Source organism: Nomascus leucogenys, chromosome 2, assembly GCF_006542625.1.
Source record: "Nomascus leucogenys isolate Asia chromosome 2, Asia_NLE_v1, whole genome shotgun sequence".
In the NCBI taxonomy this organism is placed as follows: Eukaryota; Metazoa; Chordata; class Mammalia; order Primates; family Hylobatidae; genus Nomascus; species Nomascus leucogenys.
In genome coordinates this window covers 72141223-72285401 of record NC_044382.1, presented here as the reverse complement: position 1 = coordinate 72285401, position 144179 = coordinate 72141223, and the positions used below count along the sequence as shown (strand labels likewise).

Sequence of the window (144179 nt, the reverse complement as noted above, 5' to 3'; positions counted from 1 at the left end):
CATTAACAAATCTTCGGATACATCATTTTGGAGTTAAGACAAAAATTTGCCTGCAAATTTGCCAAAAAATTTGGTAATGCTGAAGATCCATCATACAGATATAATTTGCTACTCTTGTGATCATTTTCAGTAAAATGATCCAATTAGAAGCCACATAGCCCGTCATTAGGTTCTCTCCCTCGGCCAGCTGAAAAGGGAAAATAGAGTCATGCTATCAGTAAATAGCTAAAAGTTTGCTTTGTGCAACTTGAAGTCTGATTCTGACAATGTATTCCAGGGACATCAAGCTCCAAACCCTATTTACTCAACAAATACATGTTAAGCATGAGCACCCTGCAAGACACTGTGCTAGGCATGAAGAGGAGGAGGATCTACACCAAAAGTGTAAGACAGAAGGATCCCAGACTCATGTTGACACAAATGACTGAGGTGAGTACAGGAAAGCTGGGCAAATCGGACGCTGCGTGCTCCGCCTACTCAAGTCCAGTCACCTGTTACCTGGTGCAAAAGCATGAATGACTGGTGGAGCCAGATCATCTGAACTTTTACAAGAAGTCAGAAACCTGGGCATTTGGTGAAATCTCATTATTTGAAACACCTGTCTATTGGCCTATGGGCTGCTAATTTGGACCCCTACACAGTAGGATTATGGCCTTCAAGACACTTCTGGTCTAGCAGAGAAGGCAACAGTGGACACTGGCCACTTTGACACAAGGCAGAGTTAGATTAGTGCTGTGATAGATATAGCCCCAAAACAAAGAAGCAATATGGAAAGAGAGACTTCAATGCTAAGTCTCAGCAAGGGCCTTCTCACATGAGACACCTCTAGGCCCCATGAACTATTTCCTTTGAAGACCCCACCCCAAGACATAGTAATCATATTAAAATACATCCAGTGCCCAAATTAACTAAATGTTTTGTTGTCAAAAACATTTTTATGATTTTGTTTTTTAAATATTATTATTTGGATTCTGCAATTTTCATATTTTGGAGTTGATTATTTCTACCTCCTTCATTGCAGGTCCCAAATATTGTCACAGGCTCCTGAAAATCCTATGAGGCCTAATAGTCTTGATAAATGACCATGTTTCCCCCAGCAGAGGGGAAGCTGAAGGGCTTTGCGGAAAGAATAAACAGGAGAGAAGGTTCAGAAGCAGTCCGGAAAGGATGAAGCCTTCAGCTCTTGACAAAGGCAGGTCAGAGAGGAGTCTGGAAAGATAGGTAGTAAACAAATTTTGGAAACTAGATGTGGATTTTAGAGTCTTCTCCAGGCCATGAGGAGCCACTGATAGTTTCTGAGAGAAGCCCGACCTGTCTAGAATATTGTTAGGTGGGACTTGTCTGGAAAAACTTCAAGGAGGTAAATCTAAAACTTGGCTTTGAAAAACAAAACTCAGGGCTTAGCTTGATGTAGAACTTACATACTGTCTGCCTTGGCTCTACTCTTTCTCTTGATTTTTTTTCTAGCCACTTTGCTTTTCAAGACTCCTTTCCCTGCCTCCAAGATCCCCAGAACCACGTTCTACCCCTGCTGCCTGGTCTTCAGCAGTCCTGGTGCTGGTGTGGCTCTCTCTGGCCTTCTTAGTCCACATTTCATTCATTATTAAATGTGCTTTCTCCCAAACATACTTCCATATGATTCACAATACAACTTCTCTTTCTACCATAGAAAGGAATTATTTATAGAACTGTAATCTGAAAAAGACATTACAGGCCAACCACTCTTTATTTCCCTTAAGTTTACAGGAAAGGAAACTTGGCTTAGAGAGGAAAATGACTTGCCTAAGGTCACCAGAATCAGAGCCAGAGTTGAAACAAGAATCCACATCATCTGATTCATACAATTCTGCTTCTCTGTACCAGGCCACCTCCTGTGGGCATGACCTGAAAGTTAAATGGACAACTATGCAAAGGTATGACCATTCAGACACTAAAAAGAGACACAACTATTCTCTGAATTAAGATTGGTGTCCTTGGCAAAAAGAAAAAAAATATATATCCCATGTTTATAAATTACAAGAATAAATATTATGAAAATAATTCTACTACCAAACGCAATCTACAGATTCAATGCAATCCCTATCAAAATACAAATGATATTCTTTACAGAAATAGCAAACACAATTCTAAAATTCATACAGAAACACAAAAGACCCCAAATAGCCAAAGCAATCCTGAGCAAAAAGAACAAAGCTGGAGGCATCACATTACCTAACTTCAAAATTCACCCCAAAGCTATGGTAACCAAAACAGTATGATATTGGTATAAAAACAGACACATAGACCAATGGAGCAGAATAGAGAACCCAGAAATAAATCCATGTATTTACAGCCAATTGATTTTCAACAAAGGTGCTAAGAACATCCACTGGGGAAAGGGCAGTCTTTTCAATAAATTATACTGGGAAAACTGGACATCTAGATGTGGAATAATGAAACTAGATTCCTTTCTCTCACTATATACAAAAAGCAAATCAAAATGGACTAAACTTAAATGTAAGACTTGAAACTATGAACTAACTAGAAGAAAACACAGGGAAAATGTTCTAGGACATTGGTCTGGGCAAAGGTCTTACGAAAAAGACCTCAAAAGCACAGGAAACAAAAGAAAAAATAGAAGAGTGGGATTATATTAAACTAAAAAAGCTTCTTCACAGCAAAGAAAACAATCAACAGTGTGAAGGGACAACAGTAGAATGGGAGATGATATTCACAAATGATTCATCTGACAAGGGATTAAAATCCAGAACTCAAACAACTCAACAGAAAAAACAAATAATCTGATTTAAAAATGGGCAAATGAGCTGAATAGACTTCTATCAAAAGAAGACATACAAATGGCCAATAGGTGTGTTAAAAAATGCTCAACATCACTAATCGTCAGGTAAATGCAAACCAAAACCACAATGAGACATCATCTCACCCCAATTAGAACGGCTATTCTCAAAAAGACAAACAAATAACAAATGCTGCTGAGGATACAGACAAAAAGGAACTCTTACACAGTGTTGGTGGGAATGTAAATTAGTTAGCACAGCCATTATGGAAAATGGTATGGAGGGTCCTCACACACTAAAAATAGAACTACTATATGATCCAGCAGTCCTATTGCTAGGTGTATATCTGAAGGAAAGGAAATCAGTACGTCGAAGAGTTCCCTGCACTCCCATGTTTGTTACAGCACTGTTGACAGTGGCCAAGATATAGAATCGACCTAAGTGCCCATCAACAGGTGAATGAATAATGTGGTATATATACACAATGGAATACTATTCAGCCATAAAAACAATGAAATCCTGTCATTCATGGCAACATAGGTGAACCTTTATTCATGATGTTAAGTGAAACAAACTGGGAAAGACAAATACTGCATATTCTCACTCCTATGCGGAAGCCAAAAAAGTTGATCTCGTAAAAGTAGAGAGTAGAATACTGGTTACCAGAGGTTGGGAAGTGGCAGAGGTGTAGCTAAACATTGGTTAACACATACAAAATTACAGCTAGATAGGAGAAATAAGTTACAGTGTTCTATAGCATTGTAGTGTGACTATAGTTAACAATAGTTTTCTTTCAAATAACTACAAGAGCAGATTCTGAATGTTCCAAACACAAAAAAGATTAATATTTGAAGTGACAGAGATACTAATTACCTTGATTTGATCATTACACATTGTATACATGTATTGAAATGTCATACTCTACCCCATAAATATGTACAATTATTATGTATCAGTTCAAAAATAATAATAAAAGAGGGAAAAGATTGCTGTCCTTCAACCTAAAAATACTTCTGGGCATGGGACCCCATGGTCTGTGGACAGACCAGGTTGTCATGGTGCCAATTAGACTGACCCATGGAATACACAGTGTATGATTTACTTTCCCTTTTCAGCTAAGAGTGAATGAAATAAAATTTGGGGCTGGTGAGCTACCCTTTTTCTAATCCTCTGAGAGAAAATGCGAGAAAACGTCTGGCCTGGAAATAATCATTTTTAAAGCCCTTTTTAAAAGCCCACTCTTGGAAAAATAGTGATGTCAACCAGCCGCTTCCTAGCCTTCTATGCTTTTTCCCACCATTTTAATGAAGAGGGCTTCCCAGACATCATGAATTTTGCATGAAATCCTCATTTCTCTTTAAAGGGATTTAGTGCCAAAACCTTCTGTGACAACCAAAACCAACGTTTGAGTTATATTGTTAATGTCAATATAACTCACAGTGATGTGTTGTGTTGTGGAGACAGTGGGCAAAATAGCCATAAATTCCATCCTAAGTGTACCATCTCCCCAACGTTTCTGGCATTGTCTGCTGGACAGTCATGACGTCTCTTCTTACAGACCCCCAGGAAGGGCAACATCGCTTCCTGGCTCCGAAGCCTCAACCTGATGCTTTAATAATAGATCCTGATTGTCCTATCAAAACTACAAGCCCTTCGACGTTCATTTAATCTCTTCCTTTTCAGTTCGTTTCCTAAAACATGAAAATCACTGCTTAGTTTTGTCCTTTTCCTTCCTAGTTTTGAAGATGTCATTGTTTCTGCTGAGACCAGCACCCAGGGCGCTAGATGATAAAGGCAGCTTGCAGGGAAGGTTTCCTTGGGCACAGGGCCCTAGATTCTCACCCTGAACTGGATTTCAGGTAGTCCCACTTGGAGAAGTTGTTAGCTCACTTCCCGGCTGCCTCTTCATTTCTTTGCAATGCCAACAAACCTACTGCAAACACAATGAAAATTCTTCCCTCGTTTGAATCTGCGCTTACAATCCCTAATTAAGTAATAACTTTCATAGCACTCTACTTCTCCAAGCCTGAACGGTATTTCCATTACCTCCTCTACTGAAGTCAAAATTACAGACCTGTCATTTTTGGATTTTTCTCAAAAACGCAAGCATTAAATTATACCTACATTCACCCATTAGTAATTTCTCTTTGTGGTGGGTGTTTAAATGTATTATAATGACTCTACTATCTCTTCAACTTTCTATCCCTCTCAGAATATTGATGAATTCTACCTCATTCTGGACTGCCTGTCTAATTTTGTCTTTTAATTTCTTGATGAAACAAGAATTTGATTTTATAAAGTTCTTTTTTCTTTCTCTTTGGGAAAGGAAAAGAGAAACATCTTTCTGATGTGGAGTTACTATTCCTCTCCGAGGGTGAAAAACTGATAGAAGAGGAATTACCTTTTAGGTTTCAAATTGTCTTTGAGCAGAAGTGGCTCTTCAGTTGCAGACAGGTACCTTGTTCTGGGGTGTGTAACCATTTTTTGCCACTCACACTTTGATGACAATACATGTTTTGTGTGCTTTATATGTATTGATTCTTTTAATCCTCATAGCATCCTTACAAGGTAGTGTATTAGGAAGTTCTTGCATTGCTATAAAGATACACCTGAGCCTGAGCACTTTGCAAAGAAAAGAGGTTTAATTGGCTTGTGATTCCGCAGCTTTACAGGAAGCATGGTGCTGGCATCTGCTCAGTTTCTTGGGGGGCTTCAGGAAAGTTACAATCATGGCAGAAGGTGAAGGGGGAGCAGGCATGTCACATGACCAAGCAGGAGCAAGAGAGAGAGTGGGGAGAGGTGCCACACACTTTCTTTTCTTTTTTTTTTCTTTTTTTTTTTTAGATGGAGTCTCAGTCTGTTGCCCAGGCTAGAGTGCGATGGCACCATCCCGGCTCACTGCAACCTCTGCATCCTGGGTTCAAACGATTCTCCTGCCTCCTGCCTCCTGCCTCAGCCTCCTGGGTAGCTGGGATTACAGGCGCCCACCACCATGACCAGCTAATTTTTATATTTTTAGTAGAGACGGGGTTTCACCATGTTGGCCAGGCTGGTTTCAAACTCCTGATCTCAGGTGATCCACCTGCCTCGGCCTCCCAAAGTACTGGGATTACAGGTGTGAGCTACCGTGCCCGGCCTCTTTTTTTTTTTTAGACAGAGTCTCACTCTGTCACCCAGGCTGGAGTCCAATGGTGTGACCTCTGCTCACTGCAACCTCCACCTCCTGGATTCAAGCAATTCTCCTGTCTCAGCCTGCCGAGTAGCTGGGATTGTAGGTGTGTGCCACCACATCCAGCCATGCCACACACTTTCAAACCACCAGATCATGTGTGAATTCAGAGCCAGAGCTCACTTATTACCGAGGGATGGCCCAAGCCTTTCATGAGGAATCTGGCCCCATAATCCAAACACCTCCCACGAGGCTCCACCTCCAATATTGAGGATTACATTTCAACATGAGATTTGGGTGGAGACAGATATCCGAACTATATCAGGTAGGTTCTATTATTGTTCCCACTTTACAGATGAGGACACTGAGACAGAGAGGCTAATGAACCTTCTGAAGATTGCACAGTGAACCAGTGTCAGATGCAGATTGAACCCAAGTTGTAGTTTGGCTCCGGAGTCCACATCTGTCAAGCTTTTTTGAGTCACAAGTAACAGAAGCTCAACTCAAAATAGGCAGAAAGGAGGAGTTTGTTTCCAAACCTTGAAAAGAACAGGAAGTCTCTCTGAAACTATTGAAGCTGGAAACTTGAGTGACCTCAGGACTTTATCTGTGATCTCTTTGTGTCCCCTAGAACCCTGAGGCTGGCTTCTTCCTGAAGGCTGAAGTCAGGGTCATCAATTACTCCTTAGCTGACCCTCCCAGCCTTACAGTGAAAATGAGGCTCTTGCTCCCAAGCTCCAATTAACAAAGAAAAAGAAAGAGAAAAACAGGAAAGAATACTGAACAGGTTGCACACCCAGGGGCTGAATCAATCACTATGGCCAGGAGGATGAAGTATTAGGATTGGTTCAGCCTGGGTTAAGTGCCTGTTCTTAAACAAGTTATTGTGAAGGGGGAGCCTCCAGCAAATCACATTTTAAAGTCATGAAATTTAAATAATAATAACAATAATTCCCTAAAAGATGGAGGATGGCACAGCTTTGCTGCTGTAGTAATTACTGCAAGCTAAACAGCCACCCTGAAAAAATAGAAAACTCAGAGAAAAACAAAGGACAAGATAATGACTGTTCCTGAAGCAAATGAACAGATGCACAGATTCGGCGACACCAGACCTTCAGGTCAACTGTCAGCCAGCGCTGAGGACTGGGATCCCCCTGTAGGTGGGACAGTGACAGTCCACTTTGCCAAAGTTCCCATCCAGCCTGTTTTGCTCATTTATGTCACCTGCCTGGCCCCCACAGGTTTGAGACCTGCGGCTTAGTGTGTTGCCAAACAGCACAGTCAGTCATTGGGAAGACCAACTAGAGCATGCGTTTCCTCTTCACATTTGGCCAACAGCCAGTGAAGGTTAATGCTTTGAAGACAAAATAGCCAAGGCAAAGGATCCAGTCATTAAAAACAGAATTTTCTTGACAGAATGGCTTATGGCATTTGACAGAATTTTTCAAGGCTCAAAAAAACACATTTGACAGCATGCGTTTTAAGCAGAGATGTGTATATGACATGTAAAAAGTCAATCACTGCCAGCCTTTGTGTGGGGAGAGATCGGGAAGGCAGCGAGAGGGGCTTCGTTTCTTCCTCCTTCCTTCTTTCCACCCAGAGCCTCAGTCTGCCATCTGTAGATGGTTGTATGAAGTAGGCAAACCCATTTCTCTCCTGTGCCCATTAATTTCCAGATGTTCCCTTTGTGCTAATGCCCAGCAGCTCCTGGAAAGCCTCAGGCTCCATAAAACTCCAAGCTTTTCCCACTGTGGCCTGAGAGATTCTTTCCTGCATAAGGCAGGAGATGATTTTTGGCAAAAGGCCTGCTGAAAGCTTTCTAGAACTCAAAGAAGAGACTGTGTTTGTAAAGTAGCCTCTGGAAAATCATGAAGTCATGAAATAAGAAAAACCAAACAATTTCCTAAAAGATAGGGATGGCACAGCTTTGCCACTGGAGTAATTACTGCAAGCTGAATAGCAACCCTGAAGAAATATAAAACTCAGAAAAATAAAGGACAAGATAATAATTGTTCCTGAAGCAAATGAATAGGTGCACAGATTTGGTGACACCAGACCTGCAGGTGAACAGTCAGCTGGGTGAGGACTGGGTCCCCCTGTAGGTGGGATGGGGACCGTCTGTTGGCACAGGGGGGTTGGCGGTGCAAACACAGGATGAAAGTTTTAAATTACACAGTCAGTCTTTACTTTTCTCCACATCTGAAGCTGCCAAAATATAAGAAGCCACTGTAAAGAGGAGAGGGCAGTGACCCTGAGCTGGGAAGTGGAAAGCAAGGGAGCAGGAGGTGGTCATTGAGGAAAAGACATCACACCAGTCAAGCAAAAATGGCTCTCTTCATTCCCATTTCACTGAGTGCCCATGAGAAGATGAGTCTCTTGCCTCTTTTTCTGGGATTATTGGTTCCATTATCATATTTGAGGTGGAGAGCAGACTTGGCTGCCCGTGACTGTCTGTTTCCTTTAGCTCTCCCTTTCAGAATAACAACCCATATTTATGCAGCGAATTCAGTTTTCCTGACCGTTTTGCTGCCCCCCTGGGCACCATTGTTCTCCCTGTGCCTTGTGTAATCATCCCACTACAATTCTAAATGATTTCAGTGTTTATTTGTATGTTTTCCCCTCATTTTGTTGAGAAAGAAGAAAACAGTTTGTTGCTCCCTTGTTGCACCCCTACAAAATCTTAGCTTCAGCTTGTATTAGACTAAGATCATCTTGTTCAACTCCTCATTGTGCTGATTTTCTAAAGTCAAAAAGTATTGCCTATATCAAATCCAGCTATTGGCCAAAAGTAAGTGAGAATGAGTTTCAACTTTCTTTTTTAAAAAAAATTTATATAACTTGTGCTCAAGGTAATCCTTAATCTAACAGCAATTATCTCTCACACCAGATTAATTCATCCATTCATCCACTATCCATCCATTGACCCACCATCCATCCATCCATCCATCCATCTATCCGTTAATTCCATCATCTATCTATCCATTCATCATCCGTCCATTCATCCATTGATCCATCATCCATCCACCCATTCACCATCAATCCATTCATCATCCATCCATCCATTGATTCGTCCATCCATCTATCCACTGATTCCACCATCCATCCATTGATCCACCATTCATCCATTGATCCACCATCCAGCCATCCATTCACCACTCATCCATCCATCCATTGATTCCACCATCTTTCCATTGATCCCTCATCCATCCATCCATCCACCATCCATCCATCCACCCATTCACCGTCCATCCATCCACCCATTCACCATCCATCCAGCCAGCCATCCATTCACCATCCATCATCAATCCATCCATTCATTATCCATCCATCCATCCATTCACCATCCATCCATCTATTCATCATCCACCCATCATCCATTCATTGATCCACTATACATCCATCCATTCACCATCCATCATCCATCCATTGATCCACCATACATCCATTTATCCACCATCTGTTCATTCACCATTCAATCATTTATCATCAATTTACCATCCATCCATCCATCCATTTCATGCATTCAGCATTTTGTTGAGTGACTACTGTGTGCCACTCATGAACAGAATCTTTGCTTTTTTCAGCTGCAAGTAGTATTTATTCAGGTAAAAATATCAGATCAAAACACCATCTCTTTGACATTTACATTCATCCCAGTGACAACATGGGATCAGCTGCATCACAAAACATAGCTACTCTGCAGAAATCAGTTTTTAAAACAACCAAAGAAGCAATTTGACTAAGGAATCATGAAGTGTATAACTGGGCTTAATTAGATTTTTTTGCAGAGTATTATGCTGAAATCTTTAAAAGTAATTTTTAGTTGTGGAGGTAAAGTATGACTATGTGTCTTTTAAAAAGAAGAACAAAAGGAAGGAAAAGAGAGAGAGATAGAGGATAGAGGTGAGAACATCACAAACGTCTCTTTGCTAAGATCCCTTTTCTCCCTAGGCCTAATCATGGTCCGCTCCTTTTGCCTAAGGCCACCATTGTTATGAGGCAGGATTTACAGACCTTTTTATATGCATTTATATGCTTATTTACAGTATAACTTATATTAAAATACACACAAAATAATGCCCCATATTTCTCCATGGGTAATTATATATACATGCATTCCCTGATATTTTTCTGGCAAGCAATTTCAAAAGTTTCCCATGGTTTTAGTAGAAATGGACAGCGAATGTGGATCATTTGTTCCCTGCTTTACAGCTTAAATCTAAAGTCCCTGGTTAAACATCAGTGCTTTGGTGGCAGCAATGTCTGGGCTTGGGGCAGAATGGTGGCATAAATTTGTAGAAATGTACTTTTTCCAGGTCAATTAAAATTTAAAACTGCCTGCTTTTATAGAGGGTACCACATTATCAATTTTCTCCAGTGTTTTTCTTAGTAAGGGCTGGGAATTAGGAAAAGCAGTGTATTACCACTCTGACTTTCACAGACCTAGCCTTTTCCCAAAACCCACTTGCTCTTCATTCACTCTCCCTGAATTGAGAGCAGAGAAATTGCCACCTGGGGAAAAATATCTTGAACAAGCAAGAGTCTTAAAGCATGGGGCTGTCACTATATCAAGCCCAAATTGGAGGTGGTCGTGGCATAAAAACAGGGCCTTAAGTCACAATGTTAGGCTTGCTGTCACTCTAACAGGAACCTTTCTGTGCAGCTGCTCTACCACATCATTAATTCATTGCCTGTTTCCTTTATGCTGCACTCTGGCAGCACCGATCATAATACATTCATTTGCTTTTAACACAGAGATTTCATTCTTACCCCTTCTGCCCCAACTTTATCCCCAGCTCTGCTCCTCAGCATAGATCAGTGAACCCCAAATGTCATACTGTAACAATGACACTACCATCCATTAGCAGAAGGAGGAACTCCCAAATTGGAAATCTTTAAACTTAAAAAATATGCGTCTGAGTTATAAGTCAGCAGGATTTCTAGATATATTCAAATAGTCTATGTAAACATGAATAATTATGCATGTTACCTAAGAATCCATGTTAAATTATTCATTCATATAGCAGATTTTGCAATTAACCCAGAGTTCTCTTCTATTGGATGAATGCTTTTTTGAGAGTAATGATTATATTTTTAATAGTTTGTGTTTATTATAAAGATTTTAAGCAATGCCAAATCTATGAGGAAGAAAGTAAAAGAGTTACCCTGAATCTAGCCCCCAGAAATAGAGATCATTAAAATAATGTGACTACTTCAAAAGTTGCAAGAATATCACTCCAAACACCTCTTTTGCTTTTGCATATATACAGATAGGAGGGCAGATGAATCAACTAAAATACATTTCTCTGAAGTAGGTGATGCATACTATTTTAAAAAATAAATTTAATTTGATTTTACTTGAATTTAGGAAAAAAATGGTTATTAAACTGAAAATATTTATGAATTTCAAGTAAAATTTCCTAAACCACGAGAGGTATTAATTGCTAAAAGATCGCTCTTAGCTTAAAATGCTAATGAGTTGGGCATCATGCCTGTAATCCCAGCAGTTTGGGAGGCTGATTTGGATTGATTGCTTGAGCCCAGGAGTTTGAGACCAGCCTGAGCAACATGGAGAAACTCTGTCTCTACAAAATACAATAAAATTAGCCAGACATGGTGGTGCATGCCTGTAGTCCCAGCTAGTTGGGAGGCTGAGATGGGAGGATCCCTTGAGCTTGGGAGGTCAGGCCTGCAGTGAGCCATGATGGCACCACTGTACTCCAGCTTGGGCAACAGAGCAAAACCTCATCTCAAAAAATAATAAAAATAAAAATAAATAATATGATAATGACAATGAAAACTGGAAAAGGTTGAAGTCACATTTTTAGCTATGTATATCAATTTAAAATAATGTTTATACATTTCATTCTATGGAAGATATGGAAATTAGCACTACCTCTCTCTACTTTTGTTGGTTTTTTTAAGTTTTCAAGGTTTATGACATTCACAAGTTAGTCTGTGATTATAATTTCCAATTTACTTAGTCCTGATTGATATTTGTGTGGCTCCAATGCTCAGAACCTGCCCCTTTCCTGTGGCTTCTCCACCATTAGTTCTTTATCTGGACTCCTCTTTTAAGTGGCTGAATTTTGTTGTTGGGTGATCTTTTCAAAAGGACTCAGGAGTGTTGCTTTTCCATGGTTCTCTCCTGTGGAGAATCTCTGCTACTGTGACATCAGAAGGGCATGGTATTGGAAGGCAATAGATTGGGAAGGTGTGTAACATCCAGCCCCTGTGACCACAGAGGACAGAGGTGCTGTCAGCATCTTAGCCTGCTGGATTGCAGGGGTCCAAATGCAGCTGCATTTAGGAGGAGGAGAAGGAGGCGGAGGAGGGGGAGAGAGAGGGAAGAGGAGGGGAAGCAGGAGGAGGGAGTGGAGAGGGAGGGAATGGAGGAGGAGTAGGGGGAAGAGAGAAAGGGGAGGAGGGAGAGGGAAAGAAGGAGGAGAAGCAGGAGGAGGGAGAGGAAGGGGAGAAAGAGGAGGAAGAAGAGGAGAAGGGAAAGGAACAGGAGGAAGGGAAGGGGAAGGAGGACGAAGGGAAGGAGGGAAAAGAGGAGGGAGAGTGGGACCATGTGTTAGGGTGGGCACTGACTCTGCAGGAGGAAAGGATCCCCTGGATTGGTCCTTTGTGGGTGCCGGAAAAAGGCTGCCCACCAGAAGGTCACCCCCACATTCGTCCCAGCTCTTGGAGCAGCTGCACATAGAATGCAAAGGAGAAGGACAAAAGCCCCCATGAAATCCCAGAGGCCAGGAAGTGAGCACAAACAGGCCTGCCAGGGAACTAACGAGGAAACCCTGCCACCTGAAAGCCAAACCCTCTGCGGAATAAAGCAGGGTGAAACTAACCAAATAAATCAGAGTCAAAGCAAATGAAAAGGCGGTGAGGGTGGGAGGAAATGAAAAGCTGGTGAACAGGCACAGCTGGCCCATTCAGAGCAAGCTTCATCTCTCCCAATTGCAGGACATGCTTTGCTCTTCAAGAATGTCCACACCTGTTTTCTCATTCAGTCTCTCAGCAACTCTGCAGAGTTGACAGGACTCACCCCATTTCACAGAAGAAGGCACCAGGCTGGGAGATGCAGGGCTGTGGTACCTGCTAATCCAGGGGGATTTTTCGATGTGATGCTGCCTCTATTACAGTCAAAAGACAATAAAAGAAAAAAAGGCAAACAAGATGAAACTGGGGAGTTTAGACACCTTCCACTGTGTGCTTCTTTTGGTTGCCTTTTGCAAGGTGGAGGCTGGGGCCAGCTAGGTAGTGGCCCTCCATCATCTCTGGTTACCTAGCATCCATCCCTTTCCCTAATAGCCTGTCACTTTCCCACTCGGGAATTATCTCCTTTCCCTTCCCACTGTGGGTAATCTTGGTGCAAAATAATTTTAGATGTTCACTTTTACTGCAGAGATGAAGGGAGCCAAACCCATCCCAGGATAGCTGGGAGAGGTGTCTTCCCCACAGACTTTGAATGTTGAGGAAATGCTAAAAGCAAAAATGCAAATGGTCATTCATCATAGCAATGGTGCAGGCTGTAGGGGCCATGGCATCCTCTTTTGTGGTAGAACAGCTCCTGCCTGTTATATCCTCATTTATATAAAGAGACTAAAGTTGCTTTCTGTCACACATAGCCCAGAACCCTGACTGATGCAAAGGGGTTTGGCAGATTCATAATCTTTCCAGAGCTCCAGCCCTATACTTAGTCATTAAGGCCCTAATGGACAGCCAAGGAATTAGGAAGGGGGCAGAGAGGAATAGATCCTCCCTTCCTCCCTGGACCATGCAGCTACAGGTGAGCAGATCCTGAATTTGTCAGGTGCACAGCAGTCATCAGTGAATCACATGAGAAGCTCTTGGAGCCTCCAGGATGGTGGATTGGTGGCTGCTAAGATTTTAATGTATGCATCCATCCAAAATTCACATTGGAACTTAAATCCCAAAGTGATGGTGGGAGATGATTAGACATGAGGGCTCCATCCTTGTGAATGGGATTAATGCCTTTATAAAGAGGCTTCAGAGAGCTGGCTGGTCATTCCGTCCCTTCTGCCAAGTGAGGACACAGCATTCATCCTCTCTGGAGAACACAGCAACAAGGAAGCAGAGAGAGCACTGAATCTGCCGGCACCTTGGCTTCAGACTTCCTAGCTTTTGGAGATGGATGAAGAAATAAACTTTTATCATTTATGAATTACTCCATTTGTGGTATTTTTCTATGGCAGCAGGAACAGACTAAGACAGGCCAAGCCTGAAGGATCCTGGGTCTAAAGGTTGCATTAAGCTGGGGTTGCCTAGGGACACAGGCTTTGTATAGGAACATTCCAGAGATGCATCTCTACCACAAAGCTCATTCAGGATGTCATTTCCTCCTGCAAAAACTTCACTGCATCAGCAGAGTGGCAGGCTCCCTGTAGAAAGGCTACCCTCCAATTCTCACTGCTATTGTGGCAAAGAGATGCTTGGAAGCACCTGCCTGGGAAATGTCTGAGAGTTAATCATGAAGCTTTCACCCTTGGACTCTGTATGGGGGGCAGAATGTCCACTCCTGCAGCTGCCCATCAGCATGAATCTTCCACTTGATGGCAGAGCTTTTCTTCCAGAGTGCTCACCGGAGCAGCCTGGCAGGCAAGCCTCTGTAAACCCCACCTTGGAGCCCACTTCCAAGGGGCTCTTTCCTGCTGACGAGTCAAACTTTACCTCCGTAGGTGGAGGGTGGCTGCCTCCCTGATGCTGCTTCTCTCCTCCTTTTACTCTTTTTATTAGAGTGGGTAGTTAGGAGGACATAAACAGGGCAGAAGGGAGCCCCGCCACCAGGAATGTCAGCTGACCATCAGGTGATGGTCAGGTAGTTATTAAACTGTCTCTCTAAAATAATCATTAGTCACAGCCAGCATCAGGGAGAGGCAGTCTCCCAATAGATAGAAAAGACCTGAAGCTGATGATCAGCAGCTTCCTGATAAGATCTCAGGAGTTGGGCGAGTGGACTCAAGCATGTGCATTAAGAGGCAAATGGTGGAGATTACCTGGTATATGACCTTCCTCTAGGAACACTCATCTGTTAAGGGAAGGATGCCTCAAGTGAGCATGTGCACTTCAGTAAACATACTGTGCATGTGGCCCCTCCCAAGTGCTGGCAGGCCACTGTGCATGTGGACAGCCTGCTCCAAGGGAAGAATCAGAGGACAAGAGATGCAAGACCCCCAAAGCATGCCAGTGTATGAAACCCCAAGTCAAAGGTCAAACCTCACACTTGATCTCTCAAGTCACCCGCTTGTCCCTCTTCCAAGTGTACTTTACTTCCTTTAATTCCTGCTCTAAATCTTTTTAAATAAACTTTCATGTCTGCTCTAAAACTTGCCTCGGTCCTTCACTCTGCCTTATGCCCCTCAGACAAATTCTTTCCTCTGAGGAGGCAAGAATGGAGTTGCTGCAGGCCTGTATTCACTACTGCTAATACTCTTACAGCAGAAGAAAGGGAATACGGTTGCTCATTGTGGAAGTTGGTGGTAAGTGAAAGAGTCTAGTAGAAACCAAAAAGTTTTTATTTTACTTTATTCATTCCCTCCTTCTTAAGAAGGCTGCTTGCAAAACAGAGCTGAGAAAGCACAATGGGTAGGGCCACAGCAAGAGAAGAAGCAAACCCTTCCCTCTGTTACTGGTGGAGGGTGTCCAGGTTCTTGGCATCCTGAACAAAGAATTGGACAAAACATACAAACAAAGCAAGGAAGGAATGAAGGGATTTATTGACAATGAAAGTACACTCCACAGTGTGGGAGCGGGTCTGAGCATAGGGGCTCAAAGGCTCCGTTACAGAATTTTTGAGAGTTTAGATACCCTCGATTTGGGGTATGCCCTATGTAAATGAAGAGGATGAAGTAAAGTTACAAAGTCGTTTACTTGCTGTATGCTCTATGGAGAGGATATTTCCTGTTATAGCTGAAGTGTGAGTTGGCGTTATGCTCCCTGCCTCCAGACCCTATTTTTCTGTCTCACCTCCTGCCCTTTTGTAACTGCCCAAGGGGTTCACTTTGCTCACTGCCTAGACAGAGCCAATTCATCAAGACAGGGAAATTGCAATACAGAGAGAGTAATTCACACAGAGCCGGCTGTGCGGGAGACTAGAGTTTTATTATTACTCAAATAAGTCTCTCTAACCTTTCAGGGAGCAGAGTTTTTAAGGATAACTTGGTGGGTGGGGAAAAGCCAGTGAGCCGGGAGTGCTGATTGGTCAGAGATGAAATCATAGGGAGTTGAAGCTGGCTTCTAACGCTGAGTCAGTTCCTGGATGGAGGCCACAAGATCAGATGAGCCAGTTTATTATCTGGGTGGGGCCAGCTGATCCATCAAGTGCAGGGTCTGTAAAATATCTCAAGCACTGATCTTAGGAGCAGTTTAGGGAGGGTCAGAATCTTGTGGCCTCCAGTTGCATGACTTCTAAACCATAATTTCTAATCTTGTGGCTAATGTTAGTCCTACAAAGGCAGTCTAATCCCCAGGCAAGAAGGAGGTCTGCTTCAGGAAAGGGCTGTTACCATCTTTGTTTAAACTATAAACTAAGCTAAGTTTCTCCCAAAGCTAGTTCAGCCTACACCCAGGAATGAACAAGGACAGTTAGAAGCAAGATGGATTCAGTTAAATTAGATCTCTCTCACTGTCTCAGTCATAATTTTGCTAAGGTGGTTTCATTTTCCTCCGGTTCATTCCCTTTCCAATAACACTCCATCTGGTAACCACCCAACAGGTTCTTCCTCCTCACTGCACAATTAGACACCATGGCATTGCAGTAAAGAAAGAGTTTAATTGACAGGAGGCCGGTTATACCACGTGGGAGACGGAGTTATTACTCAAATCAATTTCCCCGAAGGCCCATAGTTAGGGGTTTTTCAAAGGCAGTTTGGGAGAAAAGGTGAGGGCGGCCAGGTAATGAGTGCTTGCTGCTGATTGGCTGGGTCAGAGATGAAATCATATGGGGTTGCGGGGATAGAAGCTGTCCTCCTGCATGCTGAATTGCTTCTGGGTGGGGCCACAGGAGTGGGGTCAGTGGGTCAGGTTGGAGCCATAGGTGTCAGACATTCAAAAAATCTGAAAAGCTACCTCAAAAGGCCAATCTACAATAGTGGTGTTATCTGCAGGAATGGCTGGCAATCTATGTCTGCACCTTAGCAGAATCAGGCTCCTCTCCACCCCCATAGCCCCATGGCCTTTCATTAGCTTTATAGAGGGAGTTGAGTTTGGGGGAAGGGCTATTATCATTTAAACTATAACCTAAATGTCTTCAAAAGTTAGCTCAGCCCAAAAGCCCAGCAATAATTAAGGGAAAGGCCAGATGGAGGGTGGGTTAGGTCATATCTCTTTTACTGCCATAATTTTCTTACTGTTACAATTCTTGCAAAGGTGGTTTCCATCTGAGTGGGCCAGAATGCTGCAGGTCAAGATGCTTGCTTATGGGTTCCTCTGTTTTCAGTCTTTTCTTTTTAGAGTGGAATCTGCATCCTTGCTCATGTCACTGCTGAATCTCCAGGGCCGAGGGATGTCCCTGACACGGGAGGCTTGGTAACTGGTGGAAAGGAAGGACAGAGGGGCTGAGGAGTGCAATGTGGCAGCATTTCTTGTTCCTTCCTTTCAGCATCAGGAATAAAATGTGGAACACAAGGGACCTTAGTGATGCACTCCAAGGGCCTCATTTCATGATGAAGATGCCTACCCCACTCACCATAGATAGTTAGTTAGAGATAGAGATGGTGTTCACACTTGAGACACCCAGGCGATTCTATCCAGACCACAAAAGTAAAATTCCCCCTCAATTACTCATTTTTTCAGGCAACTTTGGAAATATAGGGTCCTGTCTGAGTGCTAGACTTTAAGGGGGACTTATTCAAATATCCATTCAAAATTATTCAGTCAAATATGTTTTTGAATGAAATAATATTAAAGAATTATTTCTGACAACATGGATGAGCTGAAGGACAATGATAAAGGGGTCTGGAAGCCATGTCATTCCAAGAACTGGCTGAGACACCTGAAGTTAGGAGAACGGACAGAATGGGCCACAGTGTGGGGGTCCTCACACATGTATCTCTCCTCCCTATGGACACATAACACACAGCGAGCACCCCACACACATTTGTTGAGTGAGTGTGTTAATTGCTTTGCTTGGAGAAGAGAGGGCTGACAATACACACTGCTTCAGAAAGCTCTGTGACAGCTGATGAGAAGGAAAGTTTCGGAGAGCTGGCTGTCTTTCAGGGGAAGTGAGAGGGATCGGTCAGAGCTGAAGGACAAGAGCACTTCTCATTCTTGATTACGCTCTTGAATTATCTGGAGATCTGGTTGAAAGGCAGATTCTGATTCAGTAGGTCTGCAGTGAAGCTGAGATTCTGCATTGCCAGTGGGCTTGCAGGCAGTGTGGATGCTGCTGTTCATGGACCACCCTTTCACGTCAATAATCATTTCAGGTTGCTTCCATTTCTAAGAGTCCCTAAGTGCCGAGCCTTCCATAAAAAAGACAAGGTTGAGAAATCTGGTAGGGTATGATTTCCAGATGTAGGAGAGTGAAAATGGCTCCCTTCACTCTTCTAGGTTCCTTGGCTGGGCTGCTAATTAAATTGACATAAGACAGATTAACAAAACAAAAACTATATTCAATTACATATGATGCACAGAGTCCCACAGACATATGTGACTTGAAGAAGGGCCAGATGATTGACGCTTATATAATATCCAGAGCTATAGAAAGGAATAGGGGCTGGGGTTTCTAAGGGTTGGTGGAGAAAAGCCATGGGAGGGTGAAGGGAAGAAATGTGTGTTGAATAAAGGTTGTGTTTTTATGTAGCTAAGAGATCTCTCAGTAAAAGTTGTCTCAGAGCAGCTCTCAGAAGAGCAGGTGAGAGTCTGGGTGTGGCACCAATCTCCTATCTTATCTCCTGTGGTCCAAGTTAATCTTCACTGGTTGCTAAGATTCCCAGGGAGAAGATTCATGACAGTTGAGTTCCTTTTGGAGAATCAGTCTTTAGGCGCATCAAGGGAGCTCAGAGAAAGCCCAAATCTTCTGTTCCCCAAGTGCCTTCAGTTCAAAGTAATCAGAAATACCAAAGCATCAGATTTGGAGGTGGCATTTCCTGAACTCCTTCACAGACATACAGACTCATCTTTATATTTATGTAAATCCAGAGATCTCTGTGCTGGGAACTGATCAAAAGAAGGGGAGGTATTTCTCTTTGTATTTTCACACAAGAAGAAAAAGCATTCCTGGTGGCTATGATTCTACTAAAATACTCAGCATATGTTTACTGCATTTCACAACAAATCTGCTCAGTTTGATGCATTTAAAACCTGTCAAATGCTTTACAGGCAGAAAATACATAACTCATGCAGAATCCATAAGACACTTAAAGCCCCGTGCTGTTACTCTCAGCAAAATGAAGTCTTTCATACTCCCACAGCCTCTCCATTCAGTTTATTTCTCTGGTTATCAGCTTTTCTTCCAGATTTTCACATTCCTCATGAGGCTGCTCCCCTATTTGGCCCTGGAGAGCCCAAGGAATTTGCCCTCCAGCCCCTTGAGCTGACTACACTGGCCTTGCCAGAGAGCCAGAGCCACAGGGCAGCACTTGAGCTCACTGAACTGACAGCTTCTGGTTAGGGAAATGCAAGTCCACAGGGAAGCAAGGAGTAGGGAATCATATTTGTTGAGCACCTACTGTGTGCCAGATAATTAATCAGACTCATTCCACCCAGTTCCTCTAATGCTTATTGCAGCATCACTAGAGAACTATGGAGGTTAAAGAGAAAAAAAGAAGTCTCCTCATATTCATGGGCTTCAGAGACAAGTAAGCATGTCCCAGACTACTCTCCTATTGCTTGACAGACAGGTCCTGACTTTGACTCTGTGTTCTGAAATCCTCTACCATCTTTGGGGAGCAAGACACAAAAGCTTGCCCAGATCAGGGCTGCCCGGCCGCATGAGGAGAATCTAGTGGTGATGGTTCCAAGTTGTTTGTTTTTCTTTCAGCGTTGTCTACTCCCGGGGGAAAGCTGCAGACAGTGAATGCAGAAGTCCTGCCTGGATTCTGCCCTCACAAAAAGTGCACATCCTCTCCTGGAGCCTGAAGCGCCAAACTATGGGTGCCAGAGTCCAGGCCAAAATGGTGCGGCATGAAGACGCTATTATTAATGCTGCTGATTTCAGGCCTATTTCCAATCAAGTAGGAATGGGCTTTTGTTTTGTATTTTTTTTTTTCAGATGAAAAGCGCTAAACTGATAAGCAATGATGCATGGCCTTCATAGTCAATTGCTCACACTAGCAAAAAACGTTCAAGATAAGAATGACAAAAATAATGAGAGTAACAATGCCACCATGACCTTTTAGCAAGATGGAGGAAATCACTCTTCAGCAGGGATTCATTTTTCTAGTTTTCTTGTTTTTTTAGCCACAGGAAATAAAGCATGCACCCTACCCTTTAATTCACTCTTTCTCCCATTCATTTTCTGTTTCCTGGTAAATTAAGTAGATGCAATTTACGGGCGTTTCTTATGTTCCCAGCTCCTGTGGACCCTGATTCTAAAAGCCTCTCTGCCCTATCCCTATCACTCTCTCCACATTTCTAGCCCAGCTCTTCCAAAGAGAGTGTATATAGGTACTGTGGAAGCAGAGTAAGATATCCTGCATATAGTAGGTGCTCAATAAGTGCTGAGATGAATTAAATTGAAGCACTGACAGTTCTTTATCTGGGTCTTAGTCTGATGGAGAATTACAGAATCTGAGAAATGTGCTATCATACCTTGCCTCCTCAATCTAGTTTGTTCTCTTCCACTTTTGTTACTGGAGACTTGGAACTGAGAATGCAACACCCATCCATCCTTGGAAGCCTTCTCCAGAGACAAGCGCTCGTTCTCCCTGGGAACTGTGTAGGAGATGCAGCAGGAAGCCTAGCCCAGCCTGTGCCAGTCCTAGCAGCCTGCACCTGTCAACGCAAGGTCTACGGATCAAACGGAGGGGACTTTCTGATGGAGCCCTCCTGGCAGGGCCACTGTGTAAGAAAGAAGTCACATACTTGCAAAATGAGGGTAGTGGCCAAGCTCACTCCCGAAATCCTCTGAAATAACAAAATTATTCACGAACTGAAATAATCACTGCTTTGTATCTTTTCGTTTTCCCTCTTTGTAAACAGCTCTGCTCTTGGTACTCCTGCCTGACCACAGCAGCCCCTAGTGGCAACAAGCTGGAACACGCAGGACTGTTCCGAAAATGTCTCCAGCCGTTCTCCGGAGCCTAAAGCATCCCCCCACGTCCGCCCTCCCCGCTCACTTTCACGGATCTGATTTTTATTTCTTAGGGGCTGAGGTTAGCCTCTTGGTTTTTCAGCACACACGAATGCACACAGGCGTATGCATATACTGACACTGTGTGGGGTGAGGCAAGACACGCCGGTCAACGGGCCCCTGAGGTGGGGAGCGCACAGGAGGGCTGGTAGGAGCTGGAGGAGCTCTCTGCACACCCCCAAGTCCTCTGGTCCAGGGTGCCCGTGAAACCAGGGCCCAGCTCTGACTCGATTTTTGTCGAAAAGAATCAGCCGTCAAAGAGTGAGGGTTGGGATGCCTCACTCAGGGGTTCACATCTCTGCTCCTATCACACCCCCAGAAGCAGCTGCCACCAGCAAAGGTGAGAAAATCATAATGGCACCCTTGAGAGAGAGCCCTTTATGAAGCAGCTAAATATCTTCTCTCTTCCCAGGAAATGACTTAACAAAACCTCAAATGCCACGCTTGGATGTCAGCTGAAACAACTTTTCTCAAAAAAAAAAACCTAAATGCAAAAAAAAAAAAGCTTATTTGAAACAACATCCAGAGGGAGTCCTTGTATACCTAAAGCCCAGGTAATGGATTTATGCCCGGGCTGCTTTCCCCCGCAGGGAATCTAGTCCCTCCACGATCTCCCTTCCCAGAACCAAAGGCTAGTGGAGTACCAGGCCTATTTTGGAAGGGCTGGGAAGGGAGGGGAAAATGGATTTGTAGATGTCTAGTGAGTGCTGAGACTGCTGGGTCCTTCCTTCACCAACCTGAACTCACTTCAGACTCACACAGAAAAAAAACAGCACGTTAAGAATTCCTCTGGGAGAGAATTGACTCTTAATAGAACTGTTTAACTCTTGATCCTGCCTTTAATTGACTCTGCAAATGTTTAAATGGATTCAAATACAACTGAAACGGAGTTGGGTGATTTTGACATCAATTAATACACTCCGATGAAGTTAGCAGAGGGGACTTTGAGTTAAGTGCGAGGAATAAAGGGGGCGGGGGAGAAATACGGCCCTTATACTTTCTGTTTTAATTTATGGTAGAGCATACAGGGCAATTCCCCCAGGGCTTATTACAAAGACTCAGAAGATGTTAAACCCACTGGGAAAAGCCCAAAGCTCTGGCTCCTAAAGGGAAATGTGAGTTAGTCGATGCAGACACGTAGATGATTTATTGGTTATTGTGTGTGTTTTTATGTGTGATATTGGGCTCTGTGCTGTGTGCCTCTCAGCTGTTTGAGGGACAGATGTCAGGAGGAGTAGTCCAGGCACTCACGGGTTAACTCAAGCCCAGATCCCAAGGGACACAGGCATTTTAAGAGCAGAGCCTCCTCCAGTCATGGGCTGCCCTTACTTCTAAAATCTTGAATGTGAAAAAAGACTGTCCCCCTTCCATCTGATGGGGGTTGCTGAATGTTTGCTTCACCCACGTCCCAAAATGAGGCACACGTTAGCTGTTTCCACTCCCTCACCTTTCAGCAGCCTGCGTCCACTGAAACGGCTTTTGGGGAGCTCACTCTCCACATCCAGATTCCCTAGCCTCTTTCCAGGTGTCCTGTGGGGATCAGGACCCTGTCTGAGCTGCGGTCCTTGCTGAGCTCCTGAGACGTGGCTTCTGCTCGAGTCTCCTCTCCTCCTGGGCTCTTCGTCGAGCCCTTCCAGCCAATCTCCTGAAAGTGCTGATGCCCTTTCTGGTTTAGGACCACTCCTTATACCAAACCAGTGTTCACTTCTCCTTCATTCATCCTACGAGTGTCTACTGAGTGCCTACCATCTACCAGGCATTCTTCCAGCACTGGGGATACAACCGTGAATTTAACAGACAAAAGTCTCTGCTCTTATGGCCTTAGAGTCTAGTGCCAGGGTTGGCAACACTTTTCTGTGAAGGACCAAATAGTAAATATTTCAGACTTTACAGGCCATATGGTCTCCATGGTAACTACAGCTCTGTGGCTGCAGCTCTAAAGCAGCCATAGACAGAACATAAACAAATGGGCATGGCTGTGTTCCAATAAAACTTTATTTACAAAAAAAAAAGTTGTAGGAAGGAGGAGGGCTTTGGCCTGCTGGGAAAGACATGTTCTCTTTCTGCTGAGATTTCTTTTCTTTTTCTTTTTTGTTTCTTCTTCTTTTTATTTGAGACTGAGTCTTTCTTTGTCACTCAGACTCCAGTGCAGTGGCACAATCTTGGCTCACTGCAGCCTCCGCCTCCCGGGTTCAAAGGATTCTTCCGCCTCAGCCTCCTGAGTAGCTGGGCTTACAGGTGTGTGCCACCACGCCCAGCTAGTTTTTGTATTTTTAGTAGAGACGGGGTTTCACCATGTTTGGCCAGGCTGGTCTCAAACTCCTGGTCTCAAGTGATCCACCCGCCTCGGACTCCCACAGTGCTGGGATTATAGGCATAAGCCACTCGTGCTTGGCCTCTGCTGAGATTTCTAAACTGATAGAATGAAGCTCAGGGGCCATCTTTGCCGCAACACAGGGAGAAGGTGCCTGAGAATTAAGCCATCCTGGGAAGGCAGAGTGGAGAGTCCTCACGGCATTCATGACATCTTTTTTTTTTTTTTTTGAGATGGAGTCTCGCTCTTTCGCCCAGGCTGGAGTGCAGTGGCGAAATCTCGGCTCACTGCAAGCTCTGCCTCCCAGGTTCACGCCATTCTCTTGCCTCAGCCTCCTGAGTAGCTGGGACTACAGGCGCCCACCATCACGCCCAGCTAATTTTTTGTATTTTTAGTAATGATGGAGTTTCACCGTGTTAACCAGGATGGTCTCGATCTCCTGACCTCGTGATCTGCCCGCCTCAGCCTCCCAAAGTGCTGGGATTACAGGCGTGAGCCACCGTGCCCGGCCTCATGACATCTTTTGACCCCCTGGATTCAACCAGGTAATCATATATGAAACAATGTATACTTTCGTCTGTACCTTTGGTTATTTTGAATCAATAAACATTTCTCCCTCCCCGTCACTTTTATTTTTATTTTTTGGCTAAAGCCGGTTGATTTGGGGTTCTGTCACTTATAAACAGAGTCCTGACTGATACCAAACCCAAACCCGTTCTTGAACTCCTTTTCTCCTTTCTCTGTGTGTTTTCCCTGGGCAATATCATCCATCTCCCTGAGTTTCTGCTGTCACCTCTATGTAGATAACCCTGACATATTTTTTATTTTATTTTTGAAATAATAAAACAGGAGCTATAATCCTTTTTTTTTTTTTTTTAGGCAGAGTCTCACTCTGTCACCCAGGCTGGAGTGCCATGATACAATCTTGGCTCACTGCAACCTCTGCCTCTTAGGGTCAAGTAATCCTCCCACCTCAGCCTCCCAAGTAGCTGGGACCACAGGACTGTGAAACCATGCCCGGCTAATTTTTTTTTTTTTTTTTGTATTTTTGGTAGAAATGAGGTTTCGCCATGTTGCCAATGCTGGTCTCGAACTCCTGAGCTCAAGCGATCCACCTGCCTCAGCCTCCCAATGTGCTGGGATTACAGGCATGAGCCGCTGTGCCCGGCCTTCTATTTTATTTTGAATTTAGAGTTGGAGTCTCACTTTGTTGCCCAAGCTGGTCTCAAAATCCTGGGCTCAAGCAATCCTCCCACCTCAGCCTTCGGAGTAGCTGGGCTTTTATAGGTGTGAGCCACTGTGCCCAGTGCTGACATCTTTATTTCAGGCTCTAACTTTAATCCTGAGCCCTTATTTCCTTTGGCCTACTAGACATTTTGCCTAAGATATCTAGGAAGTATAACATGTCTAAAACTCAACTCAATACTCTGGTTTCTCTTCAGATGGTATAAATCTTTCACCTTTTAAAACTCAACTTATTACCTAACTTCTTTCCCTTCAAACATCTTTTCCTGTGTTTCATAATAATACTAAAAATAATACCCAAGAGGCACTGTGACTCATGCCTGTAATCCCAGCAATTTGGGAGCCTGAAATGGGTGGCTCTCTTGAGCCCAGCAGTTCGAGACCAGCCTGGGCAACATAGCGAGAATCCGCCCTACCAAAAAAAAAAAAAAAAAAATACAAAAGTTAGCCAGGTGTGGTGGTACACACCTGTAGTCCTAGCTACTCAGTAGGCTGAGGTGGGAGGAATACCTGAGCCCGAGAGATGGAGGCTGCAGTGAGCTGGAATCACACCACTGGCCCTCCAGCCTGGGTGACAAGAGTGAAAACCTGTCTAAAAAATAAATGAATAAATAAATTAATTAATAATAATATCAACTGAGCTATTATTACCTGGGCAAGGTCTTGTGGTAGGCATCATATTATTTCAAATCTTCCTAATTAGTATGCAAGGCAGATATTATAAGTCCCATTGTACAGATGAGGAAACTGAATCTGAGAGCCTAAGCTAATTGGATCAGCAGGTGACTAAGCCGTGGTTTAACTTCAGGCCAGCTGTCCCCAGCCTCGATCCTCCCGTATACCAGGCTGGCTGCCCTTCCTTGTTCGGTTAATAGCAGCATCAGCCACTCAGTCTGAAGAAGAAGGCCAGGAGCTCTTCTTTTAGAACATCTCTTGAATCTTCCCCTTTCTACACAGCCACTGTTTTATTCAAGGTTCTCATTCCTAAGGTAACAGATAGGCTTCTAGATGCCTTCTCCTTTCCCAGGCCCTTCCCTTCCACTCCAGTCCATACTATATTTCATTATGTTATATGGTTGACCCTTGAACAACATGGGATTGAACTGCACAGTTCATTTATAAGCAGATTTTTTTTTCAACCAAAACACAGTATTCACAGGATGCAAAACCCGCTGTGGAGGCAGGGGTACTTTTTGTAAACTCAGGTTTTATAGGGCCAACTGCAGGGACTTGAGTAAGTATGGATTTTGGAATATGTGGGGGTTCTGGAACCCTTCCCTCACATATACTGAGGGCTGACTGTAAATATAAACCCCCAGTGAAGGAACAAAATTTCTGCCTCTTCTTCCTCCTCTGCTCAGAAACCAACACCTCCTCCTACAAGATGGAAGCCAAGCAGCTTAGCTGGCATTCAGGGACATTTTCAATCCAGCCCACAACCTACCTTTTTCAACATAGTTTTCCATATTTAAGGTGTACAACAAAGTGTTTTAATATACAAATACATAGTTAAATGCTGACTACAGTCAGGAAAATAAGCATATCCACAACCCATCGTTTTTATCTTCTCTCTTCCTAATGCTCCATTTAATACATTCTTGATCTATCTGCTGCTTCCAGAAAATAGCGAGTTTAATTTGCTCTTTTAGAATGATTGAAACTGTTTCTGCTTGAAGTGATCCAACAGCTCTCTGACTGTCTTTTGGGTCTGTTCTCAATTTCCAATTCTTCCATAAAGCACTCCTGAATACTCTCACCTACTCTCATCTCCCCACTTTCTGAACTTTTTTGTTTCTCCCACTCATCCAGTGATCTCTCTCTCTCTCTCTCACTCTTTCAGCTATCTGCTACTTTGAAAGATTGTTGTCTTATTTCAATTGTGGGTGTCTTGAATTGTTGTCATATTTCGTTATTTAACACATACAATGCATTGCTATTTAACTGCATCTTATTTCCCTAGCTAGGCAGTAGGTGCCTAGAAGTCAGGTGATGGGACTCTTTCTTAATCCCACCATAGTTCCTAGCACACTTCTTATTATAGCTCTTCTCAACACTGGCTGCACATTAGAGTCTCCAGTGGAGCTTTGTAAAAAATACAAATGCCTGGTCCCAAAACCAGAGATTTAGATTTAATCATTCTGAAATGAAGCCAGGCATTGGTATATTTTAAATCTTTCCCGATGATTCTAATGTGCAGCCAGGCTTAGAGCCAGTGATTTGTCACATCACGGATACCCAGAAAATGCTTGATGGATGTTTGATTGATTGACCTGAGTCCAGATGTGGGCCCAAATTTCCTAATTAACTACCCAAATGTATTTGGCTACCAGAACAAGGTGACTAACCCAGTAGACTTAATAAATATTGTTTGGGGCTAAAGATGGTAATCTTGATGTTGACAGTGATTATGGTGATGATGATAAAAATCTGAAACAAATTCTGGCATTTCTAGTCTCAGCACCGGACAACAGTTCCCCAAAAAGAAATCAGATCAGCCCAGGTTCGATTTTTGCAAATTCTTTTCTTCCCTAAGAGGTGCATTGTGCCTTTCCAGTCACTCTAGACGGCACTCTGCAAGACAATAGGCTTCCTGGATCAGTGGAGCAGACTCACTGGGAATAACCTAGTTCCTCCTCGTTCCCAAGGCCACAGTTTATAAAAAGCTTAGTTAATTTGTCATTGTGAGAAACTTTTGGACACAACTAAGTTCCTTTCTTAACGAGGCATTGCTCCCAGGGAATGGGTAGGGGCACAGCCTTTTAGTCTATGGCCTAAAAGGTTTTGGGAAGGACAGAAGTTCCTTCAATAGTTGTTGCCAGCTGTTTAGAGACATTTAGAGATATTTACTCATTTGCTAATGAGGCAAGAGTCATGGCTCCATCCCCTCATTTAGTATGGAGTTTTGCTTCATTCTGTGAGTGGGGTTCACCCCTAACCTCAGTCAGTCTTGCAAATGCCATTGGAGTATTCATATAGATGGTGAAAGAGGGGGAGGATTGGAGAGAGCATCTTTATCCATAAAAGGTCACCACAAGTATAGCCCAAGCGTTTAGGACTGGGGCTGTTTCATTATATAGCAGGTCTGATTTAGAATTATCTTGGCTAGAAGGTAATATGGTTTGGCTCTGTGTCTCCACTGAGATTTCATGTCAAACTGTAATCCCCACATGTTGGAGAAGGGGCCTGGTGGGAGGTAATTGAATCACGGGGACAGACTTCCCCATTACTGTTCTCATGATAGTGAGTAAGTTCTCACGAGATCTGGTGGTTTGAAAGTGTGTAGCACCTCCGTCTTCACTCTCTCTCTCTCTCCTGCTGCCATGTGAAGACTTGCTTGCTTCCCCTTCCACCATGATTGTAAGTTTCCTGAGGCCTCCCCAGCCATGCTTCCTGTACAGCCTGTGGAACTGTGAGTCAATTAAACCTCCTTTCTTTATAAATTACCCAGTCTCAGGTAGTTCTTCATAGCAATGTGAGAATGGACTAATACAGAAGTCAAATAATATTTAGGATTGAAAAATTAAGCCTGTTTTTTCTTCGTCTTTAGCTTAACTTTTATTTAAAGCCTGAAAAAACTAGGATAGGCCTAAGCAGATCAGAAACAGAGGGCCTTGGGTGGTGCTTATTTTTCGGGCCACATTCAGAATATATCAAGGAGGCAGAGTAGTGCAGTATTCAGGAGCAAAGCTCTGAAGTTGAACTGCCTGTTCCCAAACCCCACATTGATCTTTGGAAATTAAAGATCTCTTGCCTCTTGAGGCTTCAGTTTCCGTATTTGTAAAATTGGATAAAAATAGCAAGTAATCGTAACAATCTCATCAGGCATGAGAGAGATTGGGTTTGTGGGAGCCATGGCATTAAGGATCCCTGTGGCTATTGCAGGTCATGGTGTGGACCCGCATCCTTGTTCCCCACAGCCTGGCTTCTGTTTAGCACACTTACTTAAGGGAACCAGCTTTTCATTTCATTGGCCAATGGAGGGCAATAGAGATTTTTTGTCCACATCCTAATGCTATACTCACTGGGTTTTAGTCAGAAAAGCAGAAACCATTTCAGGACTTCCAAAGAGCAGCAGTTTAATATGGGGAACTGGTGACACTGGTAATGCAAGAGCCAAGAAGTCAAGCAGAGGATAGTGAGGAGAGCCGGAAATTAGCAAGAGCAGGAAGTCACTATCACCCATGAGCTGCAAGGACAATGGAAAGAGTGGATTACAGTCCAGGAGCCAGGCCTCCAGCGGGGAGCTAAAATCATGGCAGGGGCTGCTGGAAAGAACCTGGGGCAATGGAGGGAGGGATGGGCTCTCCTTACTATCCTCTGCTTGACTTCTTGGCTCTTGCATTACCGGTGTCACCAGTTCCCCATATTAAACTGCTGCTGTTTGGAAGCAGAGGCTGTGGAGGGGACAGTCACTGCCAGAGACAATAGTCAGCACCAAGAAGGTATGATTTTCCATGACACCACTTGGTCCCAAGGAGCAAAGGAGTCTGGGAGATATGGTTTCCTATGACACCAAGTGAGATAAAGAATACAGGGAATGAGGCCAGATAGGTGGCTCATGCCTGTAATCCCAGCACTTTAGAAGGCTGAGTCAGAACGATTGCCTGAGGTCAGGAGTTTGAAACAAATTGGGCAACACAGTGAGGTCCTGTCTTTACAAAAAAAAAAAAAATAGCCAAGCGTGATAGCATGCACCTGTAGTCCCAGCTAGTCAGGAAGCTGGGGTGAGAGGATTGCTTGAGCCCAGGAGTTTGAGGCTACAATAAGCTATGTCTGTGCCACTGCACTCCAGCTTGGGTGATAGAGCAAGACCCTGACTCTAAAAAAGAGAGACTGAATGCAGGAAATAGATCTGAGGGAAGACAGGTAGCTGACAAGCACAGCTCTTTTCCCACTTCCTAATCTCCCCTAAAGCTAGCATAGAATTGTGTCTCTTTGGCTGAACTAAAATTCAAAAGGGTACTTCTTACCTGGGAAGCGTCAGAAGGCAGAATGGTGCTGGAACCACGGTGCAGACCCAGGACTGTTCTGTCGGGGTCTGGAATAACAGAGGAAGCAGGAGGGGAATAATGCTGAGATTGTGGGGATTGCAGTGGCTTGTTCTCTTTCATTTTTTTTCCCTGACAACTGCTTCAGTTCTTTTCATTATTAATCTGGGATTTTTTTTATGTTCTCTGCACATCTTTGGAAGATTAATTTAAGCCAAATCTTCACTACCACAGGGGCTAATTCATTTTTCTGACTCTTTGAACAAAGAACAACTATTATTTCTTATCAACAGAAAAGCACAACTTTCTGAGTTAAAAGCCAGAAGAATTGCAAGCCTCCTTGGCAATTTGGAGCCTTGAGACAGTTGGGGAATCTCAGCACAGGCTATGCTTCTTGTGGGACTTTTCATATTGTGTTAGAGGAAGGAAAGAAGAGGATGGCCTTTGCCACATCAGGCAAAGTCTTCAGGACCATGGGCCTCTCCTCTGCCTCGCCCTCTTCCCACCTCAGTTCTGAAAAAAAGAGATTTCCCTTCAGCCAATGGGCAATGCATAGTGGGGGGCACAGTTCTGCTGGTGGGTAAATGAAATATTTAGTTTGTGAGCTGAAGGGAATCTTTCATCTTTTGTCAAAAGTTCAGAAGCTGGAGCCTTCAAGCAGAAACTAAATTATGGCAGAAGCTCTCCAGCAGGAACTGAGAGACAGCGAATTCTGGAAATGCCAAGTAAGCCTGGCAATTGCAAGAGAAACAACCCTGGATTTTCCCCTCTCCTGCCCTTCAACTCTGGAGGAAGAATCAAAACGAAGACCTTAAAGCCACACAATCTCAGAGCCAGAATGTGTAGATTTCTATCAAACGTCCCCTCCCCAATCCTTCCCCAAGCACACACAGAGAATCCAGGATGCTGCTAGAACACTTCCACCACTGGAAGGCTCAGGACCCTCCATCCCATTGGTGCCTGCGGCTGTCATTACAGATTTTCTGCCTTTCACTGAGCCAAATCTGTCCACTGGCTTCCAGGAAGAGGAGGCCTGGTCTGCCCCCCTGCCTGGCAAAGCCCTGTAGACTTTCCTCCATCTTTCAAGTGTCTTCTTTATCTTCTACCCTGCTTATAACATAAGCACCACGTTCAGTTTTGGGTTTTATATGTCTGCCTGCTAAGTATCTGAACCAGGTTTATCCAAAATTTGTCACAATGCATGAATTGATGTTGTTTGAAAAAGAACAAAGAAAGTTTTGTGGTCAAATAAGCTTTGCAAATGCTGGGTTAATAAGCTTTGGTGGTCACGCTAAGTGTTCACCCACATCCCTGGCTCTTCCCACTTTGGTACCCACCAGCCCCACTGCCACTGTCAGCACGTGCATTGCTTTACCTGAGGGCCCTGTCTGATCATTGGAGCCCACTTTGTCTGCCCAGGCCATAAGAAGTGTGAAGGAATCAAAACTCTCCAGGAGCAGCCCTCAACCAGAGACGGACTGGAGTTGGTGTGTGATATGGTTTGGCTCTGTCCCCACCCAAACCTCATCTTGAATTGTAGCTCCCATAATTCCCATGTGTTGTGGGAGGGACCCAGTGGGAGGTAATTCAATCATTGGGGTGGGTCTTTCCCATGCTGTTCTCATGATTGTGCATAAGTCTCATGAGATCTGATGGTTTTATAAAGTTAAGTTCCCCTGCACAACTTCTCTCTCTTGCCTGCTGCCATATAAGATGCGGCTTTCGCCTTTTGCCACCCCTATGCCAAGATTGTGAGGCCTCCCCAGCCACATGGAACTGTAAGTCCATTAAACCTCTTTTTCTTTATAAATTACCCAGTCTCAGGTATGTCTTTATCAGCATCATGAAAACAGACTGATAACTGTGTAAATACCCCGGCTCTCCCACACCACCCTTTGGGTGGGATGACACTGAGGCCCTTGTTCTGAGGGCTGCCAAAGTTCCCCTGCAGCATGAAGCTTCTATTCACCATGGGAACTGGCTCCACAAAACATCCTTTATCCCCTGCTTTCCTTCCTGATCTCATTCCCACGCCTTCCAGGAAACAGGAATCTTTGTCTCAGTAAATGCTCGTGGGGAACCCAAACTAAGACACAGTCAACTTGTAAATTTCCAAGCAAGGGCTATAGTCCAAGCTCTTTCCAAAATTTATCTGACTGAGAAACTCTTTTCTCACAGTTCACCTGGAGGGACTAGGGTTCTGGAGGACATGCTTAGGGAAGCTCCGTTCTGGCCCCTGGGCGGGATGCAGACCTGTCATGGAGTTCCTAAGAGGGAAGAAGTCAAGGACAGCATGGTAGCATGGATGATCAGGGTGTGAAGCAAGAAAGACGTTGAGTGGGAATATCCAGCCACCCAGAAACACCTGGAGTTGAGACTTCAGTCTGAGAGGAAGTGGCTGATGTGGGCATTGAATACGTTCATCTGCTGCTACAGATTTGAATTCTCATTCTCACACTTCAAGTGCAGTGTGTGGATTAGACTAATTCCGAGTGGATTCATGCTTCACAAAAAGATAATACTGTAGCTGCCCATGCGAGAATTAACCCACCTGCTCTATTCTACCTGTAAGGAAATGGTACCAATTTCCTCAAGCTGCAAGACTGAAAGACAGAGACACCCCAGGACTGGGCAATTATGTTAGGAAATTCAACATTAGAAATGAATGGAAAATGGCTGGGGACTTTTTCTCAACAACTTGGCTCGAACAGGATTGATTCAAGGACTGAGAAGTATTCAAGTGACTCAATGCCTGCAGTGATATAAAATAGGGTCATTTGGTAGCTGGAAAATCTAAGGTGTGCCCTATCATCAAAGCACAGGCATTTAATAAAGTTGATTAAGGATGTTGAAGCATCAAGGAGGGAAACCAACCATGGAACACTGGGTCAACTACATTAGGAGTCCAGAACATCACAGAGACACAGGGAGATGTCTTCTAAATTTCCGGATGGACCAGGAGACTTTATCTTGCCCCTAGAAGGACATGGAATGTTATTTCTGGAACACTCCCCAGCACTGGCTCAGGACATCTCTGTGAGGGTTCGTAGAGGACTCAGGGGATGCTGTCTGCACCTGCACACACAGGTGCGTGGGTTTCCTCTGGGCATTGGCTACATGTTAGGCATTTGGTGGTCTGTCCTATACATGATGGGATAAAGTGTTTAAGAGATAAATGTTCCCAGACCTTCCTGATCTCCTACCCATGAATAAGCAACCTGACTGGGACTACCCTCTACCCCCTGAAAAGGGCACTGCTTGGCAGACCAGCTGCTTATACTCAGAATCTGGAGAAAGCAGGAGGGAGGAAAGTGCAAAAGGCCTGGGGAGTATGGCTTGGAAAATGAAGTTTTTCAAGGTAGTTGGGGGAAAAAATAAGTTCAGAGCCACAGTGGCACAAGAACGAAATAGATGAGAGAAAAAATGGGAGTGTGTTCAGGATGGCTGACATTGGCAGGGCATGGTGACTCATGTCTGTAATCCAAGTGTTTTTGGAGGCCAAGGCAGGAAGATTGCTTGAGGCCAAAAGTTTGAGACCAGCCTGAGCAAGATAGTGAGAACTCACCTGTACAAAATATATAAAAAGTATTAGCCAGGTGTGGTGGTGTGCATGTAGTTCCAGCTATTGGGGAGGCTGAGGTGGGAGGATTGCTTGAACGCAGGAATTTGAGGCTGCAGTGAGCTATGATCACGACACTGCACTCTATCCTGAACAACTGAGCAAGACCCTGTCTTTAAAAAATAGAATGGCTGAGGCCTATATGTGTCCTTCTTGGTGTTTGAAAAATATTAGTTCAGGACAGAAGTGCTTACTTTGAAATTACTCTTGATTGCTGGACTGGACTTTCCTGACCGCAAATCCACTGTGGGATTGGGTATTGGGAGTCACGGCTTAAAGTACTACTGAGATGTACGTCTAGACCCTGAGCCTTTAAACAAATCTACCCACTCACAATAGGTGCAGCTAAAGACCAACAAAAACGGGGGGACTGTCTTGAATCTTCTTTCTCCTTTTATCTTTGCTCCTCACTGTCTACTCCAGTCTTCTGTGTTGACTTCTGACTTTTCAGTAGTTCTCCCATTTTTGGCTACAAAATTTCTCTTTGAATTTGAATACACAAATTGACTTTCATGGTATTGATTCTTGCTCTCCTTAAGAAAAATCTTTTCCTCCTGTATCTCCCCTATCCTAAGCCTCCAGGGTGAGCACCAGCCCAGCCTGGCTCCAGTTCGTGAACCACCCCAATGCCTGTTAACTGGGCTTGTTCTGCATCTCACTCCCACCTTGCAGGGCCATGAAACAGTGCAGTGTATGTCTGTTTCCCTGGTAGACTGAGCTATGTCTTATTGTTGCATCCTTCCCTGCTCCTAGCACTGCCTCTATTCCATAACAAGGGTTCACCGAGTATTTGTTGATTCCCAGACACAAGATCAGCCTTAGGTCTCAGCCTGGAGATGTTAATAAGAACTGTGACACTTGGAATTTACCATTGAGATGCTTAAATGTGTTAACAGAAATTCCAGAGAGCTAGAGAGGCTCTTGGATAAATTAGAAATCGTGAGGAAAAGAGATGTTATTTTCTCGTCAACAGCCAACTCACTACTGATTTAACCAAGTCAATAGCTCATGGGACCTCCGTGACCTTACCACACTGAATTGCTGTTTCTCCTTTTGCCTTTAGAGGTCAGTCCTCTCCTGGCCCAGCTAATTTTTCCCCAGCTGGGCTGCACTTTCTTGAGGCCCCTCGACTCCTGCCTGTGTAGCCTCTCCCCTCAGTCACCTTCCTCCTCATCTCACCCAGAAGCTGGAGCCAGATAGAACCCAGGTTTCCTTAGGTCTGTGATTAAATATTGAGTTGTTTCTGATTGGACTGCTCACTTTTCCCTTTTTTCTTTACTTTTTTCACAAATTTTTTGGTAACTACAAATTTTTTGAGCCAAGCCCTCTGGCAGGCATTGGGACTACAGTGAGTCTCTGACATCAAGAGGCTCCAGCATGATGAGGAAGACAGACAAGCCAGCGGAGAATTGCAAAATGCTGTTCTATAGAGTGCTGGGGCATTGCAGAGGCAGGGAGGTGGACCACCAACCTAGATGAGGCTGGGCTATGTTTGAAGTAGGGGTTGAGGAGGGGAATGGAGTACGATAAAACACCCAGTACAATAAACGTCTTCCACTGCATCATTATGATGGACCCATGACCCTGCCTCCCAGACAGATGTGCTAGGCCCTGCTGCTGTAACAAAATCTCAACCCAACAATGATTTATTATTCATTTAACGTGCCAGAAATTGACTTCTTGCTCATACTAGCTGTTCTATTCAGATCAGCTACTGATAGGAGTCGGGAGGAGAAGGGAGGATTCTTCACACACTCACTTGGGAGCTCAGGATGATGGATGGAGGCTCTTCCATTTGAAATGTCATCTGTGACTAAAGCAAGGAAAGAGACATCTAGAAGGTTTTGCACTGGCTCTTCCATACATCCATCCTCACTGACATGTGTCAATTCCATTTAAGCCTGTTAACCAAAATTGCAAGATAACTGCAAAAAATCCCTCCCCTAAGAGCAAAGGGGCTGGGAATGGCGAGGGGAGAAGTAGATGGAATGTTTGGTGAGACCACTGACTGCCACAGGTAGGAATATCATTTCCCCCACTTTCCTTCACTAGATGAGGAATAGGGGCACCATTGAAGGAGAGCCACCAACCCATACTGTCAGGCCTGAGATCCCATTGCCCTGGCTCCAATTCATTCACAGGACATTGTGAAGACTGAGTCCTTAGGAAACCCTTGTGTTAGGTTCACTTTCCTTGGAAACGATAATCACTGCTAGATCTGGCTGATCCTGGTATTCTTTTCATAGTACAGGTACTGTCACCATCAAGAGACAGTATAGGGCAGTGTTTCCCTGACATGGCATCCATCAATGTCCTAGGTCTCTTCCCAGTGAACTCTGCCCCCAGGGGCTTCACTTTGCACCCAGTCGCAAAACACGATCACGTAGCAGCGTACTCTTCACTCTTGATATTTCAGATTTTCCTTCACTCTCATTCTCATTCTCTTCTGTGTTACCGGTTCCTGGAATTACTGCCATGTTTCCATGTTTCGGTTTAATCAGATAGCTCATCTCTGGGGTTGCTGTCACCAGGAGCTTCATACAAACCACTTTTGATAATCATTTTTCAATGTCTTCTCACCCCTCCCTGACACCTCTCCTACACACTAGTGTCCTAGGCATGGTCTTTCTGTTCTCATCTTGGACTCATTTATGAAAGCTGTTTAAATTTGTTTTCTGCCTAGGTCTATTAATACAGTGCATGTCAATGCCATTGCCTTCCTTAATTCTACATGTGCTGTAGACTTTGACTCAGGGGATATGCACCAGTCCACAAGTGTTAGCTTACTGGAAGGGGGAGGGGAGAGGTTTGGCTGGGTGGTGGGAGTTTGAATGGCCTCTGCAGATTGGCCTTCTCCTTACTCCTCCAGTGCAGGTGAGAGTTTGCATCCACGTGGGTTTCTCTTTCTCATCTCCTCTTATGAGCTCCCCTTGGCTGCAGTCTCCTTCCAGGCAGGCACCATGTCTTCCCTGCACTCATGAGAGTGTACAGGCCTGCTGGCTGTCAGATTGATCAAGCACTCCACCCCTGTTTCCTCTACTTCCCCCTCGCAGATCTTCCCAATTTATGAGGGGCAGGAGTAGCCAGGAGGCCTCTCAGCAGCCCTGGAAGGCAGAGGTGCCCTGGCCATCACGTGGGGATGCTTGCCTCCCTCCTTGGCTTTTATTCTAATATAATTTCAGGGAAATCTGAAACACTGCCTACTGAGGACCCTACCTGAGGGAAAATAAAGCTATTGTGGTTTGAGCTGAAACACTGTCTAGCTCACCAGAGGTGACCAGGCTAGCATGGCCCCACTGCTCTGTCTGAATTTAGAGGGAGACCATCCTGGGGTGGGAAGTCACAGGTGAGGTGGAGATGAGTAGTCCCTAGTGTGTGTGTGTGTGAGAGAGAGAGAATGGCAGAGAGTAACACACTGTATAAGGAGCCCGGTAGCATGAAAGAACTGAGAAAATTAAGACTCCAGACCTCAACTTGCTCAAGTTGCTCTTAGGCAAACCACTCTTGCCTTTGAGACCCCATCAATCCTCCAGTGACCTGAGCAGTCAGAACTTCATGGTTTCAAAGTTCCTTCTAACTCTGAATGTCTATGGTTTTATGAATGAACACTGACTAGAGCATCACTTTTCGACCATGGGCAATTTATTTCAACTTTTTATGCTTTAAGATTTCTTTTTTAAATTCCAAATGGATGATAATCCCAATTCAAGAAACTGTTGTGATCATAAAAGGAGATTAAAGATGTAAACACACTGAAAAAATTGTGTGGTACTTTCAAAATGCGAGTTACTTAACTTGCCTATATGCCTTGCTGTCTTGTAGTCCACCCAGCCTGCTATAACAATGAAATGTAATACAGAGTAATTTCACAGTTCTGGAGGCTGGGAAGTCCAACAGCAAGGCACCAGCAGATTGGTGTCTGCTGAGAGCCCACTCCTCATAGATGGTGCCTTCTACATAACCTCACATGGCAGAAGGGGCAGACAAGCTCCCTGGGCCTCTTTTTGTTTGTTTGTTTTTTGAGACAGAGTTTTACTCTTTTGCCCAGGCTGGAGTGAAGTGGCACTATCTCAGCTCACTGTGACCTCTGCCCCAGGGTTCAAGTGATTCTCCTACCTCAGCCTCCTGAGTAGCTGGGATTATAGGCACTCGCTGCCACACCTGGCTAATTTTATTTTTTTTTTTGTATTTTTAGTAGAGATGGTGTTTTGCCATGCTGGCCAGGCTGGTCTCGAACTCCTGACCTCAGGTGATCCACCCACTTGGGCCTCTTTTATAAGGGCACTAAGTGTGGAAAAACTCAACCCACTTTTCATCTGCTGTCACGCTACAACAATCAACACATAGACTTCTGTGACCAAATATGTGGTGGTTTTCCCCACACACAATTCTGCAGCATGGACACCAGCTGGGTGTCCTGAAATTCAATTCCATTCTGAAACCTTCCAGCTAGAGATAGCCACGGTCACCTCTAACAAGCTACATAGTATTTCAGCTAAAAGAAAAATGGCTTTATGTTTTCTCAGGAAACATCCTCAGTGAAATTGCAAGTAGTTCCCAGCCTGGCCCCATGGGTGGGGCTGGACCTTCTGGTGAAGGTTCTTCACTCCATTCAGAGCACAACACAGCATGGGTTTGGCACAGTGGGGACACTTCGGTGTTCTGAGGGTTCAGAAGCTCTGGGGTGACCAGAAATCAGCAGTGAATACCCCCATAGGGACTGTGCTGTCTCAAGGGTGATGGATGACTGAGCACACAGTAGCTTCTTCTCCACCCCCCTGTTCTGCTTTCTTCTGTGTTGGCTTCATTCACAGGCAGAATTTCTCCTCATGATGTCAAAAATGGCATTTGAGGTACCCACCATCCAAGAAGAACTCACATTTTCCCCCCAGATTTCTAGCTAATGTCTTGGGTTTGTGTCCAGCCCAAACCTCTCACACCACCCCTGATATGTGACCCTCTGATTTGCCTGGTCTAGATCCCAGGCCCATACCTGGGGACCACTGGCAGAATCAGTCTCATCTGAACTACCCAGGTTCCAGACTAAGAATAGAGTGGGTGGTGGTCCCCAAAGAGGAGATGGGAACTTGCAAATGATGGGTTTGAATTTGAGCTCAGATTTCTTTGACCTCCCTGGGCTAGGTCAGATTTCCTAAAGATCGACTCTGGGACAAGCATTTATAGGCTTCTGACTTATCAAGTATATTATTCTGTTTTCACGCTGCTGATAAAGGCATACCCAAGTCTGGGAAGAAAAGAGGTTTAATAAACTTACAGTTCCACATAGTTGGGGAGGACTCACAATCATGGCAGAAGGCAAGATGGAGCAAGTCACATCTTGCGTGGATGGCAGCAGGCAAAGAGAGAGCTTGTGCAGGGAAACTCCCATTTTCAAAAGATGCAGACAGTGAAGTATCTGAAAATTTTCCAAGCAGTCTTCAGCCCTAGTTAGGCAGTGGCTGGCTGTCTCCCCAGCCAGGCTCGCCCTCACTCCCAGATCTTTGTTTGAACACTTTCCTCAACCAGAAACAACACCTTCCCCAGTCTCGTCACCTTCATGGCTCATACTTGCCCTACAAGGACTGTTGGTCATGTCCAGAATTGTTTTCACTTCTTCCAACCTTCGTTCACCCCTCCCTTTTTCAGTAGAAGAAAGGATCAAACGAGTGAAAAATCAGGTGAAATACTGAATGAGTGAACAAATAAATGAAAGAACGAATGAATGAGCTCACCACATAACATCACACTTCATCCACTGGTATTTTATTGTGTGTACTTCGGTACTTTTAAGTCATTTCCCCAATAACATGATGAGCTGCCCGGAGGAAAAGAGCTATGATTTTTACTTCCCTCTGGAGAACAGTCTGATGCAATGTGGCTGCATGGACATAGCACTAAGTTGGAATTCAGGAGCCCAATCCTCCCCCTACCACTTTTTGCATGAACTTGGACCAGTCTTAGATTTTCTGGGCCTTCTTTTCCTAATGTGTGAGGTGAAGAGATTGGACTGGGAAAGCCAGCTCTGGGGTAAAAGTCCAGTTTCCTCTCCCTGCCATCTGGGTAACCTTGGGAAAAGACACAATCTCTCTGAGCAAACAAGAAAAGTCATTCCTACCTCATGAGCTGTTTTAAAGCCTTAATGACGTGATGTATGCCAGGTTCTTAGCCCATAGCTAATAATTGTAGTCTCTGAGCTCCTGTACACATTGACATAGTGAGAATATTCATTTGAGAATGCTGTATTGGCCAGGGGCAGTGGCTCAAGCCTATAATCCCAGCACTTTGGGAGGCCAATCAGGGCGGATCACTTGAGGTCAGGAATTCAAGACCAGCCTGGCCAACATGGTGAAACTCTGTCTCTACTAAAAATACAAAAATTAGCTGGGTGTGGTGGTGAGCACCTGTAATCCCAGCTACTTGGGAGGCTGAGGCAGGAGAATAGCTTGAACCTGGGAGGCAGAGGTGGCAGTGAGCCCATATTGCGCCACTGCACTCCAGCCTGGGTGACAGAGCAAGACTCCATTTAAAAAAAAAAAAAAAGCTATGTTATAAAAGGAACCTTGCAAGATGGGCTACCACAATTTCTCTTTCTAAAAAATGCAAAGCCAATAAGCACATGAAAAGATGCACAACACAACTCATTAGGGAAATGCAAATCAAAACCACAATGAGATACTACTTCACACTTATTAGGATGGCCTTAAAAAGGAATTAAATTCTGATACATGCTGCAATATGGATGAACCTTAACTGAAATAAGCCAGACACAAAAGGACAAATACTATATGATTCCATTTAAATAAGGCACCTCATGCAGACAGAAAGTAGAATAGTGGCTGCAGGGTTTTAGGGGGACAGGGGAATAGGGAGTTTAGTGGGCACAGAGTTTCAGTTTGGAAAAATGAAAAATATCTGGAGACAGATGATGGTGATGGCTGCACAACAATGTGAATGTACTTAATGCCACTGAACTATACACTTAAAATTGTTAAAATGGCAAATGTTATGTTATTTCCATTTTACCATAATAAAAAAAATTATTTAGAGCAATGCAGAACAATTGCCACAAACCAAGCTGAGGCTTCTTTGAGTGTGGCTCTTGCCAGGCGAAGGAGGCAGGTTTGTGCTAAAACAATAGAAACTGACTCGGTCTGGTCCTTAAATGCTGATCTCAGCAGAGGGAAAGCTATCAGCTGAAGCCAGGAACGTGCGCATCATGAAGTTAGGCAGGGCCTCTCCATGGAAATCGACATTTATTTGAAGACTTTAATGCTTGATTTGGCCTCACCCAGAAGTGACCTTCTACTCAGGGCCAAAAGGAAAGTGATTTCTTTGATCATCCATCTGACCCCAAACTGACCTCCTGCGTTTTCCAATTCATTTTAAATCATGCTGTACTGGCCAAAGTGATTCCAGCTCTTAGCAAAGGGCATTTCATATTTTACCAACAATTCTGGGCCAATTTCAGATCTGTTCACTTGAACAGCAAGAATAAAATCTGTGAGTTCTCTCTGGGTCTTTCTGATCTTAGGCAGTAGGGAGGAAAGGCAAGGGGAATATTTATAATTTGCCTGAAGCTTGGGGTACAGATGAGAATCGGAAACTCCTCCCTGCTTGAATGTGAACTGGCTCACTTGGGCCACATCTGAGTGGGAGGGAGATGGTGTAACTCGCAGGGCAGGGACTGGGAATTTTTCCTCAGATGAGGATCAGCATCTTCCCAGGGAAGAGGAGAATACCACTCTTCTGTGTTGTTTACAACACTTTAGGCTGCAAGTAACAGCAAGACCAACTAGAGCTGGATTAAACAACAAGGAAAATGTATCCTCTACAACAGGACAAGAAGAAGGAGCTATACAAAAGAATAAGATCATGTCTTTTACAGCAACATGGATGCAGCTGTACGCCATCATTCTAAGTGAATTAACGCAGAAACAAAACCAAGTATCACATGTTCTTGTAAGTGGAAGCTAAACATTGGGTGCACATGGACATAAAGATGGGAACAGCAGACACTGGGGACTCCAAACGTGGGGAGGGAACGAGGGTTGAGAAACTGCCTATTGGGTACTGTTTTCACTACTTGGGTAATGGGCACACCAGGAGCGCAAATCTCAGCATCACACAATACACCCATGTAACAAACCTGCATGCGTACCCCCTGAATCTACAATTAAAAAAAAAAAGACAAGAGGTAGGGTGACTGCAGGGTTGGTATATCAGCAGCTCAGTGCAGCAAGCAAGTCCCTGTGCTCTGTCCATCTGTCTTGCTTCCTTCATGCTCACACAAGGCTGCTGACTCCCCAGACAGACCAGGCAACAGGAAGGTATGCCTTCCAGACCCCATCCCAACAACCAACAGACCTCCCCCTCATATGAATCATAACCCATGCCAATGCCCCAAATCAGGAGACAGCAACCTTTCCCTGTAAAGGAATAAGATAGTAAATATTTTGGGCTTTGAGGATATACATTTGGTCACAATCACTCCACTCTGCTATTGGAATGTGAAAGCTGTCATAGGTAATGCATCAACAAATGAGCATGGTTGCATTCTGATGAAATTTTATTTACAAAAACAGGTGGGCTGGCTGGATTTGGCCTATGGGCTAATTTGTCCACACTTTTTCTAGACCAAGTAGCCTCAAAATTCGCTCCAGGATACAAGTGTCGATGAAACAAGTCACAGGCAATTTGTTACTAATTTATAACCACAATGCTTGTAAGTGGCTTATTCCATTCTCTGTTGGCATCTAACAGAGACTATTCAAAAGGTCCTAATTCATAACATTAAGCATATGATCACCCAAAAGGCAGATGATATCAGAGCACAGCAAAGCCGGGGCACCGAAATAAATGAGAATAAAAATTTCAAGGCCAGGCGCAGTGGCTCACACTTGTAATCCCAGCACTTTGGGAGGCCGAAGTGGGCGGATCACTTGAGGTAGAGAGTTCAAGATCAGCGTGGCCAACATGGTAAAACCCGTCTCCACTAAAAATACAAAAATTAGCCAGGCATGGTGGTGCACACCTGTAATCCCAGCTACTCAAGAGGCTGAGGCAGGAGAATCTCTTGAACCTGGGAGGTGGAGGTTGCAGTGAGCCGAGATTGCGCCATTGCACTCCAGCCTGGGTGACATCTCAAAACAACAACAACAACAACAACAACAAAAACATTTAATTACATTTATAGGGCACTCTAATATCCTCTGAATGCCCAAATTCCTATAGAAACTGTTTTCATATCTCCTTTTTTGTTTCTCCTATATTGAAAATCAAGAATGAAAAAGACCTTAGCACTTTGTCCAAATTTTACACATGGAATGGAGGTTCAGAGAAGGCAAGCTATTTTCCCCATATCACACAGCCACTCAGTGGCAGAACGAAGATCTCAACCCAGGCTATAGTAGGTTGTTGTATTGTTCAAAATATTTGCTGCCCCTCCAAAGAGGAAGCTTATACAACTCCTGCTGGAATAAGCTTGGTCCTTGTGCCCTGTGGTGGCCCTCCCTGTGGAGTGGGGTATATACCACCACCACTACCCACACTGTTGAACTCAGGAGCAGCCAGGCAATTTGTTTTGCCCATGAAAGTAGCATGTATCACTTCCAATTGCCATGTCTGCCTGCCCTCTATCACAAAACATGATGTTCCTGGCAGAGACTGCTCTGCTCTGCTGGGTTGCAGAGTGAAGAGGATAAGCACAGCCACAGCTCACCTGTGATGGACGTGTCACATGAGCAAGAAATAAGCCAGTGTGGTCTGGGGTCTTTTGTTACTGCGGCATAACTGAGTCTACCCAGACCAGTACGCAGGCTTTACAACACAGGCACTGCTCTTTCTCACCAGGAGGATTGCATTTCCAGCAGTGTTGCATGGAATTTAACAGCATATTTTTTTTTTATTGTATGTATTTCTGTAGTGACGAGGTCTCACTGTGTTGCCCAGGCTGGTCTCATACTCCTGGAGGAGCATACTGTTTAGAGTCAACCTGCCTGGATTCAAATCTCAATAGTGGCTGACCTTGGTCAAGTTACTTTCTCGATGCCTCAGTTTCCTCATCAGTAAATAAGGATAACACTTGTACTGTGTTAGTCTATTCAGGCTGATATAATAAAATATCTTAGACTGAGTAATTTATAAACAACAGAAATTTATTGCTCAGAGTTCCGGACACTGGGAAATCCAGGGTCAAGGTGCCAACAGATTTGGTGTTGGGTGAGGGCCCATTCCCCATAGATGATGCCTTCTATGTGTCCTCACATGGAGGAAGGGGTGAACAAGCTTCCCCAAGTCTCTTTTATAAGAGAGCCAATCCTATTTATGAGGTCTCCACCCTCATGACCTAATTAGTCACCTCCTAAAGGCCCTACCTCTATACTGTCACACTAAGGATTATGTTTCAACATGAGGATTTTGGGGGAACACAATGTTCAGATCATAGCAGACACCTACCCCACAGGGATATGTTGAGGATTTAATAATCTAAACCTGTGCTTTGAGGAATTTGGCTAAATGGCTACTATTATTTCACATAGTCTCCCCTTAGCTGACATGGCAGTGATAGCAAGGGGTTGGGGTGGGAGAGGGGTTTGCTAAGATGGTTTCGTGTCTTATGCATGCAAACAGCCAAACCCTCAGAAGTCACTCTCCCCCAGGGATGATACTGATGACCATCACTGTCCTTGCAACAGGCCAAGGGGAAAGGATTGGAGGGGCTTTGTTGTGAAGGGGTTGGGAGCAGGGCCTGTGGAGCCAGACTGGTTAGGGTTCAAGCCCTATCTCTGTCCCTTCCTTCCTGAGCATCTGTAGATAAGTTACTAGCCTCAGTGAGCCTCAATTCCCATCTCATGGGGTGAGGTGAGGATTCAGTGAAATAATTCATGGAGAAAATGCTTGTCACAGTCCCTGGCACACTGCAAGGTCTCAGTAGACATCAGGATCAATGTCGGTGTTCTTCTTCTGCCAGAGTAAACCAAAGCGAGAGTGGGCAGAAAAGGAGTCATAGGAGATGATTCGTCTCTCAATGCATCTGAAGAAGCAGCAGAGATCATTGTAGCCTATCCTCTGTCCTCATGAAAACACCACCTCTTGAAATCACAGACTGATTATCTGGCTGGTGTCAAGTTGGTAGAAAGTAAAGCATCCCTCCCTGACATTGCACAACTGTCATGGATTCCCACGGCCAGCACAGACTGCGCAGTCTGCTTGTCATATTGGGGGAGTTATCATATGTCCATAAAGGTGATGCCCACACTCAGCTGGGAGCAGCTGCTCAGAACACTGTGGATGTGGGTTTAATGACCTTCGATCAGGGTCATGCACCATGGGGGAAAGCTCAGATCAGGCAAAGATACACTGTGTCCCTTCACAGAGAGATCCACAGTTGGCCTGGAGCTGCCCACGGAAGGAACCCCCTGGCTCATGTCCTTCTCAGCCACATGTCTTAGTGCACCGTCTGCTGAGGGCAGGATCCATCGCTGCCAAGCTGCTGGGCCAGGGCTTTCACACACTTGCCAAGTTATAAGCTCTACCTGAGGCCAGGTGTGCTCACCTCCCCACTGGTTGGGTAGACCCCTGCCGGAGGAGGGCTGGAGAATAATCAGTTGGAGGTTAACCTCACATGCCCAGCCCTTGAATTGCTGGCTGTTGGCTTTTTGGCCAGAAATCCAGATTAAGCTCTTAACATGCACACACACCTGGGAGGGGTGTCCGCCAGGCTCCACAGCTGTGTTTGAGTGAGTTCATCAGATGCTGTCGTTCACAGCTGCCACAAGTGTTTCCCGAGTGCTCCCAGGGACAGGCACTCCTTCCTCCATGTCTGGGGAAGCAAGTATGTGACCAACACTTAGAAGGGGAGTGGGGTGGGGGGTTGTGGTCTGGAAGCTTTGCTGACCACACTGCCCTGAGCTGTATTTAGAGCTCAGCCTGGGGCCTGGAAAGCAGGCCCAGGGAAGCTCATGGGGCCTTCACTCCTGATGAATGAGAAACAGCCAGAACTCCCGGTGTGCCCCTTGGCGGCTACTACACAAGAGCTTGCTGGATTTTCTATAATTTTTTTTTTCCCAAATATCACCATGAGTTAGCAGCGCTCACTCCTGGGGCTGCTGGGAATACGTCTTTAGTGCTTCCATCAGAACCAGCCTCAAGGTTGGAGAGAAAGCTTTTTATTTGGTAAACGACTGTGAAGTTTCATTACTGAGTGAAGGGAGAAGGCAACAAGGGTCTATGAGAGGAAGTAGTACAGAAATTGGAATATCTTCAGTGAAATAATTGCAAGGCAACATTTCAGGGTAATTTCCTACTGCGTTTTAATGACGAATAAAGAAGATATAAAAGTGTCATTTATAAAGAAACTCCAGCATTTTGTTTTCTTGGTTATTCTAATAGATCAATTGAAACATATAATATGATTTAAAAAAAATTTTTGGCCAAACACTGTATTCAATCTTTCACGCTACAAATCCGTGTCGTTACCACTTGTCACCCAGTCAAGATGGAAGTGAGTGGGGTTAAATGAGAAGAAAATTCTGCTCTTTTTCCTTCTGATGATGGGCAAGGAAACCTTGCAAACTCCATCCTAAGGCATTTTCCCATTTTGTTTATTGTGGCTGGTTTCTAACTGAAAGTTACAATATTTTCAATCTCAGGCACTGGGGTGGTTTTGGTGAAAACACGTGAGGGACCCTTGGGGATTCGGGAGGTGAAGGGCAGTTTTTTAATCCATTAGCTGGGTCTGCCTCAGTTTACCATCCAGAACCAACCCCAAGCCCACCAAGTGGGGTGACATGGACTGAGTATAGCAGTGGGGACAACTTCAGCCCCAGCTCACTCCACGGATGGGAGGGGCTGAAGACCAGGGCTGCCTGCGGAGAGGACAGCCCCTCCTCCTGAAGACCCCTCCTACTCATCTCACAGAGCCTCTTCCTCCTCTAGAATCAGCCGCCAGGACCTCTACAATCTGACTTCTGCTGCTAGTAACATAGCAAATGCAGAATCTGGCTTCTCTGCAAGGACTTCAGGCTTGTCAAACTCAATCACCTGAAAGTCAGAGAAGAAGAACTGAAATCATCAGAAAATATCTACCCACTGTAAAGCTCAAACCACTGGACTTTTCTGGGGAGGTGAAGCCAAAAGAGCTTCCTATACCTTCCCATTTTCCATAACCAGGACGTGATCGCAGTTGAGAACTGTGTTGAGGCGGTGGGCGATGGTCAGCACAGTGCAGCCTTTGAAGGCATCTTTGATGATGTTCTGAACCAGGGTGTCAGTCTTGGAGTCCATAGAGGCGGTGGCTTCATCAAGGAGAATGATCTGTCGAGGAGGGAACATTGTAAAGGTCATACTAAGCCAAAGGTGCACTGAGAGGGGAATTTATAGCCTTGGCTCTATTTACTTTAAAAAAAAGAAGAAGAAGAAAAATAAGACCACAGGATGAAAAGTAATTAGCTAAACATCCATCTTAAAAAAAAAATGAGAAGAACAAGAGTGAAATAAAAGTCACATCACATCACCTCCATCTTTCCAAAGGCACCTGCTAGAGGGACAAAGTTGTTTATCCTTTACTCCTCTTTTTAAGTGGTTTATTCTAACCCTACAAACTCATAGGGAGACAGGCTGCACAGGCTTTATCTACTGTGCTAATCTGAGTCGGCATGAAGCACACCAGCACTTACATTCATTTCCTATATTGCTGCCATACCAAACGATCACAAACTAAGAGACTCAGTATAAATTTATCTTCTAGTTCCAGAAGTCAGAAATCCTAAAATCAAGGTATTGTCAGGGCTGCATTCTTTCTGTTTCCTTGCCCTCTCCAGTTTCTGGGCCACTTGCATTCCTTGGCCCACAGCCCCTCCTGGCATCACAGCTCCTTCTCTCTCTTTGACTCTTCTGCCTCCTCCTTGGAAAGCCCCATATGAATACGCTCAGCCCACCCAGATCTAGGATCATCTCCCCATCTCAAGATCCTTAATCGCAACTGCAGGGTCCCTTTTGCCAAGTAAGTTAATATATTAAGAGTTTCAGAGGAACATGTTCACAGGTTCCAAAAATCAGGACATTAACATCTTTGGGGAGGTGGGGGTATTATTCTGCTGATCACAGGACGGATTTGATTTAGCAAATCAGAGCACTTGACCTTAACCCCTGACTCTGCTTGACTGGCCAAGTTACTTAACTTCTGCGAGGCTCTGTTCCCTCGTAGGTGAAAGGGGGCTATGCCTTATTGATGAGCTGGAAATGGAGACTACACTTAAACCACTTAGCAGCGTGCAGTGCCATGGCAGGCATCAGATCCATGCTGGTCCCTCTCCCCTGACATTAGCACATCTAGAGAATACACACAATGGGTCACACCTTTGATGAGGCTTCAGAGACTGGCATTACTAAAGCAACAGCAATCCCTTCCTGGAAATCAGTAAGTAAGGGTGGCTAAGTCACAAAGAAAAATAAGTATAAATTGTACAATTCCCATATCCTAGCATTCTGATGGCCTTCTTGAGCATCCTGGGGACAGTGTACCCAGATTCAGAATTGTTCAGAGACAATGGGAGAAAGTTGGGAGACAGATTTTTCAAACTCAAACCACTTAGGAGAGCAGAGTGAAAATCTAAGCGAGACCTCCCCAGGGGAAGCCTGGGAGAGGAAGGTGCTGTTGCTGTAAATGGCTGTTACTTTTCAATTTTTATCCCTCACAACTTTGTCTTAAGAAAAAGCGATCAGTTTTTAAATGGCTCAATTGCTCTCTCTTTGCTGAAAGACATACGCTTGGCACTCCCTCCTGGATTGAGTGGCGCTGCGGGAAATATCCAAAATTTGACCAATCCATTTTCCATGTTTTCTTACCTTTGAATTACGGAGAAGAGCTCGGGCCACACAAAGCAGCTGACGTTCCCCTACTGAGAAGTTTTCTCCATTTTCTGTGACTTCTGCCTGTAATTTTTCTGGGAGTTTCATTATCTATAAAACACAGAAAATGCCACATTTGTGCTGATGATCTATAAAATTGTCCTATGCTGTCTGTATTGATTGCCCCTTCTCTTGCATTCGTCAGCTTGCTTTATTTTACTGTGGCAAAGAAAGTGCAAAACAACAATCATTTCAATATTGCAAACAGGCACCAGGGAAAGACCGGGGAGTAGGCAGACATTAATAATTTAAAATCACAGTATGACTCATAGAACCCCATAGACAATTCACCAAAAGAACAAATGATGCAGATGCAGTCCCAGAGAGCACACAAACAAGTGGAAACGGCTTTCTGGATTGTTGTTTTCAGGGACCAAATAGAGATGGGATGGGAGAGTTTTCTGGACATTAAGGAAGGGTAAGACAGGGTCTGACTTATCCAGAGTGACAGGCCAAAGTGGCCATGGAAGATGCTCATGTTGGTACCAAGTCCTGGAAAAATATCACATTGGGCTGCAGACGTGGCCACGCTCACCTGCTGACCCCAGCTGGGGCTGTAGCTCTTATAGGACAGGGTTCCCTCTCGCACATGGTTTGGTTCTCTCTAACCAGCCATACTTGCCATTCCCAGAACATTCCACACCCTCCCGTTTTCTGTGGCTTGTCTGTTCTAATAAGCAAATGAGGCCATTGGCAGAGTAGCAGGGCCTTCCATCTGCTCCACAGCCAGATAGGCTTGAGTTCAAGTCTCCATCCTGCTACTCACTAGCCTGGGCATGTTACTTCCCTGAGCTTTAATTTCTTCATCTCTAAAATTAGGGGTAAGAGTACCAACCTCAGAGCATTGTAGTAAGGGCCAAGTGAGATGATACATGTAGTGCTCTTGACTGGATCATTGTAGAGCCCTATTGTTGCTTTTAATAGGAAAGAGTACCTAAGGATTATGTTCTACTGACTTACGTGGTGTCCACAAATAAACCTGGCTAAGTGCTGGCCTAGGTGCTTGTCAAATTTAAACGTAGGCCAGGAATCTAGGGCAGTGGTGCTGGGAAACAAACTCCTCCTCAACAGCCCCGGAGACCTACTGTGTCTCTCATGAATGTTCTCTCCAGAACCTGCCAGAGCATCTCATCGGTGTGACTCTCAAAGGGATCCAAGTTGTACCTGCAATGAAGGAGAGGAGAGGACAGGGAGCCAGATTTCCAAGGATGAGAGGATGGATGGGGAGCAAGTTTTCTGTAGCATGTGGAGGAGGGTAGGAGGTGGCATGTGATGATCTCGTGCTATAAGAATAGTGCTCAGTACAGGACAGTGGTCCACAAAATATGGACCTCAGGTCACGAGACCAAGGGCCTACAACTCTGCGATGGAGCAGAGACCACTGAGGCAGGCAATGACAGGTGGAACCCTGCCGAGAGGCAGCTCTGAGCAAGGTGCTCAGAAAGACACACCTGGGCCTCTCAGCAGTCCCGAGTAGCAGAGTGGGTTTGAACTGATAAAAATCCTTGGCAGAGAAAGAGGGAGAGTGAGCAACCCAAATCTTTCACTCCATGTATCGGCAACTCCTAGGGCCTCACAGGGTGCTGAGCAGCTCAGACGCAGAATGTAAATCTACTGTTTCAAGAGGCAGAATGCATTTTTCAAACAATGAACCCTAAATATAGTAAATACAGTTACCCTACTTCATCTGGTGCTCTATGGGAGAAATGTTCCTCTCATTACAGAGAGAGCCACTGCACTGGCTAACTGAGAAACTGCCTTTCCCCTTGTGCCTTGATATCAGATCTGGAGCCCCATAGAAGCTGCAGCCTTACTGTTCTTGTCCTTGAAATAGCTTCTGTTCACTTAGGTGCGGAAATACATGAATGCACTTTGCAATGGATAGCTATATACATGGGGTAACTATTTATTTTATTGTGCAAACTGGGACACTTTTCAGAGTGGCCATTGCTAAACCTGATGGGATGCTGGGACACAGGCATAAACTAGGGCTGTCCAGAGCCACCGGAATATCTGCTCAGTGTATGAATGAATATAGAAGCATCTTGTTCATTAATAATGTGTTTATAAAACACAAGTAATGCTCAGACCCCGGGACCTGGCTCCTCCCAATGCTGGATGCAGAAACAGGGACCAGCAGTGCTTGTGAGGCCCCTGGGATACTGCTTCCCTCAGACAGAACAGCTCCAGGCCAGCCATGCCCTGGGGACATCACAAAGTTCTTGGTCAGTCTGATTTCACTCTCCAAAAATAGAAATGCACAATGATTAAAAACAGCTACCTTACTGTACCTACAAACAGGACAGGATCCTGTGGGATCACGGTCAGCTTGGTTCTGAGGTCTTCCAAGCTGAGAGTGCAGATATCCACCTCATCAATAAAGATTGTGCCACTGGCTGGCTCCACCAGACGAAACAAAGCCATTCCTAACGATGACTTTCCTGGGAACCATAAAAGCAAGAACAACAAACCAAACATCATATCCAAGCATTTAATCAGTGGGATTTTTAATGCAATGCAAATGGCTCCAAAAGGATGATGGTGTAGACAGAAAGCATCCTCACCGGGGTGGGGGTGGAGGGATGGGCTGCCCTGACACAGTTAACCTGCCCATCCTTGCAGGGGCCCTTAGTACACAACTCATCTCTGGAGCCCTGTTGCACTAGAATGATTGTCATTTAATTAATTCAAAAACTGACGTGTTTGCTTCCATCTCTACACACCCATTCAACCTGAAATCCTAATTTACAGTAAAGAGATTTGAGGGAAATAGCCAATCTGACACACATACACATCACTCTCTGGTGTGACTTAACTAGGACATCCAGTGGAAATCCAAAGAAAACAACCCGAAAGAAACAAAAGCAGAGCTTGTCCTCACCAGAACCTGTTCTTCCAACAATCCCGACTGTCTGCCCACTTTGTATGTTCAAGTTCAGGCTGTCGAGAACAAGGGGGGTGTTGTCTCTGTATCTCATCTGATAGTCTCTGAAGGTGATCTCCCCATGGCTGGGCCAGTCCTTGGGACAGGTCCCCACTTTGAGGGGATGAGTGCATTCGGGAACACAGGTCTGTAAAGGAGAATAACCAATGACCAGTGAACAGCCATTTGTTTTTTCATTTATTTAACTAATTCATTCATTGATTCACACAGTTTCAGGTACTGCTATTCACGGTGGTGAAATAAACCAATAATGACCCTTAATTCTAGAAACTCACATTCCAGTGGGGATGTCAGATAATAAACAAGAAAAAAATTTAAAACGAAGACAATAAAACAGAGTATTGCAATAGGATACAGAATGTGATTTGTGTGTTGGGCAAGGGGGGTAGGAGAGTAAAAGTACTTGAGGTTTGAGGAAGGCACCTATGTGACATTGGACCTGAGGGCTGGAGTGCTGGGAGGATGCCAGCTACAAAAGAATCAAGTCCAGAGCCCTCCAGGTTGGGGGAACAGCTAGTACAAAGGCCCTGGGGCCAGAATGAGCTTGGGCAATTTGAGGAATGGAAAGAAAAGTAATGTGGCTGGAGCTTAGCGAATAGAGGGATGGATGACTTAGAGGAATACACAAGGGGAAGCTCATACTGGGCCTGTGGGCCTGGGAAAATGTCAGAAGTGTAGCCCTGAAGCTGTATGACAAGGCCAGACATAGCCTTGAATTTGCAGAATTCAAACAGATATAATTTCAAGATCTGCAAGAATCATCATTATGCTAGAAGTAGAAAGATGATAAGAATGCAGGATGTCAAGTTCAGAGGTCTTTAGACATACATGAAAAAAAAAAAACATTTAAGTCTCCTAAGAGTCCAAGAAATGCAAGGGCTCATTAAGGAGTAGGGCAGCTTGGCTTCATCACAAGAGCAGCCCCTCCTCTTAAGTCACCTCTGTGTAAACAGCTGGAAATAGGGATCCCATGTGCCCCATCAGGATGGCTGACCAGCCCAGATCTCTGGTCAATAAGCAACCTCATTTAGCTGAGAAAATACCTCTATTGTTAAGGACTGAGTATTTTTAACCCCTAGAAGATTTAGAATTAGGAATAAAAATATTTTAGAGAAATGAAACTGTAACAGTAATATTTTTAGTTTAAGAAATCTGCACGCTTGGTGTTTCAAGTATTCACAATATATTAACAGAACTTGGGCTTGTGATTCTAATTTAAAATGTATAATTGAATAATTGATTTAAACATGATTTTAAGTTAAAAGTTTACTGTTTATAGCATTGATACTGTCATGAAAACTTAAAGCTTACTATATTTATAAGTTTAATTTATTAAATTTATACAAACTCAGGAAGGTTTGTTGTTAAATCAGATCACTGAGGTACTTAAAAAACAAATTGAATGCATTAAATTTTAAAGTGCAGTTTAAAATGTTTTAAAGTGTTTAACTAAGTTTGTAAATGGAGCCAAACACTCTTCAAAGGCACCTAAATGTGATTGCTAGAATTGGCTAGACTTCTTTTAAAAGAATAGCAAGATTTGTAAGTTGGATATAAAAGCTTTTAAATAAGAGTTAGACTGAGCTTCTATTTTTTCAACTTATGACTTCAATCAATCAAATAATAATTTTTAACTTAAAAAAATTTTAGAGTCAGGGTCTAGCTCTGCTGCACAGGCTGGAGTGCAATTGGCATCATCATAGCTTACCGCAGCCTCAAACTCCTGGGCTCAAGTGACCCTCCCTCTTTAACCTCCTCAGTAGCTAGGGCTATAGGTGCACGCCACTACACGTGGCAAATTTTAAGTTTTTTTTTTTTTTTTTTTGTAGAGACAGGGTCTCACTATGCTGCACAGGCTGGTCTAAAACTCCTGGCTTCAAGCATTCCTCCTGCCCCGGTCTCCAAAAGTGTTGAGATTACAGGCGTGAGCCACTGAGCCTGGCAAAATATTTTTAGAAACCAAAGTAAACCACTGAATTGTATTTTTCTGTGTATCAAAACAGCCCTTAAGGAAACCTTGTTAAAAAGAACCTCGCATTCAACAACAAGGACTTTAGAATGCATTGTAAATACAGGTTTTAGGAAGAGGGATGACTCGTCCGATTTTGGGTTTTTTGTCGTTGCTGTTGTTTTTCATTTTTGAGATGGAGTTTTACTCTTGTTGTCCTGGCTGGAGGGCAATGGAGCGATCTCGGTTCACTGAAACCTCCACCTCCTGGACTCTAGTGATTCTCCTGTCTCAGCCTCCCAAGTAGCTGGGATTACCACCGCTCGCCACCATGCCTGGCTAATTTTTGTATTTTTAGTGGAGACAGGGTTTCACCATGTTGGCCAGGCTGGTCTCAAAACTCTTGACCTCAGGTGATCTGCCCGCCTTGGCCTCCCAAAGTGCTGGGATTATAGGCGTAAGCCACCATGTCCGGCGCGATTTTGGTTTTTTAAAAAGACCCCTTTCACATCTAAAAAGACCCAGTATTTGCCCAAGTCCTGCCAAAATTAACTTGTCCCTCCTCTTTGATGCACTAATTTCTTACCGAAATGTATTCCCTGAGCAGCTCCAAGGAGGTGAATTTGGCTTGCGTCTCTGTTCCCGTTCACACACAAACTTGGAGCAGTCCGCTCAGCTGTTGAAAAGGAGCGAGCAGCCGCAGTTAGAGCCCCTTCCTCCTTCGGGTTCTGCAGCTCCCCGTTCAGGAGGCAGCCCTGGTGAATGACCCCTCCCCTGCCTCGTGCAAGGCGGCACAAACAGGAGGCCTGCCTTCCCAGCCAAGCGCCCAGAAGTAAAGATATTCCTGTTGGGGTGTTTTGCCTTTAAACACTTCCTTTGTATTTAGAAACAAATGGTAATTACATTTTTCCCTGGCACTCCAGATGGTGAGAATCATCTCCCCACAGAACCACTTGATCACATGCCTCTTTGAGTGGTGGGAATTCTCCCTGGGAGCTGCAGAACTGCTGGGTATCGGCCCCTTGCTGCCACCTGGCAGGGTCTTGCATCTCAGAGCAGCCCTCCCCTAACCCCTTGCTCAAAAAGCAACTGAAAACCACATCACCATAAGAGACCAGAAAACCATCAAGCCTGTCTTCTTGCTGTAGTAATGAGAAAGTCAAGGCTCAGGCTGGGGCATGTGGCTTGCTAAGGTCACCCACCTTAGGCCTGGATCTCCCAAAAGCCAAGCCCAAGATTTGACTGCAAGAAGTGTATTAGCGCAGGTTGAATGGTGTCCCCCACCCCTAAAAGATGTGTCCATTTCCTAATCCCTGGAACCTGCGAATGCTCTCTCATTTGGAGAGAGGATCTTTGCAGGTGTTAATAAGGATCTTGATATCATCCTGGATCACCTGGGTGGGTCCTAAGTCCAGTGATAAATGTCATTATAAGAGACAGAGGAGAAGTCACCGAGGAGAAGGGGACGTGAAGGCAGAGGCAGAGACTGAAGTGATGCAGCTACAAGACAAGAGATGCCAGGGATGGCCAGCAGCCACAGAAGCTGGAAGAGAGAAGAAAGATTCTCCCAAGCCTCCGGAGGGAAGCTGGCCCTGTCAACACCTTGAGTGCGGGCGTCTGACTCCACAACAGTGAAAGAATACCTTTTTCTTGTTTGAAGCCTGCAAGCATGTAATTTGTCACAGCAGCCTTCACAAACGAACATAGGCGGTGAACCCAGATTGTACCAGGAGGGGATGGAGGAGTGAGCAGGGGAAGAGAGGCCGCCCATACCAGGTGCATTTGTGAGACGTTACCGCTGTGGGCAACTGAGAGTCCGGCTGGTCTGGGAGCTCTGGGACACTGAATGGAGCACACCTCGGAACTGTCCCGTGCCGGGGCAAGAAAGCTGGGGTACACGGAGGTACATAGCCACTAACTCCTTCAGTCATTGCTGCCCTTGCTTCTGGGTGTGAGAATGCCCGGAACCTCCAGCCTGCCCTGGAAGGGTGGGGCAGCCACAGCATTTGTCACCAAGTGGGCTAGAGGCAGGGCCATCTCATGCATTAGTGAACTTCATTGACTGAGCAGTAGCCATGGGCCAGGTACTGGTCGGGGCGCCTGTTTCCAGGGTTGAAGTTTATAGACAAGATCCCTGTACTCACGCAGCTTCCATTCTAGTGGACTGGCGGGGATGGTGCACAAGGCCACTGCGGGAGTGACAAGAATGTCCCGAAAACAGGTTGATGTGGGAGAGGGGCTGGGGCTGGAGAGTTACCTTAGACAGGGGGTTCCAGGGGACTGTGTGAGCTGAGGCATTTATGATAAGAAGAAGTCCACCAGTCAAACTCGGGATAAGAATGCTCTAGTAAGAAGCAAGCGGTCTTAGCAGCAAAGAGGCAGGGGGCGCAAGCAGGTGCGTGATGTGGAGAGCGCTATGGGTGCAGACCCTCTGAGAGCCCCTCAGCAGGCCTCCCTGCTTAATACAGTTCAACAGTTTCCACTTCTTTAGAGCAGTGGCTCTCAACCTGCCCCACAGAGGACATTTGGCAATGTCTAGAGACAGGTTGGGTCGTCACAACCTGGCGGGAGGGACGTAATACCAGCATCTCATGGGCAGAGCCAGGGAGGCTGCTGAACATCCTACCGTGCACAGAACAGCCCCTCACCAAAAGGATTATCCAGCCCCAAAGCCCACAGTGCCACGATTGAGAAACCCAGTCTTGGAATACGGGTAATACCCCGCCCCTGGCTTACAAAGCTCTACATATTCTACTCTGCCAGCACTTCATACCACCTTGCTCAAGCCATGTGGGCTTCTCAGATCCTCAAACATGGCAGAATCGTGCCTACCGCTGAGCCCTTCCCTGAGGCACTCTTTCTTCCAGTCTTCCTTGGCTGGTTCTTTATCCTTCAGGTCTCAGCTTGGAAGCCACCTCCCAGCAGAGGCCTCCTCTGGCTGTTGTATGAAATGTTGCTTCCCCTTCCAACAGCCACATTCCTCCACTCGTTGTCTTCCTAACATTTAAACACCTTCTGAGCTTCTCATCTATTTACTTGCCCCTCATTTATTCCAGCTGCCCACTAGAATGAAGGCAGGACTTTTCTGGACCGCTGACTGCTGATTCCACAGCCACTAGCACAGTTCCTGGCTCATGGTGGGTGCTCAGGGAATATCTGGCGAGTGAATGAATGAACCCTGCCCTTGAGAAGGGCATATACATCTTTTGCTAAATGCAAGAGTATCAGCTCCCAAGGCCACGGCAGCCCTCCCAGGTTTAGGATGCCCACAAAGGCACAGTGCTGGCCCCAGGTAGTGCTTATTCTCCTACATGATGTGATATGATGTCACTTTGCATTCACTTTCTGCTCTGTGGGATTTCATGCCAATTTCTCATCCATCTAGGGAGTCTTCTCTAGTCTCAAGTGGAGTGCTGTCATTTTGATTCTGTGTTCTCCAAAGGGGGCTAATGCTCAATGAAGCCACAGAGCCAGCTGGAGAGCAAGTGTTCCCATAGATCTCATTGCTGTGCATGACCTTACAGGAATGTTTGAAAACAATCTCATGGAAAGCTGATAATATCGCCCAAAAGCATGACCTTAGTTGGGGAAAGCTGTTTTACTTGGACCAATTAAGGGAAACTGTTCAACATCATCTGTTTGATATTTTATTAGGCAACAACAAATGAAGACATCTATCAATACAGGAAACTGGTTACCCAAGGAAAATTCGTTTTTCCGCACTTAAGAGAGAGTACAGAGAATATATTTTTGTTTCTCCTTCTTCCCAAAATACCATTTAAATGATATCAGAGAAATTTTCCATAAATAATAGACCTTTAACAGTAAGGGGATTGAGAAGAGAGAGCAGTGAATAAGCTACAAATTTCTGCAAGATGGAAAGAGGATGAAAGCCTTTTGATAAAATGGAAGCAGAGCATGCTAGAGTTTAAAGAGCAGAATCCAGAGAGGCTCCAGGTGTGAGAAGGGGGCCCACAAAGAGGCTGGCTGATAGGCTCTCTATATAGACAACCACTCCTGTCTGGTTCACTCACTCCTCTTCCCTCTTCCCCTCTTCTTTCTCCTAACCAGAGTTAGTTGGACCCTTTATTCTTAGGCATGGGAGCACACGTGCACACAGACACACACACATAAACATGATTTTCTCTAAAGAAATTGAATTAACTGCCTGGGGATAAATGGGGCTCTCTGAATAGTCCCCTGCATAAAAACTTCTTTAAGTCTTGCATTTGGGTACCTAAAAGCCAGCTCCCTGGCTGTTTTCCTGAAGTGAAGCCAGCCTATGGAAAAGCCCCACCACCTACCTACCTGCAGTCATAAAATTTCCCATCAGGAGACATCTAGCAAGGTGAAACAAAGGCAGAGGCAACTCTGAAAACCCAACCCAGTTCCCCGGGGTTAAATACAAATGGGTCAGGAGACAAATGGACAAAACCAATGGCATGAAAGAGCAAGAACGAGAGAAACAAAGAGAAAAACTACCTCTGGAAGAAACAGATGCAAGTCAAAGAACAGAGGAGAGTTTAGGAGGGGAAAAAAAGACTCTAATTGATATGGTTTGGCTTTGTCCCCACACAAATCATCTTGAATTGTAGCTCCCATAATTCCCACATGTTGTGGGAGGGACCCAGTGGGTTGGGAGATAATTGAATCGTGGGGGCAGTTCCCCCATACTGTTCTCATGGTGGTAAATAAGTCTCACGAGAGCTGATGATTTTATGAGGGATTTCCCCTTTCACTTGGCTCTCATTCTCTCTTGTCTCCCACCATGTAAGACGTGCCTTTCACCTTCCACCATGATTATGAGGCCTCCCCAGCCACGTGGAACTGTGAGTCCATTAAACTCCTTTTTCTTTATAAAGGACCCAGTCTCAGGTATGTCTTTATCAGCAGTGTGAAAACTAATACACTAATTAATATTAATATCCTCAGAGAGATTCAAAAATATGCTGCATCCATGTAAAAAATGATTCTTTTAAAAACTCAGAGAATAAGAGCTTGTGGGAATTATATATATGAATACATGATTGCCAAATTTAAAATTCAAGGAATAGCTGAATGGCAAAGCTAACGAAAATTCCCAAGATAAAAAGACAAGAACATGGAAACTGAGAGAAAAGAAAAAGAAACATAGAAAATTGACGCAAGAAATTCAATATTCAACTGACATGAATACAGTAAGAAAAAAAGAAAACAAAGAAAAAGAGGACATTGTCAAAATGAAGGAGAAAAAGGAGAAATGTTTCCAAGCTGATGATAAATTTGACTTTAATCTTAAAGAACTCACAGCATCAAACAGAACACATGAATAAAGACCCACATTCAGATACATCATCCCAGAGTTTCAGAGCACTAAGAATAAGGACTATGTCAAAAAAGTTTCCAAAGATAACAAGATTCAAACAAACATGAGGTCCAGGTGGCCTGTGTTCAAATCCTGGCCCTCACATGTGACAGCTGTATGATCTTGGGACAAGTCTTTCTGGGGCTCAGTTTCTTCATCTGCAAAATGGGGATCACGGCAGTATTAGAGGGTTGTTGTGCGGAGGAAATGAATTAATTTAGTTAAAAGACAGGGCCTGAAGCCAATCACAATCAATGCCATATTTTCACCTATTATTGTTATTCAAAAGAAAAAAAAAAAGCAACCAAGAAGAGAAGTCAGTAATTATTTGTCATCGACATTATGACCATCTCTCCAGCATTCATTTCACTCCCTCCACTGTGGAGTAGCTATGTGACTTAAAGTTGGAAATGGGTGTAACTCCATCCCTAGCCTAACCAATGATCCATATCCCACCAAACCACTAATTAGTTCTGGGATGCCTAAATTAATCCAATAAGAGTAATGCTCCAGGCTTTTGCCACCATGGCTGGGGCAGGAAATGCTTTCCTCCAATAACAGTAAAGCTCCAGGCTTCTGCCTCTGTGGCTGGGCCAGGAAATGCTTTCTTTCTGCTTCCTCTTTGCTGTAGACCCCAGAGGCTGCTGGCCACCTGTGAGGAAAGTCATCACAGGGCATGGGCAAAGTTCAGAGCCATGATCCCACTGTGCCTGAAGTCCACACAACCATCCTACTTTTTAATGATGTGAGCCACTAAGCTCCCTTTCTCGTTTAAACCCATTCGAGTTGGGGTTTTTGTTGTGTCCATCCAAAAGCACCCTCCCTGATGTATTATAGGCCAGAGCCTCCAGACTAAGCCCAACTTTGCACCAGGCATTACCTGGATGATGTATGACAATGACAGGCCTTTGGATGAAGTACTGATGTAGGAGAAACTCAGGGTCACCAACAAGGCCACAATGAAGGTAAGGATGTTCATGAGGACATCCATTCTCAGCGCAAACCACCTGAGAGCACAGTTAAAGTAGAGGAGGTGACTGGAGTTTTCGTCATTTAGCGTCTTAAACCTACAGTCAAGAAAATCAGAAAAAGCAGGAGATCAGGTTGTGCTGTAGACTTAAGGTTAGGGTGACTGGAGAAATGAGGCCAAGGAATTTTTAATCAAGGGAATGCACTCTCACATAGCAAACTCTTACAAAAATGAACATATATTCATGCTCTTAAAAATCTGCCACTCTAGACATCTTTGATTTGCACATATTTTGGGAAATCTCATGTGGCAATAGAGTAGGGTGCTAAGTGGCTCTTTCTGTCTTTCCCAGAACTGGCAGCTAGAATCTACAGCTGAAAAGAAGAGGTGCTGAGTGCTTCACATTCTGACTCCAAAGGATCCCTATCATGGAGTCAGCCACCCTCAAAGGCTTTGTGGAATTGACAATTGGCCCCCTTGATCTATAGAAAGGGTGGGGGTGGGTTGTGGAGGAGGTCATCTTTAGGGAAATCAATGTTTGTGACTGTAGAGGAGGGAAGGGAGGGTGCATGTTAGGTTTCCCTCCCTGAATCAGAGAAAGAAGATTGAAGACAATTGATTATAAAGCTGGGAGCCTCTTCAAGGAGAGGAAGCTGACACCTTGCATCCCTGCTGCATGTCCATGGAGCCAAAGGGCTTGGAGACGGGTAAAGAAGCAGAGAGCGGAGTGACAGGGAGATGACACAGCCAGGGGACGGGGGCAAGACCCACCCCTGCAGTTCCGAATTCCCCAGACGTATGGAAGGCGGATCCCATCAGCTCCACAGTTCCTAGGGCTGAGATAGCAGAAGGAAGATGACCTTGGAGGCTGCAGTCTTGATGTGATGGTCCCTGGCATGAAGCAAAGGGGTCTCCACATCAAAGGAGTGTAGTATGAGGGCTGCCAGGCAGAACTCACAGGAAGACCCAGCGACTCCTACCGATGCAGCAATGCTGGCAGAACTCCTGGGGTTCTGGCCCTGCTGGGGCCTCCAAGCTGCTGTCCCACATCTGCACAGTGCACTGCAGCAGCAGGAAAGGGTACCAGAAAGGAGAGAATGGCCCAGAGGTGCCAGTCACCCAAGGGTCTGTTCTTCCTGCTGTCCCCTCCCCAGTTCCCCCACATGGGCATCAGAGAGCCAGGCCTGGAGAAAAGGAAGAGGGTGTTTAAAAGCACAGAGCAGGTGCTTCTCAATTGCAAGCCTGCCCCACCTGACACACACACACACACACACACACACACACACAGCATAGCCTTGCCACACCAAGTCTCTGGGGGAAAGAGACCTGTGGCTTGAACATATGCAAGATTGAAATTTTCACCGCACTGAGCTGACCATTAACCAAAAGAGACATCATATTCAATTGCCACTGTGGCTTCCCTGATCCAGTGGGGAAGGGCTTCATGAGAACAGCTGGTAGAAACTATTAGGGGAAAAATGAAAACCCTTCCATGCTTAAAGCCCTAAGGAGGTACAATTCCTCCCCTGGCATAGTTGTGAACGTCCTCAGGCACTGCTGCTCCACGCTGTCCTGGAAGGCCTCCCAGAGTTCTGCCTGGAAACCCCTCTGACCAGCCGCCCTGGGCTCTGCTGCCCTCTCCTCCTCTCTGTTTCAACTCTAACTTATTTTCCCCAGAGCTTAGTCAAAATGTTCTTCAAAACACAGCGCTGTTTCTATCACATAGCTATACAGCATACAAATTCAACCGACAGCCTCCATGACCTGGAAGTCACCTGTGGTCTTATCTGTGTGGTTGGTTAGATTGCATAGAAACAAAATCATTAGCTGGGATCAAGTTGGAATTTGACCTCTAACCTTTTTAAATTTTCTAAGCTGTAGCATTTTTGTCTGGTGGCAAAAGCAATACACGTCAGAAACCCAAGCCCTTTGGAAAGAAACTATTAAAAGAAGGGAACCCCCATCAGTCATTCTTGGCTCCCTATAGGATTCTCTCAGAAATCTTGGAGTAGAAGCTGTGGGAAGACAAAGCTTGCATGTGTGTTTGTTGTGGGTGAGTAGACTAATGGCTCCATGGGCTTTCCTCATGGCCAGGACTTTGGAAGGGTCTATGTGTGAGGCAGGACTCTTGACAAACGATGTTCAGGTCAAACTAGGGTCAGGACTAGGTGCTGACTGAACTAAAGACAAGGTGTGATGTCAAGTCTACTCTGAGATCCTGGGTGGTAAAATGGAGGGTGCGTGAGGGAGAGAATTAGAGGCAATTCTAAATTTAATGCAATTCCAGGCTGGTTGCAGTGGCTCACTGTAATCCCTGCACTCTTGGAGGCCAAGGCGGGTGGATCACTTGAGGTCAGGAGTTCAAGACCAGCCTGGCCAACATGGTGAAATGCTGTCTCTACTAAAAATACAAAAATTAGCTGGGCCCCAGTTACTTGGGAGGCTGAGGCAAGAGAATCGCTTGAACCCAGGAGACAGAAGTTGCAATGAGCTGAGATGATGCCATTGCACTCCAGCCTGGGTGACAGAGCAAGACTCTGTCTCAAAAAATAAAAATAAAAATAAATAAATTTAATGCAATTCCAAACTTAGAATGCATTCGATGCACCCTTTAGAACTGCATCTAATTCTTTCTCTCTGGAGGGTGTGTTGGCATTTTAAGGAAGGAAAAGATAGAAAGTGGGAAAGGCTGCTATGGATTCACCAAACTCCATTTTCTTTTCCTCCTTTGGACACAGCTGGACTACATTTCCCAGCCTCCCCTGCAGTTAGGTGAGCCCATGTGACTCCAATCTGGCCAATGAATGTGCAGAAATCTTGGGACACTTTGCTAAGGTTGGACCATAAAATCCCCCTGGGTCCTCCTTCCTGGCCTCTCGCCTTGTCTTCCGGCCCAACACAGAAGATCCGAGAAAATACCCCAGGGCCCTTGGGACGGAAGATCCCCAGATAGAAACAGACTATGCCTGAGTGTGGAGTACAATCACCTACTGTTGCCCCATGGACCTTCACTAAATTGTGACATCAGGAAAAATAAAAATGTATTGCATGAACTCCCTAAGATTTGGGGTTATTGTTACTGCAGTGAACCTACTGTGATTTATCCTTTTTTTTTTTTTTTTTTTGAGACAGAGTCTCACTCTGTCGCCCAGGCTGGAGAGCAGTAGCACAATCTCAGCTCACTGTAACCTCCGCCTCCCAGGTTCAAGTGATTATCCTGCCTCAGCCTCCCAAGTAGCTGACATTACAGGTGCCCACCACCACACCCAGCTAATTTTTGTATTTTTAGTAGAGATGGGGTTTCGTCATGTTGGCCAGGCTGGTCTCAAACTCCTGACCTCACACGATCCACCCACCTCGGCCTTCCAAAGTGCTGGAATTACGGGCGTGAGCCAGCACGCCCAGTCTGATTTATAAATTTTATGTCGTATTTCAGAAGTTTGAAGCTGGAAGATGCCAGAGAGATTTACTAACGTAGTCCCCATATTTTAAAAAGAAGAAAATGCTAAGTGAAATGAAAGGTGGCCTTTAGAAATTATTTTTACAAGAATCATGTAATAACATGAAACAGGCTATTTTAAATCGTTAAATAAATTTAAGAAATGATTATAAATAAGAAGAAAAAGAAGACCCCATGAATAGAAAAAAAAAGAAGAAAAAATGGAAGGAAATATGTGAAAAAATTAATAGGTTTGGGTTTGGGGCGGGGCTATAAGTGATTTTTTCTTCTTTTTTCTGCTTTGCTCTATCTTCTGAATCAAACACATTTTTACTTTTAGAATGAAAAATAGAACAAATGAGGTTGTCATTGAACAAGCTCTCCTCATTCACATATTCTGGGGACCTAGATGTCTTCCAGATGCTGGAAGACAGGCTGTGAGGCCAAGTGTCTTCAAGGACTCCTCCTGATTCTTCCAGCTTTGTGATCAGCCCCCAGCAGCCCAGACTTCCCTTCTCCTGTGCCCTCCCCATCGGAGTCAGGCATGAAGCGTGGGGGCCTGGGGCAGGGCCCCACATGGGACTCACTGGGTGATGCAGTTCTCCTTCTTGCCATAGGCGTGAATGATGCCCAGTCCCTGCATGGAGGAGGTGATGTGGGAGAACCAGGGTGACCGGCTGACATTTTCCACCTTCTTGAGCTCCTGGACTCCTCTGTGGAAAATGCTGGAAGAAAATTGAAAGGAGCCAAGTGGGCCACAAAGTGAGGTCCCATCAGGCTTGCCCTCACATATGCAGAGCCAACTAGGCACTCAGCACAGTGCTTAAGTCAGAGACGGTGCCATCTAACTGGGGATGAAAAGCGGGCCTGCTGTTCTGCAGCGGTGCCTGCCCCAGGTGTGGGAATGGCGGAAGCGTGAGAACCATGAGTCAGCCGCGCCTTTGTTTGGCCACGGTGCTGTGTTTCTCGTATCAGGAAAGTCTCGCTCCACAAGGCGTGATTCTAGTTTTCAAAAACCAAAATTTCTCATACAGCATAGCCCCTACATATCAGCCAACCACTTTTTGGTGCCCAGCCAGAGAAAAAGTGATCTGATCTAACTCTGGAAGAAAACCTAGTGTGTCAACTGCCAACATGTGGCCTTCTAAAGGAATTTTCAAAGGTAATTTTGAATGAACATCATTATAGCTGACTTTAAAACCAAACCCCCATGGGATGCAGCTCCCCTTTGTGTGGAAGCTCCAGGAGCCCTGGTGAGCAGGAGACCAGGGACCTCGGGTGTGTACAGCAGCTGGCTGGCCCCCGAGAGAGAAGACAATCAAACCTCCAGACTCTCAGCTAAAACAAACCCAGGGCAGCAAGGAGGGAAGCCTCCTAAGTGCAGAGCTAAAGTGAGTTGGTTGGAAACACTTGGATAATTCAAGCAGGACGAGCTCTGGTCTGTCTAGTCTTTATAGCTAGAGGGGTGGGTACAGAGCAGAGAAAGAGCTTTTACTAAGTAAATCAACTGCATAAACAGGAGGACAGACAAGAGCAACGATCAAACACAGGAATGACAAAAAGGAACATGAGCCCAAAGAATCCACTGTAAGAATGACATCCAGGACTTGCTTTTATCCTGTAAATGACTCTCAGAAATTATTTGTATTTGATCATCACAATAAACCCTTGAGTTTGGAGACCCGGACCATTTCATTTGGAGACAGGAGAAGAGGGTCTGGAGGCAGGGAACCTAAGGCCAATTCACATTGACTTCCTAGAACTAAATCAAAAGGAAAACCCCAACTTTCCCTGCCTAGGTAACAAAAGGCTTAAAGGCTACTCTCCTTGCACACCTGCCCCTGCCTTTTTCTGGGTGACAGATGTACCTTTGATTAGTCCCCTCCCACAACCAATCAGGCTGGTGGCAGGCCAAGTCTTCATTTGTATAGGAGTAACTTTGTAACTTCACTTCAGCCTCTGATTAGTCACTTTCTGCAACCAATCAGACTGACCATGGGCCACTACTTCATTTGCATGGGGCATACACCAGGTGGCCAATGGGAAACCTCTAGAGGGTATTTAAACCCCAGGAAATTCTGTAACTGAGCTTTGAGCCCCTATGCTCAGGCTTGCTCCCACCCTGTGGGAGTGTACTTTCATTTTTAATAAATCTCTGCTTTTGTTGCTTCTTTCTCTCCTTGCTTTGTGCGTTTTGTCCAATTCTTTGCTCAGGATGTGAAGAACCTGGACACCCTTCAAGAACATGGACACCCTAACAATTTCACTTCCTCAGGGTCACTGCAGGAACAGTGAAGACAGCAGCAAGAGTCCAGCTCTCCCAGCTCCTAGGGCACAGTGTCAGCTCCCAGAGCCACACCTGCCCCTGCACAGAGTCCAGCTCTCCTGCCCCAGCACATTCCCACACCCGCATTTGCCACTGTCCACGGACACCATCAGCTGACTTGTTGAACAGAACTGAAGCATCTGAAACTAAACTGGTATTCTTATTCCCCAAACTGCTTCTCCTCCTGTACCACCCGTATCTCTCTTCACGTCGCTCTCCACCTTGAAATCATCCTTTGCCTCTCCCATCCCCCAACACCCAAAATTCCACCAGACGTGGGAAGTGAATCCCTGATGACACTACCTTGGAAATGGCTCTCAAATCCACACCTCTCTTCTGTTCCCACTGCTGCTGCCTACATCTGGTCCTCATTAATTCTCTCACACAGACTGTACATTTCAAGGGACTCCCGCCCTATAGTCTGCCTTGACCTTTCTGTAGCTCCATTCACCCTCCACACTGTGGCCACAGCAATTATTTCTAAAACTAGGATCTGAGTGTGAAAACCAACAACCCTGTGCACAGGTGAAAGCAAGTCCAGGGTTTGTGGGCTGAATATTTTATTTGGAGGATTCTCTTTCAGATCTACAATAACTAATCCACTGGCTGGGCACGTCTAGGAGCATAATCCTGTGCACAGGTGAAAGCAAGTCCAGGGTTTGTGGGTTGAATATTTTATAATTTGGGGGATTCTCTGTCAGATCTACAATAACTATCCCACTGGCTGGGAACACCTAAGATCATGATAAATGATTATTTCTAGTTATTGATTTTTATGGAAACTCTTGCATAACAGCTTATTCCATTTTTAACCAACAAGCCATTGGTTGTGTAGTCTCCCTGATCCCCACAAGCCCTCTGAAACAGGTGAGGCATATATTTCAATGATTACCATTAGGGAGAGAGGAAACTGAGGTTTGCAGCACCTCTCTGACTTCTCCAAGGTCCTTCAGCTAGTTGTGGCAGAACTGGGGCTCTAATGCAAGTTTCTCTGATTTGCAACCCTTTGCCCTCACTCAATACCCACCATGCTACCTGCTGGGAGCCCCAGCTCACCCCAGGATCAGCGAGGAGCCTGGCAGGTCTCCTAGGAGGCTGGAATCATGGCTGTCCTCCTGCCTTCCCCCAGAGTGGGTGTGCACAGCTGCAGTGGGAACCCCCGCCCCCACGCCGTGCAAAGCTGCCTAAGGCCTTTCTCTAAACACACCCATGGTTAGGGTGGGGGTTATTTCTCAAAGCTCAGAGCAGCAACGGCAGAGCCCCATGGTTAGGAACATATCAGCAGAGAGGTAGCAATCATGGTTACTAGTTTCTTGGCCTGGGACCAGTGCCTTAATCTTTCAATAATTTCCACCTCTCAGGGTTGCTCTGAGGCTAAAATGCCAGATGTATGCAAAGCACTTAGCATAGCACCTGGCATTTACTAAGTACAAAAAAAAAAATCAATGGTAGACCATCAGTGAAGACAGCAAGCACTCAATGCTCAATATCACCTGATACCCAGTCAGCGTGTGTGTGTGTATCGTTTTCTCGTGTAAATAGCACATGGGCCTACCGTAACAGAATGAAGAAGCCTACAGCAAGGCCGGCCACGACTAAAAGGACAGCAGGAAACACAGCAGCCAAGATCACGAGAATAAACACCACCATAAAAAACTGCTGTAGAAAGTTCTCTGCATGAAACGGCAGCCTCACATCCAGCTCGTCCATATCCTTGGAAAAATGGTTCATTAGCCTGCCAGTGGGAGTCGTGTCAAAGAAGCTCATTGGGCTCTTTAAGATCTGTGGAGAATGGTAGAGAGTCAAACAGAGTCGAGATGTGTGCTTAGTAAACCCTGCCGCTCTGCTGGAGGGGAAATTGTGAGCACAGGGCCTGACCTTTTTTCCAGGGCACAACACAGTGTGTCAGGTGATCTTGGGAAAGGGAGGATGCACCTCATTCTTGTGGCCACCGTGAATGAGTGTGAATGTGGGGATTCAGTCTCTGTGGGGAAGTCCCGAGAGACCCCCTATAGGTCAGGCTTCCCCTTCAAATCTAGGATGCAGCCTGAGACGGAGAGGCTGATGCCTTTGTCGGAGGAAGGAATTTTGTGCCCCATGGCAATAAAAAGCTAAGTTTCACTTTGTCTCTTCACCTCCAAAGTGTGGGCCCCACCCACATGCTCTAGCCAGGGCCCTCCCAGCCCCTGGCTGCTGCCCACCACAGCAGTGGAATGCGGAAGGGGCCAGAAGGATCTCTTGAGGGACGTGTCGCACTCAGGGCTCTTTGGAGCAGGAGTTGCTTTCTTGGCCTGCACATCTCTGCCGTGGAGTGGCCTCCCCCGCCTCCATCCCCCAGCCCAGCCTCAGGGCTGATCCACCCCCACAGCTCCCTGGAATCTACCTTCAGTTGGTAATTAGCTATTTGGGAGACTCTTCCCAGACTAGACTGCAAGCTCTATGAGGGCTCTGGCTGTCCCCAGAGCCCAGCACCATGCCTGGCACACAGCAGGTGCTCCGTATACCTTGTTGACTGAATAACTGGGTACACCTGCAATGCTTGTGGCCATACCTTATCAAACACTGTGTCATGCAGAGAGGAGGATGCCGTCAGTGTGGTCTTGGTGAAGACAAAGCCTTTGGTGACACCAAACACCAGCACGAACACCATGCTTGCAGTGTACACCCACTGGTACACATGCTGACCGATGTCTGCCAGCACCGCGCCGACCTCACACATGGTCCTGTTGCCCTGGGGCCCACAGGTCATCTTTGGAGAAAAACAAGAGAAGCACCAAGAATTGATAAATTCCTGCCAGGAGAACAGGAATTTTCTGGAGAATCTTTCCAGAGAGAAGAAACTAAGAAGAAGCACATGAGTGTTTTGAATGAGTCAGGTGGGTACAATCTAGTCTGTTCCCTTCTGGGGCCTCTGAGCTTTGTGAGGTTCCTCCGGCTGGCACTCATGACCCCAAGGGGCACCTGACTTGTGAGCTCAGCACAGTGGGAAAAACAAAGCAGAGAAACCAGACGGGCACTGGGCAGCCATCCCCGAAGCTCACTGCACCTCGGGAGACCGGAAGCAATGCTGGGCTGGGAAGATCAGAGAGGCAAATGGGGAATCGGAATTCCACAAGACTGGAGGAGTAACCCTCAGGCAGCCCGGACTGGACAGAGGATCAGGAAGTGACCTCCAGCATGCTGAGCTGTGTGGCAGCAGCCACCAGGCCTTCGGGGCGACTCGGGGGACTTTCTGTATGATGGGCCAGCTCCATAGTCCCTTCCCTTTCTTTTTTCCAAGGGGTAACTGAGAGGGTGCTGGGGTACTGCCCTGGGATCTTTAGTGGGGAGGAGGGTCCCCAGTGAATACAAGTGGCTCTCAGAGGATTCAAAGAATCTGTGGCTCCATCCTGTCCAGTGAAAACACACAATTTTGCCAGCACTTCTGGGGAGAGGGCATCTCCTCGCCCTGAGAAATTGGCAGTTTCATTTTTCTCTGAGCTGTGTGCTAAAAGTCAAGACTGCCCTTGGGGAACAAACAAGCGTCTTTCTTCTAAATGCCATTTTGCTGATTACAGTCATAGTGGAAATGTAAACCAGAGGTGGATGACACGAACATCCTTAAAAGCAAAAGTATCTCTGGGGAGTTGAGGGATAGAAGGCCCAGCCTGAAGGGGAGACACTCCCATGCCTTTGTGCCGGGGCACCAGGGCCAAACACATGGTTCAACCCCCATGGCTGCGTGTCTGGGAGGGCAGGGGCAAACACACAGTGTCCGGGGCACCAGGGGCAAACACATGGTTCAGCCACCATGGCTGCGTGCTTAATCAGCCAACGGCAGTGGGACTCCCGGGGAAGCACCAAGCCTGTGAGGAGGCTGCACCCTGACCCTAAACCTCGGGCTTTCCAAGGACAGGGCTCTTCGTGAGTGAGGGGGGATCTGGGAGAATCCGTCTATTCCAGAGATGGCTCTCTATTTCTGCACAGAGCAGGCCACCCATCAGCCTCTCCCCTTGGGACTAGCTTTGGAAAGCTGTGCCCAGCAGCCTGCCCCTGTCTCCCCAGTGCCACCACCCTTTGGTTGTCATAGCAACAGAGCTGTACCAAATGTAATCTTGGAGGATGGGCCAGCGCCCCCACAGCATTCCCCAGGGCTCCAGGAAAGCTTTGAGACCATTAGCCAAAAGCTGGGAGAGCTCCCAGCAAGCTTGAGAGAGAGTCAACACATCAGTTCTTCCCAGGAAGGGCCCTGCAGAGAAGGGTCCCCCATAGCTCTGTGGCATTTGCAAAGCCTGAATCTGATGCTTGCCTGTCCTGTCCATGCAGAGACAACTTTGGGGAGCAGAGACAAGTGGGACCTTCTGGCACCAGGCAGTGTCCGTAACAAGATGCCAGTTTCTCTTTAAGAAGACACAAATCAATGTTAGGGTTTCCCGGAGGAAACTTAAAAGAGAGGCTGTGAAACCAATCTTGTACATGCCTGATTCCAGACAAGCTGGGGCACAGTCTTCTTTAGTTAACCCTTTAAAATCTGAAAGTGGTGTCTATACCCTGCTTGTCCTGAAAAATCAAAGGAGATTCCAGGGATTTGGGTCCTGTGGTATAAGCACCTGACTTCCACTTCTTGAAAAGGGCAGAGGGATGCATGTGGGCTCATGGCATGGTGGCAGGGGCAGTTAGATGCTCTGGCAGCAGTGTTTTACTCCAAGACACAGACTCGGCATCTTCCAATGCCAAAGGGAAACTCACCCGTGAGCCCTTGTCCAACCAGAGACCCAGCCACCAGTTGCTGAAGGCAGAGCTGCCAATCATCAGGAGGAAGAGGAACACAGTGAAGAGAGAAAGGAGGTACCCTGCAAGAGGAGGGGAGAGGCCCAAGGAGCTGCAGACATGAGCACGTGGCAGGGGCTGACCTTCCTCAGGACCCAACCCTGATGGGAAATTCAAAACCTGCAGGAAAAGGACTCCACGCCTGGGAACCACCTGCTAGACTGATGTGGCACATCTGAGTGTTGGGGCCCTGAACCGTGGGGACATCTGTTCTACCTGGTTGGAAAATGGGTCCAAACAGTGAACATATTGGAAAAACCACCAATGTGCACTTCAGTAGAAGTGACTCAATATTCTTTAAAAAGAAGCCAAGGAAGGCCGGGCATGGTTGCTCATGTCTGTAATCCCAGCACTTTGGGAAGCTGAGGCAGGTAGATCACCTGAGGTCAGGAGTTTGAGACTCACCTGGCCAACATGGTGAAACCTTGTCTCTACTAAAAATACAAAAATTAGCCAGGCATGGTGGCAGGTGCCTGTAATCCCAGCTACTTGGGAGGCTGAGGCAGGAGAATCGCTTGAATCTGGGAGGTGGAGGTTGGAGGTTGCAGTCAGCCGAGATTGCACCATTGCACTCCAGCCTAGGTGACAGAGGGAGACTCCATTTCAAAAAAGAAAAAAAGAAAGAAAAAGAAACCAAGGAAAACCCAGTCTTGCTGGAGAGAGACAGAGAATGAAACTTTTATAGGCATGTTTTGCACACTGAGATGAGCATCTTGTATGGAAGGCTGGCAATGGACTGGCCACTGCCGTACAGAGCAACTGGAGTGCAAGGGTATGGTTCATGCTGCTGCTCACTCCACTCCAATAAAAGAGAGTCTGGCAGCTTTAATGGAGATAAAGAATGATTCCATTTAAAAGGCTGTATTATCAGACGTTGGTTTTTAGGAGGGGAAAAAATAAAAGCATTGATAAATGGCCCTAGCATAAAGAGAGTAATTGTTAAAGAAATCATAAAACGTGAACCCAACAGTTTAAGACAGGATTTTTAAAATGCAAATTAAATCAAGAAACTCGTTGTTTTATACTGAACCTCCAGAAGCCTTAATGTACGTGTGATATGTTTTCCAGGTCACAGTTCCTTCCTGGGGGGATTCAGTCTGGATGAGCTGGTGCTCAGGAACTGTGGAGACAAACACAAGTGCCACGGCTCTCACCACTGGGGTGGGGGCCCAGTGAGGCAGGCACGGCCCCTCTGCGGACTCCACAGCACAGCTAAGGGGGCTGTGATGCATCCTTCCCACTCGTCCCATGCTCTCAAATGCACTTACAACACACTTTTGCTCATTTTATGCTACTTGGTCCTCAGTACAGCCTGTGAAGTAAGCTTCTGGTCTCTTGAGAAATATTTATTAAGCATCTACTATATGGTCAGTCCTGGGGATGCAAGGGTTGTCTTGGTCTATTTCTCCTAGAAGCAGCACCCAAGAAGAGACTATGAATACACGAGGTTTATTTGGGAGCTAAAGGGAGTAAGGCGTGTCACCAGGCTGGCGACCACTGGGGGCCACTGGGGCTTCATCCCATGTGAAAAATCTCAGAACCAGTGTAGGCACACACTCAGGGCTTTTCCACGTGATGAGAGGGATCTGGGATTTTTCTATACCGATTCCTATTGGTCATGGGGTAAAGGCCGCTCCCTGGGTAGGGGTGTTAATTCCCGTACTTCCAGCTTGACATTGGCTGGCATCTCCTACAAAGAGCCCCCAGGCAAAGGAATGCAGAGGTGGCATTTGGGAGGGTGCTGGGCGTGCTGAAGTGGTAAAGGCACCCTTGTCATCCGCTACAGAGTAAGCAAGAAAGAGGCAGGTCCTGTGTTCCCAGAGCTCACGCCATACAGAAGAAAACCAACGTATCCCCCTAGGTCAGCTGCTGCATGGACACCTGATTCCCTCGATGTCTGTCCCAGGTTCTTCCATTCCCCAAGGGGAAGGGAAAATGACTGTCAAGTTCTCATGGAAACAAGATTTTGGAGGACAAGGGATGCTGGATAAAGCAGCTCCCAGCAGCCACTACTGAATGCATGTCTCTTCCACTCCTCCACAGAGAAACGCGAAAATGTCACCTCCAAAGCAGAATTATACACCATACTTGGCTTTTATAAACAGAGATAAATAGAGTTAGAAGAGGGGGCACCCCACATACGGACTCTGTGCACTCTGGCCCAACAGGAAAAGCTTTCACGCCTCAAAGGCACCTTGCTGAATAGAGCCACCATTATACTCGCTGCCTGGGAACCTGGAGCTCCTTTGAAAATGTTCAGCCTGACATCAGCCCATTGTGTCTCCCTCTGAAACTGTAAAATGAGGGAGACGCCTCAGCATGTGGACAGAGCCTAATGAACAGCATCCAGGAGCACAAAAGGGACTGGTCACATTCCCTCGCAGCCCACAGGCCGGGGCAGGAGTGCCGCTGATGCTCTGTTTGCCTTGGCTGTGCCTTAGAAGATGCTATGATGCCAGGCAGGTGGGCAGCGTTGTCTTTAACCAGTTCACGAGTCTTCCCTTCCTCCAACTTTCACCGCCCTTGACAGCCCCATTGTTTATCCTTGAGGACTAACTCACTCTCCAGCATGAAATTTCACAATTACACTTTCCTCTCCAGAGAGGGGTGAGTGATGAGGAAGTGAGGGGCAGAGATTACTCTCTCCATGGGACCCCAAATCCCAGGCACCCTGGAGGTTTCTCCAAAAAGCACAGAAGAGATATCTGGGTACTTCAGCCCTGGAAGCCTCTGGAACTGTAAAACTATGTTGCCTTTCCAAATGTGCATGCATTTGTCACAAGCACCATTGAGGATGCCAGATCTCACCAATTCGAAGGCTCACTTCTTTCCCCCACATTGTAACATCTCTGGAATCTGGATGTGCCTTCCATTTGCTAGTATGTCATATTGTTTAGTTAGCAGAGATTTTTTTTTCTTTCCAAGTGGTAGGTAAAATGGTGGCAGCCTTTAAAAATGGATGGCATCTTAAATTTGAGGAAATATGCTAAGTTATTTTTTGGCTATGCATTATTGAGGAACAGAATTCTAACTTTGAAAGCCACCTTGCTGTGTGTACTTTGAGGACTATTGACCCCAGTCCTCTCTGTGTCCAGCATGAGGCAAGGGGCAGAGTAGGTGCTCTAGGGATGTGGAGTGAATGAAGGCAGGGTGTCTACGGAGGGGAAGAGGTGGCCTGACGAGGTGACCCCCACCAGGCTCATCTTCCACATCTCGTCTCCCCACCTCCCTGGAATCTCCTCCCGCCCTCAACCTCAAACCCTCTACCCTCTCCCACTTTCTCAGTGGGAGTGTCCCCAGCAAACTCCTATACAACCTTGAAGGACCAGTCCAAAGGCCACCCCCTCTGTGAAGGCCTCCCTGACGTGTTTGTTTCTCTTATCCAAATTCCCCATTACTCTTACTGGTTTCCCATAGTTACCCATCTGCCTGAGTCCCCTCCAGACCACAAAATCCTGAGAACACGGGCATCTCTTCTTGCTATCCTCAGCCCAGTTTAGTACTAGGCACACAGTCAATGCTTAACCTTTATTTGTTGAAAGAATGAATAACCTTATCCCACCTCAATCCCTTCACTGCTTCATAATCTGTTCTCAATGCTCCCCATAAAAAGTGGGAAGCTCTGTGTCTGCCTTTGCCTCTAATGAATCCCTGTGCATTACTTTGATCTCTCCAGCTCATAATAACTATTGAGCATCACTGTTTGTCAGGCAGTGTGTGAATCACTTTATGTTCATTTTCTCATTTAATTTTTACAAGAAATTGTGGTTGGTACTACTTCCTCATTTTATAGATTAGGAAGCTAAGGTTCAGAGTGGCCAAGTATCTTGCTCAAGGTCACAAAACTCGTAAGTGGTGGAGCCAAAATTTGGACTTAGGCAGTGGAACCCCAAGGCACACAGTACCCTAGACCATCCTATTCTGGCTGCCCAAAATGACATGCACAGTGTCTACACTGTCTGTATCCCAAACGGTAGATGCCCAATACATCCTTAAGTGTATGTGACCAAGGGGATGAGTGGTAAATAAATACCTTTTGTGTCTACAAATTCTGAGCCTGTTTCAGATTCTTTTCCTTCATCTTTCTCATTTCCTGGAGCCAAAACTAGGGTGAGAAATAGAGATCTGTGTCCATTCAAGCCAAGGACAATAACAGGGATGGGATTCTAACTAATCATACCAGCATCTCCTTCTCTCTCAGTGGGGCTCTCCTTGAAGGCTTCCACCATTGCTGCATTGTAAAGATGTTCAGGATCCTGGAGACAAAATGAAATTCCTTCTGAACATAAGTGACAGGACCTCTCCCAGGCACGAAATCCTGAGGGATTCCTCCCCAGTTGCTCCCACACCTGCCCAGGTGTGAGTTACCTTGAACTGCAATCCTCGCAGGGTGTGAATCAGTTTTGCATAGTGCCCTCTCTCCTCCATTAACTCCTTGTGGGTTCCCTTTTCACAAATCTCTCCATCTTCTAATAAAATAACTTCATCACAAGACTCTAAGAACTGCAGAGGTAAGTGATCGACAATGAACTTCTGCCTGGAAAGGAGAGCCCATGCCAAACTCCTCTCCAACCTTAGTTACCACTGTTGACTTTAGGGACCAGATCATTCTTTGTCTGAGGGGGCTGTCCTGTGCATTGTAGGATATTTACCAGCCTCCCTGGCCTCTACTCCACTAGATGTCGGTAGCACCCCCTCCTGGAGGTGTGACAAGCAATGATGTCTCCAGACATTGCCAAGTGCCTCCTGGGGGCAGATTGGCCCCCAGCACAGAACCATTCATCTAGTACCCACAGGTCTCATGAGTCCAAAAAAAAGCCAGCCTTTGGCTCTCACAGTGAAGCACACTGAATCTTCCTTTGCTACTGCTCCTTAAATGAGCTGCCTTCCTGAGAAATCTGATCACGGCCGGGCGCAGTGGCTCACTCCTGTAGTCCCGGCACTTTGGGAGGCTGAAGCGGGTGGATCACCTAAGGTCAGGAGTTTGAGACCCACCTGGCCAACATGGTGAAACCCCATCTCTACTGAAAATACAAAAATTAGCTGGGTGTGGTGGCGTGCACCTATAATCCAGCTACTCAGGAGGTTGAGGCAGGAGAATCACTTGAACCCAGGAGGTGGAGGTTGCAGTGAGCCAAGAAGGTGCCACTGCACTCCAGCCTGGGTGACAGAGCAAGACTCTGTCTCAAAAAAAATTAAATAAATAAATCGAAATCTGTTCATGGAGATTTGGAAAATAAAACTGACAGTCACAGCAGCCAGGACTTGGTAGGGAGGGGAAATACGATCTTCACGAAGGTCCTCCTCTGTTCTAACATTACAAGCCTCCCTCATCATCCCCGTTTAGCCCAGGAGAAGCAGACCATGGTGTGGTCTCCAGGCAAGAGGCCACATTCCCTGGCCTGAGGAATTTATGCCAGCTTTATCTATGAGATAAAAATACAGCTACATTTAATGCTGGCATCCCACATTTTGCCCAAAGCACTTCCGTTATGTTTAATTTGAATTCCCTTCATTTCCATATCATTCCTGAGATCAAAGAGTTCTGCTAAGAGGGTTTTCCTTTCATTTTGGAATGAGACACAGAGCTCTCCCCCCAGGATCAATGAAGCCCCTTCCTAGAGGTGGGCAAGATGCTGAGACTAAAGATGGTTTGACAGAAAGAAGCCTTTGCAGTATGGGCCAGAGGTCTTCCCTGATACTGCACAGTTCATCCAAGGTCAAATCAAGCTCTGCTGCTCTTGATTATAAGCCTGAAAGAAGTAGCTGTGTTTGGTCATTGTACACTTGATTGGGGGAGTTGGGAGGGTGCCCAAAGGCTGAGTGATAACAGTTCTAACAGCTTGGACAGCTCCAGCCCTCATGCCTCCCTCCCACTAACTGCCCAGCTCCCTGTCTTATCAGCTGATTTTTCAGATGGGGAAACAGAGACACCATAAGGCTGTTCCAGTCCCATAGCCTTTTCTGCCTGTACCACAGCACACACTCCAGCTCCAGGAGCTCCCAGGGAAGCCCCCTCTGGCCAGCAAGCCCCCAATTCACTCCAGAGATAGGAGGCAGATTTGAGCAGCTTTGTTCTGCAAGCCGTCACCAAATCTGCCCCTGGGTTGGATTTCAGTGGTTTCCTTAGAAGAGCGATCATCCACCCCAACCACTAAGATGCTTGCCTGTGGGCCTGAGAGTAAGAGCAGAGGGAATAGGCTCTGGAAAAGCCCCGGGCCCCAGTTCTGGGGCTCTAAGTTCCATCCTCCCTGACAAGGCACAGCAGGACCAAGATCTTGTGCCACCTGGTGGCTACCTGCCTCTTCCAACTTGCAAAAAGTTAGATAAAATGACAGGGGAAGGCGGAATCTGAGGAGATGGGCTTGGTGTGAAGATGGCTCCTGCCTGAGGTCATACTGCGGCTCAGTCAGTTTCAAAGACTGAACCAGGACCAAGGTTATGATTCCCCTCATGAGGACTCCTGGAGGGACAGCCGTGACCCACATCTGTCAGGGACAAGGCGTCCCCCTTCAGATCCCCAGAGCCCTCAGAGGACAGCCCTCCCTGCTGCAGGGTGTCTCCAGGGATATTCCAGGTGCAGAGCTAGGGCTGCCAGGTTTAGCATCCAGACTGGGCCAGAACCCATTCTCCGTCACCTCATGAAGGTCTTGAAGAAATCCAACCTTGTCCTCCATCCTAACTCAGGCCAGAAGAAGAACTAGGAGCTCTTGTCCACACCAGCCCAGCATGATGCTTCCTGGAGGTGCTCAGGCCCACTCAGAGGAAATCCAGACAGTCCCCATGCACAAAATTCTGACGCCTGGAGCTTATTCCGGGACCAGAACTCTAGCCCTGGGCAAAGGTGGGCTCAGGCTAGTGGCAGCATCACAGCAATGGGAAAGCCTGGTTTTACGGGGTCTTCGAGGAACCCCCTCTTTAGGCTGGTCCTCCTGGCCACTACTGGAGGGTCCTAAAATGCTGGCTGCAGCATCCTATAGCCATGGCAACCTTATTTGCTGCTATTGCCCCTCCCTCTCCACCCCAGCTTGACTTACCTTGGCAAAGACCTGCTTCCTGCCCCCAGACCAGGCCCTTATGTAACATGTTCTCTGCAGGTAGCAGGAGAGTAAAGAAGACGGGACTCTTGCTCTCCTGCCCCAATAGGCCTTTCAACATAAGTCAGTCCCGAGGAATCTCTCGTTGGGCAAGGAGACACCCACGTGCACGCATGAACACACACGTGCACACACATGCACTGCCCCCCCTTCCCCCACACATCTCTGGGGATTCCTTACAAAGAAGAGAGAGGGAGATGGTCTGGAAGCAGGGAAACCTCTCCTGGGAGGAGGAGGTTCTTGGATTCCCATCAGGCATTCAGGACCCCTTATGTGGCACCAATGCAGTGAGGACTGTTCCCACTCTGCCAAATTCTTAAATTCACTGAGGTCAAGCCCAGTCACTTTCTTCAGTGAGATTCATGCTCCTTAGCCTGAGACAGTGGCCTTGAGCAGAGAGAGCTTCCCCAAAGCCTCAGCCTTAGTCCCAAAGTCCTGGCTTCAAGCCCCTTTTCCCTGGGGTGTGATACCTGGGGCATCTGGGCCCCTCATCCAAGAGGTCTACTACCCCCTGACACCCCCAGTCAAGGTATCCCTGGCCTCAGGCTTGCCCAGAATTGCTGGAGTAAGGGTGGGGCCGTCATTGTTTTCCCTGGCTCCCCATCTTACCAGGGGCCCAGAACTGGGTGAAGGGTGCCCCAGTCCACCCACAGGCAGGACTCAATTGCTTCTAGAGAATCTACCCTCTGGTGCAGGAAAAGTCTTGGCCCCACTGAGGCCATGCACAGAGTGGAACAGGTGGGCCTCCTGGGAGCCAGGAAGGCTGGGGAATCATGAGTGTCTCTTGCATCCCTGGCTCCCTCCCCACGTTCCCAGCCGAAGACAGGCAGATATAGGCAGAAGAGGAGGCTCTGTGAGCATCAGACGCCAGCCACACCCATCCCGTGACTTCCTGGATCCTGCATGTCCCATCACCTGTAGCTGGTGGGTCACCAGGACGACCGTCTTTCCCCTGAGTGTCTTCTTAATGCACTCCTCAAAGACGTGCTTCCCCACGTGGGCGTCCACGGCCAACAGGGGGTCATCCAGCAGGTAGAGCTGACGGTCGGAGTAGACGGCACGGGCCAGGCTAATCCTCTGCCTCTGCCCCCCGGAGAGGTTGAGGCCCCGCTCCCCAATCTGTGGACAGGGACATTGCTACTGCCCATTGTCGGCCCACCCTGAAGTTCTTGGGCAATGGAAGCTTCCTGGAGCTTCTCAGGACTCAGGGGAAAGACTGATCCTCGCCACATCCAAGTTCCTCCTCCCCTTACAGGGCCCCCGGTCACACAAGACTCTGTGGTGAGTGGAAGTGCTCCACTTGTCTACCTCTCCAGGAAGCCCGGTGGGCAGTGGCAACAAAGGCAAAGCTCTTTCCCATGAGGAGTGAGGGGTGCCCATCTCACAAGACCCCAGCCCAATGCAGATCCCACAGGGAGGGGCTACGTCATTATTATCACCAACAGGAATTGTGTGAGCAGAGAGCTGGGGAGAATGCAGCAGTGAACCAGAGGGAAACGTGGCTGGGTGCAGATGGAAAAGGGAGTTCCCTATTTTGTTTACTTGCAGAGCAACTATCCCATCCCTAGGCAACTCTAAGCACTGTGGAGAGATCAGCCTTGACTTCCTGGTTCATCATCAGCACCCTAAGGCCTGGCACCATGCTGGGCACAGAATAGGTGCTCAGTAAATATTTCTGGAAAGGATGATTGCTTACTGTAGGTGATTCTATCCAATGGAACCCAAAGTGAACTCCATGTGTTCAGCCAGACGTTGAGCTAGGCATGGGGGGGGACACACAAGCTGGACAAGAGAAGTCCCCTCTCCCTGGGGAGCTCCACGGTGGGCAGGTTAGTTATGTACATAATAGCAACAGCAAGCAGAACTTCACGAGTGCCTGCTGAAGAGCATCAATAGAATACTTTGCGGCAAATTATTCAGGTGGTGGGACTTGGGAAAGCCTTCCTTGAGGAGGTAGATTTTGGGTTGAAACTCAAAGGATAGTGATGGCACAGGAGCAGAGACTTAGAGGCTAGGAAGTGAGTGTACACTTTGGCAGGCAGGTAGGAGCATGGCCTGGAAGGGTGAACCAGGGCTGCAGTGTGGGAGGTCTCAGATGCAGGCCAGGAAGGCTTCACGGCCACTTCCTTAGGGAGGCAGACTGAGGGCCCCAGCAGAGAAAGACACCCCAAACTGCCTTTCCTCAGAAAGGTTTAGCCTTCTGATCTCCTCTGCGGCTCCTAGGCAAGGTGAGGAAGATTGTGCAGAGGGCACAAGAAGGGTGGGGACCCGAGATGGCAAGGTGACTCCCCTGGGTCTCTTGGGGTGGCAGGCTCAGCCCAGGATGGAGCTAGCACTTTGGACAAGCACCCCAGGGGGCAATGTTTAGAGGTGACCCCCATACTCCTGGCCTGGGCAGAGCCAGTGAGGCAAGAAGGGGCCCTGGTTTGCAGGACAGAGCCAGCCCTCGGGATGAGGAAGCAGTTTTCACCAGAAACCCTTCCTGAGAGGACAGGCAGATTGGGAGTAGCCCCAAGAAGTGACTACACTGTGCCAAACACCAGTAAGCTTGGTGCCACGTCCACTGTGACATCCAGCAAGTATAGATCCAGAGGGAGAATTCAGAACGGGTGGAACCTGAGCTTTGCCCACATGTCCTTGGGGCATCTGGATGTGGAACAGGGGCTTGCTGGCCTCAGCCCTTTGGACCTGAGCAAATGTACTGTATGCAGCTACAGTGGGCTTGCGCTCCCAGCCCTGCTCACCTCAGTCAGGTCTCCATAGGGGAGGTCGCTCAGGTCCTTCTGGAGGCCACAGACGCGGACTGTGTGCTGATACCTGTTGGTGCAAAGCTCAGAAGTAGTTGGGTGAGAAAGACCCCAAGCACTGCTGCCCTGGGCTGCTTCCACAGGCGCGGCTGGTGTCGCTGGGGTAAGGCCAGGGGTGGCGGGTGCTACGTCCAAGGCTCCCTGGCCAGTCGCTCTGCCTTCGACCCAAGGGTAGCGTCCCATTGACCACTGGCCCCTCCCCTGACCTGATGCAGAGTTGATTCAGGAATGGCCCCTCCCCTGGCAGGGTTCTCGACACGCAGGGAAGAAGATAACGCTGAACAGGAAAGCCCTGCAGGAAACATTGAGGGCGCCACCTGCTGGACTTTCGTGAGAGTCAGAGGAGGGGTCACCCCTGGGGGCTGCAGTCACTGGGGATGGCCTCCTGGGGCACACAGGGCTGAAGTAGGACCGTGGGTGGAAGAGAGGGTGTGTGCGAAGGAGGCTAACAGCAGGGGGCTGGGTGGTCACCAATGACGACATTGACATTTGCCCAGCCCCTCCACAAAGCTACTCCATCCACCCCTCACTGCTACTAGGTTGGAGAGAATGGAGTTTTCTCCCCTGCGACAACTCGGAATACTGAGCCGAAGGGAATGGCACCTGAGGTGAGCGGGCGGAATGGGAGAGAGAGTGGGACTCCTGCTCTTTGGGCCTCTTGGCCTCTCCATTGTGCCCCCTCAGCGTCACCCTCTGCCTAGCCCTGCAGCCCAGGCTTTGGGGAGTTTGACAGCCAAGGCCCTAGCCAGCTCTGCGGTAGCCAAGCCGCCAGGACTAGCACCCCATCCTGCAAAAAGCAGCAAAGCTGTGGGGTCAGCCCCACAGCGGTCCCCAGGGACATGAACCCGCTCTGCCCCAGGGGAGGCCTTTGGGGACTTCTGGCACCGAGGAACCTAGGAAGGTCCATGGTCACTGGGATGTCGTCCCCATGTTATGACAGATGCCCACACCCTCCTCCCTCGGTTTTCTCTGCAACTCAACCTCACTCATACAGCCCCCACCATAAGCAGAACCTTCCCCAGGCATCATAGAGCCCCCGCACAGCGGCCTTGGGGACCCAACTCCTGCTCAGGACGCCTGCAGTGCCTGGCTCAGGTTTGTGCTCCCTCCCAGTAGCTGCTGAGCAGCACCACTGGGCCTTTAGGTTTCTGTCCTGCTCAGCAGGTTGCCTGCCTCCACAACGGCTGATTGGTTGGTTGATGACAGATTGATTGATTGATACCATTGGCATTATCCTCATCAGGACCCTCTTTCCTTCAGTGAGTAACAATGGGCAGGCCTCACAACTCAGACATCGAAAGACAGACCTTACCAATAAAGAGGCAAGAAAGACAGCAGGCAGGCATGAGCAGCTGCCCTTCTAGTTGCACACAGGCCCCAGAACAGAACCTGGGCACGGCCCGAGCATCATGCCCACACACAAACTTTGGGGTTGGCGTACATAGCAGTTATGATGAGGGGCCTTGGAATCAGAGAATGGGTTTGAATCCAGCTGGGCGACCTTGGACAAGTGACTATACCTCCCTGATCCTCACTCTCTGCTCAATAAAATTGTGCGAACAACTAATTCTCATTGGGTTGTTGTGAGAATGGAGCAGAAAAGCATGTGAAGCCATTAGCACAGTGTCTGCTGCATGGCAAATTCTCCATCAGTGGGGGCTATAATTGCTATTACTACATTTGCCAATCTGTGACTACAAGACCCAGACTGCGCAGCACATCTTCCTCCCCTCAACACCTCCCACCTTCAATTTCCTCCCACCCTCCTGATTCCTATGGCCCTGAGAGCCACAGTTTCTGCCCTAGGAGCAAAACCTCTGCTAAATATGCCACATATGAAGGATGCTAGATCCATCTTTCAAAGCCCAATTCAAGTGCCATCTTCTCTTCCCTGATCCACCATCCTCTCGTGATCTCTGCTGCCTTGGAACAATCCGAGCACGGTCTCCTGCCACCTGGCTCATTCCTCCCTGGTGCACTGTCATTTCTGTGCATTTCTTATAGCCCATTCCAGGCTTGAGCATCTTAAGGGCAAAGATATACCTGAGCCATCTCTGCCCCCATGTGCCCTGCATGCTGCAGGCATTTGGCACATATTTGCCTTCTGAACGTCATTTTGATGAATAAGGCAACCCTCTGTCCGGTCTGCTTCCACAGACAGAGAAGGCATTCCAGGTGGGTGGCACAGGCCAAGAGATGCTGAGCAGAGTAATTTGGCTGCACTGATCACTGACTCCTGCACTGATCACCTTCCTGCCACACCTGAGCCTCCTGGCCACAGGATGGCATGGCCAGGGAAGAGGAGGTGAATTGACAAGCCTCTTGATGAGAACATACATGCTGCCATACCAGCCAGCAGGGACAGAGTTAGTGGGTAAGATGAGAAAGGCCAAACTACCACTGGAGAGCTGACAGCCAGATTCCTAAAACCAACTCCAATTCTCTTAATTAAGCATTGTGATGCCTGGGAAGGTTTCTGAGTGACCCAGCTGTCAGGCACCTCCAGCTCCAGAAAACTGATGTTGATCTGGAGCTCAAGGTCTAAGTCCAAGACTCAACTCTGACATTTAATAGCATTTAATACTTTGGGAGGGTCAGCTAGCCTCTCTAGGCCCTTTTCTTTATTGGTAAAATGGGGATATAATGCCACGATCTCCCTAAATGGGTGGTTATGGGACTCAAATGAGAGAATGTACATGGCAATACACCAAGCAAAGCAAAGAACCATAGGAAGCCATTACTTTCCAGAGCTTAAAGATGATGGTCCAATCAATGGTGAATTGGATAAAGAAAATGTGGTATACATACACCATGGAATACTATGCAGCCATAAAAAAGAACAAAATCACGTAGCAACATGAGGCAGCTGGACTTCATTATCTTAAGTAAATTCACACAGAAACAGAAAACCAAATATCACATGTTCTCATTTATACATGGGAGCTAAACCACGGGTATGCACAGACATAAAGATGACAACAAGAGGCGGTGGGGATTCCAAAAGGATGGAGGATGAGAGGGCGCACAGATGAACAGCTTCCTATTGGGTACTATGTCCACTAGAGAGTGAACAGGATCAGTAGAAACCCAAACCTCAGCATCATGCTATATACCCCTGTAACAAAACTGTACCCCCTGAATCTAATGTTAAAATTAAAATTTAGAAAAATCAAACGTTTCAGAAGTAGGGAGAGAATAACTATAGAAATGTCCAAGGTGATCACGGTATTAATGAGTTTTTTTTTTTTTTTTTTTGAGACGGAGTCTTGCTCTGTTGCCCAGGCTGGAGTGCAGTGGTGTGATCTTGGCTCACTGCAACCTCTGCCTCCCGGGTTCAAGCAATTCTCCTGCCTCAGCCTCCTGAGTAGCTGGGATTACAGGTGCCTGCCACCACGCCCAGCTAATTTTTGTATTTTTAGTAGAGACAGGGTTTCACCATGTTGGTCGGCTGGTCTCGAACCCCTGACCTCATGATCCACCTGCCTTGGCCTCCCAAAGTTCTGGGATTACAGGTGTGAGCCACTGCGCCTGGCTAATGAGTTATTAAATGTTCTTAGAGAAAATATTTCTCCCCAAATTGCTGTCTGTTCATTACATACTACAGTTATTACAAACATATACTCGCAATTTTCATGTTGAAATATATAATAAATTAAAATTTATCATTGTCACCATTCTGTGCAATAGATCACTAACGCCTATTTCTCCTGTCTAATTGAAACTTTGTACCCTTTGGTCAACATCTATCCTTTCCCCACACTCCCCTCTCCCCCAGTGTCATATATCAAAACACAAAAGTGCACCCCATAGATAGATGTAATTATGTCCATTTAAAAAATAAAATGATATAAAAAAGATGATGGCTCAAAATAAATCAAGTAATTATAAGTTGAGTTTTGTTTTTATTTAGTTAGATCATTCTGAGGACACTACCAGTGATAATATATCCTGATAGCTCTGATGTCAATTAATGTCAGGGCTGATTCATTACATACTTGCTCATGATTCCGAGCAGTTTTGGGTACTCAGCCTAAAGCAAAATTGCTGGATTCACTTTTCTCTAGTCAGACCACGTATGCCCTGTTGCAGAGAACCTCAGAACATATGCTCCTCTGCCCTGGGAATGAAGTGCCGATTCTATCCTCTTCCCAGCGTGCAGTCGCAGGTCTGCAGAAGTTGCCTCTCCTGAACGCTTGGCTCAGGAAGAGGAAAACCAGTGTCTGTGTGGATCTGATGAATGTTTAATCAGAATTCATTAAACTCAGAACCCACTTAGCAGTCATTACCAACAGCATAAGCATCTGTAGGAGAGTGTGTACCAAACACAAATATGCCTCCTGCTTTAAAAGTTAATATTACCTTTGGTGATCATACTTTTCTCCAAAGAGTATGTTTTCTCTCACATTTCCATGAAAGATCCACGCCTGCTGTGAAACGTAGGCCAAAGTTCCATTGACCGCCACCACCCCTTTCTGCAGCTGCATCTGGAACAACAGGACCGGAGAAGCTTCAGGAGCCAAGCCTTGAGGACTTTTCCTCGGGTGCCCATTGCACCCTGGCACCCACATACTCCACAAGCATTGGTTCTGAAGGTGCAAGAGCGTTGACAGGACATCTTGTCCATGCACCAGAAAGCCCAACCATGCAGATGCAGAATCTCAGAGTCAAACACCTGTGCAGGGCCAGGCAGGGAATGTTTAAAAAGAGGCAGTGGTAAGCTCTGCTACAAACGGGAAAGCTTGGACTGCAGGGCTGCTCCCAGTGCACACGGCACCTGGGCCCAACTACAACAGGATGTTCTCCGAACAGACTCTTCACAAGAGGCTCCCCTTCCTCCAGGTGCACTTTCTCCCCGGGAGCAGGGCACCACCTGCACAGCTGTGGGTGTTGGCCTTGACACACCCCATCTTCAGGAAGCAGCCTTGACTCAGTTGCATCGTTGGTGCCATGCAAGGATGCAGGCCTGATGGAGCAGGATTTTCTAATTTGTCCAAAGGAGTCAAAGATCCAGTTTTATATGAAATCTTTGGACTTTTAAAGCATTCAGCAATCCAATTAAAACTATGCATGGGCTCCAGTTTGTGACCCCGAGTACATATGTTCACTTAAGATGACCCCTCATCGTGGGCATCCAATAGACAATGGTAGACAGCGGGGATGCAACGTTTAAAGTTATCAACAGAGGGTACATGTGGGGCAGGCCACAGTGCTCAGGGCTGATGTCACGGGGCAGTGGCAGTGGGTCCAGGGGCAAAGAAGGAGAGTCACCAAGGCGGCCAAAGGATGTGATGCCACTTCACCTCAGGAGTTGTGCAACAGACAGAGAATTCAATTTGGAGAAGAGACCATGATAATAACAATAATAATCGTAGTATTTTTAATGTGTAGGGTATATTCCGTGCACTGAATTAAGTGTATGTTCAATGTTTATCACCACGACTGGCCTTGCAAATTACCCTATAGCCAACTATTGCTTACACGATCTCATTCAATCCTCATCACAACTCTCCTTAGCCCCATTTTACAGACAAGGAAACCAAGTGGTTTCATGAGGCTCAGAGAGGTGAAGTTACCTGCCCAAGGCTAAATAGTGAGCATGTGGCAGAAACAGCTGGGGAACCCAGGCTGTCCAGAGTGCCCCCCTGCCTCCCCAGTGACCACAGCCAGGGGCCTGATCCCACCACTGTCTCATGGGAGATAGATTCAATGTTATCTCAAAATTTCCAAAGGACAGAAATTAAAAGGAGGCAAATTTCACTCCAATATACATCAAAACTCTCCGAAGAGGGAACTGGCTGTGACATGATGAGCTTCCCATCACTGGAGCTATCAGAGCAGAAGTTGGGCCATCTCTTATGCAGTAGGATGCTATTAAGAGTATTCACATCATTATGTGGGGAATTGAGCTGAGTCACCTCTATGGCTCATGCTGACTCATCATGGAGGCACACACTCTCAGAGCGTGGGTGACCTCAGGAACTCATCCGATTCAGCCCCCACCTCCGCCTCCAGGCAGGGAAGGAGTTGTCATTCTTTCTATAGATGAGTCAACTGAGGCCAAAAGAAGTCACTCATATTAAAACTCATAAGACACATCCTCCCACCACCCTGTTCTGGAGTTCCCACTTCTTCAGAAGTACCCCGAACTCTTCCTGAAAGAGGCAATCCCAGCTGCACAAACTTCCCTTTAGCAACGGCAGAGTGGGGAGAAAGAGGACTTAGCATTTTTTTCCACAAAGCTTCTCATTCATGTGGGATGCGACTTAGAAACTATGGCGACATAGAGGTTTGTGAAAACTACAGCTTGGCCATTTTCCCTGGGGTCACCCAACTAGAAGGAGCAGAGAAGGGACAACGACCCAAGTCCCCTCCCTCTTCCTACCCCAAGGTTTGCAGAGAAGCTGGGGGCATGAGCTGCTTTAGTTCAGGCATAAAATACATCTACAGTCACCGTGAGCTCCAGAATCCAAAGTCCTTCCACACCAAGCTGCCTTGCTGGCATTTCTAAATCAGGGCAACCCAAGTCATGGGGAAAACCATGGGTTTAAGGACCCATCTTTCCTTTGACCAAGATGGAGCTTTAGGCAAGGAGGCAATTGCCATTCAATAGACCTCCTCATTGGCAAACTCAAGAGTTTGTGAAAAACTCAGCCTCATCTGGCCCAGGGGCCTGGAGCTGCTGCATGCATTAACCTCCCAGAAATTATCGTGAACCACATGCACAGTGTCCAGTGCAGCTGAGGCCATCTGCTGGGTCCACGCCTGACCGGAAGGAAGCCATTTCATTGTCATGTTAATGTTCCATCTTCACAGCACTCATCACACAGCTTACCTGTCCTAGGAGAGCTGCAAGGAGGGAACTCTTTCCACTTCCCACATTCCCGCATATTCCCAAGATCTTCCCCTGCCAGAGAAACAGAGACAGGACACAGTCACTCTCTCCCCCTTCTTAGAGGGTCTGGCCCAAATGTGCTGCTCCCAAATTATGCTGGTCAGGCCAGGCAGAGAACAAGGGGTCACTGCAGGCTCTGGGGCATGGCAGCTGCAGCCACACCACCCCGGCCCACATAAGCACAGCCTGGTAGGATGCAGGAATGTAAGTCTTAATTAAGTGCTTTCCCTTGTGTGGCATAGCCAAGCACCCAGAGGGCTTCTAGAAATCATGTAAGATCACTGGTGTGAAACAGCCTTGTGCTGGTCTGGGAGACACAGGCCTTGAACAGGAAGGCTATTCTGTACCCAGACTCCAGAGAAGCAAATCTAGTGGGATGCAAAAGGCTGTACAACCCAGGGAGACTAGGGTAGCTTTTGAAGAATGGAGATCTAGGGGCTTTTCAAAAATCTGGAATTACTGAGAAGTTAAACTATTCTAACATTCTACAGCTCCAGATTTATTAATTCAACCAACAAATCATTTTCAGAGCCCGCTATGTGCCAAGCACTGTTCCAACCACCAGCAAGAACAGCAATGAACACAACAGGCAATGGCCTGAGTCTGCCCTCGTGGAACTTACCTTATAGTCAGGGGGAGATGGACAGGAAGCAAGACAAGTAAATGAAATGTGGGGCAGGCACATCTATGCTTGCCATGGAGAAAAATAAAGCAGGGAAGAGACAGGGAAAGGACAGGGAGTGGGCTGGAGGCTTGGGGGTACAAGGAAAGCCTTACTGGAAAGGTAGATGTCTTAGCTTGAGTTTTCCCAGAAACAGACCTTGAATCAAGGATTTCAATGAAGGTCACACTCGCATTTGGAAGGTGCAGGAAATTCCAGTAGGGAAGAGGAGAAGTGATACAGGAAAGGGAAGGTGGCCCATAAAAGGCAGCCTATTGGGTTGGCTCCCTAACAGAATACCCTACCTAGGAGGCAAACAGAACTCAACCCTGCAGGGAAACTGCAGGAAACTCTGGGGAACTGACTATAGCTTTGTCCCACCCAATGGCAGAGGAGGTGGGGTATTGATGCCCCGGCAGTCATTGTCTGAGGGCTGCTCTCTAGTCTGTGAAGGTCTTTATGGAGGTGTGCAGAGCCCTTGGGCACAGATGTGGACAAGGCAGTTGGAAGATGGCCAGGAAACACTTAGAGGTCCAGGGCACATGGGCAGGGACAGCATCTGCCACAGGTGACATTTGGGTAAGACGTGAAGGAGGTGAGGAAGGGTGCCATGGGGAGAATCATTGCAGGCAAACAGCCCCTGCGGAGACTGAAGTGGAAGCATGCCCACTAGTGTTCAAGTGCGATACTGCACTTGGAGCATTTGAGAACATTCTCATGTAGGCCTGCTCTCTGCAATCCCTTAGGGCAAAGATGCCCAACATGGGGCCAAATATGGATTTTTTTCCCACCCCAAACTAGACCAGAAAGGCCCATCCCCTGTCTGCCATTCTCAGCACATGAGAGTCTGAGAGTCGCTGCCTGTCATCAATAATTCCTTAAACAAGGTCTTTGCTGAATTCCAGGCACCTTGGGATAAAATAGTGATCCACGCAGAGGTCTCCCTGCCTTTGTGGAGCCCACATGGATGTAAATTTGGTTGGCTGAGTGCAACTGAGCTCAGATTTCCGTTAAGTCCCACTGAGTGCCACCTACTTTGCCTTCTCACCACTCTCCCCATGGAGCACCTGACTTCCCCCACCCTGCATTCCCATTTGCCTCCAAGAGGCCTCCGTGAACTTCTCGTGTTCTAAGGACTTTCTGGCCACACAATGGCTTTTCTAATGTGCTATTCCATATGTCGGTGACTCTGGAATTCCTGCCTCATGAAATGAAGCTGTATCTATTTAATTCCCCTAAAAGGACTTCAAGGAACTGGGGCATTAAAGAGATTGCAGATGTGATGCAGCCTCACCAGGTATTTGGTTGCCCTTTGAGTCCTGTCCACTTCTTGGGGCCAAGTAAGAAGCCTTCTAGATCCATCCTTGTCTTTAGCAGAAAATCCATGAGGCCTGTATCCTCTGATGATTCTCCCAACAAACACTGCTGTCCACTTCCAAGCCAGGAGCTGGGCTTCGGGATAAGGACATAACTGTGAACAAAAAACCCTGACCCCATGGAGGATCCAGTCTGATGGAATTGAGGAGCTAAACTTGGAAAAACTTGGATGCCCTGAATGCAGAACATGTGAGGGCAGCACTTAAGCTGGACATAATTGTTAAAGAAAAAGGCAAGAATCATACCTAACATCAGCTTAGACTTACTATGGGCTTAGTATTTTTATGTAGTATCTGAGATCCCCCACCACCTTGTGAAATGGGTACTTCTAGGAAATGCATGGTGCAGGTAAAGAAACAGAGGCTTAGGGAGCTTCAGCAGGACATCCAAGGTCAAGCAGTTAGGAAGTGGCTGGACCTGGAACTGGGGTCCCCCAGGCTCCAGAGGCATTGCATTGCCCCCACTGCTCCAGAGGCAACAATGCATTGCCCCCACTTTATCTTCAATTTATTCCACAAAACATTGACTGCATCCTTGAGGCAGGAATTCCAGAGTCACCGACATATGGAATAGCACATTAGCAAAGCCATTGCGTGGCCAGAAAGCAGCGTCCTTAGAACACAGGAAGTTCACGGAGGCCTCTTAGAGGCAAATGGGAAGACAGGGCGGGGGGATGTCAGGTGCTCCACAGGAAGAGTGGCGAGAAGGCAAAGTAGGTGGCACTCAGTGGGACTTAGCTGAAATCTGAGCTCAATTGCACTCAGCCAACCAAATATCGTTTCCAGTGAATACGTGGCAGACAGCCTTGTTAGCTACGAGAGGTACCCTTCTCACACCAGCTATTGAGCTTGACGTTGCATAATAAATAAGAACCTCTCCTTCTATAGTGCTCGCACAGGGAAAGAGTGAGTCAACAGGATGAGAGATTAAAATACTAGGCACAAGATTAATGTTGAGCCCTCTGCAGCAAAATCAACACTGCCACCCTGGGAGTCTGCTGCTGAGTTCCCAGAGCAAGAAGGAGATGCGTGCACAGATGCAGGAAGAGGCCAAACATTCCCTAAACCTACAGCGTTGCCTGAAATCTCCATCCCCCAATCTTGAGGGGAGAGAACAACAAACAGACTCTGGCTGGCTTGGCTGGCTTAGCCCTTGGCTGGGCTGCTTGTTATCTCAGTTTGCTTTTTACAAGAAGAGTATTTCCCGGTGGTTAAGAGCCCAGACTCTGAAGCCAGGTGCCCTGGGTATGAAACCCTCCTCTGCCACTTGCTAGCTATGTGACCTTGGGCAAGCTATTTAACCCTCTTGTGCCTTAGGCTCCTCAACCATCAAGTAGGGGCAGTTATGATGCCTGGTTATTGAGGTGGTTGAGTGAGTTTATTATGTACCTGGTAAATAGTAGTGTTCAAAATTATCAGTCATTATCAGCTATCATAATATTCCAATGTGAAATTAGGAACATATCTAGGGCAGGAGCAGTGGTTCATGCCTGTAATCCCAGCACTTGACCCAGGAGGCCAAGACAGGAGAATCACTTGAGGCCAGGAGTTCGAGCCTGACCTAGGAAACATAGCAAGACCCCATCTCTATAAAAAAAAAATAAAATTTAATTTAAAAATTATCCCGCTTTCCCCTGGTAAATAAAAAATTTTAAAAAATTATCCAGGTGTGGTGATGTATGCTTCTAGTCTCAGCTACTTGGGAGGCTGAGGCAGGAGGATCACTGGAGCCCAGGAGTTTGAGGCTGCAGTGAGCTCTGATTGCACCACTGCACTCCAGCCTGGGCAAAAGAGTAAGACCCTGTCTCACACACACAAAGCCAGAACAAATCAAAAATGATTTCTGAAAGCTAGCCAGTTCAAGCCTAGCCACCTGGAGTGGACTGTTCATTCAAAACTGCAACTGACTCTAAGGGAAGTACTGCAAATCAGAATGAATATAACCACCGTCTTCTCCACACTTGGAGATGCAGCCTCCAATGTTCATGTACATAGTTTTAAAACTGGGGGAAAAATACAGGGACTCTGGTTAGAGACATCCCATCACCACCTTCAGCTCTAAACGAACTGTATCAGACCTGGAGAAGGCCATAGCTATGCAATGCAAGGAGGAGGGCTGGAGGCCACACCTGTGCAACACACACCCACCTTTCTCACCACGAAGCTTATGCCGTGCAGAACCGATTTGAGGCTGCCACTTTGCTCCTCTGGGCCAGTGGCTCCCTTGGCTGGTGGACTCCACTCACTGTATGCCTCTGACCTCTGTCTGTTGAATAAATGCCTTTTCTGGTTCTGCAATTTCTCTGGGTCACTTTTCCTGCTGGCTTCACGCTCCCATGTCAAGGTGGCATTTGCTAAAAGCAAGACAGTATCTGGGTCTTCTGGTTGGGTGATGTAAGATGGGGGGCTTTTATCTATGAGAATTTTCTAAGATTAAAGAGATAAAATTAACTGAGCAGATGTCATCCATTTGCAAGAATCATCCCAATGTATCTTCTAATGACCCCAAATCACAATTTTGGCTATTCTAACCCAGCACATCCAGGAAAGAGTTTCTGAAATTATTCCCCCAGGAGAAGCTGCAGCAGAAATAGTCCACTAGCTCATGCTATCTGGGACAGTTGCCTCTTTAACCACAAGGCCTATGTGGGTCACCCACACTGGGGAATGCTGATCCCAGCCACATTTCACCCTTGTGCCCAAGACAGTCGGTCTTACCAGTCTTTGGGCAGTGGACTTCACTGCTTGGCACTAAATGCTTATGAAATCAAGGTCATATGCTCAGTCTCTGCTGTGTCCTCTTCCTAGGCCACTCAGCCCAGTTCAACAAAGCCTTTGCTAAGACCTAACCATGTGCCAGACTTTGGGGTAAACAGCAGAAATGCAAATATAAATAAGGCACAGTTCCTGTCCTTGAAGAGATTACAGTCTGGAGGGAGATGAGAACATACACGGATTCTTTCTGCAAAATGTGATGAGGACAAAGCACTGTGACTGCCAGAGAAGGGACACTTGGCTCTCATTCTCGAGGTCCATGGACTTGGTGCTTGAGCTGGGTCTGTACAGGTGTTGTACAGGCAGAGAAGAGAAAAGGGAAAGTGAATGACAGCATTCTACTTGAAGGCCCAGCATGGACAAAGGCAACGAGCATGCAAAGGCATGGTCTGTTGGGGTGGTGGCATGAAACAAGCAATTCAGGATTACTGAAGCACAGAGCTCAAGTTGGGAAGGGAAGGAGACACAACACTGAGAACCCACAGCTGGAGAGCCTGGAGGAGACAAGGGTTCAAGGATTTTGAGCAGGTGAGAATGAGTATTGGTAATCAGACCAATATTTTGACAGCTCTGTTGGGGTTGAGTGCTATACGGACTTAAGAAGAATGTTAGAAAAAGAAAGGTTAGTTCATAAATCACTGCACTAATCAGATTAGAGATAATGGAGGCCTCGATTGAAGGCAATGGCAGTAGGGACAGAGTGAAGGTTGAGGAGTCAAGAAATGCCATCCTTTATCTAGTCTAAGAAGCACCTTTTTTTTCTGATATCATAATATATGCAATTAATGTGATGGTGTTCTTATGTTTGTTCAAAGACTGATAACTCAACAGTGTACCTTCCAATCCAGTCTTACAATGGCACCCCTTAAAATGGAGAGAATACCATAATCAGAAGTTGATTTAACAGGGTTATTGACTGGTTGGATGTGTATGGTAAGGGAAAAGAGGAGTGCATGAATCAGGATGCTTACGATGACTTCCGGATTTCTGACTTGGGTGAGTAACATCATTCAATCAATTCATAGATGTTTGAACAAGCTTTCGTGTTGACACAAATGCCCTTCTTCCCTTTCCTCTCCTCAGTTGAACTTTCAAACGACTTTATTTGCCCTTCTCGAATGTTAATTATATCCTTATCATGTATAGAAATTCTTAGAGTGCCTGGTCCCACACTGGAACAGAGGCTCTTGAGGATAAAGCCTCTCTCTTCCGCATTTCCCATGTCTTATATATAGGAGGCACAAAGTAAGTCTTTGATGAGTGAATAAATGAATGAATAAAGGGACTAAATGAGTGCATAAATGTAGGGACCCCAACATCCTCTTCATCACTTCCATCACCATGCCCATTAAAGGACAAACTAGGTAAAGTGGGGATGACTCAGAACAAAACCAACCTCACTTGTGGAACACTTAGGATGTATAGATTGTTTAGGAAAAAGAGGGTCAGGAACATCTTCTTCATGTACAGAGACTCTATCTCATCATTCCTACAGACAACCTATAAAACTCTGCCTGTTCTGTCCTTCATACACATTTATTCATCTAACTCTGAATGGATGCCTTCCTCCCAATGTCAGCTCAGCAAGTGACCCAGCTCTCCAGCAGGTTGGTACAGCCTCCACATATCTGAGTATTTTCCCACCCCAAAATGAGATCTCTCTTCCCTACTCACCCAGGGTTAGTTATACCTTCATTCTCCTTAGAGAGACATTCACTTCAGCCATTGCTTTGACGGAGAATGGCAAGATTGCAATGGAAAACTTCATTACATTAAACATGGCAATCACACTAAATGCCTGAAGAACAAAAGAGAAGTATGAGGGTTTAGAGGGAGAAGTCACCTTGGCTCTAAACCGTTATACACATGGGGATTAAACTTGCTGAGATGAGAAATGGTGGCATCGTTGGAATGTGCAGAGGAACAATCTTTTCATTTCATGGCTCAGAAACCATGGGTTGGCCAGTTGGGGACAGCAGCATCTTAATCTATTTTGCTTTGGGATTTTCACCAAAATGGCGGCAAGTATATCCCCTTGTCTCTGTTGATTCAGAAGGGAAAAGGTCTGAGGCAGGCCACTAACAGAATACATTTGGCAATCTCCATCCACACTGCATCCTCATTTGAATCTAGACTATTCACTCGAAGCCCATGCAGACTGTCCTAAAGCACCCCCTGCTCTCAGTTCTTCAGAGGCATCTGACCTTTTAGAGCTAGGGCGTCATCTCCACGCTACACACCACATCACACCACAGCCTCGGGGATGCAGCTGGAGGCTCCCCGGAGGGACCTGCTTGCCCCTGGGGAAAGCTGGAGGGTGACCTCACTCTCCTGCTCCCAGGACCTGGCCTCCATGCCCTGCCTCCCCATGTGCCACACAAGGCCAGATTTGAGAGCCTTTGGTCAACTGTGGTTCCCCCCACCCTCCCCTCCAAAAAATCACCTCTGTTCTTGGGGCCTTCCTTGCTGTGCCCTGCATAGTGGGTGGTTAATATTCTATAGCCTCAATGAAAACAAGCCTTCTCCCTTCGGTTGGTGTTCCAGGGGTGCATGATTTCATCTCTCCAATTTCATCTTCTCATCTGTCCGAATTGTAATTAGCAGCCGCTCCCTAGCTACCCATTTAAGAAATTAATAATACAGCTTTCTTCATCAAATACTGAGTGATCCTGCCTGCTGTTAAATGGGCCCCATGGACAGGGCCCCAGGCTTCAACTAATCCTAGTCCCTTCATCAAGAGGATAACGAAAGATGCTTCTATCACATCTGGTCCTAAATGCATCCTCAAAGGGAACTCAGTTCTTCCAGGTCCCAAAGCACCACCTTGGCTCAGGAAGCCCAGGCCTGGCTGTCAGAGCGCATGGGTGGCCTGATGTGTCTGAATACTCTGGGGCTGACCAACTCCTGGCATGACCCCAGCAGAGGAAGTGACTGCAATCAGTTCTGAATCCAAAGGACCCAGAGCTTTGCAAATTTGGTTTTGGTCTAGATTCCCTCTAAACTATCATGTTGGAAAATATGAACTACGTGCTCTCAATTTGATTTCAAGTTGATTTGCTTGATATGTTGCTGAAGGAAAAAAAAGGTTTTCTTTTTGGTCTGGGATCAGAGAGAGCCACAATAATTGGGCAGTGTTACATCCAGCCTTGGTGTATCCTTGCCATTCAATCTGGCTTTGGGCTCACAGCTGGGCTGAAGGCCCTAAAGTGTGTCAGAGTAAACTGTGCATGAGTGATTGCCTGCTGAAGAGCCAGAGAAAATAAAAGCAACTCACCAAGAAACACAGGGCAGTAATGGGATTAAACACAGGGTAGTCATGGGCCCCACAAAGAATGGCTCAGCAAGACCATTGTGGCTTTGCAAACGTCACCTCTTTCCTCCCCCGTGAGGTCCCTAATTTTAGGTGCAATTTTTTCTCTATGAACTTGCTTATTTCCTTCTCTCTCTCTCTCTGATTTTTTTGTTGCCTTTGTTGACTTTCCTCCAATTACTTGGTTTAACATTTAGCTAGTTTTTTCTTTATTTAAGCCAGGAATCATTTTCCCTCTAGCTTAGCATTTCTTTATCTTTGGATGTCCAGGCCCCTTGTAAAGAACTTGAACGTCTCACATTCATCCCGGTTCTCCCTCTAAGGCTTTCAATCCTCATTTGCCTGGCCCAGATGAGAATCAGGCTAAGAAGAACAGCTAACACTTGTACAGGACCTAAGAGCCTGAGATGGTTCTACATGCTTTACACAAAATAACTGATTCAGTCCTCACAACAGCGCTGATTGTGGCTATTATCGTCCCATTTACAGACTACAAAACCAAGGCCAGAGAGGCTCAATGATTTGCTATAAGTCATAGCTACTAAGTAGCAGAGTCTGGATTTAAACAAGGCAGACCAGGCTCCTAAGCCCAGACTTTGACCCCAACACCACTGCCTCTCTTAATACCTATATCTCCTCCCTCCGAGAAAATTTTCTCAAACTCTCCTTCTTGTTGTGTAAATAGATAAAACAGCCAACTGCTTGTTTGGTTTCCTTTTTTTTTTTCCACACTTAAAATTGCATTCCAACATTAACTATGACCCCTGCCTAGCCATGGACGTGATAAGAATCGCTGCCAGGCTCTCCTGGGCCCCTTGTCAGCCCAAGCACTTGTTTTTAAAAGTTGGAGTTGGCCCGGCACTGTGGCTCACGCCTGTAATTCCAGCACTTTAGAAGGCCAAGACAGGTGGACTACCTGAGGTCAGGAGTTCAAGACCAGCCTGGCCAACATGGTGAAACCCCCGTCTCTACTAAAAATACAAAAATTAGCGAGGTGTGGTGGTAGCAGGCACCTGTAATCCTAGCTACTCAGGAGACTGTGGCAGGAGAATTGCTTGAACCCAGGAGGCAGAGGTTGCAGTGAGCCGCCATCATGCCACTGCACTCCAGCCTGGGTGACAGAGTGAGACCCTGTCTCGGAAAAAAAAAAAAAAAAAAAAAAAAGAGTTGGAGTTGAAGTTGCATCCTGTGGCCTGCCATGATTGGATGTTCCTAATGCCAGCACTGAGCAATGGTAGGAAGGGCTTCTCACCTGGGACTTGCTGGGGTCAGAGTGTGAAAGAGGCTCGATCTGGAGCGGGCTCTTACCACAGGTGTGGTGAGTTTGCGTCTCAGGAGGATGTGGCAGGAGAATGTTAGCACGATGGCTATGGTGGACACGATGGGGGCCAGGGCAGAGTTTCCACTTTGGACAAATCCAGCTTTTTCTAGTAATTTTCTTTCCCTCCTTCTTATATCTGCAAAATAGAACACAGCCCAAGGTGGTCTCATTTTGCATGTCAAATACTAGCATTACGAAATGTATTAGCCCTACTTGGTCCTCTTCCAGATGGGCGCTCATGAGTCCTGTTGTGAAGTTTAAATGACAGGAACCACAGAAAGCCCCGGGCACAAACCCAGCAGGTACTCGCAGCTCAGTACCTGTCAGCTGCCATAAGTGGATGGTGTCCAACGTCCCTTCCAGCCCTGACACTCTGTGTGTCAGAAGTCATAAACTCAGATGGCTACAAGGGCCAAGCAAGTACCATTAATGAAGGGAGTGGGGCCAGAGGGCAGGGAAGACCAGAGCGGGGCTCTGGAGCGCAGCGGAATGGAGACGAGAATCAAAGGGGCAGCCTCTTCTCAGTGCAGGGGAGGCTGGTGCTACCATGAAATGCAGCAGGGACCTCTCCTAGGAGCCTGCTCCCCACCAACTGCAAGTATGGAAACAAAGGAAAATCTTGAGTTCCTTCAAGGGAAATTCTAGGCACCCAGCTAACCCCAAGAAGTAAATGAGCAACTTGATAAGCAAGAAGGTAACAATAGCCTGAAACAACAGCTAAGGAAGTTAGAGTCACTGGAATGTTTGGTTCCCTATAGAAACTAAAGATTATATCTTAACATATGTCCTTGAGTTGTATTTGAGAAAACCCGGACCCCCATGCAATTGATCCATTGGCACACAGACCTCAGTAAAGGGGCAGCTGAGGACAGAGCTCTGATTTCAGTTTTTGTTCTAAATTTCTTCTTGAGGGGCCTGGAGGAGGTCACCCCCAAAGGCCGGATCCAACACTCTTTTCTGCTGACTCCGAATCTTTAGACAAAGTTTTAGACAAAGCTTCCTTTCCTTAACCAGGTGCAAATCAGAAAATCTTTGAATCTACCCATGACTTATAAGCTGTCTGCTTTAAGATATCCCACCCTCAGCCGGGCATGGTGGCTCACGCCTGTAATCCCAGCACTTTGGGAGGCCAAGGCGGGTGGATCACGAGGTCAGGAGATCGAGACCATCCTGGCTAACATGGTGAAACCCCGTCTCTACTAAATATACAAAAAATTAGCCGAGGGTGGTGACGGGAGCCTGTAATCCCAGCTACTTGGGAGGCTGAGGCAGGAGAATGGCGTGAACCCCGGGGGGGCAGAGCCTGCCTTGAGCCGAGATCGCGCCACTGCACTCCAGCCTGGGTGACAGCGAGACTCCATCTCAAAAAAAAAAAAAAAAAAAGATATTCCCCCCTTTCAGGCCAAACCAACATACAATCTCCATGTATGAGTTACGATTTTGCCTGTAACTTCACTTTCCTGAAATTTACCCCTGCCTTTAAAAACCCTTGCTTGCAAGCCACTGGGGAGGCCAGGTCTTAAGGATGAACTGCCTGATTCTCCTTGCTTGGCACGCAGCAAATAAAGGCCCTCCCTTCTCCTGCGGCAAAACCTCAGCGTGGATATTTGGCCTTACTGTGCCAGATGAGCAGGCCCCAGTTCAGTCCAGTAACAACCAGATCATCAACCATTTCAAAGTCTTAGGTCCAGATTTTTATTTATTTATTTATATTTGAGACAGAGTATTGCTTTGTCACCTAGGCTGGAGTGCAATGACATGATAGAGCTCACTGCAGCCTTGACCTCTCAGGCTCAAGTGATCCTCCCACCTCAGCCTCCTGAGTATCTGAGACCACAGGCGCATACCACCACACCCAGATAATTTTTTTAAAAAATTTTTTGCAGAGATGGGATCTCCCTATGTTGCCCAGGCTAGTCTCGAATATTTAGGCTCGAGCAATCCTCCCATGAGGTCCAGATTTTTGTGAGACATCTCCCTACTTTTAAATGTTGGGAACTAAATGAAAAAAACATTTTTAAATACTATACTGTATGGGGAGAAACAAAACACATGTGCTGGCCTGAAGGCACCTGCCTGGTGTCCCAAGAATAGACACAAAAACTCAACAGTATTCTCCCTTTCCTAAGTCCAGAATATGCCCACGGCTCTGCAAAGCTCACAAATTACATTTAAGCCTCCTTCACCTGCTGTTTCTTATCCTCAACCCCAATTCCAGCCTCCTCTGCAAAAGCCATTTCATACCCGCACAGGACAGCTCTAGATGTTCTAATGGCGTGATCACTACATGCCAGGTGCTCTGCTCAACACTTCACAGGCGCTTTCTCATTAGATCGTCCTCACCACTGCATGGTGAGAGAGAGTCTGTTATTTTATGCCTTTTTGACAGGATAGCAAACTGTCTTCGCAGGTTTAGTAACTTGCCTTTTCAGTGATCAGGGCAGAATCGGAGCCCGCTTCTCCTGGGATCCAAGCTCTGCTAGCCAGGTGCCCTTCCCCTAAAGAACATCCAGCACCCCCTAGTCCCCAAGAGCACCCTCTTATCTCCACCTCCAGGCCTCTGCTCCTCTCTAAGTGGGCTTCCCCAGTTCTCTGTGCGTCCCAATCCTTCCTATCCCTTTGGCCTACCTGAAAGCCACTTCTGCAGGGAAGCCATTCCCAGTCTCCCCAACCCAGTGTGCTCCCCCTTGGAGCGTCTCTGTTTCTCTTGTGGCACTTTCTCCATCTTCCCCCATAGAATAACGTGAATTCATGTGTTCACTCACTTAAGATATTTGAACCTGATGTCTACTATATGCCAAGTGCTGCACCTGTGTTTGGAGAATACAGGAGTGAACAGGGTCTCGGCCCTCTTCCAGTGGGATAGATAGACAATAAAGAAATAAACAGTTAAATAATTATAAATTGTGTTGAGTGATCTGAAAGAAATGAGCAGGATGAAGTGATTGAGAGGTAGGGCATGGACATGCTTGGAACTGCAGCCCAGAAGTCCTCTCTGGACATTGAGAAGAGACCTAAAGTCAAGACAAAGTCACTGTAAACATCCAGCAGGCGCACACTCCAGGCAAAGGAAACAGCAATTGCAAGGATCCCGAGGCACGAACGAGTGTGGCGTGTGGTTCTAGAAACAAACTAAGGCAGACGCCGCTAGAGCTGAGTTTCCTGAGGTTACGGTAAAACGTGATGATGTCAGAGAGGTGACCAAGAGCCAGATTGTGTCTGACCTCACAGACCATACGAAAGAATCTGGAGTTCCCTCCAAAGACCTAACTTTGAATAATCTTAAGTGTGATAAGAAGCCACTATTTTCCAGCAGAGGAGGAACAGGATCTGATTGACATTTTTTAAAGGTCACTCTGACTGCTGAGTGCACAATGGATTGCAGGAGGGAGGGGGAAGGCAGGAGCAGTGCCTAGATGTCTTGCCATAGTCCAGGAGGGAGAGGATATTGGCTTGGACTGGGTGGGAGTGGAATGGAGAGGAGCAGATGGCTTCCGGATATACTCTGAAGGTAGAGCCAACAAACTCGTGGCTATTTTTGAGCTAAGTTGTCTTATCCTCCCTTACTCATAAAAGCAGGAACCTTTTCCATTTCATTTGTGTAGCTCCCATGGCCTTGCACAAAGTAGGAACTTGATATATATTTATTGAACTAAATTGACAAGTTAAATTAACTTGAAATCACATGGAATCAAATTTAATCAAATCAAATTAAATTGCACTGAAGTGAACTCAGAGTGTGAGGATTTGTTTCTGGGTTTTCAAAGAGGGTCCCCTGGTGCTGCGGCGGTCCCAACCTGGGGCACTTCCTTTGGCCAGCTCAGAAGCAGGTTCTCTACAGCTACTCCCTAGAGTGCAGATACACAGCTTTGGCCCAGTTCCATGCTGGTGCAAAAGTGTAATTGTCTATCCAGAGAGTCCATTGTAACAGTGGTTCAGATCATTAACTGGTGAACCACCTGAGTCTACGTCGGCAATTATGTAAATGTCCCTGCAATTAGATTTGCATTTATATTTGATCAAAATAGTTTCTATATCAGCTTTAAAAAAAGTAAAACTACATATGCATCTCCTCGTATCTGCCCAAGGAGTGTTGAGTCAGTGGACCATTCAAACACAAGGATGCTGCTGCAGGCAAAGAGTTCTGTGTAACCCCGGATGTGTGAGTGTATGTGTGTGTAGATGTCTTCTAAGTCAAGGAAATAGCTGGAGACGGCTTTTTTCCTGCTCACAATGTTTTCGTGGATTATTTTTATAAAAGGTAACTCGCCAGGACCAGGATCCACCTGCCCCAGGAAAGAGAAACCATATGTCACTCACCCTTGGGTTCACCAGAACAGATGCCTGGCTCTACTATTAAATCTCCATAATCCTTTGAAAAATCCTTTGACCTGCAGAGCAGCTCAGAGGGTCCCCTCAGCCTCCTTCTGGAATGCCTGGCCCTGGGAACTGTAAGAACCCCTTAGAAGAGCATATTCTACAAGGTAAGTTGTTCTTTAAGTAGCTACTCTTGTCCTACCTTGGATAGTGTTGGTAAAAGATTTTTCCCAGGCATACATTTTGATCAGCTTGACGCAGGTCAGAAACTCATTCATTGTCTGAACTCGCTTGTCTGTCACCAAAATTGCTGACCTTCGGAAAGCTGCATTGAGCTTGGCCATAAACATCTGAAATCAAGGTACAAACACTGTTTTCAGAGAGAACTGCTGAGTTGCAGCTGGCCTAAAAATCCAGAGATGGGAGTGTAAGTGCCAGGAAAAGTTCTAAAGGAAGTTGGCTTGAGATTCTCAGCCAAGTTCTTCCCTTGAGTTGTGGCTGTTGATGCTGTCTGAGGAACACCATGGGGGGTCAGGCAGGTGATATAAAGGCATGAATTGCCAGGACTCAAGGGGAGTGCTGGGGGCTTTGACAAATTGAAGAGGCATTCCACTTCCTAAGGCATTCAAATTCAAGTTTTTTAAAAACCTTCACTGTGGCCAGGGGCAGTGGCTTGCCCCTGTAATCCCAGCTGCTCAGGAGGCTGTGGCAGGAGGATGGGTTGAGCCCAGGAGTTCAAGACCAGCCTGGACAACATAGCGAGACCCTATCTCTACAATCTTTTTTTTAACTAGCCAGGTACAGTGGCATGCACCTGTAGTCCCAGCTAGTTGGCAGGACTGAGACAGGAAGATTGCTTGAGCCCAGGAGGTTGAGGCTACAGTGAGCTACGATTGCACCACTGCACTCCAGCCTGGGTGACAGAGCGAGACCCTGTCACTAAACAAAAACAAAACAAAAAACAAAACAAACAAGCAAAAGGAAGTAAATCTGTGAGTACAAAATGGGGCACAGGCTTCATACGCCAGAAATGCAGCCTTCCACCCAATTCAGTGAAAGTGTGTGAAATGCAAATACAAAGCAGTTAGAAGCGCAAAAGCCTGCCATTACCTGGACGGGGATGAATATGACATACACTGATATCCCGATGAGAGCTGTGGGCCCCAGAATGAAAAAGGCGTACGCCGCACAAAAGACCATTAGGATCGGGATGGTGGCTGGCAAAGGACAAAACAAGGCAGCTTCAAACAAGGAATAGCTATCACTTGACAGTATATTGAGCACCTGGAAAGAAAAGCGCAAGGGTTCAGGCTTTGGAAGAGTCAGTCAAACATGTCTTTAAATGAAGGCTTTCAGACTGGCCGAGGGGATCTAGGGAGAAAGGAGAAAAACTTCTCTAAAGCAGGAAGGGGTCACCGGGGACCAATATGATGAGTTTTATGGGTTCTGGTATGACTTTGGAGAGGCCGGTCTTTTAGGGCTGATCATCTCAATGCAGAAAGACAAAGTGTAATGTTACCATCTGGGAGCATGCTGGAGGGACTGCTAGCTGCCTACCCAGTCTCCCTGACCCCCTTCTCCCTCAGCCTTCCTTGTGAAGACAACTCCGCTTCTTCCCGGAAGAGATGAGCCCAGAAAAGACTACATTTCCCAGCCTCCTTTGTGGAAGGAGTGTGGCCATGTGTCTATGTTGAGGGCAACGTGATGTAAGCCAAAGCGTAGAATGGGACATTTGTGATGAATTCTTAAAGGCAGCCAACTCAACCTGGAAGGCACCCCTTCTTCTGTTCCTCTTTCTCCTACCACCTGTCTGAAGCGTGGCTGGGATGGCTGGGTCTCTAGCGTCTAGTTTTGAACCATGATGACAGCCATGTGCAAAGACAGTGATAAAAAAAACCAGAAAGATCTGGAAGCTCCGGTGCCAACCCTGGATTATTCCCTTCTAGATTCCTTTTACATAGAGTGAAATTAATTCCTTTTTTTAAATTCACTGTTATTTTGGGTTTGCTATATGCAACTGATTCTAATCATAATTAAATGCTTTGAGCTTGCTAAAAGAGCAACTGTAAGAAAGAAGCAAGTCTTTTATCTTACCCCACATCACCTGGGGTTCACTTGATTCGGGAGTTTTTGTTGTTGTTGTTGTTGTTGTTGTCGTGTGTGTTTTGTTTGTTTTTTGTTTTTGATAAGTGTTAAGGATTTTATTGCCAAGGATTAAGAGCTTAAGAAAATATCAACTCTGAAGTCCAACAGGCATGGTCTTCATTGTGGCTTTGGCATCCCCTGTGCTACACAATTGGGATTATTGGAGCCATCAGTTCATCCATTTTATTAAATGCCTATAGTGTGCTCAGTACTCCTCCACAGTCCCCATTGACCATCGAAGCAATTGGATTAAGTCTCCCTGAGCCCTGTTCCCACTGGAACTAGGAAGTCTCTCCAAATTCTCCAGCCTGAACTGAGCCCTCCTCTCTCTGAACTCCTCTGGTGTTTTTTGTCTCCACCACCTCACTTAGTCAGGAGATGGAACGTGATGGGCAGGTCATTGACAAGCAAAAGGAAGGCAGGTGCTCCACCCAGGATCCACATCTCACATGCACTCAAACCACTCAGGACTCATTTTCCAACATTAAACTCCTCTGAGCCAGCTTACCTCACCAACAGAGATGTGCGTCAATGTCTTGAAGGACATTTGGTTTTCAAAAACCAAAGTGGAGAGCGCCACCTTCAACGGGATGGCCGTGTGGTAGTTGATGGCCCAGGCAAGGGCCCAAAAGAAGACTTCGGTAAACTCGGTGGCAAAAAGGGCTATGCACAGTCCGATGCCAACCCAGACTTTCCCAGAGGTCCTCTCGGTCTGCTGGAGGATTTGGTGAATGAGAACTGTCTGTAAAACAGCACGGTGGGGAGAAGAGAGGGCCACTGAGGGCTGAGGCTGGCATAGGAGGCCTCAGATCATGCCAGCAAGCTGACTTTAGGAGGCAAACTTTTTAATTAATTTTGGTGGCTGCTGCTGTGCTTGACAAGGATTCACTTTATGAAAATTCGCCCCCAAGGAGCGCAAAGATAATGACAATGCACTAAACCCACCAGCTTGTAGAGAAAGTAACTAATGACATTCTTTGATAGGCTGGGGACCCAGCAGACGAGGAGGAAGGGCTGCCTCACTCACCAGCCCTATGGCTGCCATGATGATGCACAGGATGTTGGCCACAATGTCCATCAACACGCGTGTCCTCTGGAATTTCCACACCACGCGGCTCAGAGAGGCCTTCTCAGGACCCACCCTTTCTACCTCTTCATCCCAAAGGACTCGAAATCTGTGATGAAAAAACAGAAGCATAAAATGGATTGGCACTTCTATGTGCTGTTTGAAGCTATGCTGTTGGGCATGCTCTTGCAAGGGTGCTCAGCACAGCCCCCCTCCTTGGCAGTGGTGCCTTCCAGCACCGGCTCAGCTTTCTGCTTTTCCTGAACAGGTGGGATTTGGGAAGGGCAGGGGGCAATGCCTAGACACAAGCTGGTATGCCTGTGGCATCTGGGTCCTTGCCAGGCCTTCTTTTCCTCTGCCTACCACCCATCTCTGCCACAGTGTCAGCTTTTATAAGAAGGCAGAGGCAACAGAAAGGCCAAGAGAAAAATCTTCTCAGCCCAGTGAAGACGTTGTTCATTTCAAAGATCTGGAAGAAGACCAGAGAGACAGGAGTGTGGTGCACAAAGAGGAGGGGCTGATGGGACAGTGGGAAGCAAGGCAGGAACTTTTGGGACCTTGGGGGACTTCACAAGACCTAGGGAAAACCTCAAGGGCCTTCAGGAGTTTAGGTTTCACTCCAAGTGCAAAGGAAGCCATTACAGTTTTTTAAGCTGATGTGACAAGACCATTTTGCACATCTAAAAGATCAGTTGGCTGCTATGAAAGTGATGGATGATGTTGTGAGACCACAGCAGGAGATTGTCAGCCTCCAGGTGAGAGGTGGCAGTGGAATTAAAGAAAAGTGGACATAGAGCGACAACGGGGCTTACTGATGAATGAGATGTGGGAGGAAAGGGGAAAGCGGTTCAAGGACGGACCCCAGTTTTCGGGCTTGGCCAACTGTGTGAATATTTACAGAGACAGAGATGGGAAAAAGCAGAAGAGGAGAGGAATAGTGTCAGTTTGGGGCTGTGGATCAAGACTAGGTCTAGCTTTAGACAGAAGATGCTCATGAGGCATCCAAGTGCAGCCATCCCATTGGATGCTGGCCACGCAGTTTCAGAGTCTGGAAGTGGGCTGTGGCCTGGAGATAGACATGGACACGTTACTGGGGGAGTCAGCATGTGTTTGGTGTTTAAGCCTTTGCAGTGGAGGGGATCACTTAGGAGCATAACACAGCATGGGAGAGACAAGGATTTAAGTGGACATTGGGTAGATGGGAGGAAACATTAAGAACAGATGGAGAAGCACTGGCCAGAGAGGACGGCAGAGAGCTGGTCCAGTGCCTTGCCCTCAGTGCTCCCTGGCAACTTTCTCCGGGAGGTAGATTTTGGAATGTACCACTAGCTGAGATTTCTTCGGGGCACAGATGAGGAGAAGCACAATTCTAGAAGCAATTAGGAGGCCATGACTAACACTCCCAGGCCTTCCCCATTCTTTATATTATATATTTAATCAGAACCACAGAGTTCAATGCAGCTGCTGGAAAAAATGAAGTTGATGTCTTTATCCTAACATGGAAAAGTCTTTATAAACTCTTAACTGAAAAGAGCAACATGATCAACAGTTATGTAGTATGCTTCATTTTTTGTTTAGATTAAAATAAAACATGATCTGTGAGTGGGGGGTAAGAAGAGGTACTGATCTGAAGAAGACGGTAGCCCAGGGTGTGTTTAATCAGAGTAGGAAAATTCTGGACAGAACCACAGTGAGATTTTCACAGTGCTTGCCTCCAGGGAGTAGAGCAGGAGCATGGGAGAGATCCTTCCATGGCTTAAACTTCTGCTGCTTTCACATTTTAATAATGAATATGAATTAGGTTGGACAAATGACATTTACATTTTTACAAGTTAAAATTGTCAAATATTGGCAGTTTCATTAGGATCAATCTAAATGTATTTTGTAATATAAAAGTCCAATAATGATGTTTAAAGTAAAACAAAACCTGATGCTTCATGCTGGTCAGATAGGGTCTGACCAGCACAGGGCAAAGTGAGATTCTGGCCACCTCTGTCCTGATGCAGTGCCCCTGCAAACCAGCTGGAGCTCAGCCAGAAGGATCCTGAGCCTCAGGCCATAGCTCTCCAATGAGTCCTCTCTCCCTGCTAATGCTGCCTAATTCCCACCTCCCCACAGCTTGGGCCAAGAAGTTCATGCAGTCCAGCCCGAATCTCAGAGAATGGTTACCAGCACCCACGGGTGTCATTTTCCATGTTGGAGAAATTGTGAAGCACACAACTAGGGAGCACACAAAAGAATTTATGGGACCCCTTCCTTAGAGTGGGCTTCTCTCCTGAGGTGACTGATACAGTTTGGCTATGTCCCCACCCAAATCTCATCTTGAATTGTAGCCCCCATAATCTCCACCTGTCATGGGAGGGACCCGGTGGGAGGTAACTGAATCATGGGGACGGATTTTCCTGTGCTGTTCTTGTGGTAGTAAGTCTCATGAGATCTGATGGTTTTACAAAGGACCATTCCTCTGCACACACTCTCTTGCCTGCCACCGTGTAAGACGTGCCTTTACTTCTCCTTCACCTTCCACCATGATTGTGAAACCTCCCCAGTCACATGGAACTGTGAGTCCATTAAACCTCTTTTTCTTTATAAATTACCCACTCTTGGGTATTTCTTCATAGCAGTATGAAAATGGACTAATACAGTGACCCAAGCAAATCCTGGTACCTTTTGGCATTGGTGTCAGATGAGTCATATGGTGACAATGGGGACAGGGTGCCCACGGTCAGCCTTTGCCGGTAGCCTTTCACCATCACCGGCATGAGCCAGGAAAATGTGGCAAAGGAGAGTAGCCCTGCATCATCCACTGGGTTGGGTGCTAACCTGCAGACAAACAAGACACTCAGTGTTCCGGGCATTGGGGTCATTGCCCCAACTCTCTCTCTGGATTGAACTTGTAACTACAGTAGCAACCACAGCTGCACTCAGAATCTGTGACTTGTATTCATTATGTTTATTAGCCCTTTGAGCAGTGATGGGCTGGGGCCAGCTGGTGAGAGCCAATTGTTAAATTTTCAGGAATTTTGCACGTTAGTTGTTAAACACAGAATATTCAAAATTAAATTACCTAAATTTTAATAAATTTTCTTAAAGACAAAGGTAATAATACTCAAAACTCATCATTTCCTTTTTTTGTTCCTCTTCGTTCTTCATTTCTTCTTCCCCTCCTCCTCTTCCTTCTTTTTTCCCCTCCCATTCCTCCTTCTCTTCCTTTTTCTCCTCCTTCTCCTCTTCCTCCTCCTCCTGCCCAGAATTGCAGGGCATTAATACCCCCAGGGGCAAAACTTCACTAAGGGAGTATAGAAGTCCACCTCACATCCTCTGGGTGGAAAACTGGACACTTTCTAGAAGGACCTAGTAGGATCCAGGCCCCTCTGCTCACAGCAGTGACGCTGAGGCCACACCTCATGTTGCCTTTTCCTTCTTCCCTGCATCACTCTCCCTAAATCTTTCTTCTTGCTCCTTGGAATCACTTCTCAAATAAGTGATTTGCCTCCAGGTTCTTGACTGAGGCCCTGCTTTTGGGAGAATTCAAGTTAAATTCATGTGAATAAGGTACTACGAGCTCAGCACATAGTAAAAATTCCCTAAAAGGTGACTTTCATGATACAGTCATGCATTATTTCATATATTCCTCACAACAACTCAGTAAGATGGGTGGCAGGGTAGTATTATATGCCCGTTTCATAGACAAAAATGTCAAGGCACAGAGAGTTTAGAGTATTTGCCCAAGGTCTTACTGCTGGAAAGTGGTGAGACGGGAATTCAAACCCACTGCTTGTTGACTCCAGAGTCCTATCATTCCCTTCAGCACATCCCCACGTTGCCTCTCCACAAAACAATTATAAACTGGTTGAAAAAGTGGACAGTTAGAGGTCTCCTGGGGCTAGGAATAATAGCACATGTCCTCACCTTCCAACCTCCACATCTCACCTTGGAGGGCTTAAATGTGTGTGTCCTTGGCCCAGACAGAGATGCTGGGAGAAGATAGCACAGTGTCTGCTTATTATAGAGTTGCCACTTGGCCTTCTGCTGCTCAGAGAGCAAACCACAGGGCCTCGTTCCATGTATAAAAGGTAGAATTTCATAATATTATGGTTAGCATAATGCTAATAATATATATAATAATACAGTATGCTGCAAGGTTGAGCACGTGAGCTCAGAAATCAGACTACTTGAGTTTCTATCCTGGATTTCAAAAATGACCCCATTTTCTCTCCCCATCTGTTCCCAATTCCTTGGAATGTGACCTGGCAGCTCATTCCATCAAAAAGTCGAGTCTGTTTCCTCACACTTTGAATATAAGCTGGCTTGTGATCTGCTTTGGCCAATAGAATACAGTGAAAAAAGTGGTGTGCCAGTTGCAAACCTGAATCTCAAGAAGGCCTGCATGCTGTCACTCATTCCCTTGGAAGCCTGCCGCATTACTGTGTGACCGAGCCTGGGCTAGCCTGCTGGAGGTTGAGCACACATGGGGTCCAGTTGCCCCACTGCCCCAGCCAACAGCCGGCCCACCTCCAGCAGCACAGCCACCTTGCTGTACAGGAGTAAGTCTGGTCAAGACCAAATGAACCACCCAGCTGAGCTCAGCCCAAGTTGCTTTATTTTATGGATCACCAATCAAACTGTAAGCTAAATGAGTGGCAATTGTTTTAAGCTGCTAAATGTTGAGACAGTTTGTTACAAAGCAAAAGCTACCTGGTAAACCTTAGGCAAGTCACTTAACCTCTCTGTGCCTGTTTCCTCACCTATCAGATAAAGATAGTAATAGTACCTCCAAGGAGTTTGTGAAGAGTAAATGAGAAGATATTTGTAAAGCACCTGGACAGGTCCTGGATCATGGAAAGCTCTCCTTAAACCTGAGCTACTGCCTCCTTTTCACCAAAGGACAGGAGGAGGCAAGGAAGTGAGTGATTGATAAATGAATGAATGCGTGCATGGGTGGATGGGCAAAAGGACGAGCAGATAGAGCAGCAGATGGGTTGCAGGAGCAGTGCCCACTCTCCTAATGGACATTCCTGGAGGTCCTGCCCTGGCCCTCCCTTCCATCCTTCTTCTGACTTACCTTGCACAGGGTCGCACTGGGATCATGGTCTTCGGGCTGGGGTCATATCTCTCTGCAAAGGGTCTCCGCCGGCCTCGCTGGTCCAGATCTGAGATAAAGTAGGGTCCTTCATCCACCATCCTGATGGCAGCCTGGAGCCCTGGGCTTTTGGCCTGGGGACACTTTCCCTCTATGGCAGAGAAATGGCGAAGGTTATTGAGAGGTGAGGATGTCTGATTGGGATCAGGCAGCTTCTACTTTACCCAGATCAGTTCCTTTGCTTTGACCCCTGAGAACTGTTTTCACCAATCAGCTTTCCACATTTGTAGGGGAGTGTGGCCAGAAGACCTGCTACGTCCCTTAATGGTACGCTGAGGCTTTCTTATTAGTAGGACCATTTAGTTCCTCTTTTCTCATGTTGGGTTGGCCGAGAGCAGAAAACCCTATGGTGTGGTTTCAGCTGGGAGCCAGTCCAATGACCAAGGCTGAGTACCAGCCCAGGGAAAGATCCCAAAGAAAATAGGTTTTCTTTCTTAGTATTACTCAGAGTGAAGTTTGGCTGACACACACACACACGTGCACACACACACATGCATGCACACAGCCACACAGGTGCACACATGCACACACATCCATAAACATGCACACACACACCCATGCACACACATGCACACACCCCTTCTTCTTTCAGATTCTCTCAGATCCCCAGGAGTTTGTGCATCCACATCCCCTCCATCCTGATACCCACTGGTCAGAGAACTTCAGCAACGCCACCCCCCAGGACCAGCCACATCTGGACAGGCCCACATTCCTCACACTTCTGTGACTGCTGCCCCAAATGAAAACCAACGACCCAGGTGGAGAGGACACTTTTTGCGATGTCTGTTCAGTCCCCAAGCCAGCCACCCCATTCTCCAGCCACCTAAATCCAATCCATAGAGCATGATCCCTGAAGGTTTCCCATGGCTAGTCTTAGTCCTTTCCTGAGGCCTCCCTCTATTCCTGCCCTAGGGTCCCATGACAGCCCTTTCCTCATACCCTATAGATAAATTCTCCTTTTTTACCTAAGGTATGTTGAGTTGGTCTCTGCCACTTGCAAACAAAGGCCTTATTGTTATATAAACACGGGTCACATTCCCATGAGTTCTTTCTGGAAGTTTTCATAGCTAGAAGCAGTAAATAAACCAACTCCCATCAAGTTGTTCGTGGCTGATGAAACCATGGCATGGCAGAGCTGGAAGTGTCCTCAGATGCAATCTTTTACACATTTCTCATTATACAGAAGAGGAAACAGAGGCCCAGAGAGAGGAAGGACTTACTCAAGAGTATATAGAGAATGAGTAGCATCTATCTCATCTGGGGCACTCTGGATACAGGAAACTGATGTTCCCTCCCTCCTCCAATAACGCTACAATAACCCTTGCTTATATTATATAACAAGAGGCACTCCTCTGGAATAATATACGTATTTTTTACAACAGAATTTGAAAATCATAATGTCTTCATATCAAAAAGATAAATCCCCCAATGTGGAAACTGAAGACTTGTAGTCAGATGGAGAAGCCCACATGTTTTAGAGCTAGTAGTTGCTGAAAAGCTCTTTAATCATTGTTAATGAATTTAAAGTTTTTGTTGTTGTTGTGGTTGTTGTTGTTGAGACGGAGTCTCACTCTGTCGCCCAGGTGGGGGTGCAGTGGTGTGATCTTGGCTAACTGCAACCTCTGCCTCCCGGGTTCAAGCGATTCTCCAGCCTCAGCCTCCTGAGTAGCCGGGACTAGAGGTGCACGCCACTGCATCTGGCTAATTTTTGTATTTTTAGTAGAGACAGGGTTTTGCCATATTGGCCAGGTTGATCTCGAACTCCTGACCTCAGGTGATCCACCTGTCTCAGCTTCCCAAAGTGCTGGGATTACAGGCGTGAGTCACCAAAAAAAAAAAAAAAAAAAATGAGACAGGATCTCACTCTGTCACCCAGGCTGGAGTGCAGTGGCACGATCTCAGCTCATCATAACCTCTGCCTCCTGGGCTCAAGTGATCCTCCCTCCTCAGCTTCCCAAGTAGAGGGGACTACAGGCGTGCACAACCATGCCCAGCTAATTTTTGTATTTTTAGTAGAGACGAGGTCTTGCCATGTTGCCCAGGCTCATCTCAAACTCCTGGGCTCAAGCAATCTGCCTGCTTCAGCCTCCCAAAGTGCTTGGATTACAGGCATGAGCCACTGTGCCCAGCCACAGTTAATGAATATTAATGACATGAATATCATAGACCCAACTGTAGATTCCTAATTCAATGAGAATATTAGCAGCTACCAGAGACTCCCTAAAAGTCTGGCCAAACTGCATACTCTACTCTCCACCCTCTATTTGTACCATTGAATACTGCACTCCAGCCATGTGGAATATCTTAATACTCCCTGGACAAACTGTTTATTCCTCCTGCTTTTTAGTTTTTGTATTTACTACTGCCACAACCTGGAACCATCTAGTATCCCTTTCTTCACTTGACCAATTCCTGCTCAGCCTTCAAGGCTCAGTTCAAACATTTCCTTTTCTAAGAAAACTTTCCTATATTTTTATTTCCCCAGACAAACTGTGGGCTTCATGTTTGTCTTGTTCACAGCTATATTTCTAATACCTGGCATAGTCCCTGGTACATAGGAGATGTTTAATACATATTTGTTGAATGAATGAATAATAGTAAATATGAGAAACAACTAAGATGCAAATCCTTTCCCCAGAAAGTGAAAAATAAGCACACAATAACACACAGTAAAATATAAATTATTTTGAAATTTAGTATGGGATGATATAAAAATAACAAAGTATAAATTATAACATTGTGTTAGCCCTAGAAAAAATACTTTTTGAAAAGGGTTAAAGCTAAGAAGTCAGTCAAGGAAATAAAATGAAACACTAAATAGTAGATTAACCAAAAAAAAAAAAAAAAAAGGTAGGCAAGGAGGGACAGAAGAATAAAAAAAAAGGAATAAATAGAAGACAAATATTAATGGCAAGCCAATAGACTTAAACACAACCATATCAACAATTACATTAAATATAAATGGAGTAAACGTTTCAATTAAAAAACAAAGATTGTCAGACTGAATATAAAAAGAAGATCCAATGATATGCTTCCTATGACAAGTTTATTTTAAATATAAACACACAAATAAGCTAAAAGTAACAGGGTGAAAAAGGAATACCATGTTAACAGTACAAAGTACATACAGAGATATGTATTTATGATCTTATGATAGGGAATAATTTCTTAAAGCAATTTTCTTTAAAAAGTCCTAAAGCAAAATCTTGATAAATTCTAGTACACTGAAATTATAGATGTCCATTAATCAGAAGACATAATTTGTAAGAGAAGCAACATACTGGTATAGATGTGACCCATTTAACTGTAAAGAATTAGTATGCAGAATTTATAAAGAATTCTCATTACATTAATAACAGAAGGACAAACACTTAATTGGAGGAGCTAGCAAAAGACAATTGACAAATGATCCAAATAAACACAAAAATATGCTCAATCTCTGAGTATCAGGAAAATATGAGTTAAAACCACAATCACAATAACAGCCATTTCTCATTCTTCAAATATACATTATTTAAAAGTCTAAAAATTGCAATTCTTGGCATATGTATGGAGCACTGCAGCTTTTAAGCCCCCCTGGTGGGAATACAAATTGTATAACTAATTTGTAAAGCAATTTGGCATTATCTGGTCAAGTTAAAGATTGTCTTACTAACACAGGCAGCAATTATCCTTCTTAATTATATATATGCCCTGGAGAAAGCCTGCCTGATCAAGCAGTCAGATACAGAGTGGCCACTAATTTTGCAGACTGTCTTCCATTCTCCTCCGAATTTCCTCCCTGCCCCTGCTAGCCTCTCTTCTCTCATACTGGTGTCAACACTGAAGTTCAGTCTAGGAAAACACAAGGAAACAATCCACAGAGGATGGAATCTCATGCAAAAAATATTTTTGTGGCCCCTCTACAGGAATATTTATAGTGGCTCTGTTCATAATATCTTAAACATCCATGAATAGGAGAATGGATGAATAAATTGTGTAATACGAGTTTGGCATATTACTATTCAACAGTAAAAATGAATAAACTAAGTCCACATATCAAACTATGTGTACAGCTCATATGATAAATTGAGAGGGGGGAAAAAGCTGCAGAAAAATACATACACTTTGATACCATTTATATAAAGTTAACAAACTTGCAAAATATACAATATACAAATTCATGTACTTGCAATATATAATAACATATTTTATTTAATAATGACTATATTTGTAGTAAAATTTCATTTCTCCAAGTACTTGAAACTCCTTATACTGGAGAATCATATTAGAACTAAGATCTGGACACTAGGTAAATTCTTTGTTATTAGGATGTTGTTGCTTCTAGGCCCTCAATGCTGACAAAGCAAGGAAATATATGTATGCATATTAGCTAGTGCATAAACACATATCGATAAATATTTCTATATGTAACCATCCATATCTATTTTAAGCTAACAGTGAGTTCATACTGACTCTCCAACTTGAATCCATTACCATAATTATCACAATTCTAGCCTCCTCCCCTTGCTTATTTGTAAGCTCCAATTCTAAAACTGAGAAGCCTGGCTCTCACCATCTACCATGTGTTTACTTAACTATTCAATTAAGTGTACATGTATAGCAGTATCAGAAGTGTCAACCCATAGCCCTGTGAGAAACAACTTAATCAACTAGAATCTGATGCTTCCAAGAGTATAGTACCATATGGAGAAGGAAAAAAAATAGCAACTTTACAGTGGAGAAGCCTGGCACACATCACCTCAGCCAGGTAATCAAGGTCAACATCAGCAGTGATAAGTCCTGTTGATAACGTGTACCCTTAATATGATGTGGCAAGAAGGGCACTTTACCTCTGAGGTCCTCTGCCCAAAACCTCATAACGCCGGTCTAATCATGAGAAAAGCATCAGACGAATCCCAGTTGAGGGACAGTCTACAAAATACCTGGCTGGTACTCCTCAAAACTGTCAAGGTCATCAAAGACAAGGAGAGCCTGAGACACTGACACAGCCAAGGGGCACCTAAGGAGACCTGACAACTACCTGGGAAGAGGCATCTTGGATGAGATCCTGGAACCAAAAAAGGATGTTAGATAAAAACAAAGGAAATCTAGCAAAGTATAAATATTAGTTAACAATGTGTCAATATTGTGCATTAATTATAACACATACACCATACTAACTTGAGGTGTTATTAATGTTATTAGTAAGGGTAGCTGGATATGGGGTACTGGAGAACTCTGTACTATCTTTGCAATTTTTTTGTAAACCAAAACCATTCTTAAAAAATAAAGTTTATTTTTACAAAATGAATGGGAACACTCTACACCAAATTCAAGATGATGGTCACCTCTAGAGGTGGGGAAATAAGATCTGGAAGTTACTCGGGTTTCCTCCCACATTGCTGTAATGCCTGATCATCATTTTAAGAATCTAAAGCCAAAAGCAGGCTGTCTTGTGCGCAGTGTCACTGAGTAATGCAGACCTGTGCTACAGAAGTTCTGAGAAAGTAGAGGTCAATACGGTCTGGGAGGAGGACGGGGTTAGGGAGGACTTTTGCGGGAGGTGAGACTAGAAGGATTTGAGACAAAGCCCAAACAGAGATTTTTGGCTGAGCCTCAGTTTGTGTGTGGTGCCTGTGTCATGAGGCTCTACGCACCAGGCTTAGGGAAGAGTCGAGACAAGGCTGGGCATGACTGTGAAAGGCTTCAGATTCAAAACCTTCCTTGGATCCTTTTCTACAAGACTTCCATTTGTTTGTTTACCAGAAAGTCCTTCAGAATTTTCTGTACCCAAGGCACCCTCCACTCAGAAAAGCCTCCTGCTGACCTCTCTGCATTTACTTCAGGAGACAGAGGGAGGCTATCCACTGCAGAGATGCTGGGGCTGAAAAGTTTAAAAATCGGCCTCTCATTCTTGCATAGGTCCTTGGCTCCCTGCATGAACAGAATCCAGCCCCGGTCTGGATCGGAAGCAAAAAAAGAAGCCTGAACCCAAGTACAGCCTTTGGGCACGGTCTTTCTACCGCATGCCCACCCGCTCTGCAACTGCCGCGCACAGCGGACAGTCAAGCTGTGGTCCATGATCAACCACCTATGACCTCCCCGTGGCCACTGGGCCACTGCCCTGCCCTTGGTAACCTGAGCAAAGCAGAGGTAGGAAAGCAGGTTAGCTGATGAAGAAGAAAGAGCTCACGGCAAGTTCTGAAACCCAGCTGAAATTATTTGGGGGAGAACCACAGAATCCAAGACATGGCAAACCAACCTCTCATGGAGAATTTCCCTCTGGCCCACCAGATCGGGCCTCAACACGCTTTGGTGACAGACCCCAGTCACTTATTCTCAAGACGGCCCGCATGCAGTATTCCTGCAGGAAATGCATACCCTGCATCTAGTCTTGAGAAAATACCGCACGAACCCAAAGGAGCTTTCTACAGAACAAGTGGCCTGTGCTCTTCAAAAACATCAATTGCACGAAAGACAAAGAAAGGTGAGGAAACATCCCAGATTAAAGGATACAGAAGAGATGTGACAGCTAAAAGCAACACACAAGGCTAGATTGGATGCTTGACCAGAAAAAAATAAATTTGCTATAAAGAGCATTATTGGCACAAGTCAAATGTTAAACTGTGCACTTGACTCTCAAGTCACCCGCCTGACCCTCTTCCAAGTGTACTTTACTTTCTTTCATTCCTGCTCTAAAACTTTTTAATAAATTTTCACTCCTGCTCTAAAGAAATAAGAATAAGTAAGTGAAATGTTTAAAAGAACAGTATTGGAACATTGGAGAAATTTAAATATGGACTATAGATTCTGCAATAATATTTTATCAAAGATAAATTTCCAGATTTTGATATTAATGCTAAAGTAAATGTGGCAAAAATGTCACTGCAAATCTCAGTGAAGGGTAGTTGGGATCTCTTAGCATTATTTCTGTTACTTTTCTGTAAGTTTGAAATCATTGCAAAATAAAAAGTTAAGCATTTTCTAAAGAAATAGCCCTAAAGGGGACGATTTTTTTTTCCTTCTGTGGAACTAAATGCAATTTTTCTGCACACTTCTCTGCTCTCCGGAGCCATGCAGCGTCCACTGATGTCCTCTTCATGTGCCCTGTGATATTTGAGGACCATTGCTGTTTCCTACAACTCACTCCCAGCGACCCAGTGGCTAGTCCTCTCTCATCCAGGCTAATCTTTCCCAGCCCCTTTGAGAGGGTGGAACTCATTGTCAGTGGAGAACCCTTACCTATAACTTCTATTTTTGGTTCCTTTTTCTAATGGTAAGGGACCCTGGCAGCAAGATGTCATCAGCTTGTCTTAGGGGCTCCTGAGTCCCAGATGCCAAACACTGGAGGCAAGGCCTCCCTGGCCAGGTTTGAGTAATCAGCGTGCATAGGAAATCGGTGCTAGAAGGTAATTTCCTTGAGTGCTCCCCAGGGCATGTGAAGTTATGATGATCTGAGGCGGCTTGGAAGCATTGCAGCTGGAATGGCACTTTGCTAAATTTGGCAGCCCTGGGGGGAAAAATGAGACTTTTTTTTAAAATCAGGAAGCCTGCTTTGGCTAACGTCTCTATCCCTGTCTGTCACGCCATCCTCTGCCAGGAGTGAGGAGCTGCCTGGGGTGAGAAATCTGCTAGCTGGCAATCACAGGATGGGGTCTGAGGGGCACACAGCTGATGAGAGCTGGGAGGAGGCAGTGCCAACCGGGCCAGGGTCCCTGCAGCCATCGTGGCTCTGTTCTTGGCATTGTGTTTTCCATGCAGAGCATCTGAGGGTTGGCAGGAGATGCCAAAAAGTCACTGGTGCACCCCTCTGCTAGCAGGCAGGGGGTTCCTAACCTAACCTCAACAGACTGGACAGGCAGAAGCAGGAAGGGCTCTGTTTAGAGCACAGGACACAAAGACTATGTACAACTTGCAGTTCCATTTTATATGGCCTGCATAGTTTAAACATTTTTTTCCAATTTGTGGAAAACATTTAAAAATGAGGAGATACCACATTAAAAAGAAATAAGACTGGCTTCTGGCTTTCGTCAAATATCAAGAGCTCTGTATGCTCACGTGGTGACAATCCACTCACGTTGAGCACAGCAGCCCCTCCTGGGCAGGGCATACATGCTTTAGTTTGCCACAATCCCCACCACGCCTTATTGTCTCTGTGACTCTGAGATTCGGGGTCACGTAATATTTATTATTGCGTTGGCACTGCTGTCCTCCTTATAGTGTTTCCTGAGGCCTTTTTCTCTATCCTTGTCTCTGCCCCAAGAGAGAACAAAAGACATCTAGAAGTCTTCTCAAGAAGAACCATTTTCCACACCTGCCCACTTTGCTCTGTTATGTTTCATTTCTGCCCCTGTCTAGCCCAGAAAATTAACAAATTCATGCTTGAGAACTGGACTCTGGGTCTTCCTTGGTGCTCATGATGGGAGTCCCTCCATCAACCAAAAGCAGGCACACCTTTAGTCATAAAATTTTTCCCAGGTACAAGACTACAGCCCTACTTCTTTCTTAATAAATCCATTCTTAATTTAAAGCCACCAAAGTTACAATATCTGATGGTCTCCCCCAACTCCCACAGCCCCTTCCTCCAGGGCCTGACTGGCCTCCAGCACAGAGGAGACACTGGGGAGCTCTCCCAGGCCCTGCCTGCACCGCACCTCTCCTGTCTGTCCCCAGGTCCCAGGCACCTGGGACCAGAAAGCCCTGTGAGTGATGAGGGACTGGGGTTGGGAGGGAGGGGGAGGTAGAGAGGTGGCAGAGGGAAGTGCATGCAGGGGACAGCACCAAGCTGGGGGTGCAGGAAGGGAAGTGGGGGTGCTTTTGCTCAAGTCCCCTCATCTCCCAGAAGGCCTAAAACAGTGGCCAGTGATGGCATCTCCAAACAAGGTCATCCATCCAGTTACAGACACATTCTGACACGATCAAAGAAGGATGCAAGAGCCTGGATTCAGGGCAACTCAAATCTACACTCCCAGGAAAATAATATATTTAAAAGTTAAAAAAAAAAAAGGAAGAAAGAAAGAAAGAGAAAGATATAAAGAAAGAAGAAAGAAGAAGAAAGAAAGAAAGAAAAAGAAGAAAGAAAGAAAAAAAGAAAGAGAAAGAAAAGAAAGAAAGAAAGAAGGAAAGAAAGAAAGAAAGAAGAAAGAAAGAAAGAAGAAAGAAAGAAGAAAGAAAGAAAGAAAGAAAGAAAGAAAGAAAGAAAGAAAGAAAGAAAGATGAAAACCTCATATGAGAAGTGCAGTAATGCTTCATGAATTCCAGGTCTTTTTTTAGGGGGGCAGTATAAATCCCATAATTAAATTGTGAACACTACTCTGTATATGTGTTTGTGCATGTGTGGGAAAAGACTTAAATTATTCAATGTAGGCTTTTGTATTTCAGAGATTTTGAAATCGTGTCTTGGCATTTCTGCCTTTTCTTTTATGATGGCAGGGGCTCCAAAAGTGGAAGAGGGGCTGCCTTTCTTCTGGGAGCCTCGTCCCTGCTGCCTCCTGCTTGGGCAGCCCCATTCAGTGGTGTCACCCCCCGCCCCGGCCCCAACACACACACACACACACACACACACACATGCACACACACAGCCTGTCCTGGGGATGAGAGACAAAGGCCGTTGGGACTAAATGGTGGCCGCTAATTGCTACAGGGAGAAGCTTTACCTGGGCTGGAAAGGAAGCTTTACCTGGGCTGAGGATGAGAGGGAGGGGAGGAGGGTCAGCAGTCATGGGGCTCAGAGCCTGGCACCCGCTGTCCAGGACTCCTGGGCCTCCTTCTCCCCAAGGACCTCAGATTCAGCTTCTCTTGTCCCACCCGCCTGAAGTCCTCCTCTCCAACTGCCCCACTCAACTGCCACTCCCACCACACCTGAGAGGGAACTCTGGCGGGCCAACATTCCCTCTGCCCACATTAAAGGGCTCTCCCCTCTCCCAGGATGGCCTGTGGCCCGGTCTGGCTCTTTGGTGACAGTCAGAGCCCATACATGAAAGCACTGTGCATGGCCAGCCCTTCCCTGGCAGTCACAGCATATCCTTGTAGAAGAGAAGGAGAAAAATCCTCTCTCCAACCCTCATTCTATAGGCGAGAAGCCCAAGGAACAGAAGCCTGTCAGCGACTGGCGTGGGGCTGAGACCAGCACCCAGGTCCCCTGAGTCCCACTCCAGGCTCCTTCCTGGGAGAATGCATCGAATTTCCTATGCTGTGTTCCTGCAACGGGGAATCAACTTTGGGATCAGGGGAAGGGAAGAGAGGGGAGGGGAGGGCAGGGGTAGGGGAGGGCAGCAGAGGCGAGCAGAGGGGAGAGGAGCCTAATCTTCAAAACAGAAAATCTCATTCATTCATTCCCCATTCATTTAACGAAAAAGAAAATGGTAATTTGAGCTCAATTTGTCTTGAAATGAATGGAAGGTAAGTCTGAGACCTGCACTAGCAGCTAGCCCTTGCATAGAAAAGTTCCCCGTGTGTCAACCTTGGAACCCTGCACATCCTGAGCGCAGGTATGATTCCTGGGGTCCCTTCTGCGCCTGTCCCAGAAAAAGCGCCCGATTTCAGGTGAGCCGAGCCAAAGGGATCCACAGCGCTCAGCGAGCCGGCTGGGAGGGAGCAAACTCTCTAAGTGCAGAAAAAAACAAATCTTGATTCCGCTTTAAGGGTTATTTAAACACCTTAGAGGACCCTCCCAGCCTCACGCACGTGGATTATTATGAGGAACGTGGCCGCTGCCTTCTTCTGCCTTCTTCTGTCCTGCGCAATGCCACCCCCTGCTGGCTGCTTTCCGGCCCCGCCGCTTCCTGGCGATGCGAATTCATCGCCTTTGCCCGACCTGAGTTCCCTTCCTACCCAGAGGAAGGTGGAAATGGAGAGGGGCTGTGGGCAGCTGTGTAGGAAAATGGGTCCTCCCAGGAAGGCTCCCCGGCCTGGGGAGTTAGCTACACCGACAGCAGTTTCCTTACACGTGTCCAAAGTGTTCCATTTAATTTCCCTCCATTCTTCCCTTCATGAATGCAAATCACTGCTAATAATACCACTTGACATTTCTGGAGCCCTTTGTGTATCGCAAAATTCTTTATCCTCTTTATCACCTGATCTTCGCGACAACCCGGGGGTCTCATAAACACAGCAAAGACTCGCTTCCACAATCTTCCAAACGGAGTCAAGTGCTATCAAGTTTATGGAGGAAGAATGCTGATCAGTTTTCCTCTATCTCCATGAAAGGCCGGGCGGAGACGGATTTCCACCCAGACAAACGGTATTGGGCGCTGCGCAAGAAGATTGGTGGGCCTAGCAGGAAACAGGGTGGAGAATGATGGAGAGGGACTGTCCGGTCTGTATCCAAGGAAGTCCTTAGGAAAAGACCAGCCAAGCTCCTGTTGCACGCAGAGCGTGGACTCACCCACAGTCAGGGAACTGAGGCCCAGCCTGGGTGTACACACGGCTCAGGGTGGGGCAAGATAATCCACTGGAATACAAAAAAGAAAAAAAATAGAAATCCTTTTCATATTTTTCCTCTTCCTTTAAAAATTCTATTTTGGCTGAGTGCAGAGGCTCAGGCCTATAATCCCAATACTGGGGGGCCGAGGCAGGCGGATCACTTGAGCCGGAGCATTCAAGACAAGCCTAGGCAGTATGGCGAAACCCCATCTCTACTGAAAATACAAAAATTATCTGGGTGTGGTGGCATGTGTCTGTAGTCCTAGCTACTTGGGAGGCTGAGGTGGGACTATGAATTGAGCCAGGGAAGTCAAGGCTGCAATGAGCTGTGATCATGCCACTGCATTCAGGCCTGGAAGGTGAGAGTGAGACTCTGTCTTAAAAAAAAAATTGTGTGCAGTGATATACATGTGTAGGGGAGAAAAAGTGTGATACTTTTCCTCACCAGTCATATGGGTCATGGCTGACACTCTTGTAACAAAAGGCAGACTAACAAAAGGAAAGCACAACAATTTTATTTCATCAAAGTTTAACGTGACATGTGAGTCTTCAAAAATGAATACCAAAAGTCTCAGGGAGAACTGTCCATTTTTATGCTTAGACTCAATGAGGAATGGACAGTGGTATAGAAATGTGATTGCACAGAAAGTTCTGATCAACTGTAATGGACCGAGGTGGTGGGATGGGGACCCAGCAGGGCCTGTCTGTTCAGATTCTTCTTGGCCTCTCTGTGCAGCATTCCTTCTTTCTAGGTATGGGGCACGACCCCTCTGGAATGAGGGTCTTAGGACCTACTACTCTCAGACAAAGTTGGTCAGAGAATTTCTTTACGGCCAGCTCCTGTGCAGAAGGGTGGGGGAAGGTTTGAGTCATAGTTTTAGGTGTTATCGGTGGCTTTGGGGGAAGAATTTCTATGACTCACCTTGGGGAAGGGGAACTCTGGTTTCTATGACTCACCTCATAGGAGAAAGAGGTGCACAAGGGGTGCAGGAGGGCAAGAGAAGGTCAGAGAGAACTTGCTTCTGAGGCTGCTTCTGAGGTCATCCAAACTCCATCAGTTCAAAATACTCAGCCTGCCAAAGTGCCATACTTTGGGGTATTGTCCGAGCCCCAACACATGTCCACCCTGCACATTCTTGTAAATAACTATACATGCATAAATCAGGGGTCTGTGTGCACACATACCCGTGGTGGTGCTCCCTGGCAAGGGAAAATTGGTGCTCTATGGGAAGGGAATTTTCCCAGCTCTGAGGTTCTGCGGGGTCTCTGTTCCAAAGTGAGGTTCTGGCCAGGCACGGTGCCTCACACCTGTAATCCCTACACTTTGGGAGGCTTGGGCGGGCAGATCACCTGAGGCTAGGAGTTCAAGAACAGCCTGGCCAACATGGTTGAAACTCCACCTCTACTAAAAATACAAAAATTAGCTGGGCATGGTGATGCACACCTGTAGTCTCAGCTACTCGGGAGGCTGAGGCAGGAGAATCGCTTGAACCCTGGAGGCAGAAGTTGCAGTGAGCCGAGATTGCGTCATTGCATTCCAGCCTGGGCAACAGAGCAGGACTCCGTCTTAACAACAACAAAAAAAGTGAGGTTCTGTCTGAAAAAAAAAAATAGAGAGAGGAGTGGGGAGACAAAGACAGAAAGAGACAGATAAGAGAGACAGAAAGAGCAGAAGGACTTGGCCCAAAGGCCCCAAGAAGTGCTCAGAAATCAGTGTGTGCAGTTACATAGAATCAAGAGCTTACAGTGGCTAAGAGTAGAAACTCTGGAATCAGATCTGTCCTCAAAATCTCTAAATTTCAATGTCGTCAACTGCAAAATGAAAACACCATCCTGAAAGCATTATAAATTAACTGAGGATTAAAGTGGATCATGGAAGTGAAGCACTTAAACACAGTGCCTTAAACAAACAATAAATGGTAGCTATTGTTTGTGAATAATAATTTTAAAATTAGCAGGATCTCAGCTGGGCGCAGTGGCTCACGCCTGTAATCCCAGCACTTTGGGAGGCCGAGGCGGGCAGATCACGAGGTCAGGAGATCGAGACCATCCTGGCTAACACGGTGAAACCCTGTCTGTACTAAAAATACAAAAAATTAGTCAGGGGTGGTGGTGGGTGCCTGTAGTCCCAGCTACTCGGGAGGCTGAGGCAGGAGAATGGCATGAACCCGGGAGGCGGAGCTTGCAGTGAGCCGAGATCGTGCCACCGCACTCCAGGCTGGATGACAGAGCCAGACTCCACCTCAAAAAAAAAAAAAAAAAAAAAAAAAAAAAAATTAGCAGGATCTTGCTAGAAGTAAGAATTCTACCTCCTGGGTTGCTATTAGAATCTGTCTAGTAGAAATACACTGAAGTCTCTGCTAAAAGAAGGGGTTTGGGTTTTTCACTTTATTTGCCTAATGAACTAAGGCGAGAGACATAAAAGGACTATCAAACAAAGCTGATGTCAAGTGATTTTGGAAAGTAATTTGGAATTTGCATGGGCTTTTAAAACAGTAAGTGGAAGAAATAAATGTAAGTAAAGCAATAATAGCATTTGTGAGCCAGAAATACATGCATGCAGCAGTCAGAGAACAAGCCCTCTAATGAAGAACAAAAACATTTCACAGCCAGAAAATGTGGGTGCTGGTCTCAGCTCCACCACTTACAGCTTAAAGACCTGAGCAAGCCCCTTGGCTCAGACAGCTGAGCCTAGGAATTAAAACCTTCCCCCAACATGAGAAAGAATTCTTAAAGAATCCATTCTCAGAATCAGGAAAACTATGCTAATTGCAAACAAATAAATTTTCTATTTAAATGGTTGGGTCAAAACAATCTTGTAATAAACCTATTTCTTTCTTTGCATGGGCTGTTAAGGAGCTTAGAGCAAAAACTCAGCCATCTCTAGTAACTGTACACAATCTTCTGGCATGCACTTATATAAAATTATATGTGAGGAAGTGTTCTAAGTCTAAATCATGAACACACCCCAGATCAGTGAAGGATATTGATATGCGAGGGGAGAAGGAGGTGGGGAGCATTTCAGTGAATGCCACCGAGAGGGACTGAGACCCTCATATTAGAACAGAAGTTTCCAAATCGGTACTGTTCTCTCTAGAGTACAATGCTACCCATTAAGTATCTGGGAACCAAGGATTTGGCAAGGAACATGCTTATCAAGTCAGCAAAATGTACTCCTCTTTGCTCTGATGAATCATAGTTTTGCACTAATGCTCCTCAGAGATGCCGCACTGGATGGCAAGCTCTGCATAAGGGGCTGTCAGGCACTGGAAATAGAACTTCCATGAAGGGGCAGCCTATCTGTCCCCCTACTCTGAGCTGGCCATGCTGGCTGGTTTGGGGGTGAGGCCTTTATCCCCAGCCCTTACTGCTTGCTTCATCCTTCTCGTTTTCTTCCCTCTCCTGTTTTGTTTTATTATTTTATTTGATTTTGGGGATGGAGTTTTTCTCTTGTTGCCCAGGCTGGAGTGCAGTGGCTCGATCTCGGCTCACTGCAACCTCCGCCTCCCAGGTTCAAGCAGTTCTCCTGCCTCAGCTTCCCTAGTAGCTGTGATTACAGGCGCATGCCACCATGCCCTGCTAATTTTTGTATTTTTAGTAGAGATGGGGTTTCACCATGTTGGCCAGGCTGGTCTGGACCTCCTGACCTCAGGTGATCCGCCCACCTTGGCCTCCCAAAGTGCTGGGATTACAGGCATGAGCCACCGTGCCCAGCCCCCTCTCCTGTTTTAGATTTGAGTTCTAAACCAGCCTATTAAAAGCCAGTGGTGTGGTTGTGGGCCAGGTATCTCCTTCACCTGGGACACGAGTTCCCTCTAGAAAATCAAAGAGCTGAGTTAAATGCAGGTTCTTAAATTATTTGTGTGCCATGGACCTCTTTGGCATTCTAGTATATTCTCAGAAAAAGTATTTCTATGCATGAGATAAAGTACATAGGATTGCAAAGATAACCAATTATACAGAATGTGCTTATCATAATATGTATAAAACACAGCTGAATATTGTAAGGTATATGCTTCTATATTGATGCACTAAGTAATGTGATCTAGCAGAAGGTCTAATGACTGTTATAATTTCAAAGCTTTGATGCATATAAGTGATATTTTGAGACATCTGAAACAATTGAAATGAGATTTGAGAATACTGCTGATTTCTATTGGCAACAAAGTCACAGATATTGCTAATACTATCTATCTGTTGCCCCATCAAAGAAAATACCAAATTTCAGTTCGTAAAAATAAAGATGTTATTTTTTTCCCATCCAAATTCATAGGTGCCCTGAATCTAGCTAAGAGGTCCATGGACCACAGGCTAAGAACAGCTGGACTGACGACTTCTAAAATTGCTTCTGACTCTGAAGCGGTTGGATTCCACAGAATTTTCTAAATGATGCTGGGGGACAGATTAGGGGACATTTAGGATAATGGGGTGAAATTTTACAATCTTAACAGCTGGCACCAGAATGAATCAGAGGGTAGGAACCGTTTTTGTTTAGCAACTGCCTTGATCTGTCTCTTGGGGCAGTCAGAGACACCCTAATGACTTGCTTGGCAGGAAAGGGCACCAGAAGGGAAAACTAACTGCTCTGCATAAAACATGTGGGAGGTGGGGGCAAGGAGAACACAGACAGTAATTAGAGAACCAGAGAGGAAACCAGAGCCGGAGTGGGTTAGAATGGTGAGGGACTCCTTAAGAAAGCAGATGGTTGATATTCAACTGGAAGTTGTTGACTTGCTGTCAACAACTCTTTTGACCCCACACTTCATTAAAGTGGTCTACACATACAAAGGAAATAAGGAAAAGTGCTGAATTCTCCTGCTAGATGAATGCAGAGGAGCAAAGGAGAGGATGGATGGCCTAGCGGGATGCTCGGGAAGGCAGAGTTAAAAGAGGTCATGCAAATCAAAGTGTCCGGAAGCACAGAAACTTTGGGAAGCACGTTCGCATGAGGGCCTGGACCCTTCCTGTCTAGATCATACGGGACACGTGCTCTCAGCTAACCTCTGTGTTCTCAGAGCATGGGCCACAGACCAGCAGTATCAGCAACATCTGAGCCTTGTTAGAAGGGCAAATTCTTAAGCCCAACCCCAGACTTACTGGATGGAACCACATGAGGTTGGGATCCAGCAATCTGTGTCTTGCCCTCCAGGCAATTTGGATACTCAAGTTCAAGTTTGAGAACTTCTGCTGTCAGGCGTTATTATTTCCATTATTGCATTCCAGTGTCCCAGTCCGCAGAGAGGTGTATGCAGAATTTCTCCCAGGACTCAGCCTTGGGGGACCTGCCCCCAGCCTGGGGATAAGAACACTGTCCCTCACCTTGCACTGGAGAGAGCTTTCCCGAGCCAGAAAACGCTCCCAGCCACAGTGAGCTCCCTGCCCCTCCAGGCAGCCACTCCCTCCTGGGGCCTTTCCAGTGACCCTGCTGGGACCTTTCCAGTGACCCAAAGGTCCATGCCTTCTAAGCTGGGGCTGCCCTCTGGAGCCACTTTTCTGAAAGAAGCCCTTCCGGACCGGAAAGACTGAAGTCTGAGTCTTCCGCTCTTTCTGCTGGTGCCTTGCACAGCATGGTGCTCTGGCCACCATAGAGGATGGTCTCTGAAGACTGCTCATTTACCAGTTTCTCTTAGGATATTGTCCAGGGCTGCAGACAGAGGGCAGGGCAGGCAGGGCCAGCGTGACTGTGGCCTCCTTTGCTCTGCACATCAGTTGCTGTCACCGTGGACCACACTGTTACAGGAAAGGAGCCCCAGTCCAGACCCCAAGAGAGGGCTCTCAGATCTCGCGCAAGAATGAATTCAGGGCGAATCCATAGAGTAAAGTGAAAGGAAGTTTATTAAGCAAGTAAAGGGGCCGGGCACGGTGGCTCACGCCTGTAATCCCAGCACTTTGGGAGGTCGAAGTGGGAGGATCACGAGGTCAGGAGAGCAAGACCATCCTGGCCAACATGGTGAAACCCCGTCTCTACTATAATACAAAAAATTAGCTGGGCGTGGTGGCGGGTGCCTGTAGTCCCAGCTAGTCGGGAGGCTGAGGCAGGGGAATCGCTTAAACCAGGGGGAGTGGAGTTTACAGTGAGCCGAGATCGTGCCACTGCATTCTAGCCTGGTGACAGAGCAAGACTCCGTCTCAAAACAAAAAAACAAGTAAAGAAATAAAAGAATGGCTACTCCATAGAGCAGCCCCGAGGGTGGCTGGTTGTCCACTTTTATGATTATTTCTTGATGATATGCTAAACAAGGGATGGATTATTCATGCCTCCTCTTTTTAGACCATATAGGATAACTTCCTGACGTTGCCATGGCATTTGTAAACTGTCATGGAGCTGGTGGGAGTGGTGCAGCGAGGACAACCAGAGGTCCCTCTCATCGCATCTTGGTTTTGGTGGGTTTTGGCCAGCTTCTTTACTGCATCCTGTTTTATCAGCAAGGTCTTTATGACCTGTATCTTGTGCCAACCTCCTATCTCATCCTGTGGCTTAGAATGCCTTAACCATCTGGGAATGCAGCCCAGTAGGTTTCAGCCTTAGTTTACCCAGCCCCTACTCAAGATGGAGTTGATCTGGTTCAAATGCCTCTGACACCATCACCCCAACTCATGCACACATTAAGGCCTCTAGAACCTCTAAGTACAAAAAATTCCATGACCTCCTCTCCACCAGTATGGAATTGAAAATAAAAATAATAACAAACCATCAAATAAATATAACAAAGCACAACAAAGCCCTGCATTCTCTCATTATAATTATTTTAGTATTATTTTTGAAAGACCAAATACCAATTTTTAAATGTTTATCATAAAACATTTCTGAAACCTGAAAAGGCGAAAAGAATTATTAAAAATCAAAGCCTCATACACTCACCACTCAGCTTAAGGAATAAAATATTACAATATTGGCTGGGCATGGTGGCTCACACCTATAATCCCAACACTTTGGGAGGCGGAGGCCAGCAGATTACCTGAGGTCAGGAGTTCAAGACCAGCCTGGCCAGCTTGGCAAAACCCCATCTCTACTAAAAATACAAAAATTAGCCAGGTGTGGTGGCAGGCGCCTATAATTCCAGCTACTCAGGAGGCTGAGGTAGGAGAATCGCTGGAACCAGGTGGCAGTGAGCAGAGATTGTGCCACCGCACTCCAGCCTTCGCAACAAGGTGAAACTCCGTTTCCCTCTCTCTCTCTCTCTCTCTCTACATATATATGTGTGTGTGTGTGTGTGTGTGTGCGTGTGTGTGTGTGTAAAACCAATGTTGTTTAAAAAAAAAAATGGTATTTTTCAAAAAATTCTGCTTTATTGCTGCTCGGAGCCAGTGGTTCTCACGTTTTGCTGCTAGAGGTGGGGACAGGGGCAGATGGGATGGGGCTCTGCACACTGAGTGGAAATGGGCTCTATTTCCTGTCCTCTGACTCCAGGGGTCAACACTTTTCTGGCGAATTATCTCCGTGGATCCGGCCAGCTCTGAAGCCCAGTGGGGCCTTCACCGCATTTTTGGGACGAGGCTGCCATCTGCTGGCCGCTCAAGGAAAAGACGGCAGCTGCATCGGGCCAGCGTGTAGAGAGCTCCCTCACCCGTGATGTGGGCAGTGCCCCACAGCAGCTCTGGGAATGGGGAAGCAGAGGAAGGAGAGTCACCCTCAATGGGCAGATGAGCAGCTGAACTGTGACGGGATGGTAGCACATGGGGTTCCCAGGGACACTTCAGGGCCCAAAAAAGAAAAAAGCCAGGACTGAGGGGAAGGGAATAACAGAGCAAAGGTTTTTTAAGAAAGATAAACCCCCTAGAAGGAGAAGCAGGTGCCACTAGAGAGTCCCAGATGGGGAACAGAAGGTTCGCGCTCCAGGGCACCGGACTTCTCCTGTTCCGTGCAGGGATCGCATCAGCCCCTGTAGTAGCTCATTCCCGCAGGGATTTGTTTGCTGTTCTCTCTGCCTTGAACATTCTTTCCTGCCCCAGGCCCCTTCCTTGGAGTAAATGTTTGTTCAGTGCTCAGGTCTCAGTAAACTGTGCCCACACTGCCTCCAGGAAGTCCCCGGGGGCTGCCTTTTCCTCTGCACCCTGTTCCTGCCTCTAGCCTCAGGTAAGCCTGTTCTGGATCGGCCTGCTTACTTGTTTACAGTTTTACTGTTTGCTTACCCTCACGAGATTCCAAATTCCCTGAGGGCAGGGACAACATTTCATCCCCAGCACCAGTGCAGGCAAGAGAGTGAGAAATATTGGTTTACTAAATTGATTTTTTATGGCTTTTTTTTGAAAATCAGACATCATAATCTGGAATAAAAAGGAAAGTACTTTGAAACATATTTCCCCAAAAAACAAGGTCTCCCCAGAAGTAAGTTGAAAATGATTGCCTTTTCTATTTATCTATAACCACATGTGGAGGGTCGGGGAGTGAGAACAAGAAAGAGAGAAAACAAATTATTTTATTTTCAGTTGTCATACGTTGTAAGTTATGCTGCTCTTCAGTGAACAATCATAGTAGACAGCTGCTATCTGGGGCCTGGCCAGCATCCATATCCATTCTTCCTTCAGGTAGTAAGAGCATCTCAATTTTACTTTGGTGAAACAACCTCTTCTATTCTCAGTCTATATGATCCAGGGCTGCAAATCCCATCCCCAGACCCAAGTATGGGCATGTGGCTCAGGCCTGGTAAATCACAGTATGCCAACAGCCTAGCACATGATTGATCAGGAACAAGCACATGACCCAAGCTGGCCCAGTGAGATTTCACCCTGGAATCATTGAGGCAAGAAGACCTGGGGGGTGCTGAGTGTGTAGGACGTGAACCTGGAGCTGCAGGCAACCATATTGCCACCATGAGGCAAGAGGAAGTTAGAAAGTGAAGCCAAACAAAGGAAAGCAGAGCTAGGAGAAGAGAAACAGAGACCTCAAAACAGGCCTCCTTTCATTCCAGCACCCAACCTCGAACTTTTTCTGTATCTTTCTGTTACAAGCCAACAAACTCTTTTTTTTTCCCAAAGTTAGTTTGAGGGAGTCTGTGTTCCTTGCAACTGAGCAAGTACTAGCTAATGTAAAAAGCAGAATGAAGACGGCTGGGTGCAGTGGTTCATGCCCATAACCTCAGCACTTTGGGAGGCCAAGGCAGGCGGATCACTTGAGATCAGGAGTTCAAGACCAGCCTGGCCAACATGGTGAAACCCCGTCTCTACTAAACATACAAAAATTAGCCAGTCATGGTGACACATGCCTGTAATCCTAGCTATTCAGGAGGCTGAGATAGGAGAATTGCTTGAACCCGGGAGGCAGAGGCTGCAGTGAGCTGAGATTACGCCACTGCACTCCAGCCTGGGCAACAGAGCAAGACCCTGTCTAAAAAAAAAAAAAAAGAAAAGAAAAGAAAGGAAGCAGAACAAAGAAAGTGAGTTTTCCTTAGTTTTATATTTTACAAAGTCAGTACAGCATTTGCAACACTTCTAACACAGATCAGAAAACTATAAGCTTTTACCTTTTTATAAAATTATTCAGCATATAAGTTAAAAGGAGAACCACATGATCACTGAATCCCATGTCTCAGTGGTTCTGGGGTTCTAAGGTTTTGAGAGCCATCAAGTAGCCTGTTCCAGGGTTTCCATCCAGCAATCCCCACCCCCCCCTACATTTACCCCTGCTTCCAGGAGAAGTTCTTGTCTCCAAACAAGAAGGTCGCAGACTGTGGGCCTCGAAGCTGCACCTGTGTGAACCTCTGAGCTCAGCCGCCAGCCTCCATGAAGTCTCCACATCTCCTTATCTCAGTGAAGAAGTGGCTGTGGCCACGAGGGCTGCGAACAATGACCCAGGCTTCTTCCGCAGGACCTCCGGCCGATCAAACTCTACCACCTGGAGGGTAGAGAAAGGTGAGGGGAGGATCAGGGCACAGCTGAGCTTGTGTCCTTGGAGGACTCAAAGGCATCTGGGGTAGCAGCCTGAGCCCTCATCCTCCCACCAGCCCAAGGACGCAGCCTTCACCTTCCCATTGCCCATAACCAGGATGCGGTCACAGTTCAGCACAGTGGTGACACGGTGGGCAATGACGAGCACGGTGCAGTCCTGGAAGGCTTCATGGATTGTGCGCTGGATCAGGGTGTCTGTCTCAGTGTCAATGGAGGCTGTGGCTTCATCGATAAGGATGATCTGATGAGTACAAAACAGGGGTGAAGGCGTCTACTTCAGGCCCTGGACACCTGGGTTTACCACTAAAGGGCCCTTCCTCTCCAGGTCTCCATTTCTTTAGCTGGGAAATGGGAGAATTGTGCTGAGTGCAAAGCCCGCTCTGATTGCTGATTATCCATTACCTTATGAAGAGAACATTAGGTCTCAACCAGGAGCTAACTGCATTTTAGTGGCCAGAGAATTAAGTTCTTGGAAATGAAAATGGCCTAGTGGCAACTTCGTGTTTTATTAACTACTTTCCATTTACCTAAATTAAAGTAGAGCAGTGATCTCCAGAAGGGGCAGGCACACACCCCAGGAGGCACATGAGATGATTTCTCCAGCATATGGATAAACACTCTTTTTAGTTTAACATTTTTGTATTTATTTCATTAACGATATGCATGAGGAAACTGTAACTCGCACTGAAAGTGTGATTTCACAGATGGCACTGCTTGGGTTGAGGCCGTTTTTGAAAAGGGAGTATCATTAGTAAATCACAGGGTAGGTGGTACCCAGAGATGACAAAAATCATAAAGTAATGACTCAAATTTGGGAAGTAATACAGAGGAAGCCATTGCAGCACCAAATGGCTATGTAATTGAAATAAGGAAGTGTGAAGTGAAGAAAGTACTACGTGCACATTGCAAATTTGTTGTTCATCTCTCCAAAGAAGAGGGGGAAAGTCCTACCTCCTCTGAAATTTTCCCAGGCTTTGGGCCCCACTGAGCTCTTTTCCCACAGCTCTGACAGTTTGCACCAACAGTTTTTGCATTTATCATTAATTAACCATGATATGTGTGTATGAGCATGCATATATGTGTGAGTATGGAGGAGGTGTGTACATATGCATGCATAAGTATGTGTGTACATGTGTGTCTTGCCTCGCCTACGTAGGAGAAGGTTTGCCCCAGTCTATCTCACATACTCAAACACCTGAAATTATGGACAAAATATCTAGAAAGCTTCTGGAAGCCCTGTTCCACCAAATTTGTAAAAATATGCAATTTTGCAGCCATAAAAAAGAATGAGTTAATGTCCTTTGCGGGGATATGGATGAAGCTGGAAGTCATCATTCTTAGCAAACTAACACAGGAACAGAAAACCAAACACCGCATGTTCTCATTCACAAGTGGGAGTTGAACAATGAGAACACATGGACCCAGGGAGGGGAACATCACACACCAGGGCCTGTCAGGTGGTGGGGGTCAAGGAAAGGGAGAGCATTAGGACAAATGCCTAATACATGTGGGTCTTAAAACCTAGATGATGGGTTGATAGGTGCAGCAAACCACCATGGCACATGTGTACCTATGTAACAAACCTGCACATTCTGCACATGTATCCCAGAACTTAAAGTAAATTTAAAAAAAAATATGCAATTTTGCCCCGGATCAGCATCTGTCATCCAATTCCCAATTCTAATAAAGATAAAAGCGATGTCCTGCATCGAAGTTTTTAAAAGAGTATACAGTAGGCAATTTAAAAATCAACAAGGGTCTAATGTGTTGTGTTTTTCTGAGAAAAGAGAATCATCATTTGGTCTAGTCGGAGACATTTCAGCTCAGGTGTAAGGAATCCGCTATCAGGCAGCCTAGGCTATGAATCTCATCTCCCATGCCTCACCCACACCACAAATGCATGTGGAATGGCACTCAGTGAAATGAATAAACCCATCTTGAATTAATTTTTGTAGAAGGTGTAGGGAAGAGATCCAGTTTCAGCTTTCTACATATGGCTAGCCAGTTTACCCAGCACCATTTATTAAATAGGGAATCCTTTCCCCATTTCTTGTTTTTGTCAGGTTTGTCAAAGATCAGATGGTTGTAGGTGTGTGGAAATAATTAAGAAAATGTGGCACATATACACCATGGAATACTATGCAGCCATAAAAAAGGATGAGTTCATGTACTTTGTAGGGACATGGATGAAGCTGGAAACCACCATTCTCAGCAAACTATTGCAAGGACAAAAAACCAAACACCGCATGTTCTCACTCATAGGTGGGAACTGAACAATGAGAACACTTGGACACAGGGTGGGGAACATCACACATCGGGGCCTGTCATGGGGTGGGGGGAAGGGGGAGGGGAAGCATTAGGAGATATACCTAATGTAAATGACGAGTTAATGGGTGCAGCAAACCAACATGGCACATGTATACATATGTAACAAACCTGCACGTTGTGCACATGTACCCCAGAAATTAAAGTATAATAATAAAAAAAAAAGAAATGAATAAGCCCTTTGGATTCTGCTGTTGTTGTTGTTGTTATTGAGAAGACGTACAGCACAGAGCCCAGTGTCCCACAGTAGTGAAGGGAGAAGGAGCCGGTGTGGCTTCCCTCATCATGCGTAGTCTGTGGCTCCCCTGGCCACACAGCAGTGGTGGCCTCACCTTGGAGTTGCGAAGCACAGCCCGAGCAATGCAGAGCAGCTGCCTCTCCCCCACAGAGAAGTTTCCACCATTTTCCACCACATCCGTATGCAGCTTTTTGGGGAACTTTGAGATCTGTGATATGGGAAGAAGAGAACATAACCTGCAAGCCACTGTGGGGTGAGACCCAACCTGACCTCGTCGGTCTCCCGCTGTGTTGGCAACACTGCCCTCCTCTCTCTACGCTCCAGCCTCTGTCTTCTTGCTCCTTAACTGCGCCTTGCTCACTCTCATCTCTGGGCCTTTACATACGCTAGCTCCTGTGCCCAGAATGTCCTCTCAAAAGATCTTTCACCGGCTGCCCCTCAGTTCTTGGTCTCAGCTCAGCTATCACCTGGTTAAAGAGACCTTGCCTGGCCACCCAATGGAAAAGAGCTGCTCCTGCCCTGAAGTTTCTATGGGTCTCATGACTACCTATACAGCCCTTACCAGTATCTGAAAGTATCTCCTGCATTTACTTGTTGCCTTTATCTCCCATTGAATGTACCAGGAGGACAAAGACCTCATCTGCCTTGTCTTTGCTGTGCCCCTGAGCCTAGAACAGTGTCTGGCACACGGTTGGTGTCTGAGTGCCATCAGCCTTGACTTAGGAATGCCAAGTCATCTCATCTCCATGAGATGATGCATCCATGACCTGAAGCAGCAGCAGCTGGAACACCACGTGAGGGGAGCCCCAAAGGAGCAGCCCCCCATGGGCGATGCAGACTTAGACGAAGACTTGGGCCTTGGAGCTACTTACGGCCTTGGTCAGGAATGTCCTCTCCAAGGCATCCCAGATCTGCTGGTCAGTGTGACGGTCAAAGGGATCTAGGTTGAATCTGCCGTATGAGAGAAAGAGAAGTGTTCAACAACATCACCCAGCCTTTGAACACTCATTTATATGCCCAGTGAATGACCAAGAATGTTTAGAACTGGATTATGGGGTTTAGGGAAATGCATGGAACCACCACGAATGGAGATTTCCTGCACCTCCCAGCACCTGTTCCTTCTGCAGGCAGCAGCCCCAGGTTTTGTTTAGGGGCCACCTCCTCCCCAGTCCCCCAGCCCATGTGTTCCAGGCTGGGCTCCACCATCCACTCCAGATGGAGCAAAGGGCTCAAGGATAAGCCAACCAACATACAGCGATCCCTGGCCATGGTGCTTAGCTCGGGGTGGGAAAGTAACCAATCAGAGTGTATCTCAGGACTTTTCAGGCTACCATGGGAGAAGAGACGTGCGGAGAGATTGCAACCATCCTCCCACAGGAGTGGGACACGTGGAGCCCCCCAGGGCCCTCATGTGGAGTTCAGAATGAAGCAAGGCAATGCTAGGGGAAAACCGGGCCCTGGAACTCAGCCTTGGCCTCCCCATTATCATGCATGAGTCATTAGAGGCCACTTTTCCTTAAGCCATTTGGGTTTTGTTTTATTGTGTGATAGAAAGTACATAATATTTATCATTTTAACCACTTAAAAGTGTACAATTCAGCAGCATTAAATACATTAATAATGTCATGTAACCATTACCACTATTTATATCAAAACCTTTTCCATCATCCTGCTGGGCACGGTGCTTCACATGTAATCCCAGCACTTTGGGAGGCTGAGGTGGGCGGAACACTTGAGGTCAGGAGTTTGAGACCAGCCTGGCCAATATGGTGAAACCCCACTCCACTAAAAATACAAAAATTAGCCAGGCACAGTGATGCAAGCCTGTAGTCCCAGTTACTCAGGAAGCTGAGACAGAAGAATCACTTAAACTCAGGAGGTAGAGGTTGCAGTGAGCTGAGATGGTGTCACTGCACTCTAGCCTGGGTGACAGAGTGAGACTCGGTCTGAGAACAAAACAAAACAAAACAAAACAAAACTTTTTCATTATCCCCAACAAAAACTCTATACCCATTAAACAGTTCTTTCCCCTCCCCACCAGCCCTTGGTAACTTCTATTCTACTTTCCATCGATATGGATTTGCCTATTCCAGCTACCTCATATAAGTGGAATCATGTAGTATGTGTCCTTCTGTCTGGCATCTTTCACTTCGTGTCCATCCATATTGTGGCATGTATCATTTCCCTCCTTTTTAGAGCTGCATAATATTCCATTGTATGTATATACCACATTTTGTTTCTCCATTCATCTGTTTATAGACATATGACTTGTTTCCACCTTTTGGTTACTGTGAGTAGGGCTGCTCTAAACACTAGTGTACACATATGGGTTGAAGTCTCTGCTTTCAACACTTTGGGATATATAACTAGAAGTGAAATTCCTGGATTACATGGTAATTCTATGTTCAACTTTTTTTTTTTTTTTTGAGACAGGGTCTCACTCTGTCGACGAGGCTGGAGTGCAGTGGTGCAAACACAGCTCACTACAGCGTTGGCCTCTTGGGCTCAAGCAAGCCTCCCACCTCAGTCTCCCGAGTAGCTGGAATTGCAAGCACAGACCACCATGCCCAGCTAACTTTTGTTTACCTTTTTGAGGAACTGCCAAATTGTTTTCCATGGTCTCTGCACATTTTTACATCCCCACTGGCAATGCATGAGAGTTTCAATTTTTTCACATCCTTGTTAATAATACTTGCTATTTACCTTTTATTATTGTTATAGCCATTCTAGTAGGTGTGAAGTGGTAGCTCATTGTGGGGGGGGCTGGACTTTCTGTTTCTTGCAGTGAAAAGAATCCTAACATCCAGGTAACTGATATGAGAGAGGGGATCTATCTGGACTTTACACCCAGCAAGCTTTACACTTGCATCTGGAACAGGCAGCACTACAGACACTTCCCTGCTATGCAGCCACGTAGCCCTGAGTGAAACCTGTCCACCTCTGCTTTATCCTTCCCCAGTTGTGCCAGCCACACATATCTTGTGTGTAGGGCTAATGTGTACTAAAGAAGAGGCAGGTCTTATTTGCATGACATTTGATATCTCCAAAGCACTTTCATAGATGGGTTATTTGACATTTTCTCCTCCATGAGATGGGTATACTCCTTTCTTATCAGTTTTAAATGGCTTGTTCAAGGTCACACCACAAGCCAGTATGAGAGCCAGGCTGGCATCAAAGACATTCAGAGAGACGCTTAAGGTAGAGCCTTAAGTTCTAAGGTAGGATTTCAAGTCTACATTTCTTTCTGCAGCAAGAGGTGGGGGAAATATCACAAATTATGGGTTTAGAACACCTAGGGTTATATCTCATCTTCACCATTTCTTTGTGTGTCCTTAAACAAGTCTCCTTCCTCTCTAAGCTCTGTGCCTTCATCTGTAAAATGGGGATAATGAAAGGGCCTCACAGGGTTGCTGGGAGAGTTAAATTAGACAGTATACTAAGGCATTCAGTTGGCACATATAAATGCTCAATAAATGTTAAGTTCATATTTTTACTACTCTTCATACCAACGCACAGGAGATTTGAACACATTCTACTCTAACATAGAAATCTATCACTAAATGTCTTATAATTCCCCTAACACAACCATTTTTTTGGTTTTTTTGGAGGGGCGGGGAAGGTTTTGAGACAGAGTTTCCTTCAGTCGCCGAGGCTGGAGTGCAGTAGTGCGATCTCAGCTCACTGCAACCTCCACCTCCCGGGCTCATGCAATTCTCGTGCCTCAGCCTCCCGAGTAGCTGGAATTACAGACATGCACCACCACATCTGGCTAATTTTTGTATTTTTATTAGAGACAGGGTTTTGTCATGTTGGCCAGGCTGGTCTCAAACTCCTGGCCTCAAGTTATCTCCCTGCCTTGGCCTCCCAAAGTGCTGGGATTATAGGCATGAACTACCATGCCCCGCCTCATGACCCAGTCATTTTGAAACCCTGTGTCTGTGCACATATTGTTCCCTCTCCTTGAAAAGAGTTTCTCTCCTCTTTCTGCCTGGCAAGCTCCTACTCAGCTTTCAAGACCCTGATCAAATGTCCCCTCCTCTGGGAAGCCTTTCTGGATTCACTCAGGCAGTGACTCATCCCAGTCGTAGCTCCTTAGCATTTTGTACATATCTCTGATCTAGCAATTACCCCTTCATACTGTGATTTATTGGGTCTTACCCCTGTACAAAACCATCTTCCCCACCCACATTGTGAGCTCCTACTGGGGGAGCAGGGGAAATGTACATTCATTAAACTGGCTCCAGTCCCTAGCACAGTGTCCGGACCAGGCAGAAGCTCAGAAAAGGCAAGTTAAATGAGTGGGAGGATGAATGAAGGAATGAATGAATGAAGCTGTGGGGCTCAGTTTATCTCCTGGCTCTAAGAATTCTCCTTAAATATCACAAAACATGGGGGACCTAGCCTGCTTTTTAGTGCATCCGTCTTCCTCAGTCCCCATGCCTTTATGTTTCCTCCCAGATAAAGTGAATAGTCAGTAGGAGCCTAATCTGGATAAAGCTTCGTCCCTGAGTTGACTTCTGAGGACACAGAAAGTGTAGTGAAGAGGCTGGAAGATCTGGTTCTGTCTGCTTCGCTGACTGGGCTGCCCGGATTTTTCTCACGTCACCCCTGTCCAGAATGTGTACCACTGAAGAAGCACTTCCTAAAAGCGTCCCCAGGGGCTTTGCCCAGTGCACAGAGAGAATAAGCCACATCTGGACAAGAAAGAATATGGTAGCCTGAGTGCAAATGCTTAATGGTGTAGTGAAATCTGACCAATCTCATCAGTGTTTTGTTTCTGTTTTTTGTTTGTTTGCTTGCTTGTTTGTTTTTTAATAGAGTCAGGGTCTTGCTGTGTTGCCCAGGTTGGAGCACAGTGGCTATTCACAGGCACAGTCATAGTGTACTACAGCCCTGAGCTCCTGGGCTCAAGTGATCCTCCTGCCTCAGCCTCCCGAATAGCTGGGACTACAGCTGTGCACCACCATGCCATCCAGTTTCTAAAAAATAAAAACATGTTTCGTTTTTGTGTATAACATCATGGTTTACAAAGTGCTCTTATATATATTGAGGCCTCATTTAACCCTCAACAGTACTTCAGTGAGGTAAGCCAGGTAGGCATGAGTGGCCCAGCAGGCCAAGGAGGCCTGGAAATCGGGGCACTGGTTACCAGCTCACTACAGGCAGCCCGGTGCTGGAATCCTGGTCCTGTGACCCACCTCCTGCAGGCTGCCTGCTGGCCCAGCACTCACCTGACGGTTCCTGAGAGCAGCACTGGATCTTGAGGGATCACTGAGAGCTTGGACCGCAAGTCCTCCAGGCCGATGCTGCAAATGTCCACGCCGTCAATGAGAATCTGGCCTGCCACGGGCTCCACCAGGCGGAAGAGAGCCATGCCCAAGGAGAACTTCCCTGTGGGGCAAGAAACGAGCGGGGCCTCAGTTTCCTGCATCTGCACTAGCGGAAGCACAGGTCACACCTGGCGATCGCACCTGACCCGCTGCCCTCCGTGGCCCATTCTTCATCATCGTGAGCCCTGAAGGGGTAGGAGAGAGCTGGCGTCTCTGCTCCAGGTGGTACCTAATGCCATGAGCAGCTTGTTACAGCCTAGATCAGAGGGCACATGTGGGGCCCCTGGATCAAAGCCAGCCCACAGACATGTTTTGTTTCATTCACACAACGTTAGGGTTATTTTTTAATTCCTTGCCAGCATTTTTAAAAATCCCAGATATAAAAGTTCAAATTGCATGTTTCTCTTGAAACTTAGTAGAATTGGCAACACTGGACCCATATCCCCCCAGGCAACAGCTCAGCTGGAGCTGAGTGCGGCCACTTGGTTGAGACACAGTGGCATTCTCCAGTCACCACCCGCCCTCCCCAGCCCCTGTATATCACACCCACCCATGGCACTCAGCTATGTCACCTGCCAGGCTCCAAAGCATTGGAGTTTCAACCCTGTTCTCAAAGTTAAGCTCTGTGAGGGTAGAAGCTGTGTGTCTTCCTTACCTTTTGGTTCCCAGGCACATAGTAGGTGCTCGGTAAAAACCTACTGAAAGAATATAGGCAGTAGGGTCAGAATCTACTGAGAGCTTCTCTCTGCCAGACCCCGGCCCTCTCAGGGTTTCCACCAATCGGCAGGTGGAAAATAGCAAGAGAAGAACACCCAGAAGAACATATGTGGAAACTTTTCACCCTGCAGTGCGGGAGTGCTGAGGAGACAGAGACCAGGAAGGTGCTCATCATCCATGGGGCTGCCTGGAGGAGGCAGCTCTGGGGTGTCCTGAAGTGGGGGACTGGGGACAAGAACCAAGTCTTACAGTAGTTTTTGAACAATGCAAAGAGGCAGAGGGAGGGGGACTTGGGCCAGATCTCCCAGAAGTGACAGGAGAGGAAGACAGGGAGAGAAACTGAGGAGGAGAAAGGAAACTGGGAGAGGAAAGAGGAGGAGACAGAGGCTGGTGAGAGCAGTCCAGGAAGCGGGTGGGGAGGGAGGAAAAGGGGAGTCTGGATGTGACTGCTATCCTGCCCTTCATCCTGGCAGTGCCCTGCACTGTCCCTCCAAAAGTGCTCCTGCCCGGACCCTACACGCCTCAGCTTAAGCACTGGGCTCAGAACCCAGGTATCCACAGCCCGGTACCACTAGCCCCATTATTCTGCATAACACCGCCCTGTTTATTTCCTCCCTGGCAGCCACGACAGCCTGCAGCTGTCATATTTCTGTCTTTGTTTGCTGGTCTATTTAACATCTCTCTCCTCCACTGGAATCCCATGATCACAGGGACCTTGGGTTTTGCTCACCAGTGTTTGTCTAGCACAGGGCCCAGCACAGCGTGAGGACCCAATACATATTTGGGGGATGACTGAGCAAACACATGCCCCCAAATAGGTCTAGTGCCCAAAGGGCAAAGGAGGAGCCGGGGATGCTCCCCCAGGAAGCTCAGCTCACCAGAGCCCGTCCTTCCCACGATGCCCACCACTTCGTGACTGCGGATGGTCAGGTTGATGCCGTGAAGCACGGTGGGTGTGTTGTCTCTGTATTTCATGTGATAATCCTGAAATGTGATTTCCCCATGCTGTGGCCACCCCTGGGGACAATTTGTGCCTTCCATGTGTAAAGGAGCTTCCGAGACACACATCTTGTTTTTGAAGAAAGAAAAAGAAATCAATAGTTATCATCCATCTCGGCCCACCCACTGTGGGCCTGCCAGCCTCCCACTGTAGGGGGTGTGACCCACCCCAGCCTGCCCTGTGCCAAGGTCAAGCCCCCTGCTGTGTAATCAGAGGAACATCCCCCGCGCCCCCATCACCTAAAACACACAAAGTTTTCCCCAGAAGATTGAGAAACCTGCATAGCTAATTCCCTTGTTATTAACATAGAGCAATGTTCCTGATTTACTGTGTGACTTTAACAAAATAGAATCCAAGATAATGACAGTAAAGGCAGCAGAGACTCACCCCTTCGGGGGGTTTCATAGCTCAGAGCCCTTGTGCAGACTGAATCTCTCTCTATCCACATCCTGTGAGACAGGCCTTTTTGGAGGCATTTCCCAGGTGAGGAGATAGAGGATCCAACAACTTAAGATCAACAACTTACTTAAGATAAGTTCCATAACTTACTTAAGATCACACAGTTTCAGGTTGGAACTCAAACCCAGATCTGCCTAACGCCGAGCCCACTCTGCATCAAGTGCAGTTGTGTGTGTTGAGAGGGAAGAACACTGGAGAAGAAGTTGGATCTGACCACCTGGCTCCAAGCCACAACTCCCCATGCTGGTGCTGTGTCACGGCAGCGTCCCTGGGCGGGAAATCAGGGCCCTACAATTCATAAATTCCACTCATGCAAGGGGGCAGGAGACCTGGTTTGCAGAGCGCTCTGCCAGCCCCAGCCTGTGTGATCTTAAGCAAAAATTCTGCCTGGCCCAACCTCGGTTTCCTTGTCTGAAAAATGTGGACAATCATTCAATCAACATAATAAAATTGTTCCCTGATCCCATGAGATAGTCTAGATAAAGGGCTTAGCACCATGCCTGGCCCACAGAAAGGTCTCAGTCACAATAATAAAGAACATGATGGAGCCTCACTATGGGTCAGGCAGTGTGCTAGGTGCTTTATGTGTTATATCATTTCAACTTTGTGATAATCTGGCAAAGCGATGCTATTGTCTTTCTCATTTCAGAGATGGGGAAAAGAGAGTTTGAATAAGTTGTCCAGGTTATTCCAATGATTCAAATGGTAAAGCTTAGACTTGAACCCAGGAAATCTGGCTACAGAATCTGTGCTCTTAGCCACCATGACATAAATGCAAGCAATAATAGGAACAAAGATTATTGTCATCATTATTATTGCACCGGGCAAACCTCTCATTTCCAAGAGGAGCAGATGATCTCCTCTTCTGCCTAGGAATGCTGTGAGGGATGTGGTCAAAGTGAGCAGACAGGTGTGGAAGAGCTTCAGCGAGAGGGTCAACAAAAGTCTGGGGAAGATGGGGAGGAAAGGCCAGGAGCCTGGTGTTTCCTGGGATGGTCTCAGGGCTCTGAGGCCGGTGGGGCTTGTAGAGGTCACAGAAGTCATGCCCCAACTTGCATAGCTCCCCACACCAGACCCAGACCTGGACCCCACCTTCATGTACTGCAGTATCCTCTCTGCAGCCGTGAAGTGTGCCTCTGTCTCCAAGCCAATCCGGGCAGTGGCCTGGAAGCTGGACACCAGCTGGAAGGAAGGAGAAGTGTCAGGGGTCAAGAGGCTGCTGGGGTGTGCTCAGGCTCTTCAACACTCCTGATAACCACTGATTGCCATTGCCCCTGAGTGGCCCCTGAAACTAAGATAATTTTCCTAGCAAGAATGGAGCAGAGGCCCCTGGTGCCCCCTCAGCCCATTTCTGAGTTTAGCTGCAGCTGCGATGGGCAATTCTGGGGGAGAACCTCCCCAGACACTGTTCCACCTCGAGTGCCCTCTGTATGTCTTTCTGCTCAAGACCTCTGCCCACATCACAGCAACCACCTAGCCTGTGCATGAGGACATCCCAGAAACCCAGGAGACTTAAGGTTACTGAGAATGAACTTTGACTGATGGGGAATAAGAGCTAGCAGAGATAAATGCTCCCATCTCCCAGCCTTCGAGGGCATGGTCCTGGAAATACCCCATATGCTTCTCAGGAGATCCCAGGACAGTTGAGCCCTAGTGACATAGAACAGGGACCCCAATGTCACACTCCCGTGATGACTTCCTCCTTCCCCGTCTCACTTTTCTGCTCCCTCAATCCTGGTTCCTGGGAGCACCTCCCAAATAAGCTGCCTGCACCCAAGTTCCTGTCTCAGGTCCTGCCCTCAGGGAAACCCAGGCGAGAGGAGTTAGGGACGCTTGGGAATTGGGGGCACCAAAGATAAGGAAACTGAGGCTCCAAAACAAGAAATTACATCCACAGAAACATCTGGAAGCTGGAGGCAGAGCTGGGGTTGGGGCCCCAGTCTATAGCCTCCATTACCCTGGCCCAAGAAACGGGCAAACAGGACGTGCAGGGCGTGCTGGATAACACATTAATCATACATTCATTCAACAAACGCTGGTGGATGGCTCTGTGCCAGGTGCTGGACCAGGCTCCATGTCCCAAAGTGCAGCAGATGTAGGCCTTCCCACGAGGAGCTCCCAGCTGGATGGAAAGGCAGGCAAGGCAACAAAGAATAAAGTGCAGAGGGGCGCACTCCACAACAGAGAAGCCCTGGAGTGCCACTGGGATGCACAGGAGGGGCCCTGGATGAGGGCACAGGGAAGGATTCCAGGAAGTCAGTCCTAGAGGGACATTTTTAAGGTGAAGTAAGATGCAGTGGACTAAAGATGGGTGGAGAATTGTGTTCCAAACAGAACAGCCTATGTAAGCCCGAAAGCAGCAAATTCGCAGAATACATCCAGGCACCCACAAGCCATTTGGCTATGGCTGAAACAAAAGGCTGTAGGAAGGAGGGGAAGCCCTCTGTAAGTCACAGAAGGTGGGCACCATGATGAAATGGTGCTTAGTCTGGAAAGGAGGCCAGGGGTGGGTTGGAAGACCACTTTTCCTCCCATCCCTCAGTGTATCACACCCTGTGGGCTGCCTTGCCAGCATCATGTTCGGGTGTCTGGTGGTCTTACCCTTCAGGGAAGCTTGGTTAATCCAAACCAACCACATTTATTCTACTCCTCTTGTCAGAGATTGGTTTAGGTGTGGGCTCATGATGCCATTCTGGCCGTTGAAGGATGAGAAGGCATCAGATGGGTGTATTCTTGAAAATTTCTCTTTGCTTTTAAAAAGGAACACATGGAAAAAGTTATCTCCTCTCCAGCCTTTGACTGTTATTGTGGGAGGATGTGTCACTTGGGGCTGCAGCAGCCGTTTTGCGACCATGAATACAGACAGACTTGCAGACAAAGCCAGGCTGTGGATGCCAGCACAGAAAGGTAGAATGGTCAAGGGTTCATGCTAGGCCACTAAATGAGCCAACTGAGCATAGGCCTACCCCAGCCTTCTGGTTACATGAGAGAATAAGTTCCCAGATGGTCGAGGCCATTTTGAGTTGGTTCTTTGCCTCGCAGCCAGACGCATCTCTGGCATTTACTGAGAAGCCTCTTGGGGCTGCAAAGCAATATGACGTGTGATTCCTGCCTCCCAATGCTCGAATGTAATTTTCTCAAAAGTGCATGCAGTAGTCAGTGAGATTCTGGCCTGACTGGAGCAGAGGGAGCACATTGAGGTCAGGACCCCATAGCTGAGGTTTGGTAGACAGGAGACAGAGTTTTTGAAGGCTTCTGAACAAGGCAGTGACATGATGAAAACTATAATTAAAGATTACTCTGGTGAGAGTGTGGAAGGTGACTTGGAAAGTACTGAAGGACTGGGAACTGAGAAGTTATTACCAGGATGAAGATAAGATGCTTAAATAGTACAGCAGACCTTGAAAAGAAGAAAAGACCCTCAAGGGCCTTTTGAAGCAGTCAGTCCCCCAGGCAGGGTTTCCCATCAGAGTCTCCTGTGGTGCAACAACCTTCGAGCAACCACCTGCTGTGAACGGTGCACCCTGGGAGAGACGAGCCTCTGCCTCGCTCCCTACAAGGGCTGCGCTTAGGGCAGCACCAGCACTGGGCAACCTTCGGCCTGAGCACTGCCCTCCTGATCTATGTCCTGAAGCAGCAGCAGGAGGGATTTCTGGGCCTTAGTGATTCTGAATCCCCTAAGACACCGGTGTGGTGCCTCTCCCTGAGAGTGCCAGAGGTTTGGGGGTCACTCTGCACTGGTGCATGTGTGTGTATCAGAGAGAGAGATAGAGAGAGAATGTGAGCCT

General features: G+C 46.4%; 2 protein-coding genes across 2 annotated transcripts in view; both read right to left on the bottom strand.

Annotated features, from left to right (window-relative positions):
* Positions 1-46002: 46002 nt before the first annotated feature.
* On the bottom strand, positions 46003-118873 carry ABCC12 (ATP binding cassette subfamily C member 12). Its single transcript, XM_003263023.3, is given in 30 exon segments — positions 46003-46469; positions 46578-46742; positions 48276-48389; positions 49424-49502; positions 50620-50779; positions 51220-51409; positions 53817-53906; positions 59455-59611; positions 63571-63708; positions 66865-67091; positions 67861-68058; positions 70038-70141; positions 71149-71238; positions 74152-74223; positions 74290-74374; positions 74487-74621; positions 78131-78334; positions 79960-80032; positions 84382-84506; positions 86855-86926; positions 91100-91378; positions 93417-93524; positions 96345-96493; positions 100877-101024; positions 101785-101958; positions 103328-103557; positions 103843-103994; positions 106553-106708; positions 108951-109119; positions 118690-118873. Coding segments are annotated over 30 exon segments (4173 nt in total). The 5' UTR covers positions 118733-118873; the 3' UTR covers positions 46003-46382.
* An 11146-nt stretch (positions 118874-130019) lies between these two features.
* The window catches only part of LOC100582153 (ATP-binding cassette sub-family C member 11), a 40312-nt gene continuing 26152 nt past the window's right edge, over positions 130020-144179 (bottom strand). The window contains 7 exon segments of the mRNA XM_030821836.1: positions 130020-130269; positions 130399-130563; positions 132980-133093; positions 133758-133836; positions 138117-138276; positions 139811-140000; positions 141484-141573. Coding sequence (XP_030677696.1) covers positions 130177-130269; positions 130399-130563; positions 132980-133093; positions 133758-133836; positions 138117-138276; positions 139811-140000; positions 141484-141573 — 891 coding nt within the window. The 3' untranslated portion in view covers positions 130020-130176.